The 144,179-nt window shown below is 40.6% G+C and overlaps 1 protein-coding gene and 1 pseudogene across 1 annotated transcript; both read right to left on the bottom strand.

Moving 5' to 3' along the window:
- Positions 1-39,408: 39,408 nt before the first annotated feature.
- TPH2 (tryptophan hydroxylase 2) lies at positions 39,409-126,302 on the bottom strand. The gene is made up of 11 exons (XM_068560606.1): positions 126,198-126,302; positions 123,698-123,850; positions 120,930-121,113; positions 120,720-120,820; positions 115,874-115,941; positions 96,951-97,147; positions 90,951-91,086; positions 75,640-75,766; positions 49,072-49,167; positions 39,885-40,018; positions 39,409-39,755 (listed from the first exon to the last, which is right to left on the bottom strand). Exons 1-11 carry the CDS (start codon positions 126,300-126,302, stop codon positions 39,581-39,583), a joined length of 1,476 nt encoding a protein of 491 aa, XP_068416707.1. The 3' UTR covers positions 39,409-39,580.
- Positions 126,303-126,517: 215 nt separating this feature from the next.
- LOC137775834 (E3 ubiquitin-protein ligase RNF114 pseudogene) lies at positions 126,518-131,841 on the bottom strand (annotated as a pseudogene).
- Between the last annotated feature and the right edge of the window lie 12,338 nt (positions 131,842-144,179).

Below are 144,179 nucleotides of genomic sequence, written 5' to 3'. Positions count from 1 at the left end.
ACCATAATTTATACATATGTTCTACTCATGATGGTTATTTGGGTTTTTTCTTGGTTTGGGCTATAACTAATATTACTGCTTCGACTGTCCTTAGGCATGTCATTTAGAGCACATGTGCTTATGTTGCTGTTGGGAGAATACTGATTGAGTTATAGGGTACACATATCTTCAACTTTAGGACACAAATACCAAATTGTTTCCCAAAGTGGCTGAACTAACTTATATGCCTACCAGCAGGGTGTGAAGATTCCTATTGCATCATCACTAACCCTTGGTATTTTTTAAGTGTTTTGAATTTTAATATTCTGATAAGACAGTACTATTATCTCATGGTCTAATTTTCATGAACAAAAATTATTAATTTTAATGTAGTCTAATTTATTATATATCCCTTTTTAATTGCTCATTTGCTGTCCTCTTTAAGAAATCTTTCCTCATTTCAACGTCATAAAGATAGTCTCCTATAATATACTCAATAACTGCATTGTGCATTACTGTAGCCACTAGCTACATGTGGCTATTTAAATTTAAATTTCTATCAACTAAAATTTTTAAGGAAGAAAAATTCAGTTTCTCATTCACACTAGCAACATTTCAAGGGTTCAACAGGCACACAGGTCTAGTGGCTACTGTAAAGGCCAGAACGGTTATAGAATATTTCTGTCATCACAGAAAGTTCTACTGAATAGTCCTCTTCTAGAAGCTTTATTATTTATTGTTTTACTTTTTCATATTTATGCCTATAACTCATCTGGGATGATTTCTGTGGGATCTAGGATATTGTTTTCCATATGGATAAACAATTGACTCAGCACATTAATTGAGAAGACTATTCTTTCCCTGCTGCACTATAATGAAATCATTGTCACAAATAAAAATATATGTGTGTATATATATATATATATATATATACACATAGACATATATGCAATCTGTATATATACATATACATATATTTTTATTTATGACACTATGGAATAAAATGAGTTATCCTATCTTGTTCTTCAAATGAATCTTAGCTAATTTTGGTCCTTGGTATTTCCATATAAATTTTAAAATCAGCTTGACACTTTCCACTAAAAAATAATTTGAATTTTAATTGACATTTCATTGAACATATAAATCAATTTGGAAAGAGTTTTCATATTTATTATATTGAATCTTCTAATCCATGAATATGGCACATCCATTGAAATATTTAGGCCTTCTTTAATATCTCTCAGTAATATTTTATATTTTTCAGTGAAGAGTTTTACACATCTATTAGATTTACTCTAGGATCATTAATACTATTTGATGCTACTGGATTATCCTATAATCTTTTACTGCTATACAAAAACATTGTCAATTTGAAAAATTTTGATGATGTACCTAGCAACCTTGTTAAACTTATTTTTTTAATTCTACACACATGATCATATGCAAATAATTCTTATACCTTTTATTGCTTTTTCATGACTTATTGACTTGGTTAAAGCTATAGTGCATGAATCTGTTGGGGGTCTCCAAGAGTACCTGCAGGTTTTATTACTTCCTAGAAGGACTCACAGGATTCAGTATTCAGTTATACAAGCAAAAGGATACAAAGCAAATCCAACAAAGGGAAAAAGCACAAGGGGTGAAGAATGGACTAAACCAGGAACAAGTTTCAAGAGTCCTCTCCCAGTTGAGTCAAACAGGACATGCTTAATTCCTCCAGCATTTCATTGTGACAACACAGAAGAAGTGTTGTCCACCAGGGAAGCTCATTAGAGCCTCAGTGCCCAGGGTTTTTATCCCGGACTGCTCCCATAGGTACTCTGCCTAGCACATACTAAAATTCCAGATTTCCAGACTAACCATGTTGTTTGTACAAACAGTTTAGGTCCACCATTCACTCTTGTCAGCCAGGGAATGGTGGGACTACTCCTGAAATCCAAGTTTCCAGCTGCTAGCCAAACACCAACCTTGCAAGGAGGCCTTTCTAAGGATAGCATCTCAGGCCTGCTAATGTTAACTATTTTGTACAATGATTGAGAGTGACCAATAATAACTCTTTTTTTGTAATATGCTTCTCAGAGTTTATAACTGTTTTGCAAACTTCATTAAAAAAATGGAAAGTATTCTCTCCTTTTCCTTAATCTGAAAGAGTTTGTGTAAGATTGACATTATTTCTTATTATTTTCTGGAATAAACTAGTGAAGTCACCTGAGCTGGAGTTTAATCTGTGGGAAAGTTTTTAATTATGGATTCAATTAATTTAATAGTTATGGGACTATTCAGATTTTATATTTCTTTTTATGTTGGTGTTAATCAGATTTGTTCTAGGACTTGGGGAATTATCATCATCATCCCATTTATAGATGAATAAAATGAGTCAAATAATTTGCCCAACATTGCATGGCTAGTAAGTAGTGTCACTGGGATTTCAGTCTATAAATTCTATGTCCAGAGGACATGTACAAAGCCATTGTATAAACCTCTTAAAAGCATGTTTTATATAGCAGAACTTCATTTAAAAAAAACCTCATAAACTCTAAGTTTAAATAATCAGAATTTCCTAGGGACTGGTGTTCTCTAGATACAAGTCTGATGTGTTTGAACACACATTATGACATCCTTTTAGGTTACTGAGAAATATTCTAAAACCAGTATATTCCAAACTTAGCAGAGAGTTGGAGATATTGTGTCAAAAATACGTATTACAGGGCTCCATCACTGAACTACTAAATCAAAATCTCTGTAGGCAGAATCCAGGTATCTGTGATTTTGAAAATTCTCCCAGTTATTGTATATGCAGCCAGACTTGTAAAGCATTGCTTCAGAGCTAATGAACCTAGAAGTCATGACTGATAAGTTCATGTGCCCAGAGTATTAGCTAAAATAAATCTTGTTCCTGGTTCACAACCTTGGACAATGCCTCTATCCCTGGCCAGTGTGTCTCCCCAGATGCTTGCTGCTCCTCACATAGAAAACCAAGTAAGGCTAGAGATCACTCCCTCCAAATTCATTGCCAATGAAGGTCTGTGTCTCTTCCTAGTCTTATAACAGCACCAGCCCAGAAGAGCACCAAAATCACAACTAACTGCTGAACAATCATCGACAGGAAAACACTGGAACTTACCAAAAAAGATACCCCACACCCAAAGACAAAGGAGAAGCCACAATGAGATGGTAGGAGGGGTGCAGTCACGAAAAAATCAAAACCCATAACCACTGGGTGGGTGACTCACAAACTAGAAAACAATTACACCACAGAAGTCCACCCACTGGAGTGAAGGTTCTTAGCCCCACATCAGGCTTCCCAACCTGGGGGTCCGGCAACGGGAGGAGGAATTCCCAGAGAATCAGACTTTGAAGGCTAGCAGGATTTGACTGCAGGACTTTGACAGTACTGGGGGAAAAGAGACTCCACTCTTGGAAGGCACACAAAAAGTAGTGTGTGCATCGGGACCCAGGGGAAGGAGAAGTGACTCCATGGGAGACTGAACCAGACCTACCTGCTAGTGTTGAAGGGGCTCCTGAAGAGGTGGGGGGTGGCTGTGTCTCACCTTGAGGACAAGGACACTGGCAGCAGAAGTTCTGGGAAGTACTCTTTTCATGAACCTTCCCTGAGTCCACCATTAGCCCCACCAAAGAGCCTGTAGGCTACAGTGCTGTGTTGCCTCAGGCCAAACAACCAACAGGGAGGGAACTTAGCCCCACCCATCAGCAGACAAGCAGATTAAAGTTTTACTAAGCTCTGCCCACCACAGCAACACCCAGCTCTACCCACCACCAGTCCCTCCAATCAGGAAGCTTGCACAGGCCTCTAAGATAGCCTCATCCACCAGAGGACAGACAGCAGAAGCAAGAAGAACTACAATCCTGCAGCCTGTGGAACAAAAACCACATTCACAGAAAGACAGACAAAATGAAAAGGCAGAGGACTACGTACCAGATGAAGGAACAAGATTAAACCCCAGAAAAATAACTAAATGAAGAGGAGATAGGCAACCTTCCAGAAAAAAAATTCAGAATAATGATAGTGGACCTCGGAAAAAGAATGGAGGCAAAGATCGAGAAGATGCAAGAAATGTGTAACAAAGACCTAGAAAAATTAAAGAACAAACAAACAGAGATGAACAATACAATAACTGGAATGAAAAATACACTAGAAGGAATCAATAGCAGAATAACTGAGGCAGAGGGATAGATAAGTGGCCTGGAAGACAGAATGGTGGAATTCACTGCTGCGGAACAGAATAAAGAAAAAAGAATGAAAAGAAATGAAGACAGCCTAAGAGACCTCTGGGACAACATTAAACGCAACAACATTCGCATTATAGGGGTGCCAGACGGAGAAGAGAGAGAGAAAGGACACAAGAAAATATTTGAAGAGATTATAGTCGAAAACTTCCCTAACATGGGAAAGGAAATAGCCACCCAAGTCCAGGAAGTGAAGAGAGTCCCAGGCAGGATAACCCCAAGGAGAAACATGCCGAGACACAGAGTAATCCAATCGACAAAAAATAAGACAAAGAAAAATTATTAAAAGCAACAAGGGAAAAACAACAAATAACACACAAGGGAACTCCCATAAGGTTAACAGCTGATTTCTCAGCAGAAACTCTACAAGTCAGAAGGGAATGGCACGATATATTTAAAGTGATGAAAGGGAAGAACCTACAACCAAGATTACTCTACCCAGCAAGGATCTCATTCACATTCAATGGAGAAATCAAAAGCTTTACAGCTTTTGAGAATTCAGCACCACCAAACCAGCTCTACAACAAATGCTAAAGGAACTTCTCTAAGTGGGAAACACAAGGGAAGAAAAGGACCTACAAAAACAAACCCAAAACAATTAAGAAAATGGTAATAGAACATACATATCAATAACACCTTAAATGTGAATGGATTAAATGCTCCAACCAAAAGACACAAGCTCGCTGAATGGATACAAAAACAAAACCCATATATATGCTGTCTATAAGAGACCCACTTCAGACCTAGGGGCACATACAGACTGAAAGTGAGGGGATGGAAAAAGATATTCCATGCAAATGGAAATCAAAAGAAAGCTGGAGTAGCAATACTCATATCAGATAAAATAGACTTTAAAATAAAGAATGTTACAAGAGACAAGGAAGGACACTACATAATGATCAAGGGATCAGTCCAAGAAGAAGATATAACAATTACAAATATATATGCACCCAACATAGGAGCACCTCAATACATAAGGCAAATGCTAAGAGCTATAAAAGAGGAAATCGACAGTAACACAATAATAATGGGGGACTTTAACACCTCACTTACACCAATGGACAGATCATCCAAAATGAAAATAAATAAGGAAACAGAAGCTTTAAATGGCACAATAGACAAGAAAGATTTAATTGATATTTATAGGACATTCCATCCAAAAACAGCAGATTACACTTTCTTCTCAAGTGCGCACGGAACATTCTCCAGGATAGATCACATCATGGGTCACAAATCAAGCCTCAGTAAATTTAAGAAAATTGAAATCATATCAAGCATCTTTTCTGACCACAACACTCTGAGATTAGAAATGAATTACAGGGAAAAAAACGTGAAAAGCACAAACACATGGAGGCTAAACAATATGTTACTAAATAACCAAGAGATCACTGAAGAAATCAAAGAGGAAATCAAAAAATACCTAGAGACAAATGACAACGAAAACACGACGACCCAAAACCTATGGGATGCGGCAAAAGCAGTTCTAAGAGGGAAGTTTATAGCTATACAAGCCTACCGAAAGAAACAAGAAAAATCTCAAGTAAACAATCTAAGCTTACACCTAAAGAAACTAGAGAAAGAAGAACAAACAAAACCCAAAGTGAGCAGAAGGAAAGAAATCATAAAGATCAGAGTGGAAATAAATGAAATAGAAACAAAGAAAACAATAGCAAAGATCAATAAAACTAAAAGCTAGTTCTTTGAGAAGATAAACAAAATTGATAATTCATTAGCCAGACTCATCAAGAAAAAGAGGGAGAGGACTCAAATCAATAAAATTAGAAATGAAAAAGGAGAAGTTACAACAGACACCGCAGAAATACAAAGCATCCTAAGAGACTACTACAAGCAACTCTATGCCAATAAAATGGACAACCTGGAAGAAATGGACAAATTCTTAGAAAGGTATAACCTTCCAAGACTGAACCAGGAAGAAACAGAAAATATGAACAGACCAATCACAAGTAATGAAATTGAAACTGTGGTTAAAAATCTTCCAACAAACAAAAGTCCAGGACCAGATGGCTTCACAGGTGAATTCTATCAAACATTTAGAGAAGAGATAACACCCTTCCTTCTCAAACTCTTCCCAAAAATTGCAGAGGAAGGAACACTCCCAAACTCATTCTATGAGGCCACCATCACCCTGATACCAAAACCAGACAAAGATACTACAAAACAAGAAAATTACAGACCAATATCACTGATGAATATAGATGCAAAAATCCTCAACAAAATACTAGCAAACAAAATCCAACAACACATTAAAAGGCTCATACACCATGATCAAGTGGGATTTATCCCAGGGATGTCAGGATTCTTCAATATACACAAATCAATCAATGTGATACACCATATTAACAAATTGAAGAAGAAAAACTATATGATCATCTCAATAGATGAGGAAAAAGCTTTTGACAAAATTCAACACCCATTTATGATAAAAACTCTCCAGAAAGTGGCCATAAAGGGAACCTATCTCAACATAATAAAGGCCATATATGACAAACCCACAGCAAACATCATTCTCAATGGTGAAAAACTGAAAGCATTTCCTCTAAGCTCAGGAACAAAACAAGAATGTCCACTCTCGCCACTATTATTCAACATAGTTTTGGAAGTCCTGGCCACAGCAATCAGAGAAGAAAAAGAAATAAAAGGAATACAAATTGGAAAAGAAGAAGTAAAACTGTCACTGTTTGCAGATGACATGATACTATACATAGAGAATCCTAAAGATGCCACTAAAAAACTACTAGAGCTAATCAATGAATCTGGTAAAGTTGCAGGACACAAAATTAATGCACAGAAATCTCTTACGTTCCCATACACTAACAACGAAAGATCAGAATGAGAAATTAAGGCAACAATCCCATTCACCACTGCAACAAAAAGAACAAAATACCTAGGAATAAACTTACCTAAGGAGGTAAAAGACCTGTACTCAGAAAACTATAAGACACTGATGATAGAAATCAAAGATGACACAAACAGATGGAGAGATATACCATGTTCTTGGATTGGAAGAATCAATATTGTGAAAATGACTATCCAAAGAAATCTACAGATTCAGTGCAATCCCTGTCAAATTACCAATGGCATTTTTTTACAGAACTAGAAAAAAAAATCTTAAAACTTGTATGGAGACACAAAAGACCCCTAATAGCCAAAGCAATGTTGATGGAAAAAAACAGAGCTGGAGGAATCAGGCTCCCTGACTTCAGACTATACTACAAAGCTACAGTAATCAAGACAATATGGTACTGGCACAAAAACAGAAACATAGATCAATGGAACAGGATAGAAAGACCAGAGATAAACCCATGCACCTATGGTCAACTAATCTATGACAAAGGAGGCAAGAATATACAATGGAAAAAATACAGTCTCTTCAATAAGTGGTGCTGGGAAAACTGGACAGTTACATGTAAAAGAATGAAATTAGAACATTCCCTAACACCATACACAAAAATAAACTCAAATGGATTAAAGACCTAAATGTAAGACCAGACACTAGAAAACTCTTAGAGGAAAACATAGGAAGAACACTCTTTGACATAAATCACAGCAAGATCTTTTTTGACCCACCTCTTAGAGTAATGGAAATAAAAACAAAAATAAACAAATGGGACCTAATGAAACTTAAAAGCTTTTGCACAGCAAAAGAAACTATAAACAAGATGAAAAGACAGCCCTCAGAAATGGGAGAAAATATTTGCAAATGAATCAACGGACAAAGGATTAATCTCCAAAATATATAAACAGCTCATGCAGCTCAATATCAAAAAAACAAACAACCCAATCAGAAAATGGGCAGAAGACATAAATAGACATTTCTCCAAAGAAGACGTACAGATGGCCAGGAGGCACATGAAAATCTTCTCAACATCACTAATTATTAGAGAAATGCAAATCAAAACTACAATGAGGTATCACCTCACACCAGCTAGAATGGGCATCATCAGAAAATCTACAAACAACAAATGCTGGAGAGGGTGTGGAGAAATGGGAACCCTCTTGCACTGTTGGTGAGAATGTAAATTGATAAAGCCACTATGGAGAACAGTATGGGTGTTCCTTAAAAAACTAAAAATAAATTACCATACGAACCAGCAATCCCACTACTGGGCATATACCCAGAGAAAACCATAATTCAAAAGGACACATGCACCCCAATGTTCACTGCAGCACTATTTACAATAGTCAGGTCGTGGAAGCAACCTAAATGCCCATCGACAGACAAACGGATAAAGATAAGGCACATGTATACAATGGAATATTACTCAGCCATAAAAAGGAACGAAATTGGGTCATTTGTAGAGACATGCATGGACCAAGAGACCGTCATACAGAGTGAAGTACATCAGAAAGAGAAAAACAAATATCGTTTATTAACGTATATATGTGGAATCTAGAAAAATGGTACAGATGAACTGGTTTGCAAGGCAGAAATAGAGACACAGATGCAGAGAACAAACATATGGACTCCATGGGGGAAAGCTGGGGCGGCGTGGGGAGGAGGTGGTGGTGGGATGAATTGAGAGATTGGGATTGACATATATACACTAATGTATAAAATAGATAACTAATAAGAACCTGCTGTATAAAAATAAATAAAATAAAATTCAAATCAAAAAAAAAAAAAAGAGCACCAGCCCACTGGATAAGGGCCCTACCCTTATGACCTCATTTAACCTCAGTTACCTCCTAAAGGCCCTATCTCAAATACAGTCACAATGGGGGGTTAGCACTTCAACTTATGAATGGGGGGGGGGCACAATTCAGTCCAAAGCAGCTGTACTAAAAACAACATCACTTACGCAAAAATAACAGTGATCAACCTTTACTTTGTGGTTATATATGCCAGTGCCAAGTGCTTTATTTGCACTATTCTTGTAATCCTCTGGTATCCTATCTGGTAACTACCATTATGGTCCACTTTTTACGTGTAAGAAAAAGATCCCCCAAAAGATTAAATAATAAAAATCAGAACATGCCTTTCTCCTGATTAAAATTTTCCAGTGACTTCCTATTATTCTTAAAATTGTATCCAAACTCGTCCATGGCGTACATGGCCTTCCCCAATAGTTCTCTCTAGAATATTCTTCTCACAGATCCCTGCATGTTTGGCTGTTTTGTGAATCAAGTCTTAAGTGAAATACATCTTCTCAGACCTTGCAACTCTATCTAGTGCTACCCCTCCCAATTACCTGCCAACACAATGGCCTGTTTTTATTTTCTTTATAACATCATTTCAAAGTATTTTATTTTATTATTTTGTGTTTATTTTGTTATATTTTTGTTTGTTTCACGTGTCTTATTAAAATGTAAGCATTGGGCTTCCCTGGTGGCGCAGTGGTTGAGAATCTGCCTGCCAATGCAAGGGACACGGGTTCGAGCCCTGGTCTGGGAAGATCCCACATGCCGCAGAGCAACTGGGCCCGTGAGCCACAGCTACTGAGCCTGCGCGTCTGTAGCCTGTGCTCCACAACAAGAGAGGCCGCGATAGTGAGAGGCCCGCGCACCGCGATGAAGAGTGGCACCCGCTCGCCACAACTAGAGAAAGCCCTCACACAGAAACGAAGACTCAGCACAGCCAAAAATAAATAAATAGATAAATTAAAAAAAAAAAAAATGTAAGCATTATGTGGATAAAAGCCTTGTCTTTCTTCTTCGTCTCTTTATCCCCAATATCTCAAACCTGGCATAGAATGGCAACAAATTACACTGAATAAATGCACAAGTAGATGAATGCAGGAATGAACGGATGACTTGTCCATGACCACACAATTAAATAAATGATAGAACCTGAATTCTAAACTAGTCATTCTCATTTCAAACTCTACAAAGTAATGTCTAAAAGAATTTATTCCAAAATTATACATCAAACCTAAAAACAAGGAATAGATTAATTCCTAGAAGAATTTGATTGAATAATAATTATAACCACCATTTATTAAGGGCCTACCCTGTGCCATGTACTGTGCTAAGGGTTTTTCGAGCACTGTATATTTAACCTTCAAAAACATCGTATAGAATCACTGATATTATCCTCCTTTTGCACTGAGGAAATTGAGGCTCATAGAGGTTGAGTAATTTACCCAAGTCACATCTAACAGGTGACTGAGATCAGACGAACCCAGGTCTGAATGTCTTTAGAATTTAAACTATTACACGCCATACCATAAAATTTGAGTTGTTTTCAAATAACGTGTCAAATTGTATTTATTTCCTGTTCTAAATATGTACTTACTTGATACTTTAAAAATAAATTTAGAACAATTTGTGTCAAAAAATAATATGTAAATTTTATCATCACTCCCGACACTGTCCTTGTCTTCAATTCTTTCCCTCGCTAGAGAAACAAGATGCTACTTGATGGTGAAATCTTCCCAGCACTAAAATCTTATATGTTATGTAGAAGCGCAGTTCCACTAGATAGAAATTATAGATGGAAGATGTCCAGAGCTAATTCATTGCCTTTTAAATGAAATAGCAAGAATGTCTTTGAAGGGACATTTATACCACCTAATAAGTAATCTCCCAAAGTGCAGTGTGTTAGCGATTATTAACCAGCACAGACTGCCGAGGTTAATGAATAGTGCTAATCTGAATCCATCTGCAGAAACTCCTTCCACTCGGGATTTTTTTTTCCTGGTTTTCTCTTGAGATGACTGTTTACACACTAAAGTAGAAATTAGAGACTTACAAAGAGTTATCAGACATCTACATTTAAACATCTATGGATGCAGAATGCTGACCTAAACATGGGAATAACAGATCACAAAGATAGTCTTTTGACTGTGTCTTTTCCAAGAGCCTGTGTGTAGCAGACCTGGAAAGCCAGCTTTCAACAGAAGCAGATGAGTTATGATCTGTTAGATTAAAGAATCCTACAGGGGAGAGGAAACATTAAAAACATCCACAACTAAAACATCCTAAGCAACTCCGAAATGATGGTAAGAAAATAAGTTCATATAAATAGCTAAACTGGATAATATTCTGAAGCAAGTGAATAAAGCAGAGACTAATTATTGCCACTAAAAAAAGGTTAGGCGTGGGGTGCAGAGTTTGAGAGCTTCCCACCGACAGCCTAAACTAGCATACCATTGTAGAGCCAGCACACAAATCTAATGCACCTGATTTCAAGAACATCAGAACATCGAGTAGTACAGTACCACCAATATGGATTTTTCTTCACACATTAAAATTTTTCCAAACAAAAACTTATGTTTACCACTCTGTCCAGAGCTTTCACTTTTCTCCTTTAAATAGCTGGTGATTGAAGGATGAAATTCAATAATGCAAAAGTCCTTCAGGTTCTCCTGAAGAGATCTACAGCCTAGATCCAAATAACTCCTTATTATGTACAAGCAATGTAAAAAATCCACCCTTATTGAAGACAAGAGAAAGATTATGGAAAAGTTTTCCCAATCTCACGTTTCATTTGTACTTGTTGAGTGACTTCCTAGATGGACAAACTGGCTTCCCAGCTTCTGGTCAGTTCCCCATAGCTCTCCATCATGCCTGTCACTGTTAAAGAAGATTATTCCTCCTTAAACTCAAATATAAGCATATCTCTTGCCTGCCCCAAACCTCTGATGATGCCTATTTCCTACAGAATAAAGCTCAAATTCTCCAGCCTGGCCCTTCAGACCCTCTCCAATTTGACAATTTCCTACCTCTTCAAACATGTGTCCAGGACACCCACTCCCATAGTTACCTCAGTTCCCTAAATGGACTCTTGAGCTACATACAACTAGGCCAGCATTTCTCAAACCCTGTGCTCCAATGGGCTTCCCAGAAGCAGTTCAGGAATAACACCCTGGCCTTGGCCCAGGCAGTTTCCTCTGCCTGAAATGCCCTCTTTGTCCACATCTCTAAAGTTCCAGTCTTCTGGGAAGGGCCACATCAAAGTCCATCTCTGCCAAGAAAACAAGTGATTGTCTCTTTCCCCAACTCTTCCAGAGATTATGGAAGCTCTCCTTTGTCACTTTGTAAATAAACATCAATACCATATGTTATGGTTTGCAAAAAAACTTTTGCAAATATTACCTCTAAATTTTTACAGAAGCCCTGTGATTTCAGTACTATTTTCTTGGGGAAAGAGGAAGAGATCTTCAGACTCTCAGACAAGTTATTTCTATCTGAATCTCATTTTCATCTGTAAAATAGGAAGGATAATAACATAATTAAGGAATCATTGAGAATATTGTTATGATTCTTAAAACAAGGTACTTATTCCCAAGGACCTTACACAGTTCTCACACAGGGAACACAAACTGATGAACTATAAACAAAATTTGACTGGCATATATTGAGTTTGGCCTGCGTGGTACTTTTTTAGTTGAGCCAACATTTAAAGATTAGGAGTTCACATAAAATCCAGATCAGCTATCCAGCTTATATTACTCTCCTAAAAAGAAGAAAAGGAGGAGGAGGAGGAGGAGGATGAAGAGGAGGAGACTGAACAGTAACGCCCTGGAGTTGAGAAGCTGCTATCTCCTTTGAGGAAGGAATTCATCTCCAGTGTGCCATAGTCCCCACCAGTCCCTTTTGTCTCCTTGACACTGAAGCCAAGCGTTTATCATCATACACTGTTGTTTTTCTCATAGGAGAGAAATATATCTCGAGGATAATCCAAGAGTAACTCATGTTTCAGGAAAACCATGAAACAGCACAAACTCTGTGGAAGTAAAAACTATTTGTAAACATTTGCTAGTCAAACAAGTGAATCCGTCTTACACCTGGTGCTATGGTCTGAATGTCCGTGTCCCCACCAAAATTCATCTGTTGAAATCCTAGCCCACAAGGGGGATAATATTAGGAGTTGGGACTTTGGGGAGGTGGTTAGCTCATGAGGGTGTATCTCTCATGAATGGGAGTAGTGCCCCAGAGAGCTTGCTTGCTGCTTGAGCCATGTGAGGTTGCAGTGAGAATATGGCTGTCAATGAGAAGCTGGCTCTCATCAGACACCGAATTTGCTGGTTCCCTGATCTTGGACTTCCCAGCCTTCAGAACCATGAGAAAGAAATGTTTGTTGTTTATAAGCCACCTAGTCTATGGTATTTTGTCATTGCATCTCAAACAGACTAAGACACCTGGGCTGCTTCACTCATTTACATCACCATCCTGGTCTCTGGAGTCCTTTGGATTTGCAACCCCAGATCTAGACTGTGAACTCCATGGTGAGAGAGAGAAAGAGAGAACCGACATTTTGTTGTTGTTGTCTTTACTTACTGCCATATCTTCCATGCATAGAACAATGCCTGGCACAAAGTAGATCCTCAATAAGTGTTTGTTGAATAAACACAATCAAACAGTAAAAGAGATGGCTATTTAAAAATGATAACTGTGGGCTTCCCTGGTGGCGCAGTGGTGGAGAATCTGCCTGCCAATGCAGGGGACACGGGTTCAAGCCCTGGTCTGGGAAGATCCCACATGCCGCGGAGCAGCTGGGCCCGTGAGCCACAACTACTGAGCCTGCGCGTCTGGAGCCTGTGCTCCGCAACAAGAGAGGCCGCGATAGTGAGAGGCCTAAGCACCGCGATGAAGAGTGGCCCCCACTTGCCACAACTAGAGAAAGCCCTCGCACAGAAACGAAGACCCAACACAGCATAAATAAATAAATAAATAAATAAATAAAAATAAATTTTAAAAAGCCCCCCCCCCAAAAAATTATAGTTTAGATACCTGGGCTAGAAAAAAAAAGGATACCGTATTATACACCTGCGACATTCTCTTAATGAGAAAAAAAAGCAGTTCTTCAGATGAAAGGAAACATCTCCATGTTGAAATTAACAACCTCTTTAGTCCTGATTGTCCCCAATGGAGCTGGAAAATAACTATTCTAGAATAGAAAATTAAGGAAAGTACAGAGAAAGGAGACAGAGAACATGGAGAGATAGAGTAAATAATGAGGAAGAGAATAGACTAGGAAGGGGGGAAATAGTAAGGAAAAAAAAGAGACCAACGAGCCTGCCATGGGAAGTGGCAGGTTGTCAGGGATTCCTTGGAGGTCACGTAAATATGCCAAGGTCACGGACAACCAAAGTTCACAGTTTTGTTTTGTTTTGTTTGATCTGGTACATAGTACTTTACAGAAGTTAAAGTAATTGGCTTATCTCAGTTCTACGTGTTGGCTTGCAAATTGTTCCCCTTCCCCACTCCCACCCCAAATTCCAGCCCCCACACACACGGAGGGCAAGGAGAGACCGAGGAAAGAGGCAGGCTACACCGGATTGGTAAGTGGCAGGTTTTATAAGCAAGAGAACTTACTTATGAGGTTTAATAAACAAGGGAACTTACGAGGCTTGTCTTGGGCAGAGGCAAGATGAGTAGAGCGCCACACCCGGCCACCAGAATCTTAAAAGTTCATATAGGGGTTCAGTCCTATATTCAGTTCAGATGGTCTCAACACCACCTGACTCTCTCAAGGCTGCATCCTTGAAACAGCCCCGGCTGTGGAATGGTGGGCGGAATGTAAATTCCAAGGAGAGGGGGAGGGGGAGGAGCCTCCAATTGCCCGGGGCCAGATCACGGGTCAGACTGCAGTCACCACCTCTGGATGACCTTCTCCAATATCATGAAACAAACGTCTATTTTAAAACTCAGGTCAAATATAATTGCTTCAGTGTTACCTTGGTGTGTTTGCTTCCCTGGTATCTGCACTGGTATACATTGCACTTCCACCGTCTGAAATCTCTGTTGTGAGAAGAATCATGCTGCATTTGCCAGTGAAAAAAATACAGGGGCTGTAAAATAGGTCAGAAATGACTAAAACTGCACTGACTGCCTTTAACGTGACTTGTTGATTTCAAGGAGGACTGAGAAGTTGGTTCTTACAAGTGTGAAAGGAGTGTAAGGAATTCTAGAGAAACTTAATTCCCTTGATCCACACTCTGAAACCACTGCTGAAACTAAAATGGTGAGATTCACATGTGTTTTCTTTTTCCTATAATTTTCCCTCCCTGTTACAAGATGGCCACCAGGTCTTTGTGTTTTCTTCTCAGGGGAGTTCACGTTGTAAGGCCCAAGCAGAAGTTGCCTAAAGATTATGCATCTTTCTGGATTTTTTTTCCCCTAAAAGTCTAAACTCATTTAGGGAGTTAGGCTAGGTCTGCAGGGGAAGGAAAGAAGGAAATAAGGTGAATGCTTGAAGGGAGAGCTTCTCCCAAGACTAGGAAAGGAACTGAGAGCTGTGGATTCTACAACAAAAAAGCTTCCGCAAAATGAGGAGATGGCAGGACCCCTAAAAGGAATGATGGCTTGGTGTATGCAGGGAGACTGGACAGTAGGTACCCAGCCTCACAAAGACCCAGGCTCCAGCTTGTCACAAAAGACACTGTGTGGTATCACTTATATATATAAACTCTAAAAAAAAAAAGATTGAACTCAGAGAAAGAGAGAACAGAATGGTGGTTGCCAGGGGCTGGGAGTGGGGGAAATGGGGAGATGTTGATCAGAGGGTACAAACTTCCAGTTACAAGATGAGTGAGTTCTGAAAGTCTAACAGACAGCATGGTGACTATAGTTAATAAGGCTGCAATGTATACTTGAAAGTTGCTAAGACAGCAGATCTTAAAAGCTCTCATCACAAGAAAAAAAAAATTGTAACTATATGTAGTGATGGACATCAACTAGAATTATTGTGGTGATCATTTCACAATGTATACAAAATATTGACTCATGATGTACACTGAAACTAATATAATGTTATCAATATATATATCAATTACATCTTATTTTAAAAAAAATACTGCAATGTATACCTGAAATTTACTGAGTGTGGATCTTAAGGCTTCTTACCACCCAAAAAAAAAAAAAGTAACTATGTGAGATGATGGCTGTGTTAATTTATTTGATATGGTAATAACTTTACTATATACATATATATAAAATCATATTGTACATTTTAAATATATACAATTTTATTTGTCAATTATATTCAATAAATCTGGTTGGGGGCGATGGGGGGAAGCAGGAGAGCCTCTCCCTATCAAGGTAAGAGGTGATCTTGGGCAGAGATCTATTTGAACCAAAGACATGAGACTCATCCCCAAACATTCTCACCATAGGATTCACCTCCCACCCATTCCAGCCTCACCAGCACCTTTGCCCAATCTGGAGACAGAGAAAACTCCAGTAACTAGTGAGCCATTATTTCCATCCAACATAATGAGATACAGGCTCAGATCAGATTAAATTTGATTTAGAGAAGAAAAAGAAATTTCTTACACCTAAATTTTGGGATAGAATAAAATTCATTGCTGTTGTAGCACTTTTTAATGAGTCACTTTAATTTTGTACAGTTCAGTCACATCTCACATTAAATGCAAAGGAGTCTCATTCTTATTCTCAGCCTCCTCCGCTCCTGGCTCATGAGCTACAATGTGTCAGACGCTGTTCTCAACACTTTACTGCAACTCAATAAGGGAGATACCATGATTGCCCCCATATCACAGATGAGGAAACTGAGGCACAGAGAGGTTGGATAAGGTACAGAGGTCCCACAGCTTGTGAGCAAGAGAACTGGGACTCAAAGGCAGACAGTCTGACTACAGAGGCCATGGTTTCCACCAGTCGGGTGCTATTTGGGCCCTTCAGGCTGGGTGCCCCCACCACACCTCAGTTTAAATCATGCAGAACAAGAAGTTCCATGTGCCCTCAGCGTCCTGGTGTAGCCATATGATAGCAGATGTGAAGACTTTGAACATTAAACTAAGCTTCAATGAATAGCCGTTGAACTAAATGTTTTCCTTGACAATCTCCAAAAGCAGAAACAAAGCTGTTTTCAACAATAGTGCCAATTCTAGTGTCTAGGGTCCTGAAGTCCAACCAATTCCTTTTTGTAGATTTCCAGAGAAACAGAGAAAGCCTTATCAGCACACCTCTCCTCGAAGCCCCATGTGCCTTCACAGGAGGGAAATGCCATTCCCTCCCAGTGTATGTGGGTGTGGCTCCAGCAAGAAGTAAACTGGGCCAGGAGACTGTCATGTGATAGGAAATGGAAGGGGGAAGTGTGTTCCCTACTTTGTCTCTGAAGTGTCACCCTTCCTCCACTCTAGACCCAAGAGGAAGACCACAGCTTGCCTGATACTTGGGGGAAGCCTGTTCAGGGGGGTGTATAAAAAAGAGCAAAGATCTGATTAAAACCCCACAGCATATTCTCAGTCTAATCTCTTTTTTTTCTTTCCAACACGATTTTAGCGATTATGTTTATCATTTAAATGCCCCCTCTTGCTCATAACTTGGATGATTCTCACATGGCCTGTAGACTGTTTACTCTAATTGTGCTCTTATTAACATTCCCATTTTAAATGACTAAAAATAAGACTTTGACCTTCCAAAGTGAGTGCCTGATTACTGCCCTTCCTCCAGGAGAAATTAACTTTGGAAATATCTGCCAAGTATGTCCAGGGTGATACAACCGTTTATTTTTCTTCCTATTTGTTTCTTTAAAATAGAGTCTCCTATTTCCTATCTGAAAGAGACATGGGGGTAAAGGATCCCTCGGGCCCCAGAGAAAATATCACAAGATACTAGTGACCAATGGAAAAGGCTTTCATAGGAGAATGCTAAAGTGATGAGTCTTTCTCACAAACTCACTGACCTAATGCTTTTGGTTTTAGGAAATAGACCAAATAACGAATGTGAAGTATTTTTCGTAATACATGCCAGCAGTTAAAAATGGTTCAGCCATTAAACTGAACCATTTAAGTTCAATTATTCCATGTAAAGTAAAGCTATCATTTGATTATTTCAGGGGGGAAGAAATAAGATTATGCATCCCTACAAAAAAAAAACAAAAAACAAAACAACAACAACAACAAAAAACACCTCCTCAGGAATGTGGAACATAAAGAAATAGGATAAGGAGGATTATTTTTCCGAAACAAAATTGAACATTAAAAAATATGAGTTAAACACCATTTTAAATGAATTAAAACAATCAAAGATCAAAAGAGCTATTTGTAAAGACTTGGAAAACCTAACCCAACATATCCCCTGTGCCTTTATAAATGTGTTTGGTAAGTGGTAAGTGTCAGTGCCAAATAATAATTCTATACATTTTATTGATAATTGTCTTCAGCCTGACATATGGAAGGAAACATAATAGTTGCAGGGAACTGCAGCAATATATTTAGTTCCCTTAAACCTCTGCTTCAATCACCTTTCATAAAGTAAAAGAAATGAAAGGAACTTTGTAGGATATACAAAGGAAACTAAACTTATTGATATATGCCAGGAGACCCAAACCAATTCCTTTCATCCAGACACATAATTCTTACTGCAGACTGGGCTCTATTTTTTGGATGAGCAGTCATTCCCTCCCATTAGGGAAGAATGACTACCTCTGATTATGTATCACTACCATTAAAACTAAGGAAATGTGCCCACCCACCCCTTGCATATGAAAGGGAAGAAAAGTAAAAAATCATCATCATCAGCTTCCAAGCACTGACTTTTTATACCTTTTATAGGGATCCATGAATCTTCCAAAATTAATGACAATGGATAAGCTTCCTCTAAGATTTTTCAGGATGCTGCTGGCACATTTCTGCCGGTAAAGCGATTTACTTTGCCCTCAGAGGAGGAAAAAGAAAAGGGAGGACTTAGAAAAATAAACTAGCTTGAACATAAAATTATAAAGCTGAAGAAATAACATATGAAAGAAACAGCCCACCTATTTTCAATTTTAATCATCTCAAAACCTAAAGGAGAACTAAACTTCTTTATTTCCCCAACTGAGGCCATTTTTGCTAAAATTGCAAAACCAGTTATTTTGCAAAAGAAAAGGAACAAATAATAAAGATTTTGTGCTGTCCAGAGTAAACACTATGGATTAAAGAAGAAGGAGGAAAGATAAAAATGACGCTCACTTGAAAAGAAGTAATTTCAATTAACATATTTTCTACTATGTACTTTAATAATAATTAATCAACATCCAAATTACAAATTTTTCTAACAAAATAATTTCTAAATCCATAGCTGATGTCAGGAGACTATAAATAATCAACAATATTTTGAAAGTTAAACATCCTTAAGATATTTACTGGTAATTATTCACAATTAAGCAAAGAAATGATCTTTCTACCTGTTATGAATTGAATACTGATGAAACAGTAAAATTCATTCAATTATTCCTTCACTCAAAAAATATTTATTGAAGGTTTACTATGTGCCAAGCATTCTTCTAGACACTGAAGGTACAACAGTGAACAAGAGGGGGAAAAAAATCTCAGCTAGTAGGGTATAAGAAAAGAGCTTTCATTCCAGTAAAGACTGGAAATAAAATAAAAATAAATATATGTATGTTTGATGGTGATAAGTACTATGGAGAAATAAAGCAGGAAAGGATGATGAGAGAGTATTGGGGGTGGCAAGATTTGGAGAGAGGTTGGGGGGTAGAAAATTAAATAATTAAGGCTTCCCTGAGAAGGTAGAATTTGTGCAAAGACCTGAAGGAAGTAAGAGTGCAATTCATGTTGATATCTGGAGCAAAAGCATTTCGGTCAGAGGGAAGAGCAAGTGCAAAGGCCCTGAGGCAGGAGTGCGGTTGATTTTCAAGAATCATCAAGAAGTGAGGTTACTGAAGGAAGCTTCAAAGTAGGGGTGGTGGTGACAGGAAGTAGCTGTTTGAAACCAAGCTTATGGAGAGGTTAAAGTTATCGACAACAACAAAGTTGGGATGTGACTTTGAGAAGAGAGAGCTGCAGGAGGGTGAGGACAAGGTATTGAGGAAGGGGAGGCAAAGGAAAGAAGTCGGTGTATTGGAGGATTCATCTGGGCTCCAAAATTGCTAAGAATGACATCAAGATGAGTGTAAGAGTGCCAGTGAACTAAAAGGTAAAATCTTCCAGAAACTCAAATGAAAAGGTTTTTGGTTTCGGCAAAATATTTATTTCACACCTTAACTGAAATCATAGTAAGTAGCATTTAAATTTTACTGTAAAACATTTCATAGGGATCTTAGAAGTACAGTAGAACTCTCTTAACCCACCTCTACGGAACTAACTTACCAGATTACCCGATGCTCCCTCATCTCCCTATAAATCTTTTTCTGTTGAAGCCCAGAGCAGAGACCGCTATCCAGTCTGCTTACTCAGTTCTCCTCCTATCAGTTGAGTTGGGTGCTTGCCAAGACTCAGTTGTTTGTTCCCAACCCTGTTTATGCTCCTTAAGCTTGTTTTTGTAATTGTATAATTGCGTGATTTAATGACATATCATGTCGGGCAGTGATATGTGATCGCGAAAAGAGTCGTGGCTTCTTCGAAAAACGTAATGAACGCTAGAGAAAGAGTTTATAAAGGTAAGTCACTAAAACATATACTATCAGATTAGATGTGAGTGAGACAATCGTAAAATACTTTTAAAGAATCATAAAAACGTAGAGGGTGTCAGCCCTCAGGTGGCTGTGACCGTGTCTTCAGGTTATTGCTCCACTTGGAAAAGTCGAACCAGAACTCACAATGAATCACAGGTGTGGCTGGAGCAAGAAAGAAGATGCAGAACTCCAACGAGGGCACCCATGCTCAAAATGCAGACGGGGGTCTACACGAAAATATCGATGAATGAGTATAAGTTTATATGTTCTTGAGATAAGTAAAATCTTTAAGGTGCCTTTTCAAAATAATGCCGTGCTTTTACCAACTTCTTCAATTAACCATTTTAACTACCGCCCTGATTTCATTAGACTAAAGGGCTTCGGATGTTATTTTAAACTAGACCAGAATTTAGACAAGCAAACCATAGAGATCAAATGATTCATCCCTTAAGTAAGTCCTTTATACACATAGGAAAAAAAATTACCTGGTCGAACTGGGCAGTGACTTTGATTTTTCATTGTTATTTTTGTAGTCTTATTACTGGAATGGGAACAATGTTACAGAAGTATCGAGGCCACCCTCTTGCTTTTAAGGCAGGCTGCCCCTGAATTCCTAAATAAATGAGCATCTCTGCCTTGAAGTTTCCCTTTGATTCCTTTTATATCTGAATAAGAGTTGTGATGTAATAAATTATGTTATAACTTTACATTCATCATTCACTAGTGTAGGCTGCACGCATGTGGTTATGAAGCAGCAAGATAAATAATTAAACTGACCTGCTCTAGTTCAAAAGGATATATAACAGTGTGACAGAGGAAAAAAAACAGTGGTTATGTTGCTGTACAATTTGACCCAGTATTTCTGCCCAAATCCAGAACATTAGATGAAATCACCATGACCAGGCAATCCACCAAACATAGAGAGACTCTGCCGAGGACTCCAAAAACAGGGCAACCGTTGCTAGGGTGGTCAGGAACAGATGGGCAGTATCAGCATGGTAGAAGGGGAAAGCAGTCTCATATATATATACACACACACATACACACACACACATATACATACATATATGTATATATGTTATTTTAAAAATATTATTAAATATATTAAATTTAATATATTAATTAAATATATTAAATTTAAATATAATATTTAATATATTATTAAATATATTAAATGTGTTTTCAATATATATCATTTTTTAAATATCTTACCATTCTATTTGTAATTTATCTCAATAAAGCTGGAAAATAAACAATATACTCTCTCAGAAGTTCCTGCTTTTTACTGTGGGAATTACTTGGATGCAATGAGAATATGGTTCAATGAGAATTTAGAGGAATGTTAGCTAAACTTGAACTATATTTTTCCTTTCCTACTCACACACATAAAAAAAAAAGCAGGAAAAAGTCATTTTTCAAGGATGCAATTATAGTTAGTTTTGCCACAAGAACAGCCTCTTCAGGAACTCTTAGTAGTGAAGCTGGTGAGCAGCAAAAACTAAAGGTAAGTCCCGTAACGTTAACTAGTTAGGATGTCAATGCCAAGGGCATGATCTTTGAAAGCAATCTCTTTTGAAGACAAAGATGGATGGACTCTGTGGGTTTTTTTTTGTTTTTTTTTTTTAATTTATTTATTTATGGCTGTGTTGGGTCTTCGTTTCTGTGCGAGGGCCTTCTCTAGTTGCGGCGAGCGGGGGCCACTCCTCATCACGGTGCGCAGGGCTCCCATTATCGCGGCCTCTCTTGTTGCGGAGCACAGGCTCCAGACGCACAGGCTCAGCAATTGTGGCTCACGGGCCTAGTTGCTCCACGGCATGTGGGATCTTCCCAGACCAGGGCTCGAACCCGCGTCTCCTGCATTGGCAGGCAGATTCTCAACCACTGAGCCACCAGGGAAGCCCGACTCTGTGTTTTAAGAAGCAGAAGGTGACTGAAAATTTGCTCCACATCATAAGAAATGTCCTGTTCAAAGGAAGTAGCCCTCTGATGTGGAACAAGAACATCATGAGATACACAGAAAAGGATCCCGAAATTTGGATGGTACAGGAGAGAAAACTGGAGCCAAAACTGTTCCTCTCACCTATATTTAGCTGAGGTTTGTCCTCATTCCTTAGTGAGGATGAACTGAAATTCTAGTCTCGTTATCATCATTTAGTTTGTCATATATGTTTATACTTTGCTTATATGAATGGCAGAAAGGCATGCAACTTCTAGATTGTCTCCTACCTGAAAGATAAGCTCTTTCTCCTGTACTAGTGCTCCCCACGCTTCCTCCCAAGAATTGGAACTTAGATATGCCCATGAACCAGCTTCAGCCAGGCAGACAAAGACAATGCTCTAGGGAATGGCAGAGCAAAAAGAGAGAAGAAACCTGGATTCCACAGTCACTGCATGGAGAAGACCTGCCCCATTAACGTAAATAACTTCTTTTAAGCCACTGTATTTGGGGCTCTTAGACACAGCAGCTCAGCCATTAGTGAAAATTCACAAAGGCCATGAACTGGAGTAACCACGTGTATATCCAAAGCTGAGAAAGCTGGTCCTCAAAAAACACCAAAAGTAAACAAAGATAAGAAAACCTTGTGCCTTAGAGAAATGAAGAGACTAAATGCTATTGCTGCCTTTTCAGTCACTAGTACCATTCTTTCTTAATATTCTTCCATTTCACGGATGTCCTTTCAATAAATGTCAATTTTTGCTTGAGCTAGTTTGAGTTTCTGTTGCTTACAGCTGTAAACCTCCAACTAAGACTGTAAGGCAGCACTAGTAAGAGGAAGAAATACACCAAAATGTCGTTAAGTGTCTATGTCCATGAGGTAGGTATACATGCCATTTTGTTTACTTTGTTTTAATTTTCCAAACTTCATATAATGAAAGGACATTACTTTTCTAATAGAAAGTTTTCTAAACTTTCTAAAAGTTTATGCTGAAAAAAGTTTCTAGTGCAAGATAGAGCAAATCAGAAAAATAAGCCAATAGAATTCTCTATTAGCCATATTTCTTGTCTGGGTGTGCCAGATATTACATTAATAATAATATTGTACATTATAATAATACTATATAATATATACTATATATAATAATAATATAATAAATATATATAATAATTAATGTACAATAATAATATTGTACATTAATAATAATATTGTAATTGGATTCAGTGTTATTTCATTGAATCTTCGTACCAAAATATAAGAAAAATAATATTATCCCCATTTTAAGGATAAAGAAATTGAGGCTCTGAGAGATTAAGTAACTTTCCCAAGGTCCCAAGGTGATTCATAGAGATAAAATTCAGACTTAGGTTTGTCTAACTCCAAAGCCCATCTCTTGTCACTAGGCAATAAATAAACAATATTTTAAAGAATGGAAGAAAATTACATGCTAGGAGCCCACCCAAATTTTTTTTCAGCAAAGAACTACTTTGCTCCTACTGGAAGCCTTGTGATTGACAAGGGGACTAAAGACATTACTTGCCTATAGTCCTCCCATTAGCATAGGGCACCTGGAAAGTGGAGAGTTGTCTGATCTTTCTCTGAACGTCAGGCCTGTAGAACGCACCTGGCCAAGAAGGAATGACTTTAGGAGGTGATGTGGTGATACTTTTTCATTATCCATGCTTAGTGCTGTAGTTAATAATGTGAGGGCATGCATATTTAGTATTCCTTTAGTCAGCATTAGCGAGGAGGAAACTGAACACCAACCTGAATAAGCCCAAAGATACTCAAATAAAGGTTTTTTAAATTAACTAATGAGGACTCTGCAATCTCTAAGGCCATTAAAAAAGAGAAACGTTGCTCAAATAGACTTTGTATTCTAGGAGGGAGGGAGTAGGTGATCGGAAAGCAAGGGATTCTTACTGGAAATGTGTTCATCTTGTAAGTTATAGGAAATATTGGGAAGGCTTTCCCCTATATCTAAACCTAACACCACCCACCTGGAATTGTTAGCAACTCAGCCAGTGCCGCTGTTGATTCCTTCAAACCTCTTCACTATTCGATCTTGTAAGGAAGGGCAAGTTGTGGATGAAGCTGTGTAGAAAGTCTGGATGGTGGCACTATAGTTTGAGAAGATGTTTTCTTGTGGTAAGCAAAATAATGCCCCCCAAAATATGTCCTTATTTTAATCTGTGGAATCTGTGAGTATTTTTTGGTTACATAACAAAAAAGAACTAAGTCTGCAGATGGAATGAAGGTTGCTAATCAGCTGGCCTCAAATTATGGAGAGTATCCTGGATTATCCAGGTGGACCCAGTGTGTTCACAGGAGTCCTTAAAAGGGGAAAATGAAAGCAGACAGGTCAGAGAAGCAGATGAGATCAAAGAAGCGTGGTCAGAGTGATGCAAGGTAGGAGTCAGCCTGCCATTGTTGGCTTTGAAGATAGAGGAAGGGGCCATGAGCTAAAAATGCCACAGTCTCTAGAAGCTGGAATAGGCAAGGAAGCAAATTCTCCCCTAGAGCCTCCAGTAAGGACACAGCCCTAGTGGCACCTTGATTTTAGCTCAGGGAGAATGGTGTCAGACTTCTAGCCTAGAGACTTAAGATAATACAATTGGGTTGTTTTAGCCACTAAATTTGTGATGATATGTTACAGCAGCAATAGAAAAAGAATGTACTATTAATGTGAGAGAGCTGCTTGTGGACATGGGTAGATGAGAAAGCAAAAATTTAAAAGAGACTGAGGTGAAAGAAAATCTCTCTGCCTCTGTGGCTCAAACTGGCCTCTGGAAGAGTTTCCTGAAGGTGATTAGAGGGAGGAAGTTGCAATGAGGGATTGAGATATGCAAGGGAAAGGATTGATATAATATGGTGGCAGGATACTGAGAAGTGTTCAGTACACTTTCTGGAAGATTAATCAGCTCTGAAAACCTTTATAGCCATGTGACAGAGAGGTAGAGAAGATTTGTGGAATCTGGGGAAAGTCTGCCCTATATAGTCATCGGCCCAGAAACAGAATCACAGAATCATATGTTAAATGAATGTTGGAAATGGAAATTGCTTTAGAAATTATATAATCCAATCCTCCTTTTTTCCTATTTATTTTTTAACAATTTTATTGAGGTATAATTGATATACAAAAAACTGCACATATTTAATATATATAATTTTATGAGGTTGTACATAGGCAAACACCTGTGAAACAAACCATCACCACCAAGGTAATAAAGATATCCGTCACCTCCAAAAGTTTCCTTATGCCCCTTTGTTTTTGTTTTCTGGTAATAACACTTAACATGAGATCGACCCTCTTGACAAATTTTTTTAAGTGCATAATACAGTATTGTTAAATATAGGCAGTACGGTATATGCAGATTTTTGGAAGTTATTCACCTTGCATAACTGAAACCTTATACCCATTGAACAACTTACTATTTTCCCCTCCCCCCAGCCCCTGGCAACCACCGTTCTACTCTCTGCATCTATGAATTCGATTATTTTAGATACCTCATATAAGTAGAAGCGTGTAATATTTGTCTTTCTGCAACTGGCTTATTTCACTTAACATAAGTCCTCCAGGTTCAACACTGTTGTTGCCTATCGCAAGATTTCCCTCTTTTTTAATGCTGAATAATATTCCATTGTATGTATACGCCACATTTTCTTTATCCATTCATCCATCAGTGGACACTTAGGTTATTTCCATACCTTGGCTATTGTGAATAATGCTGCAATGAACATAGGAGTGCAAATCTCTCTTAGATATCCTGATCCCAATTCTTTTGAATATATACCCAGAAGTAGGATTGCTAGATCATATGGTAGTTCTATTTTTAATTTTCTGAGAAACTCTGTTTTCTGTATGTATGGAAATATTTCAATAAATATGTTAAATGAATGAGTTCAACAAACTTCACCCTTGAATCTTAAAGAAATGGTCCATAGTGGCTGCATCACTTTACAGTCCCACCAACAGTGTACAGGGGGTCCAATTTCTCCACATCCTCGCCAACCCTTTCAATCCTCTTTTTATACTTAGAAAGAAACTGAGGCTCAGTGAGATGAAATGGCTTTGCCCAAAGTAGTTAATGCCACAGCCAATCCAAGAACACAGCCCTCCAAATCAGCAGATTTGCGTAAAAAGTATAGGATCTGGCTACAACTCCATAGTTATTCTATTTCTTGATAAGCGCTAAAAGTAAACTATAGGAGCAAAATAGTTGTCTCTGGATAATGAGAAAACTTAAAGTACTCTAAATCCCAGCCAAAATGGGATATTCATATTGGTCGGGAAGGAGACACTCTAAGAATGAAAAGCACCACACCCTGGGGAGAAAAGCAACTATTTCAGAATCTTGGTAGCTAAGCACCACGAAAACACCAAGTCATATTCCCAAATGAAGTCCCTTCATCTGCCTACATTTGGGGAAGGAAGGAGAGCCTCTTTGAGACCCTGGAACTAATCTTGTTCCCTCAGTGGGTGTTACAGATGGCTGAAGACAGTTCTACCCACCAGTAGATGTTCTTTTGGGTAAATCTCCCTGTTCCTTCAGGAACTGCTCCTGTGACACTAGTTTCCAAACCTGCATTACCCTGACCTTCCATCAGAAAGTATTATTGAGCTCCAAGTTTTGTTTGCTTGGAACTTTGCATAAACTGAAAAAACAGAAAGTGTCACTATCAAAGTATGGTGTGGAGGATTGACCAAGATTATGAGAGGACCAAAATCTCCCTAAACGAAAGCTTGACAATTGAGTTTGTGGAGGGCAGGTATGGGGGGTGGTGAGCAAAGCGGAATGTTTATATTTTGTTCTTCGCTCCTTTGTATTCTAGACCCTTAACCAATTGTTTTAATGTACTGGTGTATTATATTTATTGTATAATAAAGGTTATGAAGCTAGAACCAGATGGTTTAAAAAGAACAATGTGTAAAATAATAATAGTTCACGTTTATTGGGTGTTTACAAATGTCATGTGGCAGTCATTGAGCCAAATGCTTTTCATACCTTTTTCGATTTGGAAGAACTCTGTGAGATGGGTGATAGATGCTGTTCTGTGGCCTTTAAATGTATCATCTCATGTAATGTCCACAGTCATGCTATGAGATCAGCGCTATTATTATTTCCCATATCACAGGTACACTAGTGTGATTAAGTCAATTATCCTCATTAGTAGCAAAACTGGGTACACAATTGGATTATCTGACCACAGCCTCTACACTCTGAACCACTACACAGAGGAAAGTAAATCTACATAGCTGCTAGGCCTAAGCAAACCAGTTTCCTCATCCACATTTGAAGAATACTGACTGTCTTACAAGCTTTCAACCTGATTCAGGAAGAAGAACCAGGAAAATGAGTCTATAAAATAAAAGAGAGACCTTTTAAATTTTTCACATGTGTGCCTCTAAAAAATAGGGCTATGTGATGTCATGTTCAGACAAATCCACCATTATGTTCTCTTTGATTTCATTTTATGTACAACAGTTATACTAAAAATAATGGCTATTAAACTCATCCTGAAAAAAGCGCTGATTAATAATAGTGCACAGTTATCTAATTTTCCCTGGATTGAGACAGGTAATTCTAAATGATAAACTATGATTAGCTAGTGAAACATGGACTCACTTTTTAAATATATTACATATCTCAAAAGAAAGAGAGGGAAGCTATAAATATCGTTAAAAATCGAGTGTGGTCATTCAAAGGCAACAGTTTAAATAAAGGTAAAGTCTGCCACTCTGAAGCATGAGTGAAGCTAATAGTCAACTTCTTTCTATGATTAAAGGAGGCACTTGACACTTATAGACCTGTTAGGCTTGACCCTCTGCCCTTATTTTTCTAGGTTATATACCCCAAAGCATCACAGGTCACAGTATACAAATTAAAAAAAAAAATCCTGGGAAAGTTTGAGACAGAAAAAAGGAAGCAGGACCAAATCTTCCCATAGTGGATACCACAACCTCTCACATATGTGGCATCTCAGTTGCCAAATGGGATTTGATCTGCTATGTCAGCCTGCCTTTCAGGTAGTATCTTGATACTGGATAGAAACTAGGCCACAGTAACATTCCCCTCACTTCCCAAAGAAAGAAAAATACCACTCTCAGAATGAGGCAGGGGTCACAGGAGGAACATACAGTCCACATGCATAGAACTTCTCTGGCTTTGCCAGTGATTTTCTTCAGTGCACAGGTGCTCCACCCATACTTGAGGTCTGGGCCGGGAGGGAGGCAGGGAAGGAGGGAGGGAGGGAGGGAGGGAGGGCTGGGGGGGTTCGAGGCTCGGCCCTTTGGAGTCCACAGCTCCTTAACCCTTAAAGCTCTTCTCCTTCGGCTCTGAAACCACACTTTCCTGACTCTCCTGTCTCTCTCGATGCTCCTCCTCTGTTTCATGGTCTCTCCTCTCTGCCCACCACTTCTCTGTAAGAGCCTCCCAAGGGGCCTTCCAGCCTGCACGTGAGATGACATCAGGTACAAAGCTGTTAGGGAACAGAGCTGGGGGAGAATGGACTTACCAAAGGTGGTGTTTACCACTAACATGAGTTCACTTCATGCACTCCGCAAACCGGGACATTTGGATGAGAAGCCAACAAGTCCAAAAAAGAGTGATAAAAACGAAACATAGCGGGTAGAGGCCCACACCAAGTCTGACCATTTAGGATCCAAGGACAAGCATAGGATCATCGGTTAAGCATGATTTCTTTAAATGGGACAAGAGTTGTAGTCTGGATTGTAATTTGGTTTTTGTTTGTTTGTTTTAATGTTTATTTATTTGATTGCGTGGGGTCTTAGTTGCAGCACGCAGGATCTTCATTGGGGCACGCAGGATTTTAGTTGTGACATGCATGCGGGATCTAGTTCCCTGACCGGGGATGGAACCCGGGCCCCCTGCATTGGGAGTGTGGAGTCTTAGCCACCGGACCACCAGGGAAGTCCCTGGACTATAATTTGGATTTCTGCCCAGCCCGTCTTCTCCCAGAACTGCCTCCCCACCCACACGACAGGGTGTCTGCAGCCATATTTAAACCACCTTACCCTTCTACTCCGACCTCAGTCAACCAGACCAGGAATGAACAGCTGACCCACACTGGATCAATCAGATTCTCTTTCCCAAGAATTTGAAATTTGAATTCAGATGCAGTGAGTCTGTCTTTGGCTAAAACTATAACACATAAAACTCCGGAGTTTTAGAGCCAACCATGTTCCACCATGCAGATGCGTAAGTAGAAAAATCCCATCTGCAGAGAAAAAGGAAGAATAAAACAGAGTTCCAGAGAGTAGAATGAACAGATGTGCAGAGAAGCAGAAGCGACAGCAGAAGCTGAAGTCCTTTCGGTTATCAGCTCCAGTCTCTTTTGAAAGCCCTCTACATCACTGCCTGTTGGTTCATGAGTCCTAATTAATGAAGCTCCCAAGCAAACCCAAAAGATACGAAAGATACACAAATAAAAGTCAACAAAGTAATGTTTAGGAATAGAAAATAAAGCTAATAGTTGATCGATCTTTGATGATAATCTTTACTGAAGTGAGGGTGGGCTATCACGTGAGTCCTCCTCATGCCTAACCCAGGTCCCCACATAAAGGCACGACAAGAGGGTAACTGCTCGGTGTCTAGGCTGGTGGTTAGAACCAGCCCTCCATTCAAGGCTGGTCAATTTACGACAAAGATGAAAAGGAGGCAAAGTGAAATTAAACCCAGCTACTGCCTCCTTCCCATTTTAGAATACAGTATTCCTCTAAAAGTCTTCTCTCCAGAGAAGAGAACATCACAAAGGAAACAGATGGCTATTTTAAGGCAAGGAGAAGATGTTCCATGTTGCCTTTCCTTCACTCCTTCCTTTAACAGGAAGAGCTTAAGCAGTTATGGTTATTCCTCACATATATTTCAGCCATCCCGTTTATGCAATGCAATAGATAGGCAGATAATTGTAGTACTGCACTACAAAACAAGCAGCTGAATGTGGAAAGGGACTCAGAAATGGAAACCTTGTCAGTTAGTTAGTGAATTATCACATGAAACAAATTGTTCACTTTTTGTGCAGTCCATTAGCTGCAGGGATGAAAGGAATTGCTCTCCCAACACATAATATTCCAATTTCCTATTTTCACTTAGCACTGTCCTTTCATGCTCTGCAAATAAAATGCATTTATATTCTGGATGTAATTTGTTCCCTCTGACCAGGACTTTATTTTCATCAGAGACAACCCTAAGCTCAATTGCTCTCTGAAAGGGAGCTTGGGAGTGCAGTACCTCTGTCCTAGAGGGGCTTGGCTGGGCCTGCCTTTCAGTACCTGGACCGGTGACTGGAACATATACCTACCAACCACTCTGCCTTCTAGTTCAGTTTTCCTGAGATGGACAGTTGGGGAATGGCTCAGAGTCAACTTGCCACAATCCAATGAACTATGAATAATAGTTCTATTTGTTTAGTGTCATTCTCCTAGAAAGTTCCAACCTTTATATTGTTTCATTAATTTGAACAGGTTTTTATATTTTTATTCCCATTTCATAGATATAAATTTTGATGTCCAGATAGAAATGCAAACCATCTCTGAGGTCACTGAATCAGTTAGTATCCCCTGCTTTTGAATTTCCAGGTAATGATTTAAGGCCATAGTGCAAATGACCACAGTCCTACAGATTCACAGCTCAATGAGATTCAGTCAGTTCTACTAAAATCTGGTCAAATAAAAGTATGAAAAGTCATAGAAATAAAAACAATGGCCCGTAACATGGTATAATACTTCTTTGGGCCATTAAGGTACAATGATTTTATCATTTAAAAGTGTGGGAAAAGCTGGAGATGGTTAAGAGCATTTAGATTTAAAAACAAAAAGAGAAGGAAATTAACATTTGTTAAGTAATTTTTATGATTAGGCATGTATAGTGTTTAATTTTCATGACAATTACGTAAATGAAGTATTTTCATTCCCATTTTACAGAAAACAAAACTAAAACTCAGAAAATGTCAGTAAGTCTGTAAAAATCACCCAGCTTTGTAAGCAGAAAAATGAGAATTTGTACCTCTGTTTACCTGATTTCAAAGCCCATGTTCTCTTTGCTATACTCTGAGAATTTTTGTTTAAAAGTGTCTAATTCTAATGAAAATCAGATCCTCCTAATGCTAGTTACAGTAAAAAGCTGGAACCGGGCTTCCCTGGTGGCGCAGTGGTTGAGAATCCGCCTGCCAATGCAGGGGACACGGGTTCGAGCCCTGGTCTGGGAAGATCCCACATGCCGCGGAGCAACTGGGCCCGTGAGCCACAACTACTGAGCCTGCGCGTCTGGAGCCTGTGCTCCGCAACAAGAGAGGCCGCCATAGTGACAGGCCTAAGCACCGCGATGAAGAGTGGCCCCCACTTGCCACAACTAGAGAAAGCCCTCGCACAGAAACGAAGACCCAACACAGCGAAAAATAAATAATAAATAAATAATAAATAAAAATTAAAAAAAATAAAAAGCTGGAACAGAATAAGTTTTATCCAGTTATCTTAAGTTTAATTTGCTTTGATACCCTTTTCCCACGGACGAAATCAGTGGCTTAGAGATTGAATTTCAGACGGTCACCTAGAACCCAATTAAAACCTTCTATTGAGCAGTTTTGCTGGCTACATCTCACTGGAAGAAGTCATACCATTACCAGAATTAGAGGAGGATAAAGAGGTCAGGCATCCCAAATTTCTATGGCACGGGCCAAGCCAGAAGGACATAAATAGTACTACTTTAGGAAGCTGTGATTTCTAAAACCAAGAGGAAAAATGTGAAAAAAGCAAAGGTAAAATCTCCTGCCTCTCCTCTTGTGTTTTATCCTGGGTATTAGCACTTTTTTGGTGCCAGGGACAGTAAAGGAAAATGACAGCAAGGGAGGAGGGGCCATTTATTAGCTCCCAGACCTGGAAAGTCCAAAGATACATGTTGCTTCAGCACAGCTAAATCCATGAGTTTGACAATGACATTAAGACTCTGTCCCATCTCTTACTCTTGGTCCTGCATTCCCTACCCAGAGGCCCCCCAGAAGTTCCAGACTCACATGCTACACTTTCCAACCACAGAAGAAAGCACACCTCTTTCTCAATGGTTCCAGAAAAGTCCAGGGGTTGACCTTAATTGGTCCACCTCAGAGCATGACCCAGCCCTGCACAAATCATTTAGGGCAGGGGAATATATCTATATCTCATCGAAGCCTTGGTCAGAAGCCCAGCCCTTGGAACTGGGAGGGGGAGTCAGCCTCATCCCAGGTATGGATTAAAAGTAGGAGAGTGTTCACAAAAGAAAAAAGAGGGTGCAGTTATTGGACAAAAAAAGGTACGGATGCTGGGCAAGCAACAGCTGGTAGTATAAGCAGAGTGACAACCACCCTCCAGGGCATATTTCCAACATGGGAAAAATACCTCCATCCAGGCTAGGTAGGAGTCATGGTGATTTTTTCCCTCTGTTCCCAGGCAGAAGCTCAAGAGGCAGACTCAGTCTGGCAATTAGCTGTCAGCTGATCACCAATTCAAATGTGCTGGAGTGGGCTGTGCTGATGATCTGTACTTGCAGTAATCATTTGGCTGGGTGAACCAAATTATACTTTCCAATGCCACTTCAAATCAGGATTGCTATGTCTGCACTTGTTTTCAGCAGTAAGTATAACCCTGCAAGTTATTTTCTTTGATACTGACTATACGTGGGCAAGGGAGGAATTTAGGCTTCTTTAAAGTTCTGCTCAACAGGAAAGGCCAAAAAGTTTGAGAGATTTGTAAGGAGGCTAATTAGGATCTATTCCAACTTAATGGCTAGGCTTTCACACTGAAATGGACAGGGGGACATGTTCTGCCCTGGCAAGGCAGAGATTTTTCTTCCAAGTTATCTGATTTGGGAACCTCATTCTTTCATAAAGCCACGTGCAGCGATCAATCAGATGTAATGATCAAAAGGAAGTTTGCCTCAATCAATCCCGATAAACAAATAACTATAGTTGCAAACCTCACGTGCCCTTCACTTCAAATTCACTTGCCAATAATTGGCCTCATTAACGTCTGTGGAGTTAGCTGTTCACTAAAATCGAGCGAGCTGTACATTAGATGTGTTCAGTGGTTTGCAAACCTCTGGGAATATTAGACCTACTGAATCAGCATCTTGTGAGTTCCATGAAAATTAACAAGCTAAAAAGTAAGGAGACTGCAGAGGATCTGGAAGGAGTGAAGGAGACGCCAGGAAAGTTCTACCACCTTCTCATAATTAATATTACCTTTCTCAACCTATAAAATGAGGGTTAGCTTTGCAGTGTTTTTTTGTTTGTTTGTTTGTTTTTATTTATTTTTATTTTTGGCTGTGTTGGGTCTTCGTTTCTGCACGAGGGCTTTCTCCAGTTGCGGCAAGCGGGGGCCACTTTCACTATCGCGGCCTCTCTTGTTGCGGAGCACAGGCTCCAGACGCGCAGGCTCAGTAGTTGTGGCTCACGGGCCTAGTTGCTCCGCGGCATGTGGGATCTTCCCAGACCAGGGCTCGAACCCGTGTCCCCTGCATTGGCAGGCGGAGTCTTAACCACTGGGCTACCAGGGAAGCCCTGCAGTGTTTTTAAAGATTTGATTTTGACAGAAAATGAACTTGATTTCTTTGTGTCACTAGCTTTCAAATTACCCTGCCCACATCTGTCAGATGTTTTTGTTGTTCAATTATAAAAACTGTATCCAGACTGGATTATGAGAATGCTGTGCAGGCATCATAACCACAGATGCCCTTGGGTTGAACATCAGGCGCACTACGATCCTCCCAAAGAAGGAGATAGACTTCCAGCTGCTGCACCAGACCCATCCTTCTTAGAGAGAGGAAGAAATCACAGCAAGTGAAACTTGCTGGTGTATCTCAAATATACATTTGGGGAGATGACAGCAGCGAGAAGAGTGGAAATAGACTTAACTAATTCACTAACATTTATATGACCTATTCCTATAGAAATGGCCAGAGAGCCAGTGAACACAACTATTCAGTTTGCCTGAAGGTGAGGGAGCTTTTTTGTCCTGAATCACCTTGTCAGCACTACCAATGTTCACCAATAATGCCCCATTCTCTATTTCATTTTTGCTTATGCAGTGAATATCTGTGCGTCTCTAGAAAAAAAAAAAATTGCATTTGCTTTCCAGTCTGGCTTTTTATCCTTAAAAGCTGTCCAGGAAAAGTTTCACATGATGTTGTTTTGTCAAAGGAAGCTTTACGTATTTGCAAAAGACACAGGATATCATTGGATGTCTGCTTCTCCAGCCCAATGATAATCAACCCAGGTACTGGTTATTCCAGTTTCCCCTGGTGTTTCATCTGACAGTTCCGAGCCACCTACTTAACTCTGTAACTTATTTAATTACAACTATTTTTAGTGATGTCCACCAGGATCCAGTGAGATATTGACTTTATAGAGTCTCAATATTGCAATGGTCTCCTAATTGGTTTTACAGCACTCTCCAATCCCCCTACGATTCATTTCCACCCAGCAGCCTGAGTAACCTTTGAAAATGTAAATCAGATCTGGTTTCCAGCCCTCCAGTGACTCCACTGCATTTAGGGTCCACCTGACCCCCTCTGGAACCCTGTATTATCTCATCCTTGCCTCCCATGTTCCCATCTTAGCCTTCCTCTTCAGCCCACTGGCAATCAATCTGTCTTCCTTGAACACGTCAATCTTCTAAGGTAGAAGATGGAACACATCAATCTTCTGCCTTAGAGACTTTGATCTTGCTGTCCCCTCTTCCAGAAACACTCTTTCCATGGCTCTCTTCATGCCTGGCTTCTGCTCATCCCATGGTTCTTCGTCAAAACCCATCTGCTCAGGAAGGTTTCCCCTGGCCACCTTAATCCCTCCCCTCTCCACTGCTCTTTATCACATCACCCCAACTATTTTCTTCATAAAATTGCCACAATCTCAAATAATCTGGTTTTTTTTTGCTGCTATCTGTCTACTAGAATGTAAGTTCAAAGTGGGCATAAACTTCCTCTGCCTTATTCACCACTATAGCCTCAGTTTTTAGAACAGTGCCTGATACAGTCCCTGATATGGTCTAAGCCACTGAATGAATGTTTCGAGACCTCGAGTCACATTATAAAGACTCACCATTCAATGTTTCAGAACTGGTTTATTTTGAACACATGCAAATCTAATATGAGAAGAAGGAATATGTCACTATTAATTCCCTTGCCTCTTCCCAGAAAAAGTCAATCTGCATAAGAATCATTTCCCCAAATAAGAGAATGTCTTTGGAAATTGAAGAAGAAAAAAAAAAAAGAAAAAAAACTCAGACACACTGGGAAACTCTGGGCTGCTTTCTTTTTCATTATAAGTAAGACAAGGTTCATGGGAGTCAGCATCAGCACTTGATTCTTTAGAAGTTGAAAATTAGATCAAATGAATTGGAGGACAACTATATCTTGTGTTAATGTTTTCCTCCTCAAATGAAGAAAATGATATGAGCCATGACTCCATTTGAAAATGAAACTTTGTATTTCTATTTGCTTTCATCTTAAAGCCTACTGTTTTTCCTTTGAGAACTTTTCATGTTGGTAAATGTTGCAATACATTACATTCGTTAGGCTCAGGCCCATTTACTATGCAAGCAAGACAAGCACAGATATATCATCCCCATAAAGCATCATTTCTAAATTACACAGTAAATAAATGAGACTAAGCCAGACACCCAAGTTTCACAACCCTTGACACTAATGTAAAAAAAAAAAAATGTTTTTTTAACCACTCTGGGTCAGAGTTCCCTACTCTTAAAACATGCAATTTATGAACAATCTGCTACGCCAAATAAACTGATCATCCAAGAATATACTGGTTGCCTGACCCCAACTCATAACAGACAAGAATGCTTTAAGAAAAAAACTGGACTAATCAGATTCCGGCTGTTTTTTGCAAGGTGTGATACATAAGAAACCTGGCCTTGCTAAGAACCTTGGGTTGATTTCTGATTAGCTGATTACAGAAGACAGCAGCAAAGCCAAAATAAAGTAGCGATTCACAGTGAGATGACAGTGAGCAAGTGTCTTTAAATTTATAATTGCCCTTGGATCTATTTAATTTAGCTTTAAGTCAGGAGGCATAAGTGAGACAAATGGTTACACTGAGCAGGTATCAGATATGACAAGAAGCTGGCTGTGATTATTTTGTTGTACTACTTCCATTTGGGGACTTTTTCTGCCAACACTTTTCCTATGATGGCTGTTAAATTTTATAGGACTTTCCCCACTATTAGTTGTAATGGCATTTGCGTGTTAAATGCTCACAACAAATGAAAACCATGATTCCATTGTTTCCTATGGCGAAAACCACGCTATTCCAAATGGAGAACAAATCTAAAAAGAATCAAATAATTCCTCCTCCTTGTATGATACCTATATAAGCTCTGCAGGAAAGCCTATTTACTTTGCAGCGCTTCTATTTTTGAAACAACATAGATTTTGCACATGTAAGAACACTAAAGATGCCTCTATAGTCAATCAGAAGATAGCTCAAATGTTATCTTTTGTTGAGGGAATTTGTCTACAATTAAATATAATTCTCCTTCAGTACATTTAACTAAGAAGCTCCCCTTTCATTGGGGCTAGAAGGAGGAAGCTTGATGACTACTTATGGGGTTTTTTCTTTTTTATTGAATTATAGTGGCTGTAATATTATATGTTACAGGTGTACAGTATAGTTATTCATAATTTTTAAAGGTTATACTCTCCATTTATAGGTATTATAAAATATTGGCTATATTCCCCATGTTGTCCCTGTATCCTGTAGCTTATTTTATACCTAATAGTTTGTACTTCTTAATCCCCTACCCCTATCTTGCCCGTCCCCCTCTTCCCTCTCTCCACTGGTAATCACTAGTTTGTTCTCTATGTGAGTCTGCTTCTTTTTTGTTATATTTACTAGTCTGATGTATTTTTTTATTCCACATATAAGCGATATCATACAGTATTTGTCTTTCTCTATCTGGCTTATTTCACTTAGCATAAAGCCCTCCAAGTCCGTCCATGTTGTTACAAAAGACAAAATGTTATCTAAAGCAACACCAAATTATGGGAACAACAGAAAAAGCAGACATGAAGAGTTTCTCAGCCCATTTTCTCCTTTGAGAATATTCAGCAACTAGTTCTGGAAATTTCTAAATTATTGTTCTTAGTCTCTCGTTATTGTTCATTGGAAATTTCTGGATTCATTGTTCTGGGTTATTTTTCTAGGTTAATATTTATAAATAGCTGATTACTCAGGGTCATCTAGATCTAGCAAAGCAAGATGTAAGAAACTATGTATTTATGGATTTATTAAATGATTGGATTTTACAACTACTTGATCATTCTAGATCCTTTTATCTGGGTTCAGCTTGCTCATCATTTCTCTACCACTGATAATTCTTCAAGGCAGTCTCATTCACCTAAAGTAGCATTTAAACTGCATGACTCTCACATTCTACGCACCAGATCCTTTCTCAAAAAGTCCATTGTTCTGAGAACCCTTCAGAAATGAAAGAGCCTCAATCATTAAGATAACCGATAGTCAAGCCTCTGATTTTTCATTGTAATTTTACCTCTCTCTGATATATATTTTAACTCTTTCTCATATTGTTCCTGAATACATTTAGTCCAAAAATTTCTGACTCATAACGGGCCATACAACTGTATAAATTAGTTTGAAATCACATGTAGTTTCCTATTTAAAGAACATCCTTAGAAATTGCTAAAGTAAATATTTTAGAATTGCTAACTTAAAAGTCATTTCGTCATCTTACTCTTCTTTACGTTTTCTCATCCCCTCTTTCCTCCACCCAGTATTCTGCGCTACTAAAGCAGAATTAGAGGAACAGTGATTGCATTTGTTAAGGGAATCAGAAGCTAAAATTCATTCGCTCATTCAGCAATTTTTTATTCGTTCACTTAATCACCTGATTATACCTCTTATAGCAAAGATGACTGAAATTTGTGGTGTATCACTATTGTTTACCCAAATTTGCCCAAACTTTAGGCAAGTGGACAGACTCCCAGAGACCTAGCTTGGTTGGGGGCTGTGAGAGGAAATTTCTGTACTGCTGTCAACCCTTGATCACAAACCAAGTCCTATTTAGTGATAAACATTAGTTTTGATAAGCATTAGTTTCCCTTCTATGACTACACATCATAAATACATACATACATACACCAAGCTGAATGTCTTAGCAATCCAAAAGTGAGATGTGATGGGCTGTAAATGCTGGTGCACAACTAACTGTGCTACTTTGAGCAAATCACTTAACCTCTCTGAGACTCAATTTCTATGTCATTGAAATCATAGCTCTATGATATTATTATTCTCCAAGAAAAATGCGTTAACCAGCTGAGAATGATAATCACTTTATTCCAGCATAAAATTCATAGTCCCAAGATTCTTCCCCATCGTTTAGTCTTTCCTAATGTCCTTTCTGGAAGTGTTTTCTTCCAAAATACTTTGGGAAGCATGTCACAACTCAGTTTCTACAAGGTCAATGCAACATATATTTTCTATTTGTGGAAATTTCTCTTTTCTTACATTTTATAAATAATCAACCTAAAAACCATTCCAACTAGTGTGTTCACTACTTTCAATTTTTGAAACAGAATACTGAATCTTTTGTTAATGTGATGGGAAGTTTCATACAATTCTGGGTTTATCTCAAATAGTGCTGCGAAAACACTGATACTAGAGAAAACAGAAACAGTTTCACTGCTATCTTCATTTTATCTAATGAACACAGAGGAAAGGCTCAGATCTGAGAAAGAAAAGGTCACGAGCTAGAATCATAAGAGGGCTATTTGTTACCAATTTTCAATAGCTGCAGTTTGGTTAAGGACACTAAGCTGGAATGTCAAATCTATTTAAGACATTGAAATGTATTACGATCTTTCATACAATGAGTGGTTATCTGTCATTGGGTTCTTTATGGTGTTTCATACATTATCACAGTAAGTTGCAAGTAGGTAGAAATATACAGAATTGCATGCTTACTAGCCAAGCCATGACACAGAAAGCTATTGGTGTTATATGACATTGACTGAATTGCTGCTAAGCCCCAAAAAGATCAGGCTGGCAATGACACAGGTCCCAGACATCAAATTCCCAGATATTGGTTCATTTTGTTCAAGGCATCACACACGGTGTTCAAATCGCTGCGGAGGTCCTGCACCACGTTTTCAATGCTCCTGGTGTCTTTCAGAATTTCAATACTCTGTGTGTAGGGATTGAAGTAGACGGAGAAGGGACGGGTAATTGACTTTGCAAAGTCCCTGCAAAATAAACAGCAAAGAGAAGGATATGGGATCAATCCTCACTGGTTCAAGAGACAGACAGAAGGAAAGAACAGAGCCAGAAAAATAAAAAGTTATTTTCTCTAGATGGAAGAAAAATAAATTTACCTCATCTTTTCTTTGGCTTCTTCAAAACTTTCTGAAACAAAGTAGGCTTCCTGGAAGGTGGTGATAAGGCATTCCTGTAAGCAAGTTGTCTTTGGGTCAAAGGCTTTCACACATGCCTTGTCAGAAAGAGCATGCTGCAAAACATATCGCAAAACCCGTTAAACTCCAGAATGAGACTTTCCAAAGTGCCACCATGTCACATTCCTACAGCACAGCTCAATCATTTTACAGAACTATTCATCTACTCATCTGCCATGAAATATGGAACTCTCCCATATGCAGGGGAAATTGAGTGGTGAGGGGTTTTTTGTTTGTTTGTTTGTAAGTCTGTTAGTTGCTGAGGGAAAAAAATGAGACATGGTATTATTTTATTTATTATCAACAAAATTCATACTGAAGGACAGTTCAGAGCTGTAACCCCACAGAAATGGAATTTTAAATCTATGCTATGAATTAGAAGCAGGAGAGCACAAATATGGTCCTAAATTTACTGCTATAAGCAATGTACTGAAATTTCCCTTAAATGGCGAAAGTAATAATTACCTGCATGGAGAGGTGATGGGGACTCTGACTGAACTATTTGTGGACTCACTGTGAGACATTTTGAGGCCAGGTACTGTGTACCAGCAGAGGCTGCAGTGGGCCTGTATATTCAGGGATACGTGCGAAGCATTCGTTTACCTTCCCCCAAGCACAGCAGAGAAATATACAGCAAATAAATATTGCCAGGTGGGAAAAAACAACAGAGCTAATATTAATAGTTATAGTTATGCCCAGAGCAGGCATTAGGGAAACAGGAAAGCCAATGTAATTACTCTTTGAACCATCATTAGCCCCGTTCAGCTCACTACATGACTGGCACTAAGAAGAGCAAGGAACAATGAATGATTGTATTCTCAGGATAAATTCAGGGATGCTAAAAGTTAGCGCTCATTTCCTGCCACGTGCCACCTGCCTATTTATAGCCCCTGGATTGACGGTTCTCACACAGAATATGCCTAAGAATCACTGAGGAGCTTGTAGAAAATGCAGACGTGGGACTTCCCTGGTGGCGCAGTGGTTAAGAATCTGCCTGCCAATGCAGGGGACGTGGGTTCGAGCCCTGGTCCGGGAAGATCCCACATGCCGCGGAGCAACTAATCCCGTGCGCCATAACTACTGAGCCTGCACTCTGAAGCCCGGGAGCCACAACTACTGAACCCGTGTGCCACAACTACTGAAGGCCACGCGCCTAGAGCCCGTGCTCCACAACAAGAGAAGCCACCGCAATGAGAAGCCTAAGCACCACAACAGAGAGTAGGCCCTGTTCACCACAACTAGAGAAAGCCTGCGCGCAGCAACGAAGACCCAACGCAGCCAAAAAGAAAGAAAGAAAGAAAGAAAAGAAAGAAAGAAAGAAAGAAAGAAAGAAAGAAAGAAAGAAAGAAAGAAAGAAAGAAAGAAAGAAAGAAAGAAAGAAAATGCAGATACCCAGGCCTCAATATTATTTGGTAGGTCTGGATAAATCCCAGAAGTCTGCATTTTAAAGGCATCCAAAGTGATTCACACACAGATGGTTGTGAACTATATTTTGAGAAATACCCCTCTAGATTCTCTCTTTCTTAATTTAAAGGGTAAATTAGTTGGGAGAGAGAGGCAAAGAGAGAGAGGGGTAGCAGAAACAGCCTTGAACTGAGAATTAGAAAACTCGGGCTCTAGTCCAGGCGTTGCTACTAACTGGATAACCTTGGCAAATGATTTCACCTCTCTAGGCCTCCGTTTCCTCAAGTGTAAGTGAGAGGTTTGGGCTGGGTGATTTCTGAAGACACTCTATTCCAGTCTCTGGATTCCACCCAAAGCAGTTTTCAATCTCTAACTGCTAAGATTTCCTGGAGAAACGCTGAAAAACCTTTCCTGTTCAGTATTCTTGGTACATTCCCCCAACAATTTCAAAATGCATGGAATGATTTACAGCCTTCCACGAAGAAGGCTATAGTTCCCTAAGTTTGAAAATGTAATTGTGAACCCAAGGACTGACAGGCAAGAGAAAGGGCACATGGTCCTACCCTGTGTTTGATTTGCTTTCCCACGAAGTTCCGTTGTCCAGATCAGTGCATATGTGAATCAGGGAATGCAGAGGGCCTCTTGGGAGTGGGCTCATTTTTTGGCCCACAGAACAACTTCACTGTAAGCGGAAGGTCACTACACCAGCAAATGCATTTGTGCTATAGGTTCAATGCAGTGCAGTGAACATCAAGGGATTTGGGGTTCCACATGACTAATAATTCAAACAATTGCACAGTTTCAAGAAACAAAATGTGCCTTGATGAGAGCTGTTGCTCCTCTGCAAAGAATAGGCCCCCTATTGGCTCACCAGGGCTTTCAGAACTAGAAGTTCCTTTCTTCGCAGCCATACACTCTGGGTGCATTTTATTTATTATGTTGCTCTAATTGTCCATTTATCCATCAGTACATATGAAAAGGAGGACAGTGACTGACTCAGTGTCCTAGATGTTTCCACGTTCTCACCCCCGCATTCAGGGGCATGGCAGAGTGGTAGCCATATAGGCTATATGAACGTTTAAGCCATGGCTCCCTCAGGGCTTTCCTGCTGAGCCAGACTTTTCACCAGGTCAAGGACAAGCACAGGAAGAGGGTGAAAGTTGTCTGCTTAGGTCTGGAATGCTGTGATAGGATATTAGCACCCTCAGCAGTCACCCTGTGTAGAGGATGCCTCCAGAAGATGTGTATGTAATAACAGAGACCGAAATCAGTGTAGTTTTAGAAAAATGTATCATGTTATGATTCTACTGGATACTCAAATGAGCTCATTTCATCTTCTTAACAGGTAAATGGGATGAGAGTGGATCAAGAAAAAGCCCAGAGGGCAGGGTGCTCTGCCCCAGACTTTAAGAAAAGTCAGTGGATTCACAGCATATGATTTGAAGCAAAGACCGTCATGTCACATAATACATCTCACACTTGCCTAATGTACTAATCAAAAGGAAAACTGGAAGCTCACTGTTCTAAGCTCTCAACAATGCAGTCTATCCTCAAGATCCTGCTGCGTCCAATACCTGGTTACGTGCTGGGGACCTCTCCATCCATGGAGTATGGGACCAGTTCTATCCCTTGGCTGTTACAAATATGGAAATGACAATGGCACCCAAGGATTAGCCTGGAGAATGAAAAGAGCCCAGAGTTGGGGGAGCAGCCACGGAGTAAGGCCAACAAATGAGGTGGTAATCACACCTGTAAGTGGTCCCATTTACTGATGGGGAGCTCTCTTGTGAGATGACTGCCAGGAACATCCGCGCAGCCCATGAGGGCCCCTGTTTCTGAACACTAAAGCATAGCTCAAGGGCCATAAAATAGCATTCATGTCTTTCCTGATTCCACTGTCCAATGGGGCAAAGCCCTACTGAGTTTGCTTCTCAGCTCCTATCCACGTCTCTCTCTAAGCGACCTTGGTTTTGGGGAGCAGCTATCATGCCCTCTCCTCTGTGTCCAGCGTAGCTTCTCTGTAAACATAGAGCCAAACTGCTTGATGTCCCCAGAGAGCTCCACGGTGAATCCTTTCCAGAGTGTTAACAGTCTGATACCCTGAAGTCGGCAAGAATTAATCCAACTTCCTGCAGAGAGAGGCTTTATAATGCTGAGAGAATCTGGCTGACAGTCTTTTACTCTCAAGCCATTTTTAAAGTGCAGGAACACTTGAGAATCACCTCTCGTCTACATGCTCTCTAAAAGGACTGTTTTGCATTTACCCATAGGGCCAAAGACAACAACCCAGGACTTGGAGCCGGGAGACCTAGATTCTAAACATAGCTGTCCCACAGGTTTATCAAATGAGTGAAAATTCCGCAGGTTAAGATGCAGTTTCCTCTTCGATAAACTGAAAAGATTATATCTACATGAATTCTAAAGCTCTTCTTGCAATACGATTTTAACAGGGCCTGCAAGAACACAGCTCTCATACCACCATCCCCTCCCTCCACCCCAACCAGCATAAATTCACCATAGCAGCCTTTCCCACTGGGCCTGGGCATGGCCTTCCCACCCTTCCCAACAGAGATGGCCGTTACCAATTAATTGGCTTTAGCGCACAAATTCAGACTTATTTGCCAGTTCCAGTCTTTTAAATAAAAAATCTCTTTCAACATCAAAAATTTCCCAGAACCCAATTAGCTCCTACATGATCTGGGGCAAATGATTTCACCTCTGTCAGCCTATTCCAGTGTTAATCTGGAAAATGGAAATACTTACAGTTATCTATAACCCAGGAATATGGTGAGAATTAAAGGAGGCTATACATGCAAAGAGCCTGGCACATGGGAAGTGTTCAGTAAATTATGTTATCCTTGCTACTTCCGTCTCCAGATGATGCTTGGCGTACATATGCAGCCAGCCACACCTTCCAGCATTGGTACAGCTCCTCTGGAACCCATCGAGAAAAGGAGCATGGCCCTAGCTATGAGGCTGCCAGGTCCTAGACCGCAACAGTGCCTGTGCTGAGTTCATCAGCTCAAAATCTTCCTTCCTTCCAGCCACCTGCCTTTGCAATGACACAGAGTTATTATCTCACCTCTTCTAGATGTAAACCTGTGATCCTCACCCTCTATATTAGGACTGGTTAAAGTTAGGAAAAAACTCAAGTGTGAAGTCTAGGTAGTTTGGGCCCTAGATCCTGAATAAAAATTTGCAAACACCCCTACACTCACACTACAATCATCTTTTCCCACGTCAGAACAACAAATATATACATTTGTATATGTATGTACGTGTGTGTGTCTATTAAATTTTTGAACCTTCCTCAAATGTTCTTCCTGCTAACTGAGCACAGTGTGGTAGCAACATCCCTATTGCCAAACTGGGTGATGAGGGCATCACACTTTTTTTCATCAGTGATGTTGAAAGTTTCAGCAGTTTGAATAAGCTGCAGGGGGGAGGGAACAAACTCCCTCTTCAAGAAATCCCTGGGTAAAAGCCAAAGACCCTTCTCCAGCTCCCAATGTCCGGCATTTGCTCTGTTATTACTAACAGTGCTCCTGCAGGAAAGGAAGAGGCAAGAGGAAGGGAGCTGTGAGCCATCGGAACGCAGGAAAGGTGTGAGAGCTCAGACACTCTCAGAGTCCCAACTCCAGCCACCCCGCTGACATACTGGATGACCTCAGGGAACCCACGGGGGCCTTGGGCCTCTTCTCTACAGCCTGGCAGTAATTCTGACCACCTCACAGAGTCGCTGCAAGTGGCTGTAAATACAAATGATTGTAATAAATATAAGGCTGTTCTGTGAAGGCTGATGAATAGCTCTATAGAAGCAGTGCAATAAATTCACCATGCAAGGATATCCTAAAACTAAAGCCAAAATATAATAATAATTAAAATTTTAAGAACCACCAGCTTTGTCCAAACCTGAAAAGCAGAACAGATGTATTTGTATGTAATATTCCAGCAACTCCTATGGGGTAGGTGCTATTTACCAAAAAAAAAATCTAATCTCTGCCCTTAAGGAAACAAAGAACTAGACTTTACCCTTACCCATGAAAAAGAAGGAGAGATTGCCTTTTGCTTTGAGATGGATTAACTTTTTGAGATAAGACTCAGCCAACTCATCGATTAGTAATCAGTTGCTTACCACCTCGTGTGAACAAGATCTCCTCACTGTTGCTTCTCCAAGGGAACTGGATTCAGCAAAGACCCATATTCATCACTTTCTTAGACCTTCCCTTCTAGAGACTCCAAGTTTCTTGAAAGCTGAACTTTCAGTTTTGAGTTTGTTGAATAAAATAAATGAATGAATGAGTGAATAAAAATTTTTTAATGAGAGACTTACATAGTTAGGTCAACTCTGAGATAGAGAGAAAAAGAACATTAAAGGAAAGACACATACTAGACTGTGGGTGAACAGCAAGCAATTATTCTATTTTCAACCTTTTTTTAAAGTCAGTTTTCCAGATGATCTAGCTCATTAGTAACTGTTCCCCACAGTGATGAAGGTATGGAAAGGCCCTTCCCAAATACATTTTTGGAATTCATAAAAGTACATCACAGAAAAAATAATTAGAACAAGAGAGAGAGCAATCATTGCTGAGATTTTTTAAAAATTGTCTTTACCGTTATCAGATTTATGCTAGTTTTTATAAGCATTTCCATATTTATTTTTTTCTCTCTTCAAAGATAAAAAATAAGCACTGTCAAAAAATAAGAGGGAGGGCTTCCCTGGTGGCACAGTGGTTAAGAATCTGCCTGCCAATGCAGGGTACACAGGTTCGAGCCCTGGTCTGGGAAGATCCCACATGCTGTGGAGCGGCTGGGCCCGTGAGCCACAACTACTGAGCCTGCGCGTCTGGAGCCTGTGCTCCGCAACAAGAAAGGCCGCGACAGTGAGAGGCCCGCGCACCGCGATGAAGAGTGGCCCCCCGCTTGCCACAACCAGAGAAAGCCCTCGCACAGAAACGAAGACCCAACACAGCCAAAACTAAATAAATAAATAAATTTATTTTAAAAAATAAATAAATAAGAGGGAAAAATGAAAGCTATCCTTCAAACTATAGATATACTACTTGGAAGTGCTTGGCCAGCTCTGACGTGCAACATTTACACTCTGAAAACTTAGCCTCTTAAAGCACACATTTAAAAATGCGTTCAGTTCAAGGAAAGAAGACGAACTGTGCATAGTTATGTAAAAATTATAAGGACTACACCAAAACCTCCAACAACTTACCCGAGACCTACATATGGGCTATAATTGGAGCAGCAAAAACACATTTTACCACAAGAGGTAACTGCATTAGAAACTGTAAGTGGGTTTGCACAGGAATTATTATAATGCTATTAATAAAGTTATCCCCACCTGGGCTCAGAACTGTCATTTGTTCTTCCAAATAAAAGTTGGACAGATGTATTCACAAGCGCTGGGGGAAGGCTCTGGACGCTGACACCGAGCGGGGCAGGGATGGGGTGAGGGTAAAGCTAAGACTCTAAGGAAAGGTCTCATGTTACGTATTCTCTGTGAACAGTCAGAAGACATTTCATATAGAAGGAATTTCTGAGTTGTAAAAATGGTCTAAAGTAGCAATCATAGGGATGTTGGGAGTGTTGAAATTTGGGAATGGAAGAATGCTAATGACCAGAGGTGATGGACCAGAACAAGAAGATTCACGGCAGACAATGCCCTTCACATGTTTCTGGCTGATTTCCATTTCCAGACGATTCGGTCCACACCAATAGGAACAAAAACAACAGATTCACCCCAGTGCTGCCTCCACATGCCTCATTAACCCCAGACCAGAGGACCCTGCTGAAAGTTGGGGCAATAAGAGAGATTTGTTTCTTTTCCTTCTGGTATCATTTATAAGCCCTCTGAAGAGAATGTAAATAGATGTAGCTCAAGAGCTACATAATTTTCTGACTAATTCTTTTCTCGGGGAAATCAAGAAACAATCTGTAGAAGACATGGGTCTTACAGAGATATGACATCATGCTATTGCTGTGGGCTTTGAGATTAACCCCAAATGGATTTTTTTGTTGTTGAGAATTTAGTAAAAAAAAAAAAAAAAAAAAAAAAAAAATTTAACACATTACATCAGGCTTTTGTTACATTAAATATTATCATCTATTCCAGCCAGGCAGGGCCTCAGGCAGCTCCCTTAATGGGCCAGGCTTTGAGTAGAGCACACACACTGCTATCTGCTGATTGATTCAGCATCTCATCCGCCCCTTATTCATCCTTCCCACTCCTCCAGAATCAGCGTGGGCAGTAGGACCCTCATCAGGAAGCCTTCCCAGGCATGGGCTAAAATGTGCCAGGCACATTTGTCACACTGTCTGTATTATCTTGGTCGTTTATCTCCTGCACTAGAATGTAACCTCCTTGATAACAGGGATCCCAGGCAATAGGGCCTAATGGTCAAGGGCTTGGATCCTGGAGCCTAGACTGCCTGGACTCGGGACCACCTCCAACACTTATTAGCTGTGTGACCTTGAACAAGCTCCTTAATGTCTTTATACCTCAGTTTTCTCATCTGTGATAATGGTGTTACTTATCCCATTGGGTTGTTATGAGAATTAAGTGGGTTAATATGTTTAAAGCACCTAAAATACTAAAGTCTATTTAAGTGTCTTTTGAGGCAGTTGTTATCTTCTTCATATTCTTATTCTTCATCATCATTATTTGTCCTTGTAGCCTCAGTGCCTGGCATGGTACATGGCGCATAGTAGATGCTCAACCAAATATTTGTGGAATGAATGAATGAATGAAGTCATAAAGTGAATGGACTCAATGAAACTACAGTTAAATTGCATCTTTCAAAAGTACAAACATCTAAAAAGTTCCAGTAATCATATATATCCCAGTTACATTATGTAAGGATAATAAATACTCAAAATAAAAACCCTAGGATCGTCCATAATCCTGACCTTAGTCTGAATAATCAAAGAAAGATTAAATTATTTTCAGTACCATTTCCAGATTACATATCACAATGCATTCTAAATTCATCAAAACTTGCTATCCCCCAGTGGTATACAGATAGCAATTCTTAAGTAACCAGAATATTTAAATGATCAGAATGCCCCAGACTCCAACATTTCTGAATAAATGATTATTTTACTGTATTTTAAGGCAAAAAAAAAAAAAAAGTAGCATCCCTTAGGCATCACTACACATATTAGATACCTCTTGGACCACACATTTATTTAGGTGGTTTTTTTTTATTGTATATGCCCCTAAATGTTTGAATTTACATTAATTCTGAAGAAGCTAAAATAACCTCTAATTCCCCTTTGGGAAGCAGATGCTGGGGAATCCATGGGAGCCGTGGGGATGACAGAAATGAGAGAGGCCAAGCCACCCTTCCAAGGGAATTTCAATCAGTAGGATCACTGCTAGCTCAGTGCCCACTTTTCAGCACTAAATTTAGGCCAGTCATCTGTTACCCAACATTTGAGCATACATTTGTCATTCCTGTTGATTCGTGCACATGGCTGCTCATCCATTTGAGTCACACCACAAACCCAGAAAGGCATGACCCATTTTCAGAAGTGCAAAAAGTTAGGTCAGCACCCACATATGAGGTACCAAATCCCCTGTACTAAATATTTATGGGGTATCTGCGAGTAGAGAGACTCAGACCGACAAATCAATATTTTCCATGACCTTGAACCAGTTTGCTTGGGAAGGATACTTTCGTTTACAGCTTCATACCTTTAATTCTCCAATGGAGGAAAGCAGTCCAGCTCCATAAGCTCGCAGTTGCCCTTCTTGCTTGCAAAGGCCAAACTCAATAGTGAAGAAATAGCACTGAAAAAGAAGTGGACACACATCCAGTGAACTGGGCAATAAGTTCTTCTGTAAAATAAAATGGCACCCAAAATAAAATGGTGCACTCTGCATAATTTCTTCAGCACTGTCAATTAAAACGCATTTAAGTCAAGAAGATTTATTGACATTTGTTGCCTAATAATCCCTCCCTAGTTTAAAGGTAAATGGAAAAAGTATTAAGTACTAAGAGCCTTATGCCTCCTGGATTCAGAAACCCTATGAGTCAAATCATAGTCCTTGCAATGACTCTAAAATTTAAAAAACCACAGATTTAGAAAGAATGAATATGTCACAATGATAATGCCAGAAGAATATGCTACTATATTTAATAAGTTGTGGTTCACTAGCACCGTGTAAATGTGGAAAAATAACTTGGAATTCAGTAATCCTAAACTGATTTTTGCAGTTTGTTTATTCATTCAACAAACATTTGTTGAGTACCTACTATGTGCCAATGCTTGGTAAAGAACTGTGGTGAAGAAACCAGGAAAGAGCAAGAAAACAAGTATATGCCTACCAAATTACCATTTTCTTAGTGAACTCTTAAATGGATACCTATGTATGCACTTACATGTATACATACTTATATACATATACATTAAATACATATAGTAAGAACCATTTCATTGGCCCGAGTTTTACCATCATCAACTACTACAGCTTCCCCAAGATATTAAAATCTACACTTGCTTCTGTTGAGTTCCTAGGAAATCAACCTAGACAGACAGAAATCTCCACACAACCAAAACACTCACGACTCTTGAGAGGGGCTGAAATTACACAATTTGTGCTCCGAGAGGAACGTGAGAAGCTGACAATGAGCAATAAAAAATTTCATCAAATTAACACTGTCCTGCATTAGTGATGATGGAGCAATGAAGGGGTTGAGAAAGAGAATGTAGACATCCCTGAAAAGGAGCAGAAAATACTAATTATTTCTAGCCCATGGCTATTTGCCCTATTTTTATCTGGAGGTTAAGATGTCCCTTGGTTCTGGAGGGTTTTATATTTTTATTATATGCGGACGATCTCTGAAGTTGAGTGGTCAATGCTCTGCAGCCCTGGGCTGGACCCGAAGTCCTGGTCATTCCAGGTCATGGAGCTGAGCCTCCAGAGGCAAAATTTCCTTTCTTGATTCGTCTCCCGAAGAGGCGAAAATTACAGCCCTTCCTACCCTGTCACCACCCACAGCACCCAGCGGCACCCCCTCTTACTCCGTTCTGACTTGTCTTTCTTCTCTGTCACATCACTTTTTTGACGTGGTCTTGATGTATGAAATATACTGTTTGCCGTCTGTCTCCCCCCACTAAACCATCCGCTCCATGAGAACAGTATCACCGTCTGTTCATCTAGAGCAGAGTTTCCCAATCTCAGCAGTGCTCTGACACATTGCGCTGGATAACTCTTTGCTGCAGGGGGCTATTCTGCACACTGGAGGATATTTAGCAGCACCCTGGCTCTGTCCCCTAGATGCCAGTAGCACCCCCCCCACCCCATTTGCAACGACCAATAACGTCTCCAGACATTGAAAAATGTTCCCAGAGGGGCAACATCGCTCCTGGCTGAGAACAACTGACACAGACTAGTGCCAGAAACATAATAAGAGCTCAATAAATATCCAGTGAATAAATAAACAAACAGTGAATGAAGTATTTCTAAATTAGGCTTTTTGTGTGACAGCAGGACCTGGAGGAAAGACACACACAAGGAGGCCTGAGTCCTAGTCTTACCCCTGCTTCTAATTAGCTCTGTGACCACAACCTCTCTGGGTTGTAGTTTTCCTGCCTATGACGTCTATTCATTCATCTACTTATTCTACAGACACTCCTACAAACCTATTAAATGCCAGACTCCGCTCTAGCAGAGAACAAGGGAACAAAGTTCCCCGACCCATGAAGCAGGTATGCTCCTGGGATGAGACAAGTAACAACAATAACAACAAAAATCAACATACAGGATGCATGTCAGGTGAAATCTGCTATATAAATCTGCTGTATAAATAATAATATCATGTAACTGTCAGAGAGCAAGCAGAGGATATGGCTGTTTTAGGTGGAGGAATCAGGGACAGCCTCTCTGCCGGAGTGATCTTTAAGCTGCAATCTGCTTGAAAATGGCCCTTTCTTTAAGAAAATGAACAAGCCAGCTGTACAAAGACCTAGGGGAAAAAGTGTTCCCAGCAAAGGAAATAGCAAATGCAAAGGCCCTGAGGCACGGATAGATGTGTATTTCCAAGGGTGTCGGGAAGATATTGGAAGGTTTTAGGCTGGAGAGAGATGTGTTCTGATTTCATTTCCAAAAGATCACGCTGGTGCTGGGTAAAGAATAGATTGTAGGGGGCAAGAGTGGAAGCAGAGAGACCAGTTGGAAGGCAGTGGCAGTCAAGACAAGGGTGGTGAGCGACTTAGAGGATGACTTGGGCCAGGGGTAGCAGGGGGTTGGGAGAACTCAGTATCACAGAGGCCTCATGAGAAGAACCAAAATAAGAGATGTGAAAATGTGTTGAAAAGTTAAAATACAGAGGATGAAATGTACAGCATAGGGAATACAGTCAATAATATTGTAATAACTTTGTATGGTGACAGATGGTAACTAGACTTATCTGGTGATCATTTTGTAATGTATAGAAACAATGAATCATTACGTTGTACACATGAAACTAACATAATATTGTAAGTCAAATAAACTTCAATTACAAAAAATAAAGAAATGTTAAAATACAGCCCTCAAGTCTGCCCTCCAAAAAATTTTGCACAGTCCTGGGCACAGTGGAGAAGTGATCATACAGTCATAGAACAGGAAGCCTGGACGTTCAGCCTCTTACTTTACCAAAAGGAAAACTCAGGTTTAAGGAGATGAAGTGATTTACCCAGGACCAGTCTAGATGGTGATATTTAAGAGATCTAGAGCTCAGTGTTTTATGAGCTCAACATCTGTCACATTTTAAAGTTTCCAGGTAAAAGATTAATAGATGCATGATTTTTTCCTTACAACCAAAAAAATGGGGAAATGAAAGACTAAATCAGGAAAACTAGAATCTCATGACATCTTCTTAGTATGTCTTTGGCTGATTTCTCTAATTTGTATTGCATTTATAGCACATGATGTGAAATCCTTGGAGCCTTAACATTGAATACAGAAGAGTTTGTGAAAAAATGTGCTCTCAAGTTCAAAAGCCTCCAGAATAGTACACATATGGAGCCAGCTACAGGAGCATTTAGGTCAGCCTATTATGTGCATTTTTAATTTTCCTTACGCTATATCAATGCATACATAATGCACGGTCATGGTTATGATCCAAATCAAAGCAGGCTGAGAGAGCCCCTGAGAAAATCTGGTGCACCATTCTCACGGTCCTCACCTAGATCTGGCATCCCGTCCTAGTGTGAGGCAGGAATTAAAAGGTCTGCATCAACTCGGCTAAAAATTCCAAGCTAAATCTATCAGTGTGTCTTCGATCCTTGTGCTTCTAGAATCAGGGTAACCTCAGAGGCAAGAGCCACTGGGTGTCTTCTTTCCCATTGCTTAGAATGCTCTCTGGCCCCATCCTTCATCTGGGAATCCTTCCAGAAACTCTGACCTTACACAGTTCCATCTGCTCATCCCCTAGCTGCCTTTCCCTCTGGTTTCCTGCTGTCCTCGACCAAGGAATGAGCCTAGATGCTGCTTCTACAGCCTCCTCTCACCAGAGAATTAAACCTTTCACCTTGAGATAGCTTTCCATTTGCAGCTCCATGTGTGGCTAACAGATAAAGAGGGATGATAAAATGTACCTGAAGCTCGGGTGTTGGCAAAATTTGAATTACGGACTTGCTCAGGATCATTTTTCTCTTTCTGTGTCTAATGCCTCAAAATGCATAAGGTGTAGACCTCAAAATGCAGAAGACCCTGGGCACAATCACAAATGGGGAGGAGTGGGCAATTGCACGTGTCTTCCGCCTGGTTTTAAGTGCAAAGCCTGCTTAGAGTTGGACTGGATGACCCCTGGAGACCCTTCAAAATCCAAGGGTAGCTAATTGCTTCTTGAAATTTTAAGAAAATATAATTTGTTTTCCTCAGAGCACTTGCCATATGTGGATCTGTAATATATTCCCAAGAGATTTACCAAATAAATATCCTACCTATTATCAAAAAAAACAAAAAACAAAAAAACCCCACAAAAAATAAAAAACCTGAGCCCTATAAGAATTCCAGTAAAAGAGGATTGCAGAGTCTTGGCCACTAATGTCTTTTAAACAGAAACAAACAATAATACTAAGACTAACACCTCCCAAATTGAAGGGTACCTTTCATCAAAGCTGATGTTCATGAATTCCAAGTTCTACATACCACTAATTATAAGTAATTATTTATAAATATTTTATTCGAATATAATTACATATAATCATTAACTGAAAACCAAAACAGGAATGATATATCGGACCTCTTCCCTAGAAGAAAAGCAGAGTCATTTACATACACATAGTCATTAAGCAGAAGAAGGTCTGAGTGACGGTCTGAGATCCAAACACGGCTGTGGAACACAGCCACGGGATCAGCTAGCAGGGAGTGTGCTTAAGAAAATGAGATAGGTCGCCCAATGCTGCCATCTTCCGATCACTACTGGTAGTGCACCACTCTCGCAACAGTTCTGGCCTAGCCAAATGGGCATTGTGAGAGCGGGAAGGAACATCGTCCAGAGACACTGAACACACCAACAAAATCCACCTGGTCCCACATAGTGATTTACAAAAGGACACGATGCAACACCCTTCTTACGTTTGGTGTTAGGTACCTGAAGCTCTTGCTAAGGCACATACCATACTCCAATTAAAGAGATGTACACCTTTTTCAAATTCTTGGTGAAAAAGAAATTTATTGTTCCAATTTTCCTCTGGAAGGGTCCTGTTGCCTCCCAGTTCCCCAACTCTCTGCATCCTTTGAAATAATTATATAACCTCTTCCTGAGAGTCAGTCTATATTCTTAAATTGGATTAAAATGGTGCGCAAAGTCCTAGGAAGACGGCCAGGTATCCTACTTCTTTTACTTTGTCCGGGAAAGTGGTCTATACACATCATTTAATAAATGCCTGAGTGAGTGACTCAGTGAGTCAGTGAGTGATGTACATTCTCTACTACCTTCACTAAAAATATGATCTTTTCAAACTGATAATATATACTTCTAAGTAATTGCATACATCATTCCACATCTAGAATTCCATCATCCACATATGCAGGACAGACAGGAACCAAGAAGTTAGCAAAGAATGTTGGAAACGGCTCTAACTGAGATGTGCTAAACATAACAAAAGGTTATGTGCTAAATTTGATTTGCTTTACGCGTAAAAGAATCCCTCAGGCCCTCACCCAGACCCCATTTATCCTTATCTAGCACACAGTTCAAATAAACTTCAGTTATGTAGCTTCTAAGCCCACACCCTAACATGAGAGGGGAACAAGAAAAATATACCAAAAGCAGATCCAACAACTCAAAAAGCACAGAAATACAATATTTGGTGTTTGACTAAACAACCCTAAACACTTCCATACTTGAAGTTTTCACTAAACAACAGAATTCAATCACGACAGTAAGACATCAAAATAATAGGAAAACTTAGCCAGTAGAGCTGCAGTTTAACAAAGTGTTTGCACATATGTCATCTTACTGCAAATCTGCTCCCTTCCTACTAACTTGATAGAGTAGTTACTATTTTTTCCATTGTACTATTGGGAAAGCTGAGTCTCAATGATCAAGGGATCTGCCCAGATTCCTCGACCCGTGGTTGGCAGAGCTAGGAGTCAAACTCCAATTTCCTAACTTCAGATCCCACCTTGTTTCCTCATCAGCAAGTGCACTTACAGGTGCAGAGCCACTACCAGCCCGTCAAACTAGCACAACAGTCCCTGTTGCTGAAATACTGAACGACTTCCAGAATGGGTATAAATAGCTATGACTCCACACTCCCCAAGTGCCCCCAGCCAGCCACGCTGCCCCAGCCCTCTCCTGGGTTCTGTTCCCCCTACCCTCCCCAGCACCACCACTTCTTCATGATCGAGAAAATAAGGTCTCAACACCCATGAAGCTGGGGCCTACAGGACCCGGCTCCCACACAAGTGTGACGAGCATCGTTCTATTTGGTACCCATGTCATAACAAGAGGATCAGTCCCAGAAAGGAAGAATGCCATGCAAAGATGTTCTTACACCAGGGATCTGCACCTCAGTAAGTGCAGATAAAAACACAGAAAAAGAGCCATGTGTCTCACAGCCTTCCTTTCTCTAACATCTTTCCATCAAACAACTAGCATGTCAAAGAATACACTTGAAAAATTGTTGAACCAGTGAAGAGGGTCCAAGATCCCAACCCACTCACTCCTCTACCATGAATCCCCAGCTACTAGAGTCTGGATTTTAGCCACATCAAATTTCAGCTTACAAGCAGCAAGTACCTTCTCACCTTTGGCCACAATTCCCTTAATCTTGATTAAACTGCAAATAATAATAGGATTGGAACAGAAATGAGGCTTGATAGCTAAGGGGGAAACTTTGAAACAGAACTGCTAAGGCAATACTGTACAAATCCACACCGGGAAACGAAAATGAAAATGGAGGCTACCCTGCTTAAGCCATGGAAGTCACCACGCAAATGTCACAAGATAGAAAACTTCTCACCAGGCATCAATTTTTTTTTTTGTTTCTTTGACCATTTAAACTGCCAGGAGTCACACATAAAGCCAAATCACACTAGGGTGCAACGATTACCCCCCCCCCCCCCGGGCTTTGTTTGCAGAGCAAGGGTTACTGGCTAGAGACATTCTCTGGAACTGGGCTTCAAAAGATAGCAGAACGGGGAATTTTGCAGGCTTCATTAGTTTACTCTGGGCTACTCCTGTGCGAAACAAAAGTGCAAGAAATGCTAGAAACTTAGAGCTGGAAGACATTGGTTTTTTGCAGACCTGGGCTATAGCCGCTCTGTAACCACTGGCCCCTCGCACCCCATCTCGAAGCCTCCCCTTGGCCAAAGGAAGCCACCCACTATGTGTTCACAGATTCGAGGGTCAGTCACTGTCTAGATCCTAGGGATTATTGTTCAGATGCCTTGCAGGATTGTCTCCACACTCATATTTTCCATGAGCCTCTAAATGAAAACCACTATAGCTCTTGGCAGATCACAACTTAATCAATACATTTTTTAAATTTATACTTGTTCAATTCTACTGTGCCGAGCTCTACTTGAGATTACAAAAATAGCTAAAGATATGGTCTCTATGCTCAAGAAAGGTACAATACAAAAAAAAAATAAAAAGAAAGGTACCATACAAACGGGTAGACAAGACTAATATAAAAATAACAGCAACAACAGTAATAATAATGTCCTGTTGTTTTAATCCTACCATAAACTTCTGTCAAACTGCAGTGTGCTTATCTGTCTCAGAAGATGAGGAATATGAAGTTTATGTTGGACTTTTTGAAGGATAAGTGGGATCTCAGAGGGATTTCAGGAAGAGAGGAAGTTGTTGGAAAGAGTAATATCGAGGGGCTGGGGGAGGGGAGTGATTTCTGGGAACCCAAAATGCAAATCGTAGGAAGTTAAAGGTAAATCAAAGTATAGAATGGACCAGATCACAGGCTCCACTTGAACGGTAGAGACTGCCTCCTTCATCAGTGGTTCTCCTCAAGCCAAGACAGACAAAAACAAGCTGAGAAAAAGAAGAGGGTTGGGATTTGAGTATGTTCTGTCTTCTAGAAAACAATGACCCTGAATTGTGAAAAGAGCAATTAAGAACAGCCAAGGAATGAATTAAAATGTAAAAACCTAAGCTCTGAGGAAACATTACGGCAAACCTTGTGGAAAATTGATCATCATATACAAAAGGCACATCCGTAGGGAGGAAAAAGAAGCGTCAGCAGAAGACACCTTTTAGTGAAGAATACATTGACATAGGCGATTTTCAGCAGCATTGTTTTAGTCAGGGCTTTTCTGTGTGTTTCTTAACTACCCTTTCCTACATCTTTTTGGTTGCTTTCAAGAACAAATGGATGATTTGTTTAAGTGCCCTCTGGCCATTTCAGTTTTATTGCCCCTTCTTCAGCTTATCTGAGAGCATTTTCAACTTCAAAGGAGACCACCTGACTTAGTATCATTTAACACTTACTAGTTTTTACATCAGGCTTTAATGGTATTTTTTAATTAAAAAAAGACAAAGAAAAAAGAAGCATCTCTCATCCCTTGCCTCCCGCTCAAGGACTAACAGAATGACAAGCTCAAGGACTAACAGAATGACAAGCTTTCACTTCCTATCAGGGCCACCTGAGCCGCTGGTCCACCCCTAAAACTCCGACAGGATCCACTCTAAGACTCTCCACCCCCAGGGCGCAATGTCAGGTCACGATGGCCATATGGTGGCCCAATTACAAACTTTCGCTGTCGCCACCAGCCTAGAGTACAGGTCCATAGTTCATATGGCAGAAAAGACCCTCAAGGACCTTAGGGCCCCGGCCTCCTCCAGCCCCCTCCCTCCCTATTGCCCACCCCCAGCCCCCCCCCCCCAGGGAATTGCACAATTTGCAATTGTGAAGATGGACACGCTCTTTTCAGCTTCCCATCTAGGCCTACGCACACCACCCTCGCTCTGCCTACGATGCTCTTGTCATTGCTCAGCCCCTTTGCTGAATTCCTGCTGGTCTGCCAGATGAGGTGCCCTTCGTCTACCATCAGTGTTGTACTTCCGGATCCAGAAAGAAATCTCCAGTCTTCTTGCCTCTCTCTCCACCAGACTCTGAGGTCAGGGACAGGGTCTGACTTGTTTTCGTTGTTGCTTCATGGCTGGTCTCTAGCCCCCCGCCTGACATGTAGCAGGTGCTTAGCAAATATTGAAGGAAGGGAGGAAATAGTGAAACAAGAAGAATTTCCCAGCAGGCTAAACCAACAGGGTCCATGCCAATCTTCCAGATCAGTAACTACTACCCTCAGCACATTTTCCAACATTACAGACATTTCGAAAAGATGAAAACCCATCTACTGTAGCCATCAAATCATTTTTTACTTATCGCTTCAGAAATAGATCAGTCCCTTGACCTCTCTCTATGCTCCATTCGACAAAAGCCAATGGGCCTCTGAGCCAGTGAGGAAGGGAGGAACTGGCCTTCTCGCAGGCCTTCAGGAGCCAGGATGACGTCTGATTGGCAGGTATCTTCTGCGGAAGCTCAGCAATCTTGTGGTTAAGTGGCTTCGTGACAAGGAACAACTCTGAAAATTTGCCAGTTCTGACATCTGGATCCTCATCCAAAAACATAGGGGGGAAAGTTTTTCAGTTTGCTGTTTCTAAGACTGGAAACGAGTCAAGCAAAATGCTATCTATGCTTGGCCGGGGTACGGGGGAGTTTGTGATCAATCCCGCCCTTGAAGCGCCTCACTGCCCAGACTGTTCAGAATTAGCACCCACGAGGAATTTCTATCAGCATCCCTGCCTGGACCTTCATTTAGCACATGACGACACATGAGATCAGACAGATGCTATTTTCTCCTGGAGATGAATTTGGGAGATGACCATCCGTCCAATTCCGTTTTCCACAAAAGTCTGTGGCTCTTTAAAAAAGGGCATTAGGAATACAAATAAGCTTCTTTTGAATGTCTTCTGAACCTGCAGGTATTTGGGTTCACAAACCAAAAGCTGGTCTTATATTCAGAATTACTGCTTGGACCCTAGATGTAGTGCGTGAGCCTCCATAACAAAGCGATTCACAGAGTTTGGCTCTTCTTTTAGAGAAATTCCATCTTTTTTCCAAACGACCCTTTGTTGAACTTACTGTGTAGCTAGCTACCTTGAAATGGCTAAACTTCACTCTGAGGACACAGACACACACACACCCTTCATTTTCGTACGGGGGGCATGGATCAGCGTTCCGTGTATATATGTGCTTTAATCTACTTTGCACAGAAGACCTACTGAAGCAAATGCTATAGGTTTGGAAGTGCCCAAGAACTGACTTTTATAACCTAAGCAACTCTGAGCTCCTTGAAGGAGAAGAAAACTGATGAGCACATTCTCATGCATTCATCCTTTGGCACGCCTTAAAATGTTCTGCATCAAATCACACATTCTCCCCAGATGTGGTGATTTTAAAGGTCAGCTCTCGAATGCCTGTATGAAAAAGGAGGTTCTTACTAACTCCCAAGTAAGCTGAGGGTAGTCACCACCACTTTTAGAGGGTCGTTTTATTTTTATCCCTGTGTTGGGAAAAGCAACGCCCTCCCAGACTTTAGGACTAAAGAGCTGGCATTTACTTACCTATTTATTTCCAGGCAAGACCAAGAATCTTGCAAAATGATTATATGTCTGAAAACTGGAGAGAAAAGTACGTTTAACAGGGAGAGCCATTTCTACCACCCCATTGCACTAAGCTGTCCTCTATATTAAGCTTTTATTAATGAAGTCATGTTTCTTTTCCATTCACTAACCAACACCACTACCATCATCATCTCTCACACTCAGAGTCAACACTAACCATCTATATGTGCAAATGGGGTTGGAAAGACTTACCTATGAACTGGGGTCCCTGTGACAACAAGGGTCTATAGGTAATTGAACCTCTAGACAGAATTTCAGCTCAGTTGAGCTCCCCGACCTCTAATAATCACTGCCAATTACTGAAACCTACACTCTACCACCAAGCTAAACACCTTACATCATGCTCACCACCACCCCCAGAGGCAGGCAATGTGAAGGTAACATAATATGGTGGTTTGAGAGCTTGACTTTGGAGCAAAAGACCAAGGTTCAAAGGCAGGCTCTGCCATTTCCTTGACCTTAGGAAAGTTACTTAGCCTTTCTGAGTCTTAGCTTCCTTGTCTGTAAAATGGAGAAAAATAAATGAATAACTAACATTCATTGAATTCTTACTATATACCAGCGCTAAATCCCACCCCCCATTTTACCAATCGGAAAACTGAGGCTTAGGTTGAGCTACTTGGGCAAGTTTGGGGGCAACAGAGCTGGGCTGGAATCCGTTGTGCCTGACCCCCAATGTCCATGTTGCTTGTACTGTACCATACTGTTTGCCTCTGTTCTCGGTGACTGCAGGCCCTTTGTGACAGCTGAGCTTGGTGTGTGCCAGGAAAGATAGGGGCCTGTCTAGCTTGCCTATAGTCATCCTTGCCTGGCTTGCACTGGTTAGGTGCCTTCAGTCTAGGGTGTGGACCCTAGATCAGTCAAGCAGCACATCAGAGACCTACCCGGGGCCAGTGAGGAACACACACTAGAAACCAGCCATAACGGGAAACCCAGTCTTCTGAGCCTTGCCAGTGGGCAACAGCACCGCAACTAACCCAGCTCAGGAGAGCTGAGACTACAGTAAACGAGGCTGGGCTGAAATTTAAATACATCATGTTTATGCTAAAAGGACATATTACACAGCACAAAACCAAATACTACCTAGTATTGCTTTAAACTACAGCAATCTACTTACATTGGATACAGATGCATTATTTCATGGGCACAAAAAAGATTTGGTAAAGGATAATGAGAATTCATGAGACAGTAAACTTGAAATATTTTGGTGTCTCATGAGACGCTATTTAACCAAACTTACCCTCTGGCTCTGGCTACCAAGAAGAGAAGTGGTATGTTTGCTGCTACCTGGAACGCCATTCCCTCTGTTCTCTCTACCATCCCCTGATCAATAGAGTCCCCTGATCAGTAAAGGGCAGGTGATTGGAGATGAAATTTCACTTCCCAACTCAGTATCATGTATCCCATCTAATGGGGGCAGCAACTCAGCGCTTGCCAAGTGTGTCCTTGGGGAAAGGCAGCCTGACTGCCAGAGGCGCTGGTCTTTTCAAGAGAAGCTAGGAACCTAGATGGTCATGTGATGGCCTCTGAAGTGGAAATGCAGACCATTTTTTAAGTTTAATCAAGGTGTAGACTCTATTTATTTTTCTCACAGACATTAACCAGAGCAGAGGACTCTAATTTGTAATCCCTTTAGAGGGTAGCATGATTTAAAGAGCCCGAATCCCACTTCTGTCACAATAACTTGCCTCCAGGACACCAAGCACATGTCTCTGCTGCCTCAGCTGATCACACCTTGCCTTGACATCCTAAACTCCTGAGAAGTGGCTTGGTGCACCAGGTCAGGATGCAGAAAATCTAGTAGCTCAGTCTCTGCCATTATTGTACTGTATGATTTGGGGCAAGTAATTTCACTTGTCTAAGCCTCCCTTTATTCATTTATAAAATGGAGATTCCTTTCCTTGCCAAATTTTTACTGGGCACCAATTTTGTGTATAGCACCATGTGGATACCAAGGAGTGTGCTAGGGGATAATAATATGAGTCCTGCCTATCTTGAAGTGCCACTGTGAGACTCAAATGAATAAACACATGTCAAGTGCTAAATCAATGTAAGAGCTGAAATTTAGGTGAAGGTTCCCTGCTCTGAGGTGATTAAGACCATAGTCATGTTCATGGCTGACTCATCCCCTGTCTCAGGACTCTGATTCTACAGAGAGACCCCTTCTGGATAGGCGACGGCAGGCTTAATTACAGGTCAACAGTTCCTGAAACCCAATTGAAGGCACTTTGCAATATGAAGAAAGTCTGTTAAGATGCAAATGTTCCCTGAAGTATTAACATCTATTCTCTCAGTAAGCATATATAACAGCAAATTAAAAAATAATAACTTGACTGCTGAGAAAGTCTTCCCCCAGGAAACCACTTTTGATCATCCATTCCTCTCCCTGAACCTGACCCAAGCGCCCTCCTTTCTCTGTCTTTGCACTTAAGTTATATTTAAATCCTTATCTGTGGGACTTCCCTGGTGGTCCAATGGTTGAGACTTCGCCTTCTAATGCAGGGGGTGTGGGTTCGATCCCTGGTAGGGGAACCAAGATCCCACATGCCTCAGGGCCAAAAAAACAAAACATGAAACAGAAGCAATATTGTAACAAATTCAGTAAAGACTTTAAAAATGGTCCACATCAAAAAAAAAAAAAAGAAAAATCTTAATAAATAAATAAATCCTTATCTGTATCTCTCACTAAACTGCAAGTCCCCAAGAAGCAGAACCACGCCTACCTGTTTTACAGTTGAATTCCTGATGCCTGACACATAGTAGATGCTCATTCACTGAATGAATAAATGAACGCGCCATAATTGATTCTATCAGAGCTATGGAAAAGATATGCAGTAGAAATCCAGCAAGGTCATGCCTTTGCTAAACATCTGTGCAAAGAAGCAGAGTCCAATGCCCCTTTCTAGCCAGTTATAGCCCTGACTTTTATCTTGGAAGAACTCTTCTTAATTAGATTTGAGAGAAGAAAAGGTGAACAGCGCAATAACAGTGTTTATGAGAGCTAAACGTTTAAACGTTTCTGAAGTATGTTATTTTAAGGTATCTCCCCTTGGTTTATTACAGAGAACTTTCAATCCTTGCTAGTTAGACACCAACCTAGGACCTCTGTGTATAAATATGGAGACACATTCAAAACTAGAGCAAACAACATCTTTTGGAATTCTTCCAATAACTTCCTTACATACTTTTGTGTTAATGCAGCCATCTTACAGCCAAACTGCAAACACCTGGCTTAAATTCTCAGGAACTTGAACTCATAAGGAGTGAGCAGCCAAGATTTGAAACCCCAAATTTATGGCTTTCTTGAGTTATTCAGGGAGTGCTGCATGTACCAATGAAGAGCACCACTCCTAATCTGCTTGAAAAGTTCAGTCAGGAATTCCTATTTCATGTGCTGTCACTGGCACAAACAATATTTATTCATTTGTTCTCCCCGGCAGTTTCCTGCAACTTGCCTTTCTCTACGTTCACTCAGGGGAGGTATGCTATTAACTCAGGGAGGCCTCCTCCATCTCTAGGCAGAAGCTTGACATCATTTAGATGAGGCCTTACCTTTATTATTTATGGTTAAAACATTTTACATTGCAAAGCATTATGCTGGCTCCATCTAAAACCCCTTTGTAATATAAACTGCAGAGTCTGCATTTCAGAAGGGAAAACCTGAGCTATTGAAAGTTAGAGAATTAACCAGTGTCACCCGAAGAGTAGAAATACTCTCCAGGGACCTTTCCTGCACTTGAGTCTTACTGATGTGGCCACCTAGATGCCTATGAGTGCAATCATGTCAAATACACTAACTCACATTTATTGAACACATCTCTGTGCTAAGCAGCTTTACAATGCATTATTTCATTAATCCCCAATAGAGCTATAAGACTTGATATCTTATTATTCTCATTTTAAAGATGAAGAAACTAAGGCACAGAGAGGTTAACTAACTTATCCAAGGTTACCCAGCCAGGAAGTGATAGAGCTGGATGTGAAGCCACGTAATTTGACCCTAAAGCCTGCACTCTGAATACCTGCTACACTATACTGCCTCACTAGCAAGTCCCTAAAGCGCACAGGCTCAAGGAAAACCACCTAGTGTCGTATATAGGAGGGTTCACTCTATTTCATTCCAGCTTTCCCTTTTCCTCCCTACCTGTATGATTATCTGAGATCATGTGCTATGGGGAAGGATGTTCATGATCTTACCCAAAAAAAGAACAGTAAGAGGGGTGAATATTCATTAGACAAAAGTAGCACTCACTAATGGGGACAAGAAAAATGCAAAATTTGAAGACTGAAGATTAAAATATATATGAAAACCAAATTTTAATTTAAAAAAGTGCTATGTGCTAACTTTTTTCTCAAAATAATAAAAGGAAAAGCAAACAAAACTCATTAGCTACATCTGATGTTCACTAAAACACTTTGCAACTTACCTGAGTGAAAAGCCATAAACCCCATATTTCTAGAGTACTTCCAATTTATTCTTTCTTCTGTTGGTGTAAAAGATAAAGTCTCTCCTGACAGCACAAGTGTTTGATAAATGGATGAACATCTTGCTGCTTCTTTTTCCAAAGCCAAGACTCCCCTTTACTAAGTTCTTATTTGACGTGGCAAAATGACTTTTCAGAAAAACTAGTAGGCTATATACCAAAATGTTAACACTGGTTATTGCTGCTGTGATGTTACAAATGATCTTTATACTCTTTTCCTTGCTTATTCATTTTTGAAAATTTTCTACAATGAATATGTGTCATTTTTGTAATAAGGAAGAGAAACGAAGGTTTTTGTAAAGATTTGTAAAGACTTCTCAGTAAAGGAGTCCCTAATTCACCCTGCCGTCTCTTCATTGCTAAGGGAATAGGTTTCTTTCCAGTTTTATTGAGGTATAATCGACATACTTCACTGTATAAATTTAAGGTGTACAGCATAATGGTTTGACTTACATATACTGTGAAATGATAAGCGCAAGAAGTTTAGTTAGCATCTATCATCTCATATAGATACAGTAAAAAAGAAAAAGCAAAAAAAAAAAAAATGTGTTTCCTTGTGATGAGAATTCTTAGGATTTACTCTCTTAACAACTTTCATGATTTTATATGGACACTATAAAGGACAGACTTTCAGACTCTGAAAAGAATGATGAGGGCCTGAGGTGATGTATTCCTCCCCACCCTCCCAGCATTTCTTACTTACACCTAGTCTGTACCGAAGCCCTCAAATGAGAGCAATTCTATTTTCCGGGAGACCTTTCCCCAGTATGATATCCACCCATCAGAAATATTCCAGAAATGCCCATCCTTACAGTGACAAATACATAAAATTCTAAGCAAATTACAATATTTCTACAAAGGGAGCAAAGAGATTTTTAATCACTGTGTGTTCAATCTCACGTCGTTTTTCTTATTATTCTTTCATTCATTGTGGCTCACAATGTACAGTAATACATTTTACATCTACTAAATGTGTTCTGGGTTTTTATATCACAGTTCAGAAGAATAGCTTTGGAAATCCTTTTGACTCCTTTATTTGAAAACTACATTTGTGGAATGGGGTAATTAAATTCCTATAGTTTGATATAACATTACCTTGGCTATTCTTCTTCATAAAAAAAATTTCAACCATCTCTCTCTGCTTCTGCTAGAAATGGAATTACACCACAGATATTTCTGTTAATACAAGTCTAAGATTTTGAAAACCTAATTTACTGTAGTTAAACCAGAAAATTCCTTCTTTTGCACATCTTTATGGAAATTAAAATGACTGCACAAATCTTCTGTGCTTGAAGAACGCATTCCATCTTACTCTGAGAAGAGAAAGTAAGGAGGATTCAATGTCAGGGCTTTTGAATCACAGGAGGAAGTTAGCTCTGGATGAGGATCCAGAGGATTTAGGGGCTTGAAATGACTTTGAAATTATTTAATCAACAATATAACTCCTTTAGTGCAGTTAGGATTTGAGGGGTGATGGTGAGATCGAGTAGTCTCATACGTGGGAATGATAATGGCACAGCATACATCACAAAAGTATTGCATCTCATTTGCTCCTCATTCAGCATCAAGTGGTAGAAGAACATCTCCATTTTAAAGAAGACATTTGAAGCACAAACAGGGAATGTAATTTGTCCCTGAGTACAAGATTAAGAAGTAACAAAGCTGGCACTCAGATCATCAAAATACAAGAGACAACAAGTGTTGGCAAGGATGCAGAGAAAAGAGAACCCTTGTGCACTATTGGTGGGAATGTAAATTATTGCAGCCACTCAGGAAAACAGTATGGAGGTTCCTCAAAAACTTGAAAACAGAACTAGCATATGATCCAACAATTCTACTTCTGGGTATATAACCAAAGGAAATGAAAACAATATTTCTAAGAGCTATCTGCACTCCCATGTTTATTGCAGCATTATTCAAAATAGCCAAAATATGAAAACAACCTATGTGTCCATCAGTGGATGAACAGATAAAAACCTGGTATATATATACATAATGGAGTATTATTCAGCCATGAGAAAGAAGGAAATCCTGCCATTTGTGACAACACGGATAGACCTTGAAGGTATTACACTAAGTAAAATAAGTCAGACAGAGAAAGACAAATACTGTTTGATATCACTTATATGTGGAATCTAAAAAAGCTGAACTCGGAATTCCCTGGTGGCGCAGTGGTTAAGAATCCACCTGCCAATGCAGGGGACAGGGGTTCGAGCCCTGGTCCGGGAAGATCCCACATGCCACAGAGCAACTAAGCCCGTGCGCCACAACTACTGAGCCTGTGCTCTAGAACCCACGAGCCACAACTACTGAGCCTGAGTGCTGCAACTATTGAAGCCCGCGTGCCTAGAGCCTGTGCTCCACAACGAGAAGCCACTGCAGTGAGAAGCCCGCGCACCGCAACAAAGAATAGCCCCTGCTCGCTGCAACTAGAGAAAGCCCGTGCGCAGCAACAAAGACCCAACGCAGCCATAAATAAACAAACAAATAAATAAATAAATTTATTAAAAAAGCTGAACTCATAGAAACATAAATTAGAATGGTGGTTACCAGAAGATGGGGGTTGGGGGGAAAGGGGAGATATTGGTCAAAGGATAGAAACCTCCAGTTATAAGATAAATAAGTTCTGGGGATCTAACATACAGCATGCTGACAATAGTTAATAACACTGTATTATATACTTGAAAGTTGCTGAAAGAGTAGATCTTAAATGTTCTCACCCCAAAAAAGAAATGGTAATTATATGAGGTGATGCAGGTGTTAGCTAACGCTGTCGTGGTAATCATTCTAAAATAGATAAGTATCAAATCAACATATTGTACACCTTAAACTTAAATAATGTCGTTAAGTCAGTTATTTCTCAATAAAGCTAGAAAAAAACAAAGCTGGCACTCAAACCCCGCTGGGCTCACTTCAGGTTCAGACCCTTCCTACCACATCCCACCACACCACACCCCATACTCCCCATCAGAACATCCTACTAGCATCTTCATCAAGTTCTGAGACTCCAACTGCTGACTTGCAATGCTACTGTAAGGATAAAATCAAGTGGGCACAGAGCTTAGCACACAAACAGAGAATGAACAGTTACCAAAGCAGCTCTATTTTTATGAGTTTCCAAATATCTAAAATAGGTTGTTGGGGTTTTTTTTCCTCATCTGCAGTTTTATGATATCTCTCTGAGGCCCCTAGGATACAGTTACAAATGATGAAGAAAGATCTGAGTTGCAAAAAATGTACAACTATTCCGGATTGCAAATAGATTTGTTTCTAAACATAGTGAGCAATGTAGAGCTCACTTTTTAATTCCAAATAATGGTGGTATTCTCATCATAATATAAATAGATGACAAACACCTGTAATGTCAACGATGAATATTGTAAGTGAAACATATACAGCTAGAGCAAAATACCTTTAGCTCCAATATCAAAGATCTCAAAAGAGAGTATAGACAGAAGGAAGTGTGGCCTTGGAGCACTCAGGTAGAAAAAGACCAAGGGAGGGGGTAGTGAAAACAATGACAAAGGACAGAAGTGAAGTTCTAAGGGGCTAGTTAAAGAAATACAGTGCTCCTTGCAAGGCAAGACCACTTTTCTATATGCACAGAAGACATAAAAGTGAAAGTAATGAGTTGGAATAGATATTATTAACTTTTAATTAAGTTACTCTTGGAAATAACACACAAGCTCATCATCCACCCAAACATCTCAATTAAGAATGTATAAAAGTGCAGTCCTTCCAGCTTTTTGTCAGCTTTGTATCAAATGATCCAAATAGCTGAACTAGTTCAAAGACTCTACATGGAGTAAATAAGCCTGGGGCTTATTTTGAGCTTTCTGTAGAGATACTAAAATGGTCATTTTTAATGTCATCCATCTTCAGAAAGAAGTAGAGTTGGGCATAAGTCTTTTAAAAGCCGAAAGTTCCCCACCTCCAGCCAGGTAGGCAAGGTCATGAGAGACCGGGAAACAAGCTAAGGTCCTCCACAGACAGGAAAACATTAATTAGGAATTCATAAACTAAGGTTACCTTTACAATTATACTTCTAATGTGAATTATAGTCAATTGTTAGTTTAAGGCTGACTGTATATTTCATTACTGCTCTCAGCATGAAAAAAGTCCTGTTTATACCTGGAAATTCAAACACACTTGATTCATGGCCATCAAAAACCCCAAACAATGCAAACTTTTTACTTGGAACTAATAAATTACTTGCTTTGATAAAGTACAAACAGAACCCTATATTACTAATTTTTTGACAGCCTTTTCCTGTAAAAAAATTAGCTGGTGATCAGGTCTCTGCTCACAGTGACTTTCACCCTTTTAAAAAACATTCTAGACTCGTATCTCTTAAACTGTGCTCCTTGCAATATTAATAGCTTGGGATGCTAATATGTCTTCCATAAAAAGAGACTTTGGCGACCATATAACGTACTTCCTTAATTTTCAAGTTCACATTTTAACATTTCTAAAATGGAGCTTCTTACAAACAATGTCAAAAAATTTTGCTAGTTGAATCTTTTTCCCCTTTAAAAAAAACTATTAAATTAATTTAATGGCATCTTAAAATGGAGGGAACATGGTCAGTTTGTAAAAATAAAATTTTTATCACTTATACGATTCGCTCTGCACATTATCTTATTAAAGGCCCTGAAAATCCTATACTTTGAAAACAAAGCTGTTTACTTCACTTAACCCAGTTTTTCCCAAATATATTTGCCCATTGATCCCTTCTGGCATAGAACTCATAGTAACATTTCATGAGACTAATGTTCTGGGGACACATTCTGGTTACTCCTTCATTACCCTTGGCCAAGACACTTTGCTCATCAGCTTTACCAAGACCCAGTGACAGAAGCCCTTCATCAGGAAGTGAAGGTAAACATGTTTTGGGGTTGACAGAACTGAATGGATAACCTAAAACTCTCTGTAGAGGGAAAATTCCAAATGGGCCAGAGGCCGATTTATTCTGCTTGGGAAACATCGGTGGTGTATTCCTACTGATTGCTTTCTCCAACAAATGATGCACAGCTTTGTCTGTTTCAAATGCCTTTATGATGTGAGAAGTGAATAGACTGAATTGAAGCCATCTGCATCATAGGATGGGACACAGTGTTTGGTGAAAGGCGTCCCTTTACATTTCCTAACATTTGGGGAAAGAGAAATCAATAATTTTCTAGGACTAGTTCCTAAATTTACCTGATCAGCAAGTTCCTGTTTGTGCATTCCTGTCAAATTGAATGATATAAGTCATATGGCAAAATAGCAGGCGGCAGGAGAATGTGAGAGCAGACACACAAAATGGAAGCGGTGACATGGCACTCAGAGATACAAGGGTGCATTTTCGGGCCCAGAATAAGTCCTAAATAAACTCATGTCACACCGCACAATATTTATCTGGCAATACCCTATTAAGCTTAGTTTTTAGCAAAAGTATTGAATATGGAAATAAAGCTAAAAGCTTACCACATGCCTTTTGAAAGACATACTCAAGCATTGTCTAACAGGTGCACCTGTGTAACGGTCACCTGCTTCTCTTGAACGAGAAGCATCAGCATTACCTGGGATCTTATCAGAAATGCCAGATCTCAGGCCCCATTCCAGACCTACTTGGCCAGAATCTGACTCGTAACAAGATCCCTAGGTTATTTTATACACATTACCATTTGAAAAACACTGGTCTAGGGAATATACCCTTTGTCTGACTTCCTATTTATATTGATTGAGGCCCAGATGCTGTTAATTTTATGAAGACTGATGAATTGCAAGTTATTTTTGTCCGCTAGACATACAAATGACTTCTGCCTGGTAGAAAAGATAACTTCAAGGTTACAGTTCTTTGCCCTGTAGAACATAAAACATTTCGCACCTTGTTCCAGGCTTCTTTCTTTCAGTGACTAGATAGTCTGTCTCTCAAATTCTTCTTTGAGCTACATTTACCATCTTGCTTTTCCCTCATGACCGAGTTAAATAAATCTTTGACACATGCTCAGCATATATGTATGACAGTCATGCTTGTGACTGTTTAAAGTTGTAATTCAAAACCAGTCACCTCTCAATAGCAATAAGATACTTATTTCTAGTGAAGATGGTAATAGCCGTCCTTTCTTGGGAAAAATAGTCAGTTGTCCAGTAAGCAGTAATTGAGAACGTCCAATATGATATAAAGACGAATCTAGCATGGGCTGGTCATTCAGCATGGTATAGTATAACGTATACTCTAACTTTAAATACAAGGGCTGGCAACTGAGAGCCTAGAGTTCCGGTTCAGCTTGCAAACATGATTTGCAGCCAAAGAACATTTTGTTTTATTTTCATTTTTGAATTCGAAGGCCTTTAGGTGTAATGTAGTGTGTCTTCTCTAGTTCTCCACAGGCTCCAGTACTCCTTGTTATCTTCTATCAGGCTATTTCACACATACTGGCTACCTGTCTGGCCCCTGAAGGCACTTACGATTACCGTCCTTAAAGAAGACACTAATCTATTAAATCCATGTAAGCCAGTACTACAGTGGGAAATGGCTGGTCTGAAAATTACAGCACACGCTATGCAACCCTTTTGGGGCCTATTTTTGCATATCTGTCATGCACAGACCCTGGACAGCTACGATGAGTATGAAAAGGGTGCAGCTGCCAAATCCAGCGGCCTTATTCATTATCCACCAGAGGGCAAATTATTTACGTGTATAACAATGCATTTCACATACAGTCACCAAGCATCATCATCAACTTCTTCAGATACAAAAGAGTTTCATTTAAACGGTTCTCAGGGAGTAGACACCATTGCCCACATAAAACAGCAGAGATAACTTCATTCTCAAAAATGAGCATTATTAAAATGTCAAAATAAATATCATGCAGAAATATAGCAAGAAGAGGCAGTAGGTATAGGCAATCACCTAGTCCCTCTGAAATCAGACCCAGAAGTTCAGAAGCAGCTTTGAACAAAACAAGAGTTTGGCGGCGCCCCTTAGGCTTGGGGGAGGCTGTATTCTGCCTTAGATGGATTGGTTGACAGCACATCACAGAAAGTTATTAAGTGTCTACTTTCACCAGGCATGACTCTCTTTTTCATAAGTGCTTAAGTTCACTAAACAAGGAAAAGCAGGCACTCTACAAACAGAGTCATTAATAATATAAATCTCACCTAGAGTAAAAGAATAATATGGGCTGTCTCATTGTTCTGCGCATAAATAGTGATTTCTGTGGTTTTCCATTTGCCCTCTCTATGGATTTTTCTCCTTTGGTGCATCTCATCTCTCATTTTATTCTAGTACTTTTTCAGGAGACTTAATGAACACGACTTGGAGGAAATCAGCTAATAATACCTCCATTTCTCATCTGGACAGCCAAGAGGCCTCGCTAACCACCACTCTTCCCCCACCATTGGACTTTTTACCCCTCCCAGTGAGGGCTTATCTCTTAATCTCTTAGTCCTTGCAATGGGGTCATTAAATTGGTCTTCTAGTTTCAGTATATGGCTTGACAGTCCTTAATATGCATGCCATCCAGTAGGTTATTTATTCCTGGGTTTACTGTGAAACTGCCTGGCTGGAATCTGTGTTTTCTTTCAAAACCAACTTCCAGCAGTTTTCTATTCACTTTGTTTTTAACTGAGGGCTGGGATGTGGTTCTAGAAGTCAAAGGCAGGTACAGCATCATTTCAGAAAAAAGCCTCCCTAGCTTCCTCACACTGTGAGCCCTTCTTCCTTCGTATTCTTCCCATCACATGGAAAAAGCCTTCCAAATGTCTCCTTGGTCTGCAAAACGCTTTCCAACGTAAGTGGGCAGTCTATAAAATTGGAAAATCTTGGACCTGCAAGGCTTGTGAGAGACAGAAGATCAAAGAGAGCTGAGGTAGGGGCAACATGCAACATCAGGAAAAGAGAAATGAGTAGATCAGGCAAGACCTTGGTGAGGCACCACCCCCAGCCCAAACTTCTCCACTGCATTTACCAGACTCAAAATCTTTTCAGTCTTTTGAAAGTTTATACTCTCTTTGGTGTAAACTTTCAAAAGACTTAAAGTCAAAGCCACCATGAGGTTCCAGACATGTTGGCTCCCTTGGGAGACTCTTGATCCTCCCTAACCTGTCACCAATTATTTCTATACAGAGAAGAACCTCTCTGCTGGTCCCTGCCCGATTCTGAGCCCCGGTCTCCGACAATGAACTCAGAATTCACACACACTTAGAAGACTGACCTTAAATCCACTTCTCCTACACATCTGCTTATGTACGTAAATAAAAGTTAACACTGACTCTGGGTTTTCTGTATTTTTGTGTACTAGATCATGAGTTCTTTGAAGTAAGTACAACTTCTTTGTCTTTTCCCTATTCCTACCTCATGGTACCTAGGATTCTTTAGCCACTTAAAGAACATCTGTTGACTCGAATTGGCTTCTACAGAAAAGCAGGTACATTCTAGGCAAAGAACAATTGAAAAAGAGGGCAAAAGAAAGTGAGAGAAACAAGATTAATGATCTCTAATAGATGGAAGTGTTTTTGGCTACTGGGGCTAGGGCAATCCATGGCCAAGGGTGTTGGAACCATGCTAAAGAATATAAATTCCAAAAGAATACTTACTCATCCTCCAAATTCACTGGCCCTAGTAAAACAGGTTTCAAGGTTCAATTATTAGTTTTATCTTGCAAGTGTAAAAATAGAAACAGTAATGGCCCCCCCAAAGATATCCATGTCTTAATCTCCAGAACTTGTGAATATGTCACCTTTGTAGACATGGACTTTGAATGGATACCTTTGAATTATCCAGGTAGACCCCACAACAGTCCTTAAAAGCAAAGGTCAGTGAGAGAGAGAGAGAGATGTGACGATGATAGGAAGGTCAGAAAGATGCAACATTACTGTTCTGAAGATGGAGGAAGGGGGAGACAAGACAAGGAATGCAGGCAGCCTTTAGCAGCTGGAAAAAGCAAGGAAATAGATTCTCCCCCAGAGCTTCCAGAGAGGAACACAGCCCTGCTGACACCTTAATCTTAGCCCAGTGAGAAGTGTGTCAGCCTTGTAACTTTATGAAACTGTAAGATAATAGATTTATATTGTTTTAAGTCAGGAGTAATTTGTTAATTGTAATGATAGAAAATGAACACAAAAGGCAATCCTTGGCTTCAGCATTCCCTGGCATTCCCTGTCTAGCCCCCAAACCAGAAAGATTTCTTATTCTAAATGAAACTGTCCCTCTACTCTTCCTTTCCCCCTTCACCACTTGGCTGGCTTTTTCTCAACTTTCAAGACTCAGCACAAAGTTTCTCTCCTCTGACAAATTTTAGTTTTATCTATATAGACTATGAATTTCTGAAAAGTGAGGACCCTGTCATATTCCTTGTAAATGTTAGTTTGAATGATGGAATTAATCAGTCATCATTTAATGGAAGGGGCAATAAAACTGCTTTCTTGTCACTACTTTTAAGAAAGAAATTAGATCACCCACTAGGATCTACCTACATTCACATCCATGAAGTCCTACCTCATTCCTTCTCCTCCTCTCTTTGGACACACGGGTGCGTGCGCACGCACGCATGCACGCACACACGCGCACACACACACACACACACACACACACACACACTCACACAGCCTGGAAAGTTTGAATCCCAGTTTGTAGCTGTTCAGAATAAGACTAGTAAGCAAAACATTCCTCTCTGATCAAGAGTATAAACTGTAGGGATCAAAGGCTGAAACCAAAACATTTCAAGAGAAATTTGAAAGGCACAGAAAAGTTCCAAAATGTGGAGTCTAAAGCTGGAGCTTAGGTTTGAGAATTAAATAACAGGACTTATGTTGTGGAGGTTTTAAAATACATCTACAAATAATTTGATGCTCCTTTCTCCAAACAGTGGAGACGAATTCTCCTCCCCTTGCGTATGGGCTGGAGTGAGTCCCTTCTAATGAATAAAATGTGGCTGATGTGATCAGCATATGATCAAGCCACAAAAGGCATTACAACTTCCTCCCTCAGTAACTATCTCTGTCTCTTCCCTTCTCTTTCTCTCTTTCTTTCTTTCTCTCTGTCTCTCTCTCTCTCTCTTCTGAAGGAAGCCTGTTGCCAACAGCCACATGACTGAGCCATCTTGGGAGAACTTTCCCAAACCTGAAGACATCTACGGGCCCAGCCCACATCTTAACGCCAACCACAGGAAAGTCCCTAAGCCAAAACCACTCACCTAAGCTGCTCCCAAATCTCCGAACACAGAAACTATGAGATAATAAATGTTTATTGTTTTAAGCCACTAAATTTTGGAATTACTTGTTACGCAGTAATAGATAGCCAATATACGTGAGATACAATCCCTAGAGTAGAGGTTACAAATTGGAAGCTTAGCTCCTAATTCAGTCTACAAATATATTTTCCTCAGCTTGTAATGGTAGATTTCTTTTTAAGAGCCAACATTTTAAAATCATTAAATTTCACTTAGAAATCTAGATTTCCAGCCTCTCCCCAAATTTTGGAGTTCCAGCCACACAAAGGCCCACATTCCCACCTGGCAGGCTTCTGCTGTAGAACAGGCATGCTCTCCTGAGTTCACCGCAGTCCCCACTCAACCCTACTCATCCCCACACTGACACCAACAGCATGGCTTTTGCACTGCTATTGCTCTTTTAGTAGAAAAATATTTCTCAGTTCCTGTATCTCTATCAAAATTAGGAAACAAAAGGTATACTGAAAGGGCTTTGCATCTTAAGAAGTCTAGGAGAACACTTGTTTCTTGGTGGGAGTGAAGAATATTCCTACATGCCTAATACACCATCAATGTGTGTCTGTGTCAAATACACACAATTTAGAATCCTATATTTTCTTCCTCCAGTACCTTTGCTCATTGAGGCTAACACACTGGACCCTGTAGGTAGGTGAGTTTGCTAAACCTGCTCTTTCTTACTCGGGGCTCCTTGAAATGGGGCTAGAATGAGGCATATGAGCTTGCTAGATCTGGCTCTTCAGCAGCTTAAAGGTAGCCGCCAACATTACACCTTTCCTCTCATACTGCTTGTTTTGAGAAGAACCTTGCTGATACCATAGTACCTATTAAATCTTTTTCTGGTTTTGTACTTAAAATAATTGTTTAGCATGAGCTGCTTATTGCTGGCTCAAATTGTGTCTGACCAAACCCATACTGACTAATCAGAAATAATCCCGAGTACAACCTCTACTTTACCATAAATGCATAATTTTCATTATTACAAATGTTTCTAGGAAATAAACATTGAACTAGAACAAGAGTTGGCAAATTGCAGCACACAGGCCAAATCTGGCCCACCACCAGCTTTTATAAATAAAGTTTTATCGGAACATAGCCACACATTCATTTATGTACTGTCTGTGGCTGCTTTTACACCACACTGGCTGAGCTAAGTAGTTATGACAGAGGCCTCATGACCTGCAAGCCTCAAATATTTACAGTCTAGCCAATCCCTGAATGAGAAGGATAAAATACAAAGATTTTGACAGTTAATAGGCCAAGAACACATTGTGCTTCAAAGGAACACACATGGGGAAAAGTAAAGACGCCATGCCCTCTCCAGAATGTTTGCCTTATCACTCATAGTCAGTAACTCTAAAACTTTCTTTACCTTACGAATGGACATAAACAGAATGGGTTTTTAGGTTGAAAATGAACTCACTGTGGCTAGTTTCTGAACGTCTTCATCTGATGCTCCCAGGGATGCCAGGCCTATTTCTTGTGAAAACTGAGCAAACTTAGGATCCGCAAGTAGAGGGACATGTCCCAAGAGTTCGTGACATGTGTCTCTGAAAAGAAAAACATCACAGAGAAATGTTAGACAAGTTAAGCTATCACTGGCAGAACAAGACCTAAAATTCTAATTATAACCTTGTTACCGTAATTAATGTTACCAAATTTCACCAATCCTAAGGTTTTTTATCAACTCTGAAATCCAGATACATCTTACAACCATGGCATCTTAAATTATATGATATACGATATGTTAACAAAATAACAGCAACTACTATTTTCAAGAGCGTATCATATGCCAAACATGTGTTAAGTGTTTTATTACATGCACTGTCTCTTTGAATACTCAAGAGAAACTTGAATTAAAGTAACTTATTGGTGCAATGTTCTATAGACCAGGGGTGTGCAAACTACAGCTGCAGGTCAAATCTGGCCTACTGCCTGTTTCTGTAAATAAAGTTTTATTGGAACACAGCCATGCCCATTCATTAATGTATTGTCTATGGCTCCTTTTGCCTAAAACGGCGGAGTTGAGTAGTTGTGACTGAGACCATATGGCCCACAAAGCCTAAAACATTTACTAGCTGGACCTTTACTGAAAAAGTTTGTCGATTCTTGCTACAGATAGTGATAAAGCCAAAACTTGAATCCAGCTTATCATGATTTCTAAACTCTTGCTCTCAACCCTTAAGTTACACTGCATCCCATGTTACACTTTGCAGGGCACCGGGAAACAGCAGAAGATCCTATTGTCATCAACAGATGTCTTTTCCCGTGGACCATTTATCTGTCTACAACACAAGCAACTCTTTTGAGCCTTCACACTAGAAGACCCTCCCAGTCCCCTGCTTTGGCTAGCCTGAACTAGGTAATAATAGAAGTTTACATCCTCTCTCATTTGCCTGTGCTTCCACTTGGAGCCAGAGACCAGGCAAAGGCAGGTATGTGTCACAATGAAGCAAGGCGGATGCCTTCCTGAGTCATTGCCATGAATCACAAACCGTTTCCTGATACCAAGCTATCCTGGAATATATGACTCTCTGGAAATGAACCAAAAGGCAACAATATTTTATTTTCTTGACAAAAACTAATGAGCCAGGTAGTAATTGAAAGATGTTTCCTAATTTCACCTGGGCTCCTCGTAAGTGTATCACTTCAAATAGATGCTGTAACATAAATGCCAGGTACTACCACCAATATCACAAGTATAAAGTAAGTTGGATGGTCATGAGGCTGCAGCAAGGGAATGGTGGTCAAGGGCAGACGATGGGTGCCAACATAAGACATACGGCATTACTTGGTCAAAAAGTTCTGTTCCCACAGCTCAAACCACATGCCCAACCCCGGCCAGCCACTTCCCAGACATATCAGGTTGAAAAAGCAGCCAACTGAGAATATGTGGACATGATACTGAAAGAAACTCCAAATTCATTCTCTATCAACTGTGTGCCAACAGCCTCCTTTTTGTACAGAAACTGAATTTGTGGAAAAGCATATGTGGTGGTTACTCTCCAGTCACACTCCTTAAGGTGGTGAATCAGACTCATTGGATTTTAGGGAATAAGGAGAATTTAAATGTTATCAGAGCCCCTCATTTTACCTATGAAGAAATTAAAGACAGAAGGAGGAATAAAAGAAAGCTAACATAGTGCCTTCCCTGGTGGCGCAGTGGTTAAGAATCCGCCTGCCAATGCAGGGGACATGGGTTCAAGCCCTGGTCCAGGAAGATCCCACGTGCCACGAAGCAACTAAACCCGTGTGCCACAACTACTCAGCCTGAGCTCTAGAGCCTTCGAGCCACAGCTACGGAAGCCTGCGTGCATAGGGCCCGTGCTCTGCAACAAGAGAAGCCACCGCTCTCTGCAACTAGAGAAAACCCGTGCACAGCAACGAAGACCCAACGCAGCCAAAAATAAATAAATAAATTTATTAAAAAAAAAAAAAAAAAGAAAGCTAACATATACTGAGCTCCTACTATGTGCTGGGTACTGGGCTAAATGTTTTCATATCCCATTAGTAATTTCATCTTCACTTACAAAGAAGTCTTATTATTCCCATTTGATAAACGGGGAAACTAACATTCAGTAAATTTAAGCATTTTTTTCCCAAGGACACACTGTTAATGAGAGACAGAGACAAGATTTGAAATCAAATTCCTCTGACTCAAAGCTATGCTCCTTCTGTTCTATTAACTTACAAGGTGGAGTAAACGAGAAGGGCTGGGCGGGGCACAGCTTCAGTTGTGGGGAACGTTTAACCAAGCTGGTTAGCACAGGTAAAAATGCAGCCAGTGTGTCCTAAGTCTCTTTTCCTGCCACTCCGTCCTCAACCCTCCAGATTACCCGAGGAGCCTTTTTAAAAATACCAATGACTGGGCGCTACATAATGCAGTCAGACTCTCTGGGACAGACCTGAGCAGCTACATTGTTTTGAAAGCTCGCAGGGTGATCATAAGACACAGGCAGGGTGGAGACGCCCTGTCATAACAGATGATGCTTGGAACACCCTGAACAGGCTCCAAGCAACTAGTACTTAAAACTAAAGCTAAATGTGATTATGTAATTTTGAGCTGCCCAAATTTAATGCCACTAAAATTACATCATACAAACATACATACATACTGAGGAACAATGAAAGGTGGTAAGGAAAGTTCACTAGGTAGCAAGTTATTCCTCCACATGCACTTGACTCAGTTAGAGATCAGTTAAAGGTGTTTGATTCAGCATACTTCTACGCTGAGAGTGGACCCTGTAGACTCACTCCTGTGATCAGTTTTTTAAAGGTCACGCAGTCTGCACCAATGTTGGAATTGAGAGGCCCACCATGGATAAATCTGAGTACCCCCATTGTAGCTTATGATGTAAATACTAAAACAGCCCTACTGAACCAGGCAGAAAATAAGACAACAATAATTTCAAAATTAGACCAGATGTCAAACTCCAGGGAAATACTAAAGATGGTGAGTATTAGCTCATGGTATGAATAAATAAATTAAACAGTAGCTAAAAGAACAACTATTGTGGCCAACATGTATTGAATGCTTCCTATGGGTCAGGCAGAGTGCTGGGTGCTTCCTAATGTGAGAATGGGATAGGTCATGGTTACAGTGGTGGATTCTTGTTGCAAAACTGGGTTTACTTTTGAGCTTGTTAAATACTTGAAGAAGACAGTCTTCTACCTGCCTAAGTACCAACGGAGTCCAAAGGCTTATAGGCAGAAGGGAAAGTGAAAAGTTGGCAGTTAAAAAAGGAAAGAAGAAGGAAAATACGAGAGATCCAAAGGCTTTAAGGAGTCAATTCTTTGTGGTAGAAAAGGAGCTATCACCTGAGATTTAAGTTAAGGTGTAATTATCAGAAACCCATAACTCACAGCCAACTTAAGAACCTTTAATAGCATTACAAGGTAATCCAACCATACATAGAAGAGAAATTATAAATTTGAAAGAAAAAAATCATACAACACAGCAGAATAAGTTATATTGTTTCATTAAGAATGAAAGCCTGAAGCAAGAAGTCTAACAGAATTACTAATGGAATGCTCGGGATGCCTTTGCCCTGTTCTAAGTAGAAATGATTGCGCTGGTTTGTACCTTCTTCGCCGCTCTGTCTCCACGTAGAGACCCTAAGAAGGAACTGCTATTCAGATCTCTGAGCAAGTAGAGATGCAGTTCGTACAGTAACCCCACTTCTCATTGAGTCAAGGCTCAAGCACCTATATTGCAAGACCATAAATAAGGTTATTATCTTTTATGACTTTGGTGGAACATTCTCAGAAATAAACACCGGATTGTTCTCATCCCAGTGTCTTTGGCTAAGACATGTGGTATAGACAAAGGAAACTAAAGTGCCTGGAAACTCTTCAAACAACAAAGAAAGATGTTTAATGTTGCTAACTAAAGCAATTAATTAACTTTGAAAAGTTGAATTTTTTTTTTCGTTTCTGTGAGACCAAAGGACTTGGAAGCTGGGCTGACTAGCTTTCAGGGGCTGAAAGAGGTTCCAGACTGTTGCGAATCTGCAGGAGAAGACTGAGCCTCCTCTCCAAACTTTGTATCAATTAATTTCCCTGGGACTGAAGTCATGCTGTCTCACACCGCTTCACAAAGGGCAATAGTTATTATGTCCTGCCTGTAAAGTAGTTCACGATCCCTTTGCTGGTGTTTCATCCACAGCTGGAACCCTGAATATCTAATTATGAACAGGTTTCCCATGTGAGTCCACAACTACTGCCTTATCTCACCAGATCTCTCTTAAAAGATTCAATTATTTGGCTATAATTGCACCTGTCAGCACACGCTGCCTCCAATCTCCATCCACATCGGCAAACTTTTCTCTTTTCAACTCACATCCCTTTGATGCATTTTCGCCTGAATAATGCTTCTCAGAGCCCTTTTCACAGAAGCACTCTGTTCACTGGAAATGTAGGACCTTTCAAAACTGTTAACACTGTAAAACATCATGTCTCCTTTTGAAAAAAAAAAAAAACAGAAAGAAAGAAAAAGAAAAGCTAGAGCTGATATCAGACACTAAACTTTTTGCTGCTCTAAATTGGAATCTTCTCTGATAAGCCCTGTTAGGAGGATTCTAAAGCTTACAAAGGGACCTGGGCAAAATGCCTCCAGGGAATTCTTAAATCATTCTAAGGAAGCTGCAATCACTTTGCTGCTGGGAAAAGAGTCCTAGTTGTTAAATTCAAATTCAAAATGGCTCTAGCATTCTTCTCCTCTTATCAGTTTTCAAAGCTGACTTGTCCTGCTTCGTGTTGAACAACTTTTTATTTTTGCTGTAAATTAAAGCTTTTAAGAAGCAGTGAGTGGGCATGCAGCATTTGCTTCCCATCCCAAATCAGCACATCTGTCTTTGAAACCCTATTTCTATAGGTTTTGTTTGTTCTAAATATCACAGAAGCCAACACTTTAGCTAAATCATGAAGAGAAGAAAAGGAAGATGGGGTTGGGGAATGGGGGGTGGAGGTTGCACTGATGAAAAGAAACAGGAGGAGGAGCTGGAAGCCAAAACAGGGTATTTTTTCAGCTTTCACACAACCTTCGATGGGTAAGTGCAAGTAATCTGGGATAACACACCAGGACACATTGAAAAGGGGGTGACTTGGTTTGTTTTCACTTCACTGAGGAGATAATAACAGGAATTAATTTGGTATTGAGGCAATTGTTTTCAGTGCTTGTTTCAGAGCCATATACAGAGTTTCTTTAGATTTAAAATAGCATACTGTAAAATCTGGCCGATAAGATAAGATTTTAGGCCGTTCTGATGATCACTCCGCCTTATGTCCCTGTCAGGTTATAGATAAATACATATGTGGCCCTCTTTTTATGAAGCCAACCACCTGGATATTGCCCTGGTGGAAATCGTCTTTCCTTTTTTCCCCCTAGGAATCATAAGGAAGGCCATCAATGTTACTCTTCTTCAATACAGCTCTATTAAGACCAGCAGAAGATATTACACTTATTTTTTTTGGAATTTAGTTCAAGAAGCATTTTTGTGTACCTGTTATATACCAAGTGCTATGTTAGGAACTGAGACTTAAAAGTAAATAAGACATAATCCTAGAATAACCCTGAGCAAAATTTACCTCATGGTTCCATAAAAGAGCAAACGGCAAGTACTAACTTTCCTGATCTAGTGAAAGAAATAGTTTCCAATTCTTACATGTACCACAAAAGGGCTTCAAGGGAAACTGTCCATAGGTCTCCAGTTCCCCATCATCTCGGATATTTCTCATCTCTTGAATAAATAAGAGATTTTTAAACTCTTTCCCTGTGTGCTCCCCCTCCCCAAATTTTCACTAGATATTAAGGAGGTAATATAACATAAGGGTTATAAGAACTGTATATAGTCAGGAGTCAGCCCTAAGTCCATGTTGCACATTCCTGTGTAGGCAAGTTACTTAGAGCAGTGATGTGCAATAGGGCTTCCTGCAATGATGGAAATATTCTGTATCTGCATCGTCCAATATGGTAAGCTGCTTGGTTCAGGTGATTATTGAACATCTTAAATGTGACCAGCACTACTGAGGAACTAAATTTATGGTTTTATTTCATTTTACTTAATAAATTTAAACAGTCACATCTCTACCATACTGGACAGCACGGATGTATTGTGTTTTCATCTGTAAACTGGAGATTATAAGGGTCCTTATCTCATGGAGTTCTTAAACAATGTCATAAGATAATGCATTAGAAACATAAATTCCCAACAAGTTAGGTATTATTGCACATTAAATTATACTTACACCTAAGTCTATTGTACTTCAGTAGGTTTTGCCCCTTTGGAAGATATTTTATCACTTAAATAAGCAGCAGTAAGTTTCTCCTGGACACAGGTCATGCCATGTTCATCTCTGGGTTCCTGGTGCTTAGAAAAGCCTGGCACATAATAGATGTTCAGTAACTGCTTTCTGAACTCAACAGAATAAAACAGAGATGGTGGGGTTCTACTGTACCATATGGAGGTAAATCTAAATGAATCCCAAGCATAGTTTTCCTAATTTCCAGTGTAGCATAAGGGCTTGGACGAGATCTTGGTTTTGGTATTTTCTAGTTGTGTGTCCATAGGGAAATGACCTGACTTCACTGATCTTTGGAATTGCCATCTGTAAAATGGTGACAATCCTGCCTACCTCGTAGCCATGAGTGGAATGACGTCAGCCGAACAGAGCACATGTGGGAAATGTCAGAAAGGACATTTTTCCTTCTCTCCTGTGGTGGCTTCTCTACCTGTCAATAGATATAATTCTCTACATGGTGGTGAAGAGGTACAACCAGTGGTTACCTCTTCCTTGCCTAAAATTCAGTCACTTCGAATTTCTTCTGAACTTGCAATTTTAAAAAGCAAATATTCCTAAAATAATTTTTTTCCCAGGTCACCTCCGTCTTCCACACCTGAAGGTACATAAATGAGCTTCTCCCTGACGATATGGCACTGAGGGACTATGAATTGTGACTCAGGTGTGGGTGCTTATGAGCGCTAATTGTGGGTTACAGGCACCGCACAAGGAAGGCAAACCTTGGCGAGGGTGGAGCGGTGGGAAAAAAAGGAATCCTGCTTTGAATCTGCTAAAATATATACATACACAAGCTGAAAGCTGTATCCCAAGTCACTACCATGAACAGCCTAAGAGAACAACAGGGCTCTAGCAGGCACTTAGGTACAAATTTGGTTTCCAAATGCACAGGTTTTAAATAATGTATAGGGTTGTGTGCGGGGGTTTTTATAGAATGTCTATTGTTAGAGTGCTTGGAGCTTTGGAGACAAAAGGCTCCCATAAAAAGTCCTAGGGGTTATTTTTGCTTTGAGGCACCTCACAAAACTAGACACAGTATTATGATTGAAAACTTGGGAGTCCAGGTCTAGGAACGCGGGCCTTGTAACTAAGGCTGCTCTGGAATGTTACAAGGCACCTCAGCCTCCACGTGAATTTAAGAGGTGGCAAGGAAGAGTAGACCTATTTGGTATTTATATAAAGCCTTTTTCTCTGCAAAGATCAAAGCATTATTTCATCAGCCCTCACACAGGGAGGTTAAGTGGCTTACCAACAGTCACACTGAGAGCTGATGGTGGGGCCTGGAGTTTGGGCATGCGGTCCATAGGGCCTTCTGCCTGAGGATGCAGACAGAAGGAGGCATCACTGCTCTGTAGTGAGGCACTTTCCCCTTCTTCTTCTCAGTGAAATAAAAGATGCCTCCTCTTGATAAAGGGGCAGACTAACGGTGGCCCTGTGAAGATCAAAGGAGAGAGCGGGCTTCTAACAAAGCCTGGTAGTTGGACCGAACACTGGATGGGACAGCACAGCACTAGACCATCCAATAAGCACATCCAGTACTTAGGGTTCTGGCAAAGCAGGGCCACCAAATTAAAGAAAGAAAGTGTCACTCTCAACTATCTTACATAAAATTTATAGTTGGAAAATCAAGAAAGAAGCTATTCAACTTCAGCACATATACAAGTTTTGAGTTTTCCTGTATAGTGTTACTTTTTAATATAGAATAGTGGTTAATCCAACAGATGCTGGCACTACTCCCTGAGTTCAAATCCTGACTCCCCTATTTACCAGCTGTGTGACCCTGAGCAAATTAATTAACCTTTCTGTGTCTCAATTTCCTCATCCATAAATTCAGAATAATAATAGTAACTCACAACTCAGAAGGTTGTTGTGATTATTGAGTTCATCCACATACAACACTTAAAATAGTGCCTGCACATATTGATATATACATGTTGGCTATTAGTAGGAAAAAATATATTATTATTGCTTCTGCTGCTGTTGTTGTTGAACTCATCTATGTTGGAGAATGGAAGGGGTGAAAATATTCTCGGCTTAGGGCCTCTAACGTCTTAACTGACCCTGGATGTAGCCCAAACCAAGTTTCTCCCGAGGGAGACAATGGCTGCTAAGCTTGGAGTGTGAGCTCCGGGATAAAACTCAGGAAAGGGAGGCCAGATGGGATCAGCTTTCTGAGAACATGCCATTTTCTGAGAATCGCTGGTACGATGCTTGCTCTGCTCTCCTGAACAGCAAAATGATGACAGAACCATGGAGGAAGCCAGTTGGCTGGGCAGGAAGCTTGGCACTGCGCTTGGCAGGGATGAGGGCGATCTGTGGGAAAGAGCAAGTTTAAGCTAAACCAGAGCTCATAGGAATGAAGGTTAAACTCTATAAAACTCTGGCTTATCTTCCTGCCTCTTCAGTGAGACCTTGCCCAGATGTGACTTCAGCAAGGCCCAATATTAAAAACACCCATCACGGTCAGGGCTTAAATCAGACAAGTTCACAGACCCAGAATCCCTCAGACGGCAGCAAGGAGGGAAAGTCGCAGAAGGAAAGGTCCTATCTTCCCTCTCATTACAGACCTAGTGAAAGGCATCTCTTTGATCAAGAGAGGGGCAGTCAATGTTTCTTATAAATTTGAAAGCCTGTGTCTTCACCTGCTGGTATTGTTATTTAACAAATAATGTCAGCATTAATGACTGACCCACAGGAAAAGGAAATGAATGACATCTGCCAGTTTTAGAGAGGGTTCTGTTCTAATAAGCAAGGGCTAAGCATAAAATTCACTTGCTTAGCTTAGAAATAGATGAAAACTAAAGTTAGAAATAATTCACTTTTATTTTTCTTGTAAAAGTGGAACACAGCAGCAATGATAAGAAAAATCACCTGACTGCAAAACCTTTTTTAAACTTTAAAACAGTTATATTTAAAAATAACATTAATTGCCCCTAAAGTGTCCAACTGTGACAAGAAAGATTTTCCTTAACGCAGATGCATTTAGTTGCATTATGGCAGTAAACACTGCAATAAGAGTTAATGGCGCCATGACTTTTTTCCTAGTGGTGAAAGTTTGCTCTCTGATTTGAAAAGTGACACAGCGGGAAAGAGCAGAAGAAGATAGACCCGCATCAGTCTGTACTGAATCCTCAATCATCCCAATGCAGCCCTGAATCCGAAACTCCCTGACTGAATAAGCTTATGCTATGCTGTGCAAAGGATATTTCTGTTACCAGTATATTAAGCACAACATCTGAAAAACAAAACAGAAGGCATATTTTTAAATGTTTTCATTAAAACATTTTTTTAAAGGGATTTCTGGTGCAAAACTGCACTATTACTTTGGCAATAGCTCTACTGGAAAGACAGATATTGTACTGGCTTGACCTCCAAGAACTGATGTTGAAGAATGTATGTTTATATTGAAAATGCCCGGTTGCTTCCCCCTGAGCAGAGGACAAGGGGTGAGAGGGTTGTGCTGTGGATGTGTGTTTCAACACTGCTCTGGGCAATGTTTTATGTTCCAAAGGTACAGAACCTTGAGGCGTCTGGCCACCTCTGGTCTTCATTCAGAAATCTAGATGGGATGGGTGGGTTTGGCTTATATTGGAGAGAACAAGACTGGATTATAATACCTTAGAAAATAGGACCTTCTTGCCTTACCCTCCTTCATTTCCAAGACCTCTGTCAGTCCACACAGCTTCTGAAGAAAAGCATGAGATTTGGCCCCAGGAAAATATGGTTTTATTAAACCTTATTTCTTATTAAAGAGCTCTGCATTTCTAAGATACCACTGGCCATCAGGACTACAGATAAAATTGGAAATCATATACACAAGTACATGTGCACATGCAAATTCAGTGAGCAAGTATTTAACCTCCACCTTGCACAGAACACGTTCAAGAAGTCTGTTGAAACTATGAAGCATAGAGACCACAGATCCCCTAGAAGGAAGTGTCCAGGGAAGAAAAGCCAAACGAACTAAAGAGGAACTGGGGGTGGGCGGGTAGGATGCATACGACAGCTGAAAATCCAAAGCGCCCTCTGAACACCAGAAGGCTGACATCAGAGACGAGACCAGACCAGACAAGGCCAAGGAGTGAGGGAAAGATACCTCCCTCCAACTCTCTTCTCCCTGCAGTGTGCCCAAGACCAGTTTAGGAAACACACTGGATCTCCACCGCCCCGCTCCAGCAAGAATCTTCTAGAGGCAAGTCCAGAGATGTTCCTACCACTGTTCTGGTCTGCTGTCCTCCCCCTGACTTCAGACATGCACAGCACGCCCACACGCAGGACAGTCCTGCAGGGACCTGCACCACTGCTTGCCAATTTCAGAGCGTATCTTCTTGATGTCACATTTAAGAAGTTCAAATAAAACTCAGAACACATCACAGACTGACACTGTTTTTTAGGAGAGGGCAATGAGCTTTCCTACCTTTAAGGTGAGACTATATTCAGGGTTTGTTACCCAAAGGGGGAAAATGTCTTCTTAGCACCATGTGAAGTGCAGTTGGGTCTCTCTCTTTTTCTTTCCTTCCCTCTGTCTCTCTCTCTCTCTCTCTCTCTCTCTCTCTCTCTCTCTTATTTTCATAAGGGGGAGGTGGGGACAAGCTTCACATTTCTTTTCCCTCCTCTCCTTCAGCTTCACAGTGAACAACCACTTTTTTCTTTTGAAATGATCTTCATTCCCAAAGCAAAACAGATGAGCAAAATAGGTTGGCCCTCCTGGGTGTGATGTGGAGAGACTTTTCTGGTCCAAGTGACCTATCCTCCCAGCCTCAACTGGTGTCTAAAATTCCACCGTTAATGGTTCATGACTTTGCCTGAAGACACTGAATATATTAAAATGCCTTATTGATGGAGGGGTGTCCAGCAGCAGCTCTTGAAATCAAAGTAAAGCTGCAGGAAGGAGTGGAGGGGCTGCAGCCCTGCAGATGGAGGTGCTACCACCACACAGGGTGCAGCCGGGGCTTCCCCTGTTCCCTTCACTCCACAGATCTCAGACTGAGCCTGGGACTCTGCACATGTCTCAAACCTGGCACCTTCTGGTGGCAGTGGCATTCACGGCTTCAGCCCACTGTGGACTCAGTTTTTACTTTATATGCCAGGTTTGGGGATCCACTCCAACCTCAGTCTGGATCTTCTTGTTCCTGTATTGCCTTTATCAGCTGGCCTTGAGTTAATTACAGTCTGATGAAGGAGACTGACACATGAACAAATAATTACCATGCAGTGTTGTGTTAAAATAGAAAGAAGGAAAAGTATTACAGGAATATCTAGCTCTGCCTGGGAAAGTCTTCACAGAAAAGGTTGCTACTGAGCTTTAATCCTGAGAATTAAAATGATTTCACAAGAGTCATTCCAGGCCAAATGAACCACCTGCGTTGGCTCATGCTTGTGCAAAGGCATGAACCAACAGGCTCACGGGGATGGTGAGAAGTCCAGTATGGCTGGAGCATAAGGTTTTGGAGGGGGGTAGAAAGAGAGACAGAAGATGTGATTTGATGATATAAAACATTTTTAATTTTTTCCTTGTATGTAACAGGGAACCAACAGAGGTCGAACACGGGAATGCTACAGCCAGATTGGTGTTTTAGAACGGAAACAAAGTCTACAGATTGCTTCTAAGAGAAAAATAATTGTCAGACAGAGCAACAATGACCTGCCAAATTTCTTCTTCTCAAACAGTGGTTCTCACTGGGGAAGATGTTGCCCCCTGGGGACATTTGGCAGTTTCTGGAGACACCTTTGGTTGTCACATCTGGCACGGGTGGGAGCGTACTGTTGACATCTAGCAGGTAGAGGCCAGGGATGCCGCTAAACATCCTACCACAACAAAGCATTATTTGGCTCAAAAGATCAATAGCGCCAAGGTTGAGAAACCCTGTTCTAAAAGATCAAGTGGCCAGAGGGTGCAATATGACACAGAACACAATGGACTTCCCAGAGAAGCAAAGAGGAGAGCAGGAGATTGGGGGTGGGGGGGGGGGGCTTCTCAAATTTTTGTTCTGCCACTATTCGCATGCCAGGTGATGCTCGCACACCCACGTAACTTAGAGCTCTGTCTCTTTCCCTGTCATTCCACTGAGTGAGAGGGATGCTCTTATTGGAATAACCTTGAATTTGACCCAATTGATTTTTTTTAAAAGAAATCATTTGTAAACTTCAATACTCGATTAGTGACAAAGTTGCTTGCGATCACAGCTAATCAAAATAAGTAGCTATGCGACAACAGTGTGCAGGATCCCTGCCTCAGGCAGTGCTCCAAGGGAGACAGAGCCTCGCTTCTAGCAGAATCGGTGACCTTTCAATCCAGGTAGAAACACATGGAAAAGCAACCCTTCCCACCAAGAAAATCAGGAGTCACTGATTCTCCAGGACTTTCTCTACTGTCCTCCAGGCCAGAACCTCCCCAGGGAAGCAACCCAATCTGCCACTGCTTTTTTAAATTCAAGCCCCAGTACCTGACCAGTTTTAAAATGTAAAATGGTAAAACAACCTATGTTTAACACCCAATATGTGTTGAGAGCTAGGCTATCAAAATACATTCTTCCCACAGTGAAGAGGAAAATAACAAAATTCTTTTTTCAGATACTGTATTTTCGCTGCTTTCACTCTCATTTCTAGCTGCCTCTTCAGGGCCCGTCTCTGTCTCATTAGTGCTGCCTCAACTACAACAGTTCAGCAATTAGAAGCAGTTACTTGGAAGCAGAGTACAAGCACCAAACACAGGAGCCAAGCTGAACTTCACAAATTGGAGAAGCTGCCCTCTTGGTTCTCAATTGAGGAAATGGGACTGCATTTCAAAGACAATGCCTGCGAAAGTGCTTGGGCAGGAAACAGCACTCCCGATCTAGTCTTTCATAGATTCAAACTACAGCATGTGGCTGGGAAGAGACTTGGGACTTTGTTATACATAAGGATTAAAGGGACCTTTACAGAGAACTGTGTCTGCACAGTGTATATCTGGAAGGACGCAGTGGAAACTGGTAGCAGTGGTTGCCCCTGGGGAGGATGCAGCAGGTGTCAAGGGAGCAGAGGAGGGAAAAAAGTCACTGTTCAGAGTGTGCCCTTTCGTAAGCTTTGAATGCTGAATCATGTGCATGTGTTACCTACTCATAAAATCATAAGAATAATTTAAGAAACAAATGAATGACATAAAACCCACAAAAAGGAGCCTGCCAAAACAACCCCAAGGTAGTGAATCCCAAGTTTCCATGCTCTGACTTAGCTTCCTCTTGTCTGTGTGGTCAGGAGTCATGGAAGAAGAAATCACTCAGATCGACAGCAGGAGCTCTAATTCACTTCTGAACTCTCAGCCCTTATTTCCAACTACCAGGGGCTTCTCCAACTGGAGGTGCCACCCGTGGGCCCCTCAAAGACAGGATGCTCCAAACACAAATCCTCCTCTTTTCTCCCTCTTTTATTCCCTTTTGCCTCCAAGCCTAATCCCCCTCCAATATTTTCAATTATTATTAGAAAAAACTACCCATTCAGCTTCCCAATCTATTGATAAAAACCTTAGCATTGTCTTAGGGACCCTCTCATCTCCTGGCCCTCATTATAGTCACCAAATACTGTTAATTCCATCTTGATGATGTTTTTCCGAGGTGACCTCTCGTCTTATCCCACTGATGGCTTATAAACTGTATTCCTTCACTGGAACGGGAGCTCCTGCTGGTTTTCCAGCTAGTTCAGTCTCCATACTTCCCAGTGCCCACCCTCATCATCTTTCTCAAAGACGATTATCTGATCATGCTTAGGGACCTTGGACAGCTCCCTGCTGCCTACAGAATTAAGCCCAAAGGTCCTGTTTTGACAAATGACTGTTTTCATTGTGGACAGAAGAGTCATTTCATCCCTAACACATACCTATGCTCTGGCCACTCTAAAGTAACAAGCCTTGCTCATTTATGCCTCTTTTATGCCTCCACATCTTTGTACTGGTTGTTTTCCTTGACTTGAAAGCTTTCCCCTCCCTCCCCACTCAGCTTTACCCAAAAAAAGAAATTCCAACCCACCCTTCTAGACCCCCACTCATTTTTCACTTTCTCTGAAATGCCTTTCGGGACTGTTCCCTCCCCTTTGCTACTCTGATACTCTGCACACACACACACACCCTTACATCCCTAAACACATTCTTTTGTAATTATTTATGTTTCTATCTCCCCTGCCAGAATGGGCTTTAAAAAAACAGCTGCTACATTTTATTCATCTTTGAATCCGCTGCACCTCCCTGCTAGCATTGCACATAAATGTTTGCTGAATGAATTGGTTGAAAGTACTTTGGTAAAAATGTAACACATTATTCCCCCAATTTTATAGACCTCTGTGGCTAAACTGTCATTTCTTTGCCCTCTCTCTCTGCATACACTTTGGCAGCTACCGCGGGTCTCAGGAGGACCAGTTATTCAAAGGCAACTAACAAAGTGGCTGCTATTTGTAAACCCTCTGGGCTAGATTTAGAGATTGCCTTTCTTAGCTCTGACAGCTCTCCTTTGAGCATTCATCCACTCTAAGAAGCATTTCTCTCCCAAATGTCTGGAGTCCTATAAGTAACCTTTGTTTACCCTGAAAACACTTTCAGGGATGCTGAAAGGAGCTAAAAAAAGAAAAAAAACAATGTAGTGACCCTGCAGGGACCCAGCTGGTCAGTGAACCTCTGTCCCCTAGGAAGGGGAGGGGGCTTCGGAGACTCAGCTCTAATCCCCGCCCACTTCTGTCACCATCAGCTACTTTACTGCTCTCTGCTCCCCAGTGAAGACCTTGGCAGCCCATTAATCACAAGACTATTCAGGTAAAACAGCATCATAAGCAAAGTGATAACCTCGGTGACCTAAGGAACAGTGGTCTTTAGGGTTCCTGGACCCAATTTACTCTCAAGTAAAGTGAGCCCTGACCACTTTCCAATGTGGCGGTCTCCATCCAGCCCAGCTTTCCAGTGTGGGTACTCACGGTTCCGGGGTGTAGAGGGGGTCCGAGCCATGGCGGATGTATTGAGTACAGTGGAACACTCTGTAGGCCAGTCCTGCCAGAAAGTCTCGAGGACTCAGGTATCCAGCCACTGGTCTCACGGTGAAGCCAGACCTTTCTAAAGAGGAAACAGAAAGAGCCAACTAAATATTAACCCGACAGGACTTGATGGTCCAAGCAGGGCTTCCTATTATTTATAAGGCTGTTCTAGAAACAAAGTAATCAAGGTCCTAAAACTCTTGACAATTGAATGACATACACTGTTAACAGCTATCGTGTTTGTGGCTTCGGATGACTAAAATACACTCACGAATGATGGTTTCCAGGGGAATAAGACGTTCATTAAAATGGAAAGAAAGGCAAAAAAAACCTTAAGGATTTAAATTCAGAGGCCAAATTAGGATAAGAAAGCTCAAATACGCAGGAGAAGATTACAATCTAAAGTGATGTAAACTAAATTTTTGGTGGTGAGCACAAGGTAGTGTACATAGAAGTAGAAATATAAGGTTGTACATGTGAAACTTATATAATATTCTAAACCAATGTGACCTCAGTAAGAAATAATTTTTTTAAAATACATCAGATGCAAAAGACTACACATTTTGTGATTCTATTTATATGATGTCCAGAGGAGGAATATCTATAGATAGGAAGCAAATCAGTTGTTGCCCAGGGCTAGGGGTAAGAACAAGGACTGACCATAAAGGGGCAAAAGAAAACTTTTTGCAGTGATGGAAATGTTGTAAAACTGAATTGCTATGATGGTTACACAACTCTATAAATTTACTAGCATCCCTGAATTGTACAGTTACAGTGGGTAAATTTTATGTTATGTAAACTATACCTCAATGAAGCTGCTAAAAAATATAAATAAATGGGGCTTCCCTGGTGGCGCAGTGGTTGAGAATCTGCCTGCTAATGCAGGGGACACGGGTTCGAGCCCTGGTCTGGGAAGATCCCACATGCCACGGAGCAGCTGGGCCCGTGAGCCACAACTACTGAGCCTGCGCGTCTGGAGCCTGTGCCCCGCAACGGGAGGGGCCGCGATAGTGAGAGGCCCGCGCACCGCGATGAAGAGCGGTCCCCGCACCGCGATGAAGAGTGGCCCCCGCTTGCCGCAACTAGAGAAAGCCCTCGCACGAACCGAAGACCCAACACAGCCAAAAATAAAAATAATAAATAAATAAATAAATAAAGTAGCTATAAAAAAAAAAAATACTAATTATTAAAAAAATATATATATAAATAAATGAATAAATAAATAAATAAATAAATAAATAAAGTGATGCTTACTACAGATTACCTGATATCTTTCTAAAGACACACCTAGATAGGGATTCTTTCTGCGTGTACGTGGTCAGTGAACACAGAGCTAATTCACCCCCTTGACTAGCATCCTGGAATCAGTTCACACGACAGCTTTCTATTGTCAAAACCACCTAACCCCTTCATTCCACATTGCAATATCCCATTTCTTTGATATTATGAAAACAATTATATTAATTACCGCAGTTTGAAAAGGTACGCTAAAGCTCTGCATGCTTTGCTGGTTTATGGTAAGAGGAGAAAAACAAAATAAGCAGAATACAATAAAATCTATGAAATCAGCCTAGACTGCTAACCCAGTTAAGGACTGCTTAATAATTCCTGCTCATGAAGGCCCAGAAAATTTCCACAGGAGGGGTTCTACTTCTGATGCCAGCACTGTAAAGGCGCCCATTCTGAAAACCTCAGCTCATTAGAAAAGCATCTCAGAATGGTTAGAAATGGTTTTGAAAGATAAAAAGCAATTAAGCATATAAAACAAGTCCACCCTGGGATTCTGGGTACCTACAAGGAAATAACCCTGTTCTCAGGCCTCCTCAGACCCGTAATTCTAACAGTGTTCAGTTCATTCCAAAAGTTCTCAGGTGGATTGATTGTTCTCCACTGAAAATCAAAAAGATAAGTGTATTTTTTTCTTTTTGAATTTTATGTCAATTAAGCCAGTATCCCACATGTGGGGTACAGGGGAAGCATCCTTTAGTTTAATAGTTATGTATTTTATTTTCTTATAAATTTAAACATATATGTATCTATCACATCAAGAAATTTGAATTTGACTACCATTGCTTAAAAAGTTTCCTTTTAAAATAAATTTGGTATTTTAAAAGTGAGTCAATTAAAAGAAATAAAAATACACACATTTACATTGTGCTTGCTGTGTACCAATGAATGATGCAAACTGAGTGCCCAGTACCCAGTTCATCAAAGGTGGGAAAATCAATAACAATAATAGTAGTAATAGTAACTAAAACTCTGCTATGCTTAATGTGTGTCAAGCAATAACTTTAGGGCTTTAGGGTATATCAATTAGTTTCCCCTCCCAACCTTGTAAGGTAGATAAAATTGTTATCTCTGTTTGCAGAGAGGACACTGAGGCACAGAGAAGTTAAGGTAATTCATCTATCTAAGGTCACACAGCCAGGAACCGGCAGAGCCATGACTCAACCCCAGGCATTCTGCATCCAGAATCTGTACTGTACTATACTGCCCCTCATAAAAATATTAAGTTGGGTGACAGATATGGCAAAACTTATGAGATGGTAATCTAATTCCTGGGGTTTGAGAAACAAAGCAGTAAAAAGCATCCCCACATAGGAATAATCAAGACCATGGTAAATATATAATACACACATAACACCATGGGAAACAAAAAGGGACATGCCAGAGGCAGGGCTGTTAGGGAGAATATAATCTAGTTAAACAACGGCATAAGGCATTATGCATTTAGGCGGTAATTAAATGACACTGATCAATGGTCCTCAATCTCTTTCTCTCGGTAACAAATATCATGGATGACATCCACGCATGGGGCCCTCCCATCACGCTAAGTGTGGTTCTCAGTGGACCAGCTGTCAGGCCATGCCTACCTCTCTCCTGATACACACATGAGCTAGGATGAAACTGTGGTGGCTCTTATGATGAGGATTCATAAAGAAGGCAGGACTTGCTCTGAGCCTTGAAGAACAGGTAGAATCTGAGCAGGTGAAGGAATGACTTTTGTAGCAAGGCACAGAGCCTAAGCAGTGGTATGAAGACCCACAGCTAGAACAGAGGGTTTGTGCGGTGCAGTCATAGCAGCAGATGCACTTGGAAAGCTGAGTCAGGGCCGTGAGTTGAGGCTGAGCAGTTCAGAACTTGCGCGTACGAACCAGAGGCCAGCAAACTATGGCCTGTAGTCCAAATCCGGGTTGCCGCCTGTTTGTGTACACCTGTGAGCTAAGAATAGTTTTTACATTTTTTTTGGCCATGCCGCACGGCTTGTGGGATCTCAGTTCCCCGACCAGGGATTTCATCCAGGGCCGTGGCAATGAAAGCCCGGAATCCTAACTACTAGGTCACCAGGGAACTCCCTTTACATTTTTTAATGGTCACATTTAAATGGTTATAATAAGTACCTACGTAATAGCCCCGATTTTGCCTCTTGGTCCACAAAGTCTAAAATATTTACTATCTATCTGGACTTTTACAAAAAAATAAAAAGTTTGCCAACCCCAGTAAAATCAAAGGGGAGCCACTGATAGCTTCTGAGCAGAGATGTCAGGAACGAAGAAATGCTTTAGGAAACTTCATCTGGAAACAGTGGGCAGGCGAGTAGCGGGGAGAAGAAACAGGTGTCAAGGATGCAGTGATGGGAACCTCAATGTGGATGGTAGCAGCGGAATGGAAAGAAAAGGACAGGTTCACCATGAGTCACAAAGCTAGAAGTGGCAATACCTGGAGACTGGGGTAAGCTCAGTCCTAATTAGGCCCTCCTAATAAGCCCCTACCCTAATGCCCTGAACCTGGGAATATGTTCCTTTAGATGGCAAAATGGACTTTACAGATGTGATTAAGTTAAGGATCTTGAGCTGGGGAGATCATCCTAGATTATCTAGGTGGGGCCGATATAATCACAAGCATTCTTATAAGAGGGAGGCAGGAGGGTCAGAGTCAGAGGACATGTGACAATGGAAGCAAAGGCTGGAGTGAGGCAAGGAAAGGGCCACGAGGCAAGGCATGTGGGTAGACTCTAGAAGCTGAAAAGGCAAGGGAACAGAAGGCTTCAGAAAGAACACAGCCTTGCCAACTCCTTGATTTTAGACTTCTAATCTCCAGAACTGTAAGATAATACATTCATGTTAAGTCACTAAGTTTGCGGTAATGTGTTACAGCTGAATAAGAAGCTTATACAAAGGCTGATTAAGTGTGGCAGGGAGGGGAGCAGGGTAGGACTTCAGAGGAGGAGTGTAACCGAGCAGAACCCTATGAGGGGGCCTCCCTGGTGGTGCAGTGGTTAAGAATCCGCCTGCCAATGCAGGGGACACGGGTTCCAGCCCTGGAACCAGGAAGATCCCACAGGCTGTGGAGCAACTAAGCCCATGCGCCACAACTACTGAGCCTGCACTCCAGAGCCCGCGAGCCACAACTCCTGAAGCCCGTGCACCTAGAGCCTGTGCTCCGCAACAAGAGAAGCTACCACAGTGAGAAGTTCATGCACCGCAACGAAGAGTAGCCCCCGCTCGCCACAACTAGAGAAAAGCCCACGCGCAGCAATGAAGACCCAATGCAGCCAAAAATAAATTAATTAATTAAATTAAATTTTAAAAAAAGAATAAATTTAATCAGAAGTGAGAAAATGCAGAAGGAAAGGAAGACAGTCAAGCAAGACAAAATAATAATACTTTAGCCATTAAACAAAGTCAAGGACCTTTAGTTCTTCCTCAAGGACTATATAGATAATATTCTGAGCCACGTCCTTTGAGCTGTTTTGCAGATACTGAAACCCACACCAGGTGGAAGAAGTTAACTGTATGCTGCCCACAAGCACGTAGACCCCAGACCGGCTGGAGCCAGAAGGTTGTTGATGCTGGCTCCCAAATACCTCCCCACCAACCAGTCAGAAGAACGTCCACGAGCTGACCACGCCCTGCTCCTTGAAAACCGTAAGACTCCTCACTACCCCCTCCAGGGCGGACACAGAGTCTTGAGGACATTAGCCCCCTGTGGCCCCCTTTACCCGGCAAAGCAATAAAGCTATTCTTTTCTACTTCACCCCAAACTCTGTCTCCGCGTTTCTATTCGGCACCAGTGAACAGAGGCCAAGTTTCGGCAACAGGAATCCTTAGAGCCTGATGAGTCTAGAGAACCTATCATCACCGATAGAAACAGGGAAGACAGGGGAGGAAGGGAGTTCCAGGGAGAGAGGTGGGCGGCAAGGCTTTAGCTTTTAGAACTGCTGTGCCTGAAATGGGGACGAGAGAGAAAAGAGTAGAACCCGAGGACTTCCCCGCAGTGAAGGACACAGAAGGAAGTGCGGCCACTGTAAAACTTCACCTCCACCCCCATCCCCACAAGAGCCTGAAGTTTTCCCAGTTGCTGTCCCAGGAGGGTCAGCGAGGAGAGTGACCACACAGAGAAGGTGGACGCCAGGGGACTCTGCTTCGCCTCGCTCCCTGCTCTCACGCCAGCACTACCGTTCCGGGCACGATTTCTACTTTACAGTAGCGATCTGATTAACTGACTGACCTCCTCCCCAGAGGAAAGCCACTATGCTCAACATTATCCGTGATATTCCTTCATCCAGCACATCATTCTTAGCAAAGCAAACACAGAGCTACCTTTGAGATCATCCCATGCCTATGTAGCCCAACAGAGTCGTTCCTGGATCAGAAAAAGCTCAAAGCTGACCTTGCAAATGTTGGTTGGGGTTCGCTGTATAAAACATCCCACCAGAGAGACCTCACCAAGGCCCTGGGCTGGGTGAAAAGCTGAGTCTGTCTCCCCGCCCAGAGGCCCTGCTCTGCTTCCCACAGGTGGCCCAGGTAACTGTTGGTGCAGCGCTCCTCTTTTTAAATCAAAGGGAGCTCTTATTTGGAAAAAGGGCGATTGCTGCCACGTGTGTCCTTAGACGGCCCATGAGGATGTTGGGTAGGAAGAGAGAGCCCGTGTGAAGCTTACCTTTCAGGAAAACCGAGACGTCTTCAAGCTGGGGCACGTTGTCCTCCCTGTAGCCACAGTATTTAGTCAGCAGAGGGAAGTTTTTCAAATACTCCCGGCAAGCATGAGTAGGATAGAGTTTGGAGAGCTCTCGGAACACAACGCCCCAAGTTTTAGTTTCTTCCTCTGTGTACTCCACTCTGGGGATGGGCTGACCACTAGGCAGGAGAGAAGAGAAATGAAAGAATCTAGCTCTGGGTCACTGGGCTAAGTGTTTTCTCACCTTCATACCTATGTGAGTCAGATTCTTGTAAAGTGGGACACCTGAGTGTCCGAAAGGATCCCACTAAGTATTATTTTTTGAAGAAAATGCTAACCTTCTAATTTTGTGCCTGTGTTTAAACTTTCATATAAACGATTTAAGTTACGTCTTCACACATCCTTATGGACATTTGATAAGATTTTTGCTCTGACACTGGGATCAGTAACAAGTTAAGAGTTCTGGGTTGGAAGGAACTGGTTTAGGTCCAAAGCTGTGCTCTGAGAACCTTTTCTGCAATCACCTGACAACAGTAATAAATGGATGTTGTCTTTTGAAAATAAAGTTGCCTGTGGGTCCTCTTTGTCCTTTGTAGGGAACTCACCCCAATCTCCTAGTGTAATTTTGAGGTTATTTGTTCAGTGAGAGAAATGTCTGGGAAATACTAAAAGCCTATGCCAAACTTAAAAGTGAGAGTTTTGCAAACTGCAAAATAGGAACATTTATTATACATCATGCTGAGAGGTGCACACATTAAGCCCTGTCAGTTAGGAGAGAGGTCAGCAAACTTTTTCCATAAAGGTCTAAAAAGTAAATATTTTAAGCTTGTGTGCCATACAGTCTCTATCAAAACTGCCCAGGTCTGCCACTATATCTTGAAAACAGCTACAGATAATATGTAAACACATGAACATAGCTATGTTCTAATAAAACTTGCATTACAAAAACAGACCAGATTCAGCCTGTCAGTCATAGGGAGCCGATGCCTGGTTTGGAATATTGAGAGGCAGCCCTGGACCGGGGTGGTCAGGGCTCTTCCTTGGAGAAGGCACAACTTAAGCCAAGACTTGTTGGCCAGGTAGGATCTGCAGGTGCCCTGACAGAAAGAAAGGTGAGTTTAAAAATGCTCTTCTAACAGCAGCCAGCAGCCATGAGCAGGGACCATAGCTCCTGAGGCCACGTGAGGCCAGGAGAAAGGAGAGACTATGGACACGTGCTTTTTGCAAACTGTGGCTTGAAGAGCCAGAATCTGAATTTAGCCTCTGATTAAGAAACCTATCCTGAAAGTGAAAACTTCTCATGACCTGCTCAACAGTTACCTGCAGCAGTCCCCCACTGCCGTCCCTGGCCACTTGTCACAGATTCTGCCCCTGCAGTCAGCAAAGACCCACACAACATATGGAAGTCCAATATATACCCATAAACCTAGGGATTCTGCCCCTGTGAGCTATGTAATCCAGTAACCCAGCCTGCACCGGCAGCAACTGGCCCTCAGGGCTGCTGCAGCCTCGGGCACCTTCAGCAAGCTGGGGTCATTCAGAAGCGCCCCCTTAGGGAGAAAAAAGGGCAGGAGGACAGTAAGAAGAGCAGACTCATAAGCAGAGCCCTGTCCCCAGCTCTCTGCATACTTCAAAGTATTCTTACCAAAATCTTTTCTGTTGAAGGTTCAGGTCCAAATGTGATTCCTACTGCCTCAAATTATTTTTACTGAAAAAAATTAACTGCAGTACATGAGAGATGAGGGAACAACACACACTGAAGAAAAAAAACAGAAATTAACATTTATTTTCTCTGAGTACCAAGACTAGGGTTTATGACAAACCAAATTAGAACAAGATTAGCCTTGTTTAAATATGACTGTTGATAACAAATAAAAAATTACAACCTGACAAATATTTGCTGAGAAGATCAAGACTGCTAAGGCTTAGCCTCTGTGATGAATTTAGAAGAAAGCTTGAAATGGAAAGATAAAAATAGAAAGGATGTAAGGAAATAAAAACATGAACGGTCTGCCTCGGGTACCAGAAAAGTCAACAAAATCAATTTGAGTCGGGGAAGCCAATAAAGCTGATAAGGGCTGTGCACAATCAGAAGGTGGAAAGCGATGAGGCTGAAACAATAAATGAAATACCGAGAAGCCATTTGAAAAGAATCATTAGGTCAAACTTTTCCCTTCGATATCAGTCTGCAAACATGCAGTGTTTCAAAGGGGAACTGACTGTAGCCAACAGGAAGCTGCAGAAGAAAGCCAAGTGTGGGTCTGGGTAGGAAGAAGGAGTTATACAGACCTTCCTCCACTTACAATGGGGTTACCTTGTGATGAACCCAATGTAAGTTGAAAATATCATCAGTCGAAAATGCCTTCAATACACCTAACCTACCAAACATCATGGCTCAGCCTAGCCTACCTTAAACGTACCCAGAACACTTACATTAGCCTACAGCTGGGCAGACTCGTCTAACACAAAGCCTATTTTATAATAAAGTGTTGAATAGCTCATGTACTTTATGGAATACTGTACTGAAAGTGAAAAACAGAATGGTTGCCTAGCTACAGGATGATTGTAGGTGTATCGCTTGTTCACCCTGGCGATCGAGGGGGGGCTGACCATGGTTCCCTGCCACGGTTCAGCATCACAAGAGAGAATTACACTGCATAGTGCACTGAAAACAAAGATCAAAATTCAAAATTCGAAGTACGGTTTCTACTGAACGCATTTCACTTTCACACCACGGTGAAGTGGAATCATCCTAAGTCGGGCCCTGTCAGCACGTATCTGTTAGTTAATAATGAATTCCTAGCATCACGACCTTGGGAATACAAATGACCACGCATACGGTCTCATCTGTTTCCACTTGTCTGTCCTGCCTGGGTAACTAATGAGCCTTCTCCTTAAGTTAATAGCTGGTGCAGTACCCTGCAGCTACCCTGAAAGGGTCAGTCTGACTGGTCACGCCAAGAGATTTCTCACACCGCTCTGACCCCCATATCCCGGGTAACTATTTAAGGTAAATGTTTAAAAATCAACTTCACACAAAGTAAAGGCTACTCTTATCCATTTAATTTCTGTTAAAACATATCCCAAATACAGAAAAAATAAGAAATTTCCCACTCTTCCATGTAGTTAATAAAGGTATATAATAATAGCTCATCTTTGAGAACTTACTATTGGCCAGGCACTTTTTTAAAGTTAAGTGTTTTTATATAACTTAGCCCATTTGATTCTCACAACTCCATTGAGGTAGACCCCCCCCCCCATTTTACAGATAAGGATATTAAGGCTCAGAGAAACTAAGCCATTTGACTAAACTCATGGTGCCAAGCTTAAAACCCAGTCTGTCAGGCTCAGGACTGGCTGTGGTCTTAACTGATTAGTGTACACCAATGAAATAAAAAATTTATCCCAGGCACCAGCTTATTTTCACATACCAAATTAAAATAAGGCTTATAGGTATATGTACTTATATATAGAAAATCTCATATACAATCATGTAATCATGATACTCGCATGTATTTGTATAGATCACATAAAATACTTTCATATTTATTCACTCATTTAACCTTCTCAGTAAGACCGGTAGGTAGTGCTTGGGGCACCAGGAATGCAGGGACACCTATTTTTTTAAAACTTTGTAATTTGACATTTGGAAAAATAAAAATTGTCATAAGAAAAATCAAAATGTGTTGTACTTCTCGGTACTTGTTATGGGTTAGTGGGCTTTTTGTGAATTATACATGAGAAGAATGACGGAGGGGTGTCCTGATCTTTCTAGGGCCTAGGACATATACCCCCATATCATTATGCATCTATCTCTGAGTACATGTCATAACATGTATGTAATAAGCATCATATCCCAGTGTCCTAAAACTCTGCTCTGGCCTACAACTAAAGTCACTTAAGTACTCCACATTCTAGAGAAAGCTCCCAGCAGTTGGAGCCAACCATCTCCCTGCAGGGCTTGTGAAGAGGCAGCAGAAATGGCTCTACCACCAACAAACCCCTCTCATACCACCCTTTCCACCCCACCCCCAAACTTCACCTACCAGTCTAACAGGGAATCAGACATGCAGGATTGTGGGGAAGGCTGGTGTTAGAAGGAAAGGCCCCATTCCTTCTCCTTCCCTAGGGGAGGAGGGCAGGCTGTGCCACAAGAATCACTTGTAAGGACTGCAGGCGCCCTCAAGAAGCAGGGTCTGGCCTCTGCTTTCCCATCTGGACACTTGCTGAGCCGCAGGATGCCCTGCTCCCCCTGGTGCTGCCACCAGACTGGAGCAATAGAGATGGGCCCTGGGAGAGTGTCTGGAAGCCCAGGACGATGGCGTGCTATGGGGGAGACGAGGGGACCCTTGACAGGTGTCCTCTGAAACTTGAGGTTTGTGTGAACATGGAGCCTGATGCCCAGGGACATCTAGAAATTCCCATGGGACCCAATGTGGTGTGCCCGGTAGGAAGATAGGGAAGCCCCACCCCATCCAGGTCTGCTCAGTTCTCAGGAGACAGAAGAATGCTCCGGGGGCTCCCCTCATCCCTGACGAGGAAGCACTAAAGGCCAGGTGCATGAGGGGTACCCAAGTTACGACGTGGCCAACCTGGAGAAAAGGATGATGTTGTGAGCACCGAAAGGCCAAGGGAGGACAGGAAGCTTATCTGCAGGGGTGGAAGTGGAGGAAATGGTCTAACCTCAGGAAGACTACACACAGCACTGTGCAGAGAACACTTCAACAGAGACCACCGCCTCAGAAAGAACCTGTCCGAACCAGGGGGAGAGCGGCCAGAGGCCTGCCCACCCCTGACATTCTAACGATCCTGCAAAAAGCCCTCAGCCTCCTCTCTCCCTCCTCTCAGCTCCCAACTCCAGAGGAACTAGGTCGTAGAAGAGAGAAGGAAAGGTATCTCAGTACACACACACACACACACACACACACACACACACACACACACTCCAAAGAACTGAGGAGGAGGAGAACACACTTTGAATCAAATTTAGGATTAATCTTTTTTTAAATGAATGGGACTAGGTCTTAAATACCCCAATGAGACTCTACTAATAATTGAAAATGAAAGGAAATCAGTTGTTGCTAAGGAACTTGCTTCCCAGCAGGAAAGTAGGATTCAACACAATACAGTGGAAAGCAGTGAGTAGGGAAAATAAAACCATTTTACGTTGGTATAAACCCCAACAAGATGAGACTCCTCAAGAAACTAATTACAAGTGAATATTATCTTTAGATCTCTAGGGAATCTCTTCCACTTATATGGAATTAGTTGGGCTTCCAGAATCCTTAACACCCACCAAAATTATTATTCACAGATTCCTAATTTACTGGAGAAAAACAGATGTGACTTTCAGCAGTTTCCACTCAGTGCAGATTCTGCCCTCTTGCCAAAGAATGGCAAACTAAGACTTTACAAACACGACAGGGAACCATTGCTCAGTGAAGACAGTACAAGGAAAAGGGCTGAAACCTTCACTGTCAGGGTTTAGCTTGACAATAGGAAAAGCTTCCTGGTGCAATACGTGACTAAGAGATGACTAAGAACTTTCTCTGGAAATACTGAAGACAGTGGGAGGCATCCTTCTGCCTGTAAGGTTAAATCCCACTCTTCCTAGAGGCAGGGCGATGATTCTGAAAAACCTGCGCATTCCCTGCAGAGAGGAGAAAGTAGAAAGTGCATAGACAAACCTAATTGGGGGCAGGTACCGATAGAGTTACTCTATGTTAAGTCCTGAGCTTGTTAGAACAATGCTGTTTAACAAACACATTTTTACACTGAAATCCAGGGACATAAACCCCACTGGGGCTGAAATTATGGGAGTTCTCTCTCCAGCCAGATGAATAAGCAATAATGCTTTTGTTTTAATTATTTGTTTGATCTTCTCCTCCAGCAGGTCCAACAGCAAGCTCCTTTTCTTATACATATTTTTTTAATTTGGGGAATTGGAAAACATTTGATTATGTTGGTACAGCCTGGCTACCTCCTGGAGTCCTTGCTGCTAGAATTCCTAAAGTGAGATGCAGTTTCTCTGCTTGTGTTATCTTTAGAGGAACTCCAGTGCGGGGAAGCAATTCCCCTATTCAGTGGAGGAAGACGAGACAGGCTGAAGTTGATAGTATTTACATCAAGATGGCGAGACTGACTGAATCACAGTGCAGACTGTGTTCTTTGGAAACAGTTGGATTTCCTCAGTGGCAAGAACAAAACAGAGCAGAAGGGAAACGGAGAATTGGTTGAGGGGGGACCAGTGAATCTCATAGAAACAGTTAGGAATGAACTCATATTCTATTTTATTTCATTACAGGTTCCTCCCGGCTGGAGATGCCTCACTTATTCAAGACCTGTTTATCTGCCTGGAATAAACCGTCCCTTTCATCTCCGCCTCATCTCTTCTCTCCTTCCCCACCTTAGGCATTTCTCTTGTGATTGACACTTCTACCCGGGGGGTGCCGAAGGGAAATGAGAACAGGAAATATGTAAAAATCCACCATCTTTGCAACTCATTAGCAATTAGCGGCTCCTCTAAGGGTTTGGACAAAGCCTTTGGAGAACGATTATTGGAGCATGAAGGCAGGAGGTCTCTATTCTTCCTCGAGTTATGAGATGTGTGTGCGGCACTCCTCAATGGGCATACCCTGAATTCTGCATCATTTCCAGGGAGTTATCTATAACTCACCCTCTCTCCTCATTCAAGAAACCACACAAGAATACGGAAAAGTGAGACTGACATTATTCCAACATTATTCTAAGAATAATCTTGATTTTGATCTAATGTAATTTTAAAAAGGAAACAGTCATCATTCACAAAACTTAATTATTAATTATTACCCAGCATTTGTTATACTTCTAACAACTGAGGTGACACACCAATGTGTAGAAATTTCAATCAGTACTGAGTACTGACTCTCACCCATAGCCAGTGACGTAATGTCACCTAGTACTATGCTGGCTGGTACCCCCTTCATAAACAGTATCACCTGCAGCCAGGTGTCGCCAGAGTAGAGCCGTATAGTCAATAAGTGTTCCACAAGATGACGGCTTATGCCTTTGAGACCAGAAAAAAATGTTGCTACAAGCCAGAAGAAAAAAATCCTCAGTAAAGTGGATGAATTCCGTTAAAGTTTAACCAGAAAGCAAATGCCATTTTCATCTACTGATTTTTAAGAGTCAGTGAGAAAAGTCTAAGGCTCTCGAATCTGATAAAATTACACTTCAGAATTCAGACCATAGAGGACACTCAATAAATTTATGATAAAATACTATCAGTAATACTCAGGGGAAAAAAACAAGTAAAATATCCAAAATTAGTATTCTGCTAAATCTATCCCCCTATTACCATGTACACTCCTTGAAGACAGGAATTTTTGTTTGCTTTGTTCATTTTTATATCCCTGCCCTGCAGAATTAAGCCTAGAACAGATAGGTGTTCAATAAATAATATTCGTTGAATATGTAAATCAACCAATCAGACCAAAACAAGCCACGCACTTAAAGTTTGAGAAAAAAGTATAGTTGTTTATCAGGAAGTCTGGCAGATAGGCGTTTGTCTTACCTCATCCCTACCTCATGTATTTTAATTGCTATGGAAAAAGCAACTCTAAGACTGAGATTTTAAGAAGTTTTCTGGTAACTTCCGATTAACCTTATGTCCTGCTTACTTTACAGGTAGGGGTTTCTCTTTTCTAATTTTCTCACTCAGGTTTTCTAGGCATTGTCACCCATCACACTTGTAGCCAAAATTTTCACCTGGAAAGAAAGCGGCCTATGCAAACCCAAAGGGACATAAATAAACACAGAGATGTTTCCTTGGCTAGATATCTTAATGAATGAACTCTCAAAGCCACAGGCACGATGATTAAATGCTATTTTTCAAAAAGGAAACTCACAAACCAAATCTTGAGTTATACCAAGATTTGAAACCATTCAAGTCATCGGACATTAAGTGGCTCGATAAGGGCTTCATTTGATGAGGAGACTGGGCAGACTAGGACAGGTAAATTACACCAGAAAGATAACTGTAAAGGCACAAACTCATTTTCAGCAAGTCCCCTAGGCTAGTCAGGTAAAGAGTATTTGTGATCACATATTTTATTTGCTTTTGCAAATGAGTTTCGCGCACATGAATTTTCGTAAATGAGTCTACGGGCCCTAAGGAACTTTCAGATGGTAGCAAACAGAAACGTTAGTTTGTTTTGTTCACATTGTTAATATTGGTGCTGCCTTTACTAGAGACATAATGAAAATAAACTACTGCACCTAGGGAGCCTCAGGAAGAGGGAAGATTTAACTCCTGGAAATTATTTGTTTTTATTTGTCCTGTGCACCCCAGGATAGGGCTTCTCACCATTTGCTCACCTTGCAGAAAGCCCTTGTCACATTCTAGAGGAGTGATTTTCTTCTGCCAAAACTACCATGAAATTAAATATCAACAGCAGCAACAGTGGGTCTAACATCCACCAACACGTGCATGCTCAACATATACAAGGGGAACTTGGAGAATGCAATCCAGAAAAGAACTAAAAGTTAAGAGCAGCCAACAATCTCAGGCCACTAGGATGAAGACACACAGGCTAGGCTCTCCAAGAACTCCAAGTTCAATCCCATATATCTTGCATCTTGATCAACAGGGACCAAATGTTGCTGACCACTGGGCCCTGACCTCCCTCTTTCGGTAGTAGATGAGGGAATGCAGTTATCCTACAGTTCATAGGCCTAATAATAGCATCCATTCATCCATCCATCTAACTGTAGCAATAACAATAACATAGTAGCACATGACATGGATTTTGTCATATAATGCTCACCTTATACAGCGATTAAATGACTGTTTATGTTTGAGACTAAGGCTTATAGACATAGTCATCTATCCAAGATCAAACAGCTAGTAAGTGGCATAGCAGGTACTTTGATTCAGGAAGCCTAGCCCTAGAGACCCCACTCTAAACCAACACACCTCAGAGCAAGGTCTTGAGTTCCTAGCATTGAGTTTGGCCTCTGTTTCCTCATTTGAAACTGAGGGAAGTAAGACAACCACACAACACAGAGTATCAGATGAGACATCATCTGCAAAGTGCCAGGGCCAATGCCTAGTACCTAACAGGTACTCGATATAATTGGTTCACTTCCTCCAGGTGTATAGAAACGAAAAAAAAAAATTTCATCACTTCCCTGCAGGGTCGGAAATAGGTCTGGAGATAAAAAACCACATTCTTCCGTATAAATCCATTCACCTCTCAGACGTTACTTGTGAAAGTAATTTTAATCCTTCATGTTTGCAGAAATCATTTCAAAGTAAAAGTACTCATACCTCATTCTCCGTGAAAGACATTACAATTTGGTGCAACTTCTGTCCTTGTCAGTATGCCGTATTGTGTTAACGTTTTCCACAGCTGTGGGAGCCGTGCTATAATCAGACAACATCCTACTGAGGCATTGACGCACATCTAAAAAACTCACCAAGCCCCGAAAATGGAACGGAGAAACCTTTTCCAAATCAATTTTCCCTTTTGTCTTTCTTTGCGACTCTCAGGCTCCCTTCCTTTTCAGCCATTGAGTTGAACTCCAGGTAGAGAGAAACATTTGGCATGAAAATGATTCTCCCATAAAGCCTGACGTCTTTTAAATACTTACAAGAACTGTGCATTTCAAATATGCAGAGAATTCTATACAGAGAATAACTTTCTAGAAACCCATGTCATTTAATTCTGTTGCTCTTGTTTTCAACTTGTGTATAATACCACCTATGTCAAATGGAAGTAGCTATGCAGATTTTTTTTAAAGAAAACCAAAAGAAAAAAGTGTTGCCTCTTGGGCAGAAAAAATATTTAGATTCTGCAAGAGAGGGACTCCTGAAATCCCTCATGTGACCTTCCTCAGAAACTATTCAAGTCATCTGGGAAATGACCCCAGCACGACGAATATTTGGGTTTGTTCTGCTTTGCAATTTACCGCTCCATTTCAAAGAAATTAAAGCATTAACAACTGGTGCTTATGCAGGACTCACAAAGTACCTCAACAGCCGCATACATCTCAGCTTCATTCAAAAGCTGAGAAAGCAAATCAATGGAGGATAATGGAACGGGATAAAATTAGCTCAGTCGGGAAGAAAACATATTTATTTGCCTTCTCAGGTGCCTCTTCTCAAAAGGGCAGAGAAGGGAAAAAATTAAAACTTGGACCCTCATCACAATAAAGACTACAATTCATCAAGGTGACCATCTGCCAATGAAACTGATAAGGAAAATGTTATTAAGGATAAAACTTGCAACCCCCGTTTTTTTCCCACTAAGAAAGCATAACTTTTCCCTTTCATTCTTCCTCTACCTTCTATTTATGTTTCCAATTAAGATTTGTCTATCTAAAAATCGGTAATGTGGCACTCACGAGCCCTGTTAGTAATGTATTCCTCTAAGCTACATTCTAAAACCAAGCAGGATCCATAAATCATGCCTCTTCTTGCATGAAATGAGAAATGCTACGGTCAACTGAAATTTCTGGAAAGGTGGAGAGGTGGAGCCACCCCAGTTATTTTTCTGCAATTTGCAATAATTGCAAATGCCTCCTAGGAAAAACTCAGCAACAGTAATCCTCCAGCTCACACGTAAGCTAAATCATCACAGCTACCTAGGAGCAGGGAAACCCCAGTATGCACAGCATTGGGCATCCGGAGGTAAGAGGAGGGGCAGCAAACAGCTCTACCCCATATCTGTCCGGATCCTTTGTCTCTGATCATCCATCTCCTTCCTTTTCTGTACAAACCTATGGCTGACTCCTGCTGAGTCACCTAGTGAAGGGAAAACTGAGGAGACCTCCTGAGAAGTGAGGTGCTGGCTTGGAAGCCCAATATGTTTATTCCAAGGCAAATCCATTCCACAATTATGTATCTATTCAACATCTTAGAATGCACCGCATATTATTGAATCTTAGCCCCAGAAGGTTTCATCTGACAACACGTGGGTATTTGGGGCTGTGGCTGGGAGGAAGGAAGGTGGTAAGAAAATGCCCCTCTCTGCTTTGATGGGGAGAGGAGGTTAGAATCATCACTATACCATGTTGAATGAGAGAATTTTCTCTCTCTCTCCCCGATGGCGCTGAGTAGAAAATTCACAAGCTCACCCAAATTGAATGAGCCTGCTGGGCTGGGTGATTGCACTTTTCAAATATGCTAGTCCCCATTTGGGGCTATTTTGTTTTAGAGTCTCTGTTTAGCTGTGTACTTACACTCCAAGCAAATGAATCACAAAGGGTGCAATTTTGTAAATCAAAAAATCAAGAAATAAATAGGCTAGCAACATAGAAAAAGCCAGAGAGGGACAAATCCCTGGCAATTGTTTTTCAAGCCTCAGGCCAGCTGTGTTTATTTCCAGCCGATATATATCCCACGAGGGTCAGGCTTCGGGCGGGAGGAAAGGAGCACAGGGCCTGAGAGAGCAGAGCAAAGTCGCTGTGCAGGGCGAGGACGTGGCCCTGCCGTGCCAGGGCCAGGCAGATGTCCTGGGCGCCTGTCCTGGGCGCCTCGGAAAGACAGCACAGCCTTGAAGTCAGACAGGGCTGGTTTGAGCCCTGGCTCCACAGAGTCTGAAGTGTATTAAGTACACACAAGAAATGTGCATTTCAAATATGCTGAATTCTGTAAAGAGAAGAATGACTTTTTAAAATGCCAAGTCCCTGAGTTCTGTCACTGTTATATTCAACCTGTGTATGATGCCACCTATGTCAAAGGGAAGTGCTACAGCCACTTCCAGACCAAAAAGGAGAAGAAGGAAAGAAAAGATGTGCCTTCTTGAGCAAAGAAAGACATTTAGATTCTATAAGAGAGGTACCCGTGAAAGTGATCTTATTCAGAAACTGTTCTGGTCACTGGGAAATAAACCTAGAACTACAAAATATTTACTTTCATTCTACTCTTCAATTTACTACTCAATTTCAGAGAAATTAAAGCATCAACAACTGGTGTTTATGCAGGTGACACAATCTGCTGTGTCACCTTTAGTAAGTTTCTTAATGTCTCTGAACCTCAGTTTCCTTATCTTCAAAATGAGAGCAGTAATGGCACCTATCTCAAAGGCTTATTGTGAGGCTAGTGAGAGACTATAAGCAACGTGTTTAACACAATGTCCAGCACATGGCAGGAATTTAACAAAAGGAAGCTAAAACTACCTGAGCCTGACGGCAGAGAAGTCCAGCTTTGGTGAACATTTCTACCACCATCAGCCACTCAGAAATGAGTCCAACACAGCCCAGCCACCATCCGCTCCCTCTAACCTTAGCTGAGACTCACTGGCCTGTGAAGGCATTGGAGAGAGTCAATTTTTCAGACTGAAGAAGCAAGCTGTGTGCATGCATGAGTTACCTGAAACTGTAGTGTACACACACACACACACACACACCCCACATATTTTTTTAAAAGCTCTTTTAACCCAGTCCATCATGGAGCCTGAAATTCCCTAATTCGTTCACTCCTTCAGGTACTTTGTTCATTTTAGGTGAGCTTAACAGATGACAACACGGAATCAAGGAACCTTCAGCTACTGAACACTTGATAATAATAATCATATCTATCACAGATTCAACACCAGTTTCTACCAATCAGCCCTGTAATCACTGATAATCCTCCCAACCATACAAGGTAGATATTGTGCCTATTCTAAGATGAGGGCACTGAGACCCAGAGACTAGGTCAGTGCTCATAGCCACAGAGCTTGTAAGTGATGCAGCAGGAATTCAAACCCAGTTCTGTTTAGCTCCAAAGCCTATACATTCTGCCACATGTTCCACTACACCATGCTCCCTCTGCTTTCATGAGAATTAGTTCTGCAGAAAATGCATTAGTTCCCACTGTGGTAGAGCAGTTAGGGAGGGTCTTAAAGAAATAAAATTAAACACAAGTTAAAGGTATTTGGTAGCCAGCCTCCAAGACAGTCCCCAATGAACCCTACCCCCTGGTATCAATGCCTGTGTGTAGTCCCCTCCCACAGTGTATCAGAGTTGGGCTATGAAACCAACAGAGTATATCAGGAGTGATGGTAAGTCACTTCTGAGGCTAGGTTATAAAAAGCATGGTAGATTCTGCCCTGTTCTCTTTTGGACCACTTGATTTGGAGGAAGCCAGCTGCCATATCTTAAGGACACTCAGGCAAGAAACTGTGACCTCCTGCCAACAGCCATGTGAATAACCATACTGGAAGCAGATCCTCCAGCCCCCATCCAGCCTTCAGATGACTGCTTCCCTGGTCAACACTTTGACTCCAGCCTCATGAGAAACCCTGATGCAGAACCACCCAGCCAAGCTGCTCTTTAATTCCTGACCCTCAGAAATTTTGTGAGATAATAACTTTGTTGTTTTAAGCTGCCCAATTTGGGGGTCATTTGTTACACAGCAATGAATGATACAGTACAAAAATCAGACGGAAGTCAGGACTTAAAGAAAGCCTTGGCCAAGGGGAGTGAAGAAGGGTATTCACCAAAGGGTAATAAAAGGATCTGGTGCATGAGGGTAGACAAAAAGGAGAGATGGGTTGAAGTGAGAAAAATATTATAACAGTAGTAGCAAATACTTATACAGCAGTTCCTGAGCAGTGTTCAAAGCGCTGTTGATATATTAGCTCATTTAATCCTTACAACAATCCTATAAAGCAGTGGTAGAGTTATCCCCACTTTACAGACAAGGAAACTGAGGCACAGAAGACAAATAATTTGCAGGTGTCACTCAGCTGGTAAGTGGTGAAGCTGGAATTCACCCCAGGCAGTCCAGCTCCAATTTCTGTACTCTTAACCCCTCCACACACTGTCTCTCAGATCAAAAGAGAAACTGGAGAAAGCAACAAAAGCCCTCCAAGTGGGTCAGGGGTCTGAGTAAACCCCCAAGCTTTTGGTCTAGATTCCTTCATTATTGTTTTGATAAAGGTAATAATAAAGTACACCATAGAGCAATGTTCCATTGATTTCATTTAGCCCTTAAAACACTCCCAGGAGAGAAGCAGAAGAGATACTATTATCTCCATTTTACAGAGGAGATACTATTATCTCTATTTTACTGAGGCTGAGCGATGTTAAGGAATCACTTGGATCCCTCAATGTGAAATCAAATGAGTTTTCTTGGCAAATTAGGGAATTTTTCAACTTCAAGCAAATTCTGATTATGTTGGAACTCCCTTGTTTACCTTACTCATTGATATTTGCATTTACCTGTTTACATTTCAGATTCCATGGACTAACAAAATAATAAATCAAAGAGGAAGCAGCCGCATGAAAAGAACATGAGATTCATATACCACCTCAATTTCAACCAGAAGAAAACACATTCAAAACAAAACACAATCACAGTAATATTCAATTTAAGCAAACAAGAGTGGCAAAATTAAAGTCAGAGCTCGGGGCCTCTTTCCAAGACAGTAAGATGGATTGAAATAACTACGGCTACCCCAACCAAAGATATAATTAAATTAAATATGCCTGCCCATTGTTGAGGAATAATCATTACAGTAGCTCCCAAAGAAAAAGGTGTTTATTCCTAGTCAGTTGAAAAAATATATATTACTGAGTTTTCTTCCCCAACAATACAGCAATTGTGAAACCTACAGAAACGTAGCAAAGCTAATGCCAGGCTTAAAATATGAAGGTGCCAATGGCAGAGAACTGGAGAGTTTCAGACAAACCTAACAGCTACACCATCACAGTCATAATTTTCTCTTCCTCCTCATGCCATCTGCTCCCCTCCCCCAAGCACTTCCATTTCATCTGAACTGCACGTCTATAGGCCCTTCACATTGTCTAATCACGGGGGGCTTCTTTTTCTGTTTATACTAGGATTTCTTTTATTTGGGTGGAGGAGGACGGGGTGTGATCTGCCCGTTGCCTCACCGATTATTTTAGAAACAGTGCCCTCCCCATCCGCAGCCTTCCTTCTCAGGTCTGCTATGGAGAATGATATTTGCATTAATGAATGTTTCCTCTGCTGTTACTGGTCAGGCAGTTGGGCCTTCCAGACCCTCGTGGCCCCGCTGCTCAGGTCTGTCTGCGGGCCTCTCTGGGTCGTCAACCCTGTTTCTTGGCAGCGCTGTCAATCAGAAACTCCCCTGAGTGGCACCTATTGACAGTTCCCAGCATGCTGAACGTCCCCACGCCCTCTCCCCTTTAGGTTTCATGGTAACACAGACTTTGAGCCTGCTGTTTTTCCATCATCGAGTGGAATTTTTTTTCATTTTTCTCTGCTTGTGTTGATTCTTTCCCCCTGCTTTATCCTTTCAAGACTATCAGAGAAAATACAGTATTCAACACGAATTCCCCAGAGGGCTTCTTGGCCGTGGTTTCAATATACATTATTCTGTATTTCTCTTCTTTTCCTTCTCTTTATCTTTTGACACCTCAGACTCCATCCTGCCAATTGCTACAACACCACCACCAAATACACCACCATATATTTGACTTCTTCTCAGTGCCCATAAACCTGAACGAATTACCAACAGGGAATTGAGTTATTCTCCCCATGTCCAAATAGTCCCTAATTTTAGTATTACCAAACTATATTTGCAGAGATGGCACATGCTGGATTTTTCAGGACCACCCCAATTTCAGATAATCTTCTCTTCAAGCCAGTGGTTCCAAGCTTTGTTTTGGAAAATCAGATCGCAGCAGGCTGCCAGAAGCCACACAAATGAGCTTATTTTAAGTAATTATTGTATTGACGTCTTTTTCCTTTGCTCACTTGGAAAGCCATCAGCACTAGAAAAATACATATTGCAATTAGAAATTGCATCTTTATTTTCTTTTAAACCAAAAGGAAACCTTCCTTACTGCATGGCACAATGGAGACCGTGGCTCAGACCCACTTGGGATTTGTGAGCACCTGTGCCCCACCCCACCAGCACTATTGCATGAGCTTGCACACGTATGTGGACAGACACACACACACACACACACACACACACACAATGGCTAACCCTTATCCATTCTCAAGGTCGTACTCAGAGAAGCCACAGCAATGATGGCATGAGGGGCATTAAGGAACGATCCTTTTCTCTCTACTTTCCTCAAGTCTTAGGTTTGTGTTTTCCAGGGTTAACCACTCCTGGCAGGCACTTTCCTCACACTGCCCACATACAAGAAGCACCTAAGGCAACTGGCAATCTGTTCTCAGTATCTTGGCAGCTTCCCGCACACCCAAATGGGAATACGATCGCTTTCTATGAAATCTCTCCATAAAGAGCGAGGTTGGTCAGCACGAAAAGTATCAGTACATGAACAGCCTTTAAGTGAGAAACTGGAGGAGTTTCCTTTCAAGGATTACTTCTAGGGACGTTTGAGCTATAGTATTTGTTAAGCTGGAGCATAAACAATGGCGTTAACATAGCTAAAGAATAAACCAGCAGATCAACGGGAAACTGAAGACAGCCTGAGGAAAGGGAGAGGGAGGATGTAATAGCAGTAACAGGCACTTAAGATCACAAATCATGTGCCATCTCCGTGTTCAACTCAGCACATGCATTCTCTTTCGTAATCCTGACATACGTCCCAGACGGAGGACCTGAGAGGCAGAGTGAGGGGGCTCACCCAGCTAGGAAGTAGTGGAGCTACAACTCGAACCCCACGTTGTCTGACTCCAAAACCCTAGGTTTTAATCACTTTGTTATTCTACGTAGTCAGCATTGCCCAGGGGAGAGGGTTAATGTCCCTGGATTCCAGACTCTCTCAGCTAAACGCCCTTTGCTTTGACTCTGTATCCACCAAATAGTGTAATTTGGCCTCTCCGGCGTCATGACAGGGGGAGTTTTATGAGTCCTGTGAGAGTGGTTTCTCCCTGTGTAATGATGAATTGGTGGTGCCCTGCCTACCTCAGCCTCCTGAACTAAGAGTCAGGCCCCTCCAAACCGGGACCAGATCCTGGAATGCTCTACCTGCATGCAGCCCTCCTTCGTAGAAAACCTCCACCACGTCCAACCTCCAGTTTTTACTTTGGCCTTCCATAGACACCACACCTCAATTTCACGCTTTAGCTAAGGGAAAATGGCAAATGCAAACTCTTGTTAACACTTTGAGGGCTTCACCCTCCATCGTTTTAACTATATGCTCTTTTCCTCTCCTCTCCACATAAATATGTTTTCTTTAAAACCATAAGACCCCCCCCATTATCAATGTTCCTTGAAACTGGTTGACTCATACATACCAGTTTTATTAGTGCCACCACATTATCAGCTTGGCTTTGTCCAGTTTCTTGGCTCTAGTAAGAAGAAATAACTAATATTTGAGGTAGTCCCTTGATCACCATGCTAACAAAATCTTTTATGTACATACATACATATTTTGTTCTTATATATATAATACATCACATACAGCATCTATGTACAAAATACATTTTTATCTATCTGTTTTATCTAAAGAGAGAGTCTCTGCCAAGAACTGAGCTTTTACCAAGTCCTAGGCAGGTCAGGCCCCAAAGGCCTGTCCTGCCTACACCCATCTATGCAGATATGACCTGATTCCACAGGGAGGATCTGTGAACCAAGGGGTACCAGTATTAAAGCTCACAACCATTTATCAGGGCCTGATGTGAAAAAGTGAATGTGGCCTATCAGAGTCCTCTCTTGGCATCTGCCTGGGAAACACTGGGAGATGGAGCTAGTGAGTGATGGCGCTGAGGGTAAAAAGGGGGCATGAGGCTGGGCTCGGGCCGGGACAAGCCGTGAGCACGCTGACGCTGTGATGGGGCAGAAAGTCACAGTTGTCTAAAGAGGGTCGAGAACCTGCTTGGAACAGAGGAGACAGGACTGGAGTAGACACACGTGGAAAAGCGTGTGCCAAAGAATCTTGGTTTTCATGCTAATAAGCATGGTGGAGAAAGAATGAAGGATGCCTGGGGCTTGGGAGGAGGAAGAGAAGAGCAACAAAGCAACAAAGGAGGTTAGAAATGAGCAAATGACTGTCAGTCAAAGGTGTGGCTGGGAATCCTCTCACTTTGCTTTAAGCACCTATATGTCAGATTCCTTTAAAAAAAAAAAAAAAAGCAAACACTGGTACCCGCTGTAACACACGTAATGTCCTAAATTCTCACCAAAGACAAACTTGCCCTACAGGACAGTCAAGATTCTCACTAGTCTCAACTAGAATAAGAAAGACACTTCCCTACCAGGTATGGATTTACGTTTTGTTCTGATCAGAAGATTCATGTAGCTGATCACATACCAAAGGAAAGACAGCGACTGAGCTACAATGGTCTGTAAGTTTTATTAGTGTGAGCAGAATAAACAGAGGCCTAACATCCATTCCAGCTTTCTAGATGTGGCCTGCGGTCACGACCACTGCATTGTTGCCGATCACAAACCTCCTGTCACTGCCACTTAGCACCACGCACTCTGCACATCCTCAGCCCGGTCCTGAGGCTCTCCAGTTCCATCCCAACACTGATCCCAGACTGGATATGAAACTCTTCCATAAACCCTCCAGCTTATAGGAAGCTTCCCTTTTCCTGTAAAGCAAACACATTTCTATTATGGCTGCTTACATGAGTCTTTTCACCATTCTTGCTGAATCCTCTACTTTCACTGGGGAAGCCGGACATGGAAGGGGGTTACTAAAAAGTCAAGTCAAAAGTAAAATTAAAACACATTTTCCAGGCCCTGCAGAGTGTACAAAAATGGCTCCTTGCCTTAGCTGAGCTATGAGTACAATGGTGAAAACGTAGCACTTGGTAGGTGGCCCGCAGCTCTCATTATTTTACAATTATATCCCGGATGTCAAATGTCCGTGTTGGCATTTAAAGCCTACAGAGCTGGTGAGTGTTTAAAATGCTTCATGTCTACTTTCTGCAAAAGTTAAAGTGAAGTAGAAGACGGGTCTGTTTAACACAGCATGTGTTTTTCCTAACTCGCCAGCAACAAGTCACAGGAAAGAGTTACACAGGTACTTACTATTTATAACCCATGGCTACATCCACAAAATACTTCCTTCTCTGTCGATAGACATTGTCTTTAAATCCCTTCAACAGAAAAGAGATTAAGTTATTTAACGGACTGCCAAAAAAATTAGCTGCAGAAGACCTAAAAAAAAAGTCATTGTGATGTTTATTGAGTGTCCAATTCAAATGTAAATTTTTTCCCTTGGATAACCACCTTGATGACACAGGCAGAAGCGAATTGTACTTACAGTAAAACCTCATTAAATTTGGGCTGTCTTAATTTGGGATGTGTGGGAATTCAGACTAAAGTTAACCTTTCCATGAAGTAGGCAGAACGGCTTAGTTAAGCAAATTGATATTGTGAAAAATATCCTTTGGTTTTCCAGTATCATTTACATGTAATTGATCTTAATTACAAATTCATCTTATCTGTTCATTAAAATAGGTCCCTTTAACACGGATTTTTCACTAAGAACCTAAATTTAATTGCTTTGCGTAAATTACCAATAAGTGTACATGTATTAAAATTCTATCATTCAGAATAATCATCAACACCCCAAATTAGGATGAATAAAGAGGTTTTGCTGTATGTTATGAGCGCAGCCACACAACGCAAAATCGATTACAAGGGATCCACGCGAGATAGCAGGCTAGCTCCATTCCCCTCTGAGTTCCTATGGCTCTGACTAGTCTTCAGCCAAGTTCAAGATTTTACCCATCATCATGCACTTGGGAAATTAAACTTCCTGTCTGCCATTCTCCCATCAAGTGGAATCCTCCTGAGAGGACTTCCTGGTTTACTCAAGAATCTCCTCTTGTCAACAGACTTTCCATTTTCCTTTCCTTCAGGTACTTTCAGACAATCAGTTCTTTCCAGGGTTGTTTCTTCAGACAGCTGGAAGCCCAGCAGGAGTTGTTTCAATTTAACTTCTTACCTGCGCAACCCCTGAAAACCCGAAGGGAAACCAGGACATGCTGACCAGTCTGAGAAGGGAGGCCAGGCAAGGAGACAGGCCGCAGGGGTCGTGGGCTCTGGGAGGAGAACTGGGACAGGCCCACAAAGGCCTGGACTACCTCTGCTCACCCAGTGTCCACTCAGACCCTTACGCAAGGGGGCTGCTCAAGAGGAACCTCAACTCAGAGAAACTCGTTCTGTTCTCTCTTCCAGCTGAAGGAGAACTGGCCTTGAGGTCAGAAATCGTCACAGGACTGTATGCTGAACAGAAACAAAGAACGTCCATTGCCAACAGCCTTTCTCTCAGGAATGACAAAAGGTCACTAACAGAGGCAGAGAGCGAGTGCCCTGAGGTCACCCAAAGGCCCTGCAGAAGTGAAGTACCCCTGCCCTTAAAGCTAGAACTTTCTTTCTTCTGCTACAAATTGGGAGTTTTTAAACTGGAGTTCATAGGCAGGCTTGTGGAGCCTTCAGATGTGTATATGCAAAATTTGTGACCATAGTTACAAAATGTGTGACCACCTTTACAAATGGGTATGTGAGCTAAGAAAAGGTCTTATGCCATAGAGGGTAGACATGGTCGCTAGCAAGTATGAATTTCAACACTCACTAGTCACACCAAGCAACCTGGTGGTGGTAAACAAGAATTCCAAGCACCTTGATTACTCAAAAAGAAAGCAGCCCGTGACAAAAGGAAAAGAGTTATGTGAAAAGCTCAGCATCTGTTCCCTGGTTCCTGCCAAACCGGACACCATGGTAACAGCACCGTAATCTGCTGGGCTTCCCAAAGAATCTCGAGTAGCTCTCCTCGGCAAACACCTGCACCTTTTCCAGGCATGAAAGAGAGTGATTTACTCATCATGCCTCATCAGCCTAGTGTGGCGGTGATTACACAAGTGTTATGGGTGAACCAGAGCTTCCAGCATTGAACCGTGGACTGGCAAAACAATGCTAGCCTACACTAGCGATTACAGAGACACAGCATTCCTTGGCCAGCCATTCTAAATTGATGCCAGGGATAAGGTTACCAGATAAAATAGAGAAGACCCATGCAATATTTGGGGCATACTTATACTAAAAAAAATTTGTTGTTTATGTGAAATGCAAATTTAACTAGGCATCCTTATAGTTTTATTTGCTAAATCTGGCAACACTAGCACCCAGAGAGTATCTGCTGCGCACCAGCCTTCCTCTCTCAATTTAAATCAAGAGGAACTTGATTTAAATCAAGACCCAGCTGGTACCCAAAAGTGCTCAGCTGAATGTACGTTGGCTCTCCCAAAAAGTCAACCTGGGGGAATACTGGAATCATTTGCGGAGCTTTAAATAACACTCCAAACCTGGACACATTCCCAGAGGTTCTGATTTAAGCACTCTGAGGTGACACCCTGGCATAGGAAGTTTTTTAGTTCCCCAGAGATTATTTGAATGGAAAGCTAGGGCCGAGAATCACTGAGTTAGGACATTAGTTCTCAAACTTTAGAGTTCATCAGAATCTCCGGCAAATCTGTTTAAATGCAGATTCCAGGGTCCGTCCCTGGAAGTTCTGATTCAGTAGGCTTCAGATGAGCCTCAACATATTGCATTTTTAATAAGCACCTTATGCGGGGACGTTGAATCACACTTTGAAAGACCCTCTCAGTGTAGATCCTTGCTACTCAAAGTGTGGTCCGCAGACCTCCACTGTAAGCCTCAACTGGGAGCTCACTAGAAATGCAGCATCTCAGGTGCACCCATCTGCATTTTGCAAAGATCCTTCACATGATCTGTTTGTCCATTAAAGTTTAAGATGGACGGACCTACATATTTAACCCTTTCTAGGGAGCCTCAGCAGCCTGACACATTCCAAGCCCCTTCTGAGCCATCTCCGCACAAGAGTGCCATCCTAACGTAATAATCCCTGCCTTAGGACTGGAATTATTCCCAAGCACAAAAATTCCTTAGAAACTTTTTTCTATCTTCATCAAATAATAACTTATAAAAAACCACCAACTTACCAATATCAAATTTTGCATAATGAATATTTGATGTGCTTATAAAAGAAATACGGTGTAAAAAAAAAATGATGAGTGAGGTAGGAGATTGCTAAGTACTTGCAATTATTTCAAATGGCTGCATAGAAAATAAGAGAAGGTATCATAAGGTGGGTGTAATTAGGAGTAATGGAACAAAATTAAGCCCAGGAAAATGTATGCTGGGTATTAGAATAAATTTTTTCACAGCAAGGTCAGTGGTTCCTGTGGTTGTTTTGACCCCCTTCTCCAGGTTGAGTAATTTCCAAACTAGACTAAGGGGAGCATTTGGAAATAAGAGGTTAGCAAAAAATCCTTTACTGTCCAGGCATTGATCAGGATGATTTAATACAGCATTTCCTTTCCTGGAATTAAGCATTCACTCTTGCCAAAATGCTTTCCAGTTGTTTTATTAACTAGGCTTTTCAAACAACCCCTTTGAGCTCAATAAGCATTTTATTTCCACTTTTTGCATAAAGAATTTGAGTTGCAGAAGTAAAGGAACTTGCCCAAGGTCATCCTGCAAATTAACAGCTGGTGTCTGGGCAGTCCTGTTACTGCTAAGCTCTTAAATCAGGCTTCTGTGCTAATTCTGACTCCTCTGAGGTGGGGAAGGGGAAGATAAACAAATGGATGATTCTTAAAGACACTTTTGAGTATTTTTCTAAAGTTCAGGAGCCTTACATGTGAACTGCTGGGAATTATGCTGGCGAATATAACACACAGTGTCTTTGAGCGAATTCAGCTTTTTGAAAATCATGGAATTGAATTAGGTTTTTTTGACCATTCGTTTGAATGGTATGCTATGAATTGGTTTGAATTTGTATTTTATGCCAGAAGACTGGTTTGACTGAAAAATTCCCTCTTGCTGAAGTTGTCATAGTTTCCTTTAAAGCAACGGTTCTCAAACTGAAGTGTGGGCTTGTTAAAGCCAGCTCCCAGGTGATACTGATGTGGCTGGTCCCAGGACCACACTTAGAGAACCACTGCATACAGTCTCACTATCAGATTTCCAGATATCCTCCATTTAAATAAAATGAATATCTGAAAACCATTACCCTCAGACCACAAAGTCTCCTATAAGCATGACCAATCTGCTTGGGTTTCACCCTTTATATATGCTCATTTTTAGAGAAGGGGCACCGGGGGAAAAAGTTGCTTGTAACAAATGAGTATATTGATTGCTTCTCCCAGACTATTAACTGTACTTCATTCCGACCATAAAGAGGCTCCAGGCCTCTTGTATTAAATAAAAACTGATGTAAAGGGGGAGAGAGGGAATAATGGGAAATGCTTACTACATATCATATTTCTTTAAAGGTGGTCATTTTTATTGGAGTAGAGGAGAGATGGCGATAAATAGATTCAGTGTAGATGGGGAAAGAGAGGCATTTTCCATTATGGTCTTATTCTATCACCCTCTGCCTTTCCACTGAGACTAAAGTCCACCACATTACTCTACCCCTTACTACCTCCAATCAAGGAAAAGAACAAGGAGAATTTTACTTTCTCACTGAGCCCCATAATGCCTAGTCCTCCCCAGTTTCCCAACGAGGTGATCAATTTCAGTTCATTGTTTTTCCAAGGGTCACCATCTGCAAGTATATTTCAGGCTGTCTAATTCTACGGAAATATTCTCCAAGGTTTATACCCTCCTCCTCTCTCCAACCCTTTTAAAAATAAATGCTAGGTGGAAATGCCATCCTTCTAACCTGCTTCCAGCCAACGCATATGTACAGGGAAACTATCATTTAAAAGTCTGCTCTCAGTTATGGGGAATAAATAATAAATTGCTCTATAATACAGCATTACAGCACAGAATATGGCACACTGCCTGGCAGACGGGCGGAGCTGGAAGAGCACACGTGGAATGGATTTGACTGCACACTTACTGGGTGATCGGCATCCAGCTCAGAACCATACATGAGAACTCTGTGAGAACATTTGTCTAACTCAGAGATCTTCCGGGGAAACCAGGGCACATCCTCTAGCTCTGCTGGAAACACAGTGCAGGTTCAAAATATTAGCTCACAGATTGTATTTTCCCCTTTGCAACATTTGTCAGATTGCAAAATCACCCGACAAGCAAAAACTGGCCTTGCCTTCTTCCTCTGTCCAAATGTTCTCTGGCGGATTCAGCGTCACGATCGTGGTTTGAAATTTCAGTGACTGAATGAGCTCATTGAATTCCGTTTTGCCACACTCACAGTCCACAAAGATTTCAACTTCCGAACTTCTTCGTCGGGATTTCCTGGACTCGATATGAACCATGTTGACATGTTTTTCCTGTGGAAATACAAGCAACATTTCTTAATCACCTTCAGGGCACAATAAGAGGGACGCCATGGGCTGCTCTTGTTCAACCCGTAAGCAAAAAGGTACCAAGTGCCCACAAAAGAGGAAAAGACGACCTTCTCACCGTTTGCTTGACTAAAACATGGAAATGTTTTCCAACCATTGTCTCTATTAATAAGTATAGTAACTGTGTGTAGGATTTCCTGTCTCATTTTTAACAAGGGGGGGGGGACATTCAGATATATAAAGGACCCTATAAAATGTGTGATAATTATGAACTTTATCATTTCCCAGATCAGTCCACATCCCACTGGTGGTATGCATGATTGTTTGGGAGGAAATTAGTTTATTGTCATATAATCCCCAGATTTATTTATTTATTTTTATATATTTTCCCAAAAAAACCCTAAAACTCAAACTCCTGATTTTCTGGTAGTATAACATCTCTTTTTGAAATAAAGCTTAAAATCTTTGAAAAAATAATTAATAGTATGAATAGCAGGCAAATGAGGCAGAAACCGGGAAGGTGATATGAAAATGACTGAAGTTTGGGAAACACTGGCCAAAGTGTGGCCCCATTGTAGGGGAAAAAAAAAAAAAAGGAAGCAAGAAAAGTAGCGAAGAAAGGATCTCTGCAGGCAAAAAAAGAAGAAGAAAAAGAAGAAGAAGAATCCCTAATGGAACCACTTAGTAACTGGTCTCTTTCAGCTACCTCCAGGCTACCTTCATCCAAGGATGTGTTGCTGCAACTATCATGATGGGTTTCATGGGTAAAATCTCCTTACAATAAGGTGTTCATAGGAGGGCAGCAATTTAATACTTAAATCTCAGGTTTAAATTTTCCCAGTGATATAGTCTTCCTTTGTCCTGAGTTAACTGAAGACTAAGTTCTCCTCTCCACCCTAACCCACCCCCAAATAAGCAGATCCCTCCCCATCACTCCATGGTACACTCTGATTATCAGCACAATTCCAAATACAATCCTGGATGACCTCAGAATTTTCAGCACAGCAGCAGATAGGTAGTTTCCGGTACCAGACTAAGATAAAATCTGATGACATCCTTCTCTGTATAAAGAAACTAGTCTTTTGACCAGGACACTAAATGCTCTATTTCTGTTTTTAATAACTTTTGCAATAATGCCATATTTTCTAAATCAGCGGATAATAAAGGTAAGACTAACATTAGGTTCAAAGTTCAAGAGTCTTCTCACACACTGTGTCACTTTGGGCTTTTAATGTCCTTTGGTTGAAGCAAAGTGGATATTTTTAGACAAGGAAACTGAGGTCCAGATGGGTTAACTAACCAGATGGGGTAACTAAGACCCCATGACTAGTTGATGGCCGAGTGAAAACTCATGGCTGCTCACTCGTTCTCCAGGGATTTTTCCACTGCACCCAGCTGTCTAATTGAATTGCCCTGCCTTTGGGAACTGTATGGAGATAGTGCTGGATGATATAATTATGCGTAAAATATTTCCCCAGATTTCCATTACCACTCTTTATGGTGCCTGATCCTTTCTTCAAGGTCAAAAGAGAACAAGGAAATATCTGCAAAAACAGGCTGCTAATTCCCCCTCTGTGGTCCTCAAAGAGGCATCACAATAATGCCTCATATCTGTACGCTTTACGAAGCACTTCCACTCATATTATTTCATCACAACAACCCTGTTAGGTGGGAATTATTATTGCTATTTTACAAATGAAGCAATTGAACCTAGGAAGCAGCTAGTGATTAGCCAAGCCAGGAGAACGCAGGTCTGAATCCTCTGACTGCAATTCCAACCCTCTTTCCACTGCACCAGCAGCCCAAGGCACCATGCAGAGCTAGGCTCCCTATCCTACAGCTCTAATCACAGCCCGTGCCCCCAAACAAAATGCACTGGCAAAGGAGGTGCTTGCTGAAGGGTAGGGGAGCCATCAGGTGTGCCCTGGCAAAAAGGCAACAGTTTTCCTGGCCTTTTATAACCTCCCCCTCAAAGGGGCTCTTTCTTGAGGTTACAAACCACTCACCTGGGCTTAGGAAAAGGCTACTACATTTCTACAAGATAAAAAGAGAGCTAGCCCTAGCTCATATATAAGGAGAATGACTCATCTTTACAAAAGACACATTAAGTTCTTGAAACAATGAGGCTTCGGGGAATACCGAGTACCTATACTAATATATCTCATTTTATGCAATAAATGTGCTCTAGGACATGTGCACGATTCAAATATGAACAGATCAAATCAGGCTGCAGGCTCTTGATGTTTAAAGATAACCTCTTTGACCGCTTTTGTGTTTGCATTTCCAGGTGTGAGGCTCACACTTTTTAATTACTGACTTCCTCACCTGGCAACAGTCTGCAGAATTACTAATAGGCTGACGCTGAATTAATAAAACACGGTTTCCACGAATCTGCTTATTTCATTGTTTGACAGACCAACTCGTCTTGTAAAGCCTCATGAAGCTTGGTTTCTTTGACCTTTCAACACATTATCCAGAAATGGATTCAGTAATATTTCGTAACAGATGACAAGTTTGTAACCCGGCACACAGACGCTTTTAAAGTTAGATAATGATATTTTACATTCACCTGAAAGAGTTTCAGTGCTTTGACCAATCCACCAACTTCATTTTTCAAGGAGAAGACAACTGCCATCTTGCCGCTCTCGGTAGCAGTGTCACTTTTGCTGCTTCCCTTGTTGCCTTTTTTATCATCATTTTTGCCAGCGTTAGTTTTATTTAGCTTCAAGAAGGTAGAAACACACACATAAAAGTATTAGTTAGGATTCCAGAGTTCTCTATAACTAGATTCTTCTTCAGACATTCCATTCATATGCTGGAAGCCCCAGCAATCACACAAGCTCTAGGAGAAGTTGCCAAGTCACACATAACTTTCAGTCGTAAGTACAAGTCTAGTTTACTCAGGGACACTATTTTCCAATGCTCAAAGATATCACCAGTGGTTGAAATGAAAGGGGAATCATACTTACTTCACTTTAATAGCAACAAAAATCTGATCATCATAAAGTATAAAGTATCATGTATGAATAATTCCTGTCTTTCTTTCTAGGTTTATTTTACAGCATGAAATTTGATCTGTCAGCCTAGCTGAATCATATAGAAGCTATATTAATTACTAAACGTAACAAAATTAAGACTAAACATATATTTTTCACAATAATTTTTGTTTTGATTAAATCTTAAAAACAAAATATTCGTTTTGTTCTGAAATATGTCAGGACAGGCACTAAAATTGATCACCTTACATTCTGTAATTAGATCCACATCGTCAATGTGAATCTATCTGCAGAAGTTCGCCACAAAGAGTGTATTCAATTAAGGCCATCTGTGTCAGCAGATGATCTCTGAAAAGTGGTTATTAAAATTCAGCCACAAGAAAAAAGAAAAGAAAAGAAAGAAAGAAAAACTAGCTCATCCTCAGGAGCCAAGAGGAGAATCTGAGAAACTGGAAAAGATTACCACTTCATTGGCCAGTCAAATACTATAATACATGACGAAGTAATGACTGTTAGTCCTATTGGCTAAAGACAAAAATGGCAGATTCCAGAAACTCAGATCACATTGCCAGAAATACACAATTAAAAAGCTGGAAACTTTTACTTAACAGACAAATCAAATTAGAGTGTACTTTTTCATGTTCTTCATATGCAAATGAAGAACTGGGCAAACAGAACTTTCTCCCTGGCAGAGAGTAATATAATGCAGTCATTCCAATCTATTACTTCCTCATGAAACTGAAAAATGTACATTTGATATGGAACCCAGTGAATAGTGCTTTGCTATTTTCTTCCTCTGATTTCTCTACTGGCTTTATTTTCACGCAGTTACTATTGCCTCACTCACTAGATTTATATGTCATAGAAATAAATATTTTATAATTTATGACTTAAGGGAGAGAAGAAGTTTATATAGGCATTCGCATTTGACAGTATGTTTAGTCATTAAAAGCTCAAATGTTGTAGTACTCTCAACATCTGCCACAGATCTTATATATTTAAGTAGCATTTTTTATATGAAAGGATTATTATACATTAACCATAACTCTGAGTTTTCCTTCTAGCAGTTCATTATGGCTTCATTGTAGTATCGCATTCAAATATACGTGATATTTAAATGTTAGAAAACCTATGTATGTTTTTAGACTCATTTTTGCAAATTGATTTAAACAGCTCTCCAAAACTTGCCCTGATTACTTTTCAACATTTTTAGGTGTAATAATATACCAGTACAATACAACCCTCTGGCACATATTTGGAGCTACAATACTAAAACAGATTCTTCTATGATACAGACTAAATTGCAATTGGTTGATAAACTCTGGTAGACAGTAATGAAATATCATTTAATATTTTTAGTAACTAGAAATCTGAATACATTTTTCTTTCACTATCTTTTTTATTAAATCCTATGACTATTACCCCATATCAGGATCTAAAAGCCTGCAAAATATTACTCTTTTATTCTGTTATTATTTAAACACAGAAACTGCCTTAAACATTGAAATAAGTGGTGTATTGCTTTCATTACTCCATCAGTTAAACCGAAAAATAATGGAGTAATAAGGAACACAGGAAAACTTTTGAGAGGAATCTGATCTTTCTCTTATTCCAATAACCGGCACCTACAGACAAAAGCAGAAAATATTACTTGGTGTTTAAAGACCAGGTTTTGTAGATGGAAGGGGGTACAGAAGACACAATAATCTTGCAGGAACCATAGAAATCTATTTAATTTCTTTGCCCTGTTCCAACTCATAATAAATGGCCTTTCAAAATTCTGCACCCTTTTTTTTGGTTTTGATATAAGACAACTGGTTTATACAACCTCTCATTCATAATGTTCGGGAACTTCTTTACTTTCAACTTATAAACTTTGAGGAAAGGAAGTTTAGCACGTAGCCATCAGGACACCCGCTTTACTTTATGGAGAGAGAAGGAAGAGTGGAGGCAGGTTAGACAGATGATAGAGGAAAGAATTGAGGTGTTTACAGCAGGTGTCCAAATGGCAAGGATAACTATCGCTACCCTAGAAAACACTCCTCTAGAGAGTGCCAGCTACCCAGTACTCACTGTTGAGCTGCCAAGCAGCAGATGCTCTTCGGGCACTGCTGAATCCAGAGAAAGCCCTCTTCTTGCCCAGTATTTACTAGAAAACATCATCATTGCCGGCTGCATGGATTCCGATGTAATTTTCTCTCTCTGCAGCAGGGGGGACTAGAGGGGCAGTGGCAGCGCTGGTGGAGATTGAGAGAAGAGGCGTGCGAGCAGTGGACCTCTCAGGGCGTTGCCCAGAACCCTGGTGCTGAAGAAAAAGCAATGTGAATCTTCCCCTTCCCAGGCTCCTTTATATGAGTGACTGGGGACTGATGGAAGGCTGATTAGAAAGAAACTCATTTCTGGCTGCCGATGGCCACAGTCAGATTACAGACCTGAAGCCTGGGGTTATCTGTGTTTGTGGTGCTATTTGTTTCATAGGTCGAGTAGCGGTTTGGGCGTGGGTGGTGGAGAACAATATCTAACGGTGTTATTTGTAAAAGAAAACATCTATCCCCTGACATTAGCTCTCATCTCTCAAACCTGCTACTGGCAAGTTAACCTCAGCCTTTAGGTAACTATGAATTCAAAGTTTTCCAAGGAAAATAATTCAAGAAAGATCAGCACTGCAGAATCCCTAAGCCATTTTACTTTATGTTAATCAGCTTTTTCTGATCTGATGTGTTATGACTGTGTGTGTGATGGCGTTCATAAAATGCACTGCTTTCCAATCATGTGATGCCACTATGCAATGATGTTCAGGCAACTGTATTGTAAAGGAAATGTGCGGCTGTGATTTAGCCACATATAGATATAGTTGAGACACTAACCCTAGAATCTTCCTAAGTGGGAAGGAAAAGGAAATGAAATGCCCATATAGTCATTCCTTTGATGACTTGAAACTAGAACAAGTCCAACAATTTGAAATGCACAGATCAGTTGATGTACTTACTATTCAAACTTTAGTAAGTCATAAAATAACCATGGAAAATATTACCAGCCTCCTGAAGGATGGAAGACTCTTGACCAAATGGACTTGTTTGACTGTAAAACTAAACAAAACCTAGGACTGGCACTACTTGTCTACATAGAAAACAGGATGAAAACTTTTCAAAACAGGAATGGATGAGCAAAAATTAACTGGATTTTAATTGTTTCTGGAGTCTGGAGGGGACATAATTATTACTTGATCTAATCTTTGAAATATTAAATATTTGGCTTGAATTTCCTCTGATAACCTAATAGGAAAGTGAAGTTTAAATACGTTGATTGGGACTTCCCTGGTGGTCCAGTGGTAAAGAATCCACCTTACAATGAAGGGGATGCGGGTTCGATCCCTGGTCAGGGAACTAAAATCCCACATGCCACAGGGCAACTAAGCCCACGTGCCACAACTACTGAGCCCACGCGCTCTGGAACCCGCACACCACAACTAGAGAAGAGGCACGCCACAACTAGAGAGAAGCCCGCGCACCACAACAAAGAGCTCATGCTGCAACGAAACATCCCGCACGCCTCAGTGAAGATCCCGCGTGCCTCAACTAAGAAAACCTGACGCAGCCAAAAATAAATAAATATTAAATCAATAAATACATTGAAGTAATAATAATAATAGTTAATATTACTGAGTGCTTAGTATTTGCCAATTCCTATTCTAAACACTTTTTTAGATAAAAATGTGATTCATCATCACAACAACACTTACAATGCAGTAACTATTATTTCCATTTTATATACCGAGAAACTGGGGCACAAAGAATTTAGGTAACCTGCCAAAGGTTTACACAATTAAAAAGTGGCTGAGGCAGGATTTAAGTTCAGGCAGTCTGGCTCCAAAATCCATGCTCTCAACTATTACATGACACAGCCCCTTGAGTATTCCAAACAAGGTAACTCAAGAAAGTAGGTAACTTTCAAGAAAGTAGGTAACAAGGTGACTCAAGGTAGGCTCAAGAAACCGTACATGGATTACTTCAGCTAGAACAGGACTTGGGAAGCTGTGTAATTTTGGGAAGCTGTAAAGATTTGCTAAGCACTCACTCTGTTAGCCAGTGAAACTACGTCCCGGGGATGCAAAGATAAATGAGATACAGTACCTACCCTCAAGCAAATCACAGACTAGCTGAAAGAAATATACGTGCAAATAAACAAGTGAAATAAAATACATTGAATTCTCTACAGAAGACGTTAGAAGCACAGAGGACAGAGTGCTCAATGTTATTGATATTTCTAATAAGGTGAGTTTCCAGAAAGTGATATTTGTTATATTCTGGCTTTTAAAAGGAAAAATTTTATAAATACATTTCATAATTTATCCAAAAAAAGAAGAAATATTCAGTGAGTCACCAACTCCTTGTTGATTATTTTGACATTCCTTTTTCTAGTCATAACTGCCACCACTCTAGTTGAAGCCTTTATCAATTTTCTTCCCTCTAACAGACTTTCCTGCCTAGACTACATCCTACTAAGGCATCATTTTCATTAGGCTATAGTCGCAATACAAAAATAATAAATGCTTCCTTTTTAAATATAAATTTTTTATCCTAGCATTCAAATTTCCAAATAATCAGTCCTTCAATCTGTCTTTCAAGTTTAATATTTGTCTTCCAAAAACTTATCTTCCCTTGGTGTTCCTTTTTCTACCTCTCTGAAATTTTTTTTTCTTTTTTTTGTTTTTTCTTTTTCTTTTAAATTGCTTCTTAAATTTGGTGTTTCCCAGGGTTTTATTCTTGACTCTCTTCTCAAACAATATATTGTGAGTGAAGCTATATCACATAGATTCAGTGATTTGACAATACCTAAATCTCTATAACCAGCTTAGGTCTCATATCAGGTTTTAAACCCATATATTCAAATGCTTATTGGACAGCTTCACTTGGCCATTCACACGCAATATGTATAAGATCTAACTTCGAAGAGTTTTTTTCCTTAAATTGCTATTATTTATGTGTGGTCTGGTTCATTGAATGACACAATAATTTACCCAGTCCCCCAAGTCAGAAACTTGGGAGTTATTCTGGCACCTTTTTATCTGCTCCCCCATCCAAGTAGACATGTTGTCCTATGGATTTTACATCTTAACATCTCTTTTTCTTCTCACTGCATGTTTAATGCTATTGCCTTAATCCAGGTCAAAATCTCCTGGCTATATTTCAACTCCTAAGTGGTTTATGCCTTCAGTCTTAAAGCCCTCCTCTGAGCTGCTACTTTTCTAAAATACCAGTATGGTTATGCTATTGCTTTGCACAAAGCCCTTCCAATTGATCTCTTTCCCCTACAGGATAAGGTGATAAAGTGAAAAGCCCACTGAATGCCATTCAAGGTTTATCAGGATTGGGATCCCACTTTCCTCTTCAGTCTTATCTTTCACTGGCACCCTTGCCCCAAACCCACACTCCATCATTGTTGAGCAACAACAGTTCTCTATATATTGTCTTATATTAATTCTCTCTACCTGGAATCACCTCCTTACTATCTCCCATTCCATTCCAGTTAACAAATACAAACTTTTTTAAAAATATTCAGCTCGGGCAACACCTCCTAGAAGCCTCTTTCAACTCCCCTAAGGTATTGAGTTGGCCAAAAGTTTCATTCGGTTTTTTTCTATAAGGTGGCTGTAGTGGCACTTAGTTGTCTTTAACTTCATTCAAAACAATTTTGTTAGATCGTATGCGACAGCTGTCATATCAGCATGTATTTTAAAAAAGACATCAAAATAGGTGAATTTTTGTGTAGCCATTTTAATTTTAAAGATGGAAGTAAAAAAGCAACATATTCAGCATATTATGCTTTATGATTTCAAGAAAGGTAAAAACACAACCAAAATGCAAAAAAAGATTCGTGCGTTGTATGGAGAAGGTGCTGTGACTGACTGAATGTGTCAAAAGTGCTTTGCGAAGTTTTGTGCTGGAGATTTCTCACTGGACGATGCTCCACGGTCAGGTAGACCAGTTGAAGTTGACAGCGATCAAATCGAGACATTAACTGAGAACAATCAACGTTACACCACGCAGGAGATAGCCTGCAAAATACTCAAAATATCCAAATCAAGCACTGAAAATCATTTGCACCAGTTTGGGTATTTTAATCGCCTTGATGTTTGGGTTCCACATAAGTTAAGCAAAAAAACCCCTCCTTGACGGTATTTCCGCATGTGATTCTCTACTTAAATGTAATGAGGGCTTCCCTGGTGGCGCAGTGGTTAAGAATCCACCTGCCAATGCAGGGGATACGGGTTCGAGCCCTGGTCCGGGAAGAGCCCACATGCCGCGGAGCAACTAAGCCCGTGCGCCACAGCTACTGAGCTTGCGCTCTAGAGCCCGCGAGCCACAACTACTGAGCCCGCGTGCCACAATTACTGAAGCCCGCGTGCCTAGAGCCCGTGCTCCGCAACAAGAGAAGCCACTGCAATGAGAAGCCCGCGCACCACAGCAAAGAGTAGCCCCCGCTCACTGCAACTAGAGAAAGCCTGTGCACAGCAACAAAGACCCAATGCAGCCAAAAATAAATAAAATAAATAAATTTTAAAAAACCAAAACGAATAAATGTAATGAAAACATTCTGTTTTTAAAACAAATTGTGACGGGCGATGAAAAGTGGGTACTGTACAATAATATGGAATGGAAGAGATCGTGGGGCAAGCGAAATGAACCACCACCAAACACACCAAAGGCCGGTCTTCATCCAAAGAAGGTGATGTTGTGTATATGGTCGGATTGGAAGGGAGTCCTGTATTATGAGCTCCTTCCGGAGAACCAATTATTTTCAACGAGTACTGCTCCCAGTTAGACCAACTGAAAGCAGTACTCGACGAAAAGCATCCAGAATTAGTCAACAGAAAACACATAATCTTCTGTCAGGATAACGCAAGACTGCATGTTTCCTTGATGACCAGGCAAAAACTGTTACAGCTTGGCTGGGAAGTTTTGATTCATCCGCCGTATTCACCAGACATTGCACCTTCAGATTTCCATTTATTTCGGTCTTTACAAAATTACCTTAATGGAAAAATTTTCAATTCCCTGGAAGACTACATGGCACCTGGAACAGTTCTTTGCTCAAAAAGATAAAAAGTTTTGGGGAAACGGAATTATGAAGTTGCCTGAAAAAAATGGCAGAAGGTAGTGGAACAAAAGGGTCTCCCCAGGGCATCGAGGCACATATTGGACAAACCACAGATTTGGTGTCTGTGCTATGGGATAACTTGCAGCGTTCCACAAGTCCTTTTTGATCAAAATTCTTCTCGGGGCAGTAAGGACAAGGAGAAGTGTAACGGTTTGGGACATTCCTTGGCTGAAGGGATGCATCCTTGGTGGCGGTCTTCACAACTTCCACGATGTAATTCTGGTATTTGGAATATGTAGCCACGTGCGCCCAGATCTTGGATGGGAAGAAGTTTTTAGGGCAGTCATGGCAAGAAGTCTCTGTGCTTGTGCTGTCAATCTGTCGCTGGAGCTCCAGGGCTCCGAAGCCAGGTGCTAGAGTGCTGCGACACACCCCACACTTCTTTGGTTTCAGACATTCCTGCAGGCATGCAGAGCAAAGGACGTGTCCGCGGGGCACCTGAACTGGCTTCTAGCCACACGGGACACTGGAAGCAGCCCAGGGGCTCGGCCTCCGCCAGGGGCCCCAGCCTGGCCAGCAACACACTACCCTCTCGGTCCTGTGGCTGTGCCACCATTTTGCCGCCCAGGAGCGCAGGGCAAAGGCAGAGGAGGTGGTGGGGGGGGTGGGGAGCGGGAGGCGGAGGGGGAGGAGGAGGAGGAGCCTGAGGGGGCGGGGCGAGGACCTATTACTTCGGAAATAGGTGAATTCCAATATAAGAAAAAGACTAAATTATCAAGCTTTCATGTTGTAAATAGTAGTAATTCCACTATTTCTGAAGAAGGAACGTTTTGGGAAAAAAACAGGAGTTTTAGGGACAGTGAATTTGAGTTGACTGCAGTACTATCAAGTGACTTTAAATAGCATGCAATTATAAATGTGAGACTGGAATTTGGGAAATAGATTAGAGCTGGGAACAGAAATTTGAGAGTAATTCAGTGATGTTAGCTGATGTTGGACATGAACTCTCCAAATAAAAGAATACATAGAGAGAAAAACCCTCTCTAGAGAGATTGGAACCCTTTTGCACTATTGAGGGACACATAAAATGGTATAGCCACTGTGGAAAACAGTAAAGTGCCTCTTCAAAAAAGTAAAAGCATGGGGCTTCCCTGGTGGCACAGTGGTTAAGAATCCACCTGCCAATGCAGGGGACACGGGTTCGAGCCCTGGTCCGGGAAGATCCCACATGTCGCAGAGCAACTAAGCCCGTGTGCTACAACTACTGAGCCTGCGCTCTAGAGCCCTGCCAGCCACAACTACTGAAGCCTGTGCGCCTAGAGCCTGTACTCTGCAACGAGAAGCCACCGCAATGAGAAGCCCTCGCACGGCAATGAAGAGTAGCCCCCGTTCACCACAACGAGAGAAAGCCTGCACACAGCAACGAAGACCCAATGCAGCCAATAAATAAATAAAATAAATCTATTTTTAAAAAAAGTAAAAGCAGAATTACCGTACAATTTAGCAATCCTACTTCTGAAAGAATTGAAAGCAGGGACTCAAAGAGATATTTCTGCACTCATGTTAATAGCATTGTTATTCACAAGAGCTAAAAGGCTGAAGCAGCACAAGTGTCTATCAGTGAATGAAGGGATAAACAAAACATGGTATATACATACAATGGAATGTTATTCAGCAATAAAAAGGAAGGAAATTCTGACAAATGTTGTAACATGGATGAACCTTGAGGACATTATGCTAAGTGAAATAAGTCAGTCACAAAAAGACAAATACTGTATGATTCCTTTTATACGAAGTATCTAGAGTAGTTGAACTCACAAGCAAAATGGAGCTTGCCAGGGGCTGGGGGGAGTGGAAAATGGGGTACAGAGTTTGTTTTACAAGATAAAAAGTTCTGGAGGTTGGTTGCACAACAGCGTGAATGTACTTAACACCACTGAACCATGCACTTAAAATTGGTTAAGAAGGTAAATTTTATGTTATGTGCATTTTACCACAATCTAAAGTTTTTAAAATAATAAATATATAGAGAACCCAGGAACTAAACCACGAAAGATGCTCACAATTAAAGGCAGAATGAAAAAGAGAAGTCGTCAAAGTAAAAAGATGATTAAAGGAGGTGAAACATAGAAAGGAGATAAGATAAAACTTGTGGTCAACGGTTTCAACTAGAACAGAGAAGAGGAAAAGAATGAGAACTACAGAAAGACCACTAGATTTGGTGATGAAACTGTCACTGGTGACCTTAAAGAGTGCAGTTTTAACAAAAGAGAGGAAATAAAACCCAGATTACAGGAGTTAAAGGGTGTGGGTGCTGAAGTGTAGGCAATAGGTCTAGATCATTTGTATGAGATTTTAAAGGACTCTTTCTAATTGAGTGTAGATTTCACTATTTTTGCTCCATCCAGAAATCCTACTAAAGCAACAGTAAAAGATTTCCTTTCCTTTTTAAGGCACAGAAGAGTAGCATAAATTGGAGAAACAACAGCAACAAAAAATTGAAAGCTTAAAAGGAGATGAACAAATGATCAAAGACTTTGCAGACATGAGAAAGCTGAACCCTAAGCTATCAATGAAGAAGACTGAGAAGCAACTCAGTTAACACTGTCGAATCCCCTAAAGGCTCAAATACCTCTAGAAGTGGAGGTAAATGGAGATCGAAAAAGAATGGCTCAAAGACTGTTTAAGAAGCTGTGAAACAATTTCAAGACTTAACGACAGTTAGACTAATCAAAACAGTGTGGTACTGCAAGACGATAGACATACAGGTAAATGGAATAGAATTTTAGAGTTCAGAAATAAACTCTTACATTTATGGTTAATTGATTTTCAACAAAAGTGCTAAGGCAATTCAATAGCAAAAGAATAACTTTGGATATCCCCATGAAAAACAATGAAGTCAGACTCCTACTGAAGCGGAGCAGGACCCTATGGTCCTTGCCCCCCATGTCTTCAGGCTGCCTTTTATCTGTGGAAAAACTTTAGCCAAAGAATAAGTTTAACCAGAGAAGTGAGAAAATGCAGAAACAAAGGAAAACAGTCAAAGGAGACCAAATAATAATAGTTCAGTCATTAAGCACAGTCAAGGACGTTTAGTTCCTCCTCAAGGGCTGTAGATAATATTCTGAGCCATATCCTGCGAGCTGTCTTAAAGATACTGAAACCCCCAGCAGGTGGAAGAAGTTAACTACATGATGACCAGGCTGCAGCCATGAGCTGCCACAATTCCGAGAACTGGCCTCAAAGAAATGGAAACAAACCGATCCTAGAACTGAAGATTAACCGTACTTAAATCAAGATGACGCTGGTCAGACCACCAATGACCAATTTCAAGATGACTGTCAGAGCCGACTGTGCCGTTTCTGCACGTAGCCCCTCCTTCTGTCTATAACAGCTCTTGCCCACTGACTGTCAGTGGGGGGAAGTCGGCCTTTGGACAGACGTCCACCCTACACCCCACCCCCACCCCCCAGTTGCCAGCATCCCAAATAAAGCAGTTTCCTTTCCACTGACCTTGCCTCTTTTATTTTTAAATTTTTTTACTGTCTTTTTTTTTTTTAACATCTTTATTGGAGTATAATTGCTTCACAATGGTGTGTTAATTTCTGCTGTATAACAAAGTGAATCAGCTATACATATACATACATCCCCATATCCCCTCCCTCTTGCGTCCCCCTCCCACCCTCCCTATCCCACCCCTCTAGGCGGACACAAAGCACTGAGCTCATCTCCCTGTGCTATGCGGCTGCTTCCCACTAGCTATCTGTTTTACATTTGGTAGTGTGTATATGTCCATGCCACTCTCTCACTTCGTCCCAGCTTACCCTTCCCCCTCCCTGTGTCCTCAAGTCCATTCTCTATGTCTGCATCTTTATTCCTGTCCTGCCCCTAGGTTCTTCAGAACCTTTTGTTTGTTTTTTGTTTTTAGATTCCATATATATGTGTTTGCATACAGTATTTGTTTTTCTCTTTCTGACTTACTTCACTCTCTATGACAGACTCTAGGTCCATCCACCTCACTACAAATAACTCAATTTCATTTCTTTTTATGGCTGAGTAATATTCCATTGTGTATATGTGCCACATCTTCTTTATCCATTCATCTGTCGATGGGACACTTAGGTTGCTTCCATGTCCTGGCTATTGTAAATAGTGCTGCAATGAACATTGTGGTACATGACTCTTTTTGAATTATGGTTTTCTCAGGGTATATGCCCAGTAGTGGGATTGCTGGGTCATATGGTAGTTCTATTTTTAGTTTTTTAAGGAACCTCCATACTGTTCTCCATAGTGGCTGTATCAATGTACATTCCCACCAACAGTGCAAGAGGGTTTCCTTTTCTCCACACCCTCTCCAGCATTTATTGTTTGTAGATTTTTTGATGACAGCCATTCTGACTGGTGTGAGGTGATACCTCACTGTAGCTTTGATTTGCATTTCTCTAATGATTAGAGATGTTGAGCACCCTTTCATTTGTCTGTTGGCAACCTGTGTATCTTCTTTGGAGAAACGTCTCTTTAGGTCTTCTGCCCATTTTTGGATTGGGTTGTTTGTTTTTTTGATATTCAGCTGCATGAGCTGCTTGCGTATTTTGGAGACTAATCCTTTGTCAGCTGCTTCATTTGCAAATATTTTCTCCCATTCTGAGGGTTGTCTTTTTGTCTTGTTTACGGTTTCCTTTGCTGTGCAAAAGCTTTTAAGTCTCATTAGGTCCCATTTGTTTATTTTTGTTTTTATTTCCATTTCTCTAGGAGGTGGGTCAAAAAGGATCTTGCTGTGATTTATGTCATAGAGTGTTCTGCCTATGTTTTCCTCTAAGAGTTTGATAGTGTCTGGCCTTACATTTAGGTCTTTAATCCATTTTGAGTTTATTTTTGTGCATGGTGTTAGGGAGTGTTCTAATTTCCTTCTGATACACGTAGCTGTCCAGTTTTCCCAGCACCACTTATTGAAGATCGCCTCTTTATTGGCTTTTGAGCAGCGAGCAGTCGGCAAGCAGCTGGGCCCCACTTTTGGTTAAGCTACCTTACTTCATACACAAAAATTAACTCAAAATGGATCACTGACCTCAATTTAAGAGTTAAAACTGTAACACTTGTAAGAAAACATAGGAGTATCTTCATGACCTTGGATTAGGCAATTTTTTCCTAGATATGATAAAAGCATAAGCAACCAAATGTAAAGATAAGTCTGATTTCATCAAAATTAAAAACTTTGTGCCTCAAAGGACATCATAAAGAAAATTAAAAGACAACCCACAGTATTGGGGAAAATATTTATAAATCATGTATCTCAAAGGAGACAGTATCCAGAATATACAAGGAACTCGAACTCTACCAACTCAACAATGAAAAAACAAGTAAACCAATTTTTAAATGGACAAAGCATTTGAACAGACATTTCTCCAAAGACTAGATAGACAATAAGCACATGGAAAGATGTTCAACATCATTAGTCATTAGAAAAATGCAAATCAAACACAAAAAAAGATACCACTTTATAAACCACTAGGATGGCTAAGATAAAACAGACAGACAAGTACTGGAAGGAAGTGGAAAAATTGCAAGCTTCATACATTGTTGGCAGGATTGAAAAATGATACAGCCACTTTGTTTGGTAGTCTTTCAAAATGTTAACTATCAAGTTACCATATGACCCAGCAATCTTACTCCTAGATGTATGTTACAACAGTGTGGTCACTTTGGAAAAATGTTTGGCATTTCCTCAAAAAGTTAACCCTAGAGTTACCATGACTCAGCAATTTTACTCTTAGGTATACACCTAAAATGAAAACATATGTTCACACAAAAACTTGTACGTGAATGTTCATAGCAACATTATTCATAATAACCAAAAAAACAAAATTCCTAATAATTCAAATATCAACTACTGAGAAGACAAAACAAAACATGGTATGTCCATAAATGGTAATATAAAGGAAGGAAGTACTGAAATGTGTTAGGACATAAATGAACCTTGAAAACATCATACTAAGTGAAAGAAGCCAGTCACAAAAGACCACGTATTGTATGATTCCATTTATATAAAATGTCTAGAAGAGGCAAAAAGAAACAAGAAAAGGGATGGGGGAGAGGAGAGACAGACAGACAGACAGAAAGTAGATTAGTGGTTGGCCAGGGGCTGGAGGGAGTCGGAAGGTGGGAATGACTACTACTGCGTACAGAGTTTCTTCTGACGGTGATGAAAATATTCTAAAATTAGATATTGGAATAGGTGCACAACTCTGTGAATATATTAAAAACCAGTGAACTGCACACTTTAAAAGAGTGAATTTTATGGCACATAAATTATATCCTAATGAAACTGTTATTTTTTTTAAAGGCAGTTAAAACCCCATATTCCCTTCTATTCTACATAGCCAAGCCACTTCCCCTCCTGCTCCCAGGTAGATGAATGGAGCTTATTCTCTGGGCACGGTAAAACAGAGGGCCTCCGGTTTGAAGGGCACTAGACGTGGTTGAGAATAGTATCACTCTGAGAGGTAATGGGAAAAGCTTGGAGACTCTGACCAGGAAAAAAGGAAAAACCTAAAAATACATTAAGAGCTCTGAACAAAATGGAACAATTAGATTACCCTATGATAAAGCCCCCGTAGTTGACAAGCCCCAATTCAAACATTTGGTAGATTGGATTAGTGACAATTATATATAAAATCAGCAAGAAAAACAAAAAAACAAAAAAACAAAAACAAAAAACCTTAATAAGAATTAACCCCCCAAGAAAAATGAAAGGGCCAAAGAAAGACATGTCTCAGCTAAGAACTGCATTGCCCTAACCAATATTATATCAACTATATTGGAAGATGGAACAATAAAGAAGGGTATATTGTGGGAACTGAGGGGAGGGGGAAGAAAGTTAAGTCTCCATCTTTGAAGACAGGGAGTCAATGGATAATTCTTCAAACTGGAAATTAAAGTAGGAGCAATACAAGCATATCACAGCATTGAGAGATATGGAAATAAACACCAGAAGAATCAGCTGTAAGTTGAAAGTCTTGCCACTGGGAGGAGGAACTGGAGGGTAGGGAGAAGGAAAAAAAATTCTCCTAACAACAAATCTTGTGGAAACCATGTGCATGTGTGATGTTGATGACAAAATTAAAACTTTTAAAAATAAACTATACTGCAGAGAAATAGGGCATTGGTTTTGATAAACCTGAGTTTAAATCTTAGCTCTGCCACTTACCTAGCTGTGTTTGAGGACATGTTATGTCACATTTCTCAGCCTTCATTTCTGTAATACAGGGCGATAATACCTACATTTTTTTTCTTTATAAATTTATTTATTTTATTTATTTATTTTGGCTGCATTGGGTCTTCATTGCTGCGTGCGGGCTTTCTCCAGTTGCAGCGAGCAGGGGCTACTCTTCATTGCGGTGCGTGGGCTTCCCATTGCAGTGGCTTCTCTTGTTGCAGAGCTCGGGCTCTAGGCACGCAAGCTTCAGTAGTTGTGGCTCGCGGGCTCTAGAGCGCAGGCTCAGTAGTTGTGGCGCACGGGCTTAGTTGCTCCGCGGCATGTAGGATCTTCCTGGACCAGGGCTCGAACCCATGTCCCCTGCATTGGCAGGCAGATTCTCAACCACCGTGCCACCAGGGAAGTCTTAATACCTACATCTTATAGGGCTATTATGCCGATTAAATTGGGTGTGTATAAAGTGCTTATCACAGTGTCTGGCAGATACTAAATGCTCAAAGTGTTAGTTATCTCCCTATCCTTCACTGATTCTGAAGCCAGAGTGATATAAATAGGGGAATGGTTTGGAATCTTTAGCAGGAATTAAGGAGATACATATACCTAGGTTTTGATGAAGTGACTGTCCTTAGAGTCCACGATAACCAGGCAGCCAACAGTCATAAGAAGAGCCTACAGAATTGGCTTGGACCAAGCAGTTACAGAGCCCAAGAGTCAGAAAGTGGGAAAGTATAAGGTGAGATATTGCCAGATAAGGAGACCTTCAAACACAAGATCTTACCGATGAAGAGGGCCATGTGATCATGAATGGCCATGCTGATAAACAGCTGACAGATGAGACAAGGTCCACGAAATTAGGGAAGTTTTATGTTAAGGGCATCAATGAGTCCTCAACGTAGGTATCTGTCCTACTGAAGACAGTTGTAAAAACAAGAGAGAAATAATATAAGCCAGTCCTTAAACCACCTGGAAAATGGAAGTAGATCCTAGGAGGCTGAAGACTTCTAGGAAAAAGATATGGACAAGGTGATATAAATAAACAAAGGAGTATCCACGGTGCACAACTGGGTCAGACCCATCTTTCCACTCCTATCAACTTCCCCCACTACACACACATACTTCCATTTGTAGGCAAAAGATGAGAGACCCCGAGGACTTCTTACTCTTCCCTCCCTCCCTCACCATTCACCCTCGCCACCCTGGCCAAATAAAAATCCAACCGGGAATAAAATGTCATCAAAGGAAAGCTAAGCTTCAGAGACGTAAAGAAATGTGTTTGAGGGGAAGGATAAAAGGAAATAAACTGAAAGTAAGACAGAATTCTCCTGGTCATTCCCCAAGGTGAACGGAGAAGGCAGGTGAATTTATTAAAGGATAGATACGGGATGTGAGAGTATGGAGATATTTGGAAAAAAATCAATAGTGATTACTTTGAGATTGGGAATCAACAAAAAGTCTGATCTCTTTCCCTTAAGTAGCTTGTCTTTTTGGTTTTAAGCCATCATTCCAGCCTATCAAGTTTGTGTCACAAGCAAATTTGACATGTATGCCTTCTATCCTTAAAGTACATTGAATAGGAGAAGAGAAAAGGCTGAACTTTACAGCACAAAACCAACCTAACCATCAGTTTGGTTGGATTTTTTTTCCCATTGACATTTGACTCCTAGAGCTTACAGGGTACATTTTAGGTTCTTTGGCAGGAATTGTTCACTATTACTACCATCCACTCCTAATTCCTCCAACCTAACCACATGAATACCATACCAAAATTAATTTATGCCATAGCTAAAGTATTTTCTTGATTTGGTAGTATACTATCAATAAAAGGAAATGAAATGAGCCTGCCATGACTAACTTTTAAGAAACTCAAGCAGGCTTCTACGTAACAGCATTTTCTTTTCACAACCAATGTTCACAAACCAATGTCACGTACATAGTTAACGTAGTTGTCATCTATCCTGTTAAGTATCTACAAATGAATTAAAAAAAAAAAAAAAAAAGGTAGCAGTACGGGGGAAAAAAGGCTTAGGCTCACCTGAGACCTTAGAAGATCCCACGCTTTGAAAGAGAAGTCTTCATAAAATTGGTTATGCCATGATAGTCAGAATGAGGGATGGGCCTGTGCTCACATGAAGAAAAGCTCCAAGCTATATCAACTCAAGTGGACTCCACCACTTCAACCCGTACTACAGCAGATGAAAGTGAGCCTGCAACACCCATGGAAAAGAGATACACAATTTGGCCATACAACATCTAAAGCAATCTAAAAACAGCTCTAGTTTTTTTTTAAAGCAGTCTACTAACCCATTGGGTCTGGTACCTCCAGACTAGTGTGGTGTTGGAAATATCTATTATTGACTGTTACAGCAAAAGCCCATTTCTGAAGTTGATAGTCTTCTTAATTAAAAAAAGCTGAAAGAGAACTGGACTGCTCACTGATCACAGCTAAGCTTACTGGAATTTGTTCTTTTCACTCTGTCTACTTTTTCACATAGAGAGAGATGTGAGGAACAATATACCACATAGATATTTGAGGAGAAACATATTTAACAGCCGACCTATTATTCTAACATTTCAATTCTAACTTTAGGGATTGAACTGCATTAGGCAAATATGATATTTCTGATTCCTGATAGTTCTTGAAGAAGAGACTTAGATTACAATCAGTTTTTCTTTACAGTGACTTTGTTAACAGTGTAGCTTCCCATGGGCTAAAAGAGTGCTTTTGGATAACCCAAAAGTTATAGAAGTATGTCCAATCGCACTGCCCTACCCCACCCCACCTTTGCATCTAAGGATGACACACTGTTTTTCCTTAAGTCAAGACAGATAACCTGAAAAATAGGAGTCTATTTATAAAACAGTGAGAAAAATACTTGCAATCAGAGCAATCCTCAAAAATCTACAACTTAAAACTCGCATATTATAAGGACCCAAAGGGAGAATAGGCCAAATACATTATATCATTCAAATGGCAGTATTCACATTGAAAGTACAAATAAGTACAGATGTTTAGTACTGGATAATCACATTAGATACTGATGGAAACCTTTCAGATTCATCTCAAATTTAATCGTTTCATGTTCAGAAATAAAATGACACTGAAAATTTGTCTTCAAAATGTAAGAATGGAGGGGGAACCTATGGGCTAAGATGACTGTCATCACTTTTTACTAAAAACGGTGACCAGAACTAGGGCAAATCCACCTGAGAAAAATCAAGGAACTACTTTCTAAAAACTTAAGGACTTGCCTATCTGACCATAAGTCAAAATGTTAAACTATAAAATACACTATATAATGCCAGTTCTCTAACTTCAGGGAGGCTCAGGAACCACATGGAAGCCTGTTAAAATGCAGATTCCTTAACCTCACTTCCAAAGATTCTTGATTCTGTAGCTCTGAGGTAGAGCCTGGACATGTATTTTGACAATACAGACCAAGAATTTGGAAATGAGCACTCTAAAGATATTTTAATTAATGGAGGTTCAGCACATAAAATCATTAGCGTGGGTCAAATTACGTCATTATCCTCACATTATACAATTTATAACAATGGTTTTCAACTTTTGGGGAAAATCAGAGAAACTTTTGAGAAACTATATTACCTTTCCTCCGAAATATGCATGTATACTCACAAGATTTCAAATACAATAAGAAGTTCATGCATCTTCTGAAACCCCAAGTAAAGAAATGCAAGCTGGAATGATGTTACCTATTACATAGTTACACACAAAGTCAAGTGAAATTCTAGGTTCTTCAGTAAACATTTTGGGTTACTTTATACAAAGTAGCTTTGATAATGGGCATAATTACATCAATTTCCCGTAAGAATTAGTTGGCATCCATAAAAACCTTTGGAAAGGTCAGGTTCAGCAAGAACCACTATCATTCTCAAAAAGTTGTTTTCCTTACTCAAAAACAGCTTTAGTCATCACCAAGTTTCTAACATTATAAAGAGGTGAAGAATCTTCGACACACGAAACAATCAAAATAGGAATGATCTCCAATGCAAAAAGGTTTCCCATAGACTCCTATCAGAACTGAAAATACGTTTTACAGCTAAATTACTTGAATTTTAACTTTAAATATCACATAATATAGCACACAATATTTTACATGTTATCGGCATGGACAGAGCATCTTGTGAAAACTGAAACAAATCTTTAAAAAGTTAGACTAAGACATTTACCTGAACTATCTATTTTAGCAATATCAAACAGCTCAAGTTCACATGGTATTTGATAACTGGATTTTGAGGACTCTAATTAAGTAAGACTTTACTTAGCACTACATTAGTATCATTTCCATATAAAAAATGGGCTAAAGAGAAATTCAGACTGTTTAGTAAAAATGTTTTTAACAAGTAGCTTTAAAGTAATAGAACTTGACAAAAGTTCAACTTACTAAATGTATTACAATTTTTTAAAACTCTGAAGTAGATATTATGTTACGTAGTAGAAAAAAACTCCCCAAAAGCCCCTGTCCAGGAAGAACAAGAAGGACATCAAGATGTTCTCAGCAATTTCCTCAACAGCAGGAAATGAAAGGCTGGAGATGCCAAGGTTTTGATCAGTTTACTTTTTTTTTCTCTGAATAGGCTGACTCATTATTAACTGATGAAAGATAACACACATATGATATTAAAAACTAAAAATCTAATGGTTCTACTATCATGACTGTCAGTTAATGCTCAAGTAAGAAAAAAGTTCTTTTGGTTCCCTAGCTCTCTGGGGGAAAAAAAAAAAAATCTACCTACTGGACCATTTTAGAACTGTGTAGCTTTTATTTTACATTATTAACATCAATTGTAGGAAGCTGCTTTACTGATTCAGATAATTATATCCTCCAAGGCAACACTATGCCCAATTTCATGCTAATGAAAAGTTTCTTTAGTTCTATAAAGGGTCATGTTTCTTGCTTATGTCCACAACTCATTCAAATGATTGTTTCTATCACATAAAAATATAAGATGCACTGGGGCCCATCTTGGATTTTTTTCTTCTGATGAAAAACTAGCAGATTATTTCTAGGTGTAATTTAACTGAAAACACTACTTCAACTTCAAATTTATTTTAATGATATGTACAGAACTTAACAAATTACAATTAAAATGGAATCAGTTATGTTAATTACACATAACTTAATATCATGCAACACTGCATGGTAAAAACAACAGCTTCATTCATATACAAAAAAGTATTATTTTGAGACTCATGAATAGTATATTGAAATTTTTGACATAAGCTTTTTGTAGAGCATTTCATAAAAATTTAAAGACCTGATTAATCAGTTAATACATTATTAGGAAAGATAGTAAACTTTATTAGTAAAGTGAGACTACAAGCAATTAACTTGAAAATTATACCAGGTACAGGGTTGGATGTAGTCTCATGAAATAAATGTTTGGTTAAGAAAATAGTTTTGAAAAAGATCTCATATTGAAGCTATGTATTAACTTTGTGAAATCAGGTTATATAAATCAATAGTCAAGTTTATTCAGTTAAAGAAAATATGCCTATCCTTCCTTATACTCATAAATAAGTACTTATACAGTCTTTATATACAAGTGAAGAAAAATTCAATGTAAAAAATATACTGCCAATCCACTTCTTATGGTTGAAATAGCTCTTTATCTACACATTAAATTGCACTGACGAAAATGGCCAATTTATATCACATTCAACCAGCATAAATATTTAAGCTGTATTGTTGTAAACAAAAGAGAAAAACAAATTCTTT

Source organism: Eschrichtius robustus, chromosome 13 (assembly GCF_028021215.1).
Source record: "Eschrichtius robustus isolate mEscRob2 chromosome 13, mEscRob2.pri, whole genome shotgun sequence".
Lineage (NCBI taxonomy): Eukaryota > Metazoa > Chordata > Mammalia > Artiodactyla > Eschrichtiidae > Eschrichtius > Eschrichtius robustus.
This window is presented reverse-complemented; position numbering and strand designations above follow the sequence as displayed.

Bases quoted from the DNA above. Each gene is read 5' to 3' on its own strand.
- TPH2 (XM_068560606.1), bottom strand. From the start codon at position 126,302: ATGCAGCCGGCAATGATGATGTTTTCTAGTAAATACTGGGCAAGAAGA. The intron at 75,767-90,950 runs GTGAGTACCCAC...TTTTCTTTTCAG, and splicing joins CCCCTCTACACCCCGGAACC to AGACACATGTCACGAACTCT. The intron at 49,168-75,639 runs GTGAGTTCATTT...CTTCTTTTTCAG, and splicing joins ACGTTCAGAAACTAGCCACA to TGCTATTTCTTCACTATTGA.